The 122,892-nt window shown below is 40.8% G+C and overlaps 4 protein-coding genes across 4 annotated transcripts; 2 read left to right on the top strand and 2 right to left on the bottom strand.

Moving 5' to 3' along the window:
- Positions 1 to 3,245: 3,245 nt before the first annotated feature.
- Positions 3,246 to 33,896, bottom strand: TMEM39A (transmembrane protein 39A). Its single transcript, XM_082840602.1, has 9 exons — positions 33,653 to 33,896; positions 32,092 to 32,278; positions 23,415 to 23,637; positions 17,991 to 18,074; positions 15,826 to 15,980; positions 9,222 to 9,570; positions 8,258 to 8,445; positions 6,124 to 6,271; positions 3,246 to 3,582 (listed from the first exon to the last, which is right to left on the bottom strand). Exons 2-9 carry the CDS (start codon positions 32,202 to 32,204, stop codon positions 3,349 to 3,351), a joined length of 1,494 nt encoding a protein of 497 aa, XP_082696728.1. The 5' UTR covers positions 32,205 to 32,278; positions 33,653 to 33,896; the 3' UTR covers positions 3,246 to 3,348.
- A 1,749-nt stretch (positions 33,897 to 35,645) lies between these two features.
- On the top strand, positions 35,646 to 57,572 carry POGLUT1 (protein O-glucosyltransferase 1). Its single transcript, XM_082839771.1, has 11 exons — positions 35,646 to 35,772; positions 36,572 to 36,662; positions 37,783 to 37,926; positions 43,133 to 43,268; positions 45,495 to 45,616; positions 50,074 to 50,133; positions 51,567 to 51,666; positions 53,376 to 53,434; positions 54,492 to 54,659; positions 55,397 to 55,453; positions 55,897 to 57,572. Exons 1-11 carry the CDS (start codon positions 35,673 to 35,675, stop codon positions 56,051 to 56,053), a joined length of 1,194 nt encoding a protein of 397 aa, XP_082695897.1. The 5' UTR covers positions 35,646 to 35,672; the 3' UTR covers positions 56,054 to 57,572.
- A 4,410-nt stretch (positions 57,573 to 61,982) lies between these two features.
- TIMMDC1 (translocase of inner mitochondrial membrane domain containing 1) lies at positions 61,983 to 88,279 on the top strand. Its single transcript, XM_082840136.1, has 7 exons — positions 61,983 to 62,378; positions 64,788 to 64,953; positions 68,374 to 68,462; positions 68,896 to 68,963; positions 79,886 to 79,964; positions 83,182 to 83,292; positions 85,554 to 88,279. The coding sequence occupies exons 1-7, from the start codon at positions 62,185 to 62,187 to the stop codon at positions 85,702 to 85,704; spliced, it is 858 nt and encodes a 285-aa protein (XP_082696262.1). The 5' UTR covers positions 61,983 to 62,184; the 3' UTR covers positions 85,705 to 88,279.
- A 1,106-nt stretch (positions 88,280 to 89,385) lies between these two features.
- CD80 (CD80 molecule) lies at positions 89,386 to 111,807 on the bottom strand (the record flags this gene model as incomplete). Its single annotated transcript, XM_082839850.1, has 6 exons — positions 89,386 to 89,417; positions 91,242 to 91,356; positions 92,589 to 92,702; positions 97,219 to 97,500; positions 102,506 to 102,823; positions 111,711 to 111,807. The coding sequence occupies 5 exons, from the start codon at positions 111,805 to 111,807 to the stop codon at positions 91,280 to 91,282; spliced, it is 888 nt and encodes a 295-aa protein (XP_082695976.1). The 3' UTR covers positions 89,386 to 89,417; positions 91,242 to 91,279.
- Between the last annotated feature and the right edge of the window lie 11,085 nt (positions 111,808 to 122,892).

The following is a 122,892-nucleotide window of genomic DNA, read 5'->3' on the forward strand; positions in this document are numbered from 1 at the left end:
AGCTCCAGCAAAGTTGATCATTTTCCTGCATTAATTCTGTCTCTTGCATATACTTCCTTGACTGAGCACATTTGTGTTACAATTATTTACTTTTTTGCCTTCTAGTAAATGCACTCTGAACATGAGTATCTCTGGCACTCAGCAGTATCTAGCACATAGTAATTGCTCAGTAAATAGAAATGAGAGGGGTGGTGTGGAGGTAACTGATAGGGAGGGGAGGGAAAGCAGCTTAGGGAATAAAACATGGAATCAGAGTAAACAGGATATTGAGAAACGTTTCCATCATGCTAATAATGCCTGTGAACTACCCTCCTCTACTCTGACACATTTACTCACCTTAAGCCACCCAGACAACTGGTCAAGCAACTTCTTTCCTTTTCCAGTATCCCAAGTTCACCTAACTGATCTTTTGCTATACCATTTTTTCCACATACCATTTCCCAATATTTAACAATTACAAAAAAAAGGCCATTCTTTAATGGGCATGCATCTCCCCCTATCACTAAACAAAGATGGTGTCCTTTATATCACATGATCCCTAAGTAATAGGATACACAGGTAACTAGTAATTCTTCTCTCCCCCATCTGAATGTGGCATCTACAAATGTCAGCTAAAATGAGTAGAAGCATGATGAACTGAAGGGTTTTATCTCCCTGATGCTGTCATATCTGGAAGAAGGGGGGCATTTTGCAATTCCTTTAGTCAAAATTAATTTTTATTTATTATATTCACTCATTTGTTTGGCCAGGTTGGCATCTGGTCCTCCTGTGCTACTTCTTTAGAATATGGCCAAGACAGGTCAAACCAGAAGGTGGAATCATGTCAGCTTTCAAAACTAGTCTATTGGGCTTCCCTGGTGGCGCAGTGGTTGAGAGTCCGCCTGCTGATGCAGGGGACGCGGGTTCGTGCCCTGGTCCGGGAAGATCCCACATGCCGCGGAGCGGCTGGGCCTGTGAGCCATGGCCGCTGAGCCTGCGTGTAAAGACTAGTCTATTATTTCTAATAATAGACTAGTCTATTATTAGCCCAGTTATCTGGGCTACTTTTCAATGACAGAACCAATCTGGGGCCATCGTGATGAGACATCTTTATGCCCAGGCCACCCATTTTGCTCTTAGCTGTCAAGTAATCTCACCAAAATATTAGTCAAAAGAAGCATATCTTCAAGACCCTAAGGAAAGAATATTGAGATGGCAGCTTTCCCACCTTCCCCCACTCAAGAACCACCATATTTAGGCTGAACCACTTTACAAAAACAACCAACACACTGGTTATCTTGTTATTTTTCCAATGTACCAAAATTATTCCCACCTGAGGGCACTCACTTTGCTTTTACTGTAACATGGAATTCTCCTCAGTCTTGCTTCATCTGATCTTTGCTCAGAAATCAACTCCTCGAAGATGCCTTCTATGGACTTCCCTGGTGGCACAGTGGTTAAGAATCCGCCTGCCAATGCAGGGAATACGGGTTCGAGCCCTGGTCCAGGAAGATCCCACATGCCGTGGAGCAATTAAGCCCATGCACCACACTGCTGAGCCTGCGCTCTAGAGCCCGCGAGCCACAACTACTGAAGCCCGCATGCCTAGAGCCCGTGCTCCGCAACAAGAGAAGCCACTGCAATGAGAAGCCCGCGCACCGCAGCGAAGAGTAGCCCCCACTCGCCGCAACTAGAGAAAACCCAGGCGCAGCAACGAAGACCCAGCGCAGCCAAAAATAAATAAATAAATAAATTTATTTAAAAAAAAAAAAAGATGCCTTCTAGCAATGCCATTCCTAGCACTTTCTATTTCCTTGATCAGTTTTTAATTTTTGCTTTACCACACCTATTGCTACTACCAGGAGACATTAAATTATATGTTTGTTTACAGCATATTTTGCACCCCCCCGCCCCCCACATGGTAAACTCTTGAGGTAGGGCCTTTGCTTTTCTCACTCACTGCTATATCCCCAGTGCATAAAATAGTGCCTGGTGGCCAACACGTATTTGTTGAATGACTGAATACACTCATATTGACTGCCAAATTATGTAAATTTAAAAAAAAAAGTGTATCCATCAAAATATTTAAGGAAACAATGGTCACACATAGTAGTCACCTTGGGTAGCTGTACACACACCTACTCCTCACAATGCTGCCTTTGCTGAAAACCTGTTGGGAACTCTTCTGCAAGGACGGTTTTCAGAGCCAGTTTATGAATTATGTGATTTTTTTTTTTTTTTTACTTCATAAGCCATATTGTGTTTCAGTGTAAAAAAGCCAAAGTGAGCATAGAAAACACATGAGAATATATTTCAGGCTCTCAAGACAAGGCCTCAGAAATTCAGATGACTAGTGACATCAACTGACTAAGTATATCACCTCTCAAGAAAATGGACTGAAAGGGGTTAATGCTCACAGACATAAAGGTTCTGGAGTATGAAATTCAAAACACACACAGATCAAACTACCTGAGGACAAAAAAGTAAATTCTCATATTTCACTTCTGCTGGTAACTCTCAACATGCCTCTGTAGCAGAGTTGCTGCTAGACTGCATCCACTCCTCCAGTAACTTGGTGTCTTCAACCTGCCCAGACCCCAGCCCAGGGGATATGTGCTCATCTTCTCCCACTGATCTAGTCACACACCAGCTCCTTCATAAGTTTGGGCACTCTATTCTGTCCTAAAAAGTATTCTTTCAAAACAGCTAACAATAAAAGGAAAATCTTTACAAGCAAAAGAAGTGAAAGAACAGGGAAAATGAGAACAATATCCTGTTTCAGGGTAAGAGCTTACACAAAAGTATATTTAAATGTCATACGGCAGATAGAACGCTGAGTTCCTACCTTAGAAATGCTTCCTCCCAGTAGGCAGCAAAGAGAACCCCACCAGGACGAAAACCCACTTTTGCCCCATGCATTCCAATACTATCTGCCAATCAGAAAAAAAAGACAATGAGTGCTGTCAGGCAACTCCACTGATCTCTCTCTTTCTGTAGCAATAAGGCCAGCTAAGGACTAAAGATAATGAGAAAGACTAGAAGGAAAGTAGACACACAAAAGGTACTGTGTCAAGTGATACATGAGATGTGTTCATAAGTGAATAAGTTATTCCAGAGCCATACAAACAAATCAATCTCTTTACTGGGGAGGCACACCTCTCCTCTGTATATTATTCAGATATACTAACACATGAAAGATCACATCATCTTGTTTATGGATACATTTAATGTCCCTTGCCCTCCCCACCTTTCAAAACATAATAGTATACAAAATATAAAATATCTTAAATATTTATAAAAATCGCAAGAAAAAAATAGAACGTATGAAAATATTTTTATCTGAGTTCTCCCTCACTGTTGAGAGGCAGCTTAGTTTGCCTTGAGTTCATAATTATTGAGTGGATAGGAGTATGCCCTGCCTAATACTATTCTGTCCCGGAGGAGCTTAAATAAAACATAGTAGTTGCAGAAGAGGATGAGAGCCATGGAAAGTGTATGGTTCCACTTCTCCGACCGCAGCAAGGAATAGAGCTGGTAGAAGACAACACTGCCCTCAATGAGGATAAGCAGATTTAACAGCCTTAATGGACGATGAAACAGGAACTGTAAGGAAGTTAAAAAGCAAAATGTTATTTCATAGAAAAGACTGCAGTTATTCTCACATTTTTCTTCTAAAATCATTTCATATTTACAGGCTCCTATGTGCACTAACAAGCAGATCTGCTTATTGAGTATCAATCAGGCTATTTCTTGCTATAGAGACCCAAACCCTTTCTTTTTTGCTCAAGTAATAATGAAATACATTTTATTTCAACACCCCGAGACATGAAAAGGGATTATATCCAAAAGAACTCTGCCTCAAAAATTTTTCCTAGATTTTATCTTAGGTATATATTTTATTTCAGATAACCAAAAGTATATTTATTTATCTAAGACAGGGGCTGGATAAAGGACCAAATGGGAAATATTTTAGACTCTCAAGTCAAGAGACAAAAACTGAGGATATTATATGTAGGTAACTCATAACCACTTAAAATGTAACCGCTTAAAAATACAAAAATCATTGTTAGTTTGTGGGCTGGTCTAAGACATAAACACCTACGCTAGACAAGTCTGCAGGGAGCAGTGGCAATATAAGTTGAAATATCAATAGAGTAATTTCTTAATTTTTTTCTTAAACTGTTACCCACCATGCTGTCTGTTTTATTTTGTTCAGTTTTTCTGGGTATTGATAAGTAGGGTGAACAAAGACAGAACAATGAGGAAGGAAGGAAAAATTAGTCAGAATTAGAGTTTGGCTAAAAACAGACCTGTTTTCATTCCCACCAAATTCTTCAGTCTAAGAGGCTAAATCCTGGTTGACTAATAAAAATGTATTATGAATAGGAAGATAGAGGTCAAAGAATGCAAACTGTGATAACGGTAGTATATCAGATCTAAAAGAATAATTTAGACCTCAGGACTCGAATCTGAGAATAAAACCAAATCATCATGACAGCTCTGAAAGGTAACTGGTTCTCAGGATCCTCCTGCGGGAGGAAGAACATGTTTAACCTGGGTTTTATTACATGATCTCCAGTAATATCATGTATAAAATTGGCTCAGAATTAACATTCTAAAAAAAATTAGGTAATTTCAGATTCTGTGGCAATTATAACAATTATAATTAAATGTGCAGGTAAGCTATAAACCGAATGAGTAAAAATGTGAGGACAGCCAGAGCTACTGGTAATAGGCACATTTTAAGTGAGTGTTCTTAAACAGTGTGCCTAAGAATCATTTCCAAATATGCAAATGCTGCAAATTCCTAGGATCCTTCAGAGATTCTGACTCTAAGTGACCCAACCACCACTTTGAGAAGCACTGATTTACTTTGGTCACGCAAAATCAGTAACAAGTTAATTTCCTTAATCTTTCTTCTATGGATTCCACCTGATTCTTCAGCTGTCCAACACTAGCAAGGAAAATACTTATATTTCAAGCAGAAAATTTTAATAAACTATCTGGTTACTGTAGGTTTCCAGGGGACTGCAAGAGCCAACAGATGTCCTTAATGGCCTGTGGAACTCAGCTGGCTGAATTAAATATTCTGTGTAGAAACCAAATGCTTATGTAGTTGTAACCTAAGTCCACTCCTCCATCTTAAGGCAATCCCACAGGAGTCTAGGAGATTATGGTATTTCCCTCATTCAAAGGCCTTTCACCTTGCCCCACCCTCCCCTACCATATTATTTATAAGCATCCTGCCCTGATGCAAGTTTCCAGTATTTAATTAAAAGGCCCTTAGTAGCAAACGCCCGCAGAACCAGGAAATCTAAGTACCCTCATAAGGAACTGGGAGGGATGGAGGGAGTGATGGGAGGGAGAAAGGGATTCAAGCATCTAAAAAATAAATAAAATCTCCAATTCTTTTTCAGAATATGGTCTCCATTCAAAGGCAATGCACTGCACTATGTACATTTTTACTAAAAACAGTTCCCTGCATGTACCTTCTTTTCCCCTCTCCCATCAATCAGCTGGCCTTTCTCTTATAAGTAAATACTTTTGCCTCCTAGAGCCAGAATTTCTGGAAAAGTGAAAAATCAAATAGAACATAACCCAAGGTGTAAATTCAAATGGAACAGAAGCTGGATTTAGTGGGTGTCTACTGCTTTTTCCTTTTAAACTTTTAAGCCTTTTTCCCTTTTAATCCAAGAGAAGGTAAAAGGCCACAGGTCATGGCATTTGCCTGAGTTTCAAAGGGGAAGTCAAAGTATTTTAAGGAGATGATACATATGACAAATACCAAAAAATAAAACCATCACATTATTACTATATTAAATATTGCTTAAGGATACACACTAAACCAAACTACTACAAATAAAAGTTGTAAGATGAAAAATGGAAGTCTTAAATAATTGTGTACTTGTTTCAAGTAATACCAGACTCAACAAATTCCAATGTAACTAGAGAAATCAGTCAAGCTATTAAAATTGAGAAATAGGTATTTTCACCTTCAATCTGCCTTTCAGAAGATATTTCCAAAGGACAGAGGCCATTATAGTAGTAAAATAATTACCCTGTCTTAATTTCCTAGTATGTGCTACACACTGTGCTAGATGCTTACACACAGAGTAACCTCCTAACACTTACTCCTAAGCTTATGTTTGAAAAGAAATAAGCTGTACTTGCATAAAAGCGGGCATGGGATACGTCTGAAGGCACTGCCACGTTGTAAGGCCCCATGGCTCTATATAAGCACCTGCTGTGTCGCACCAGCACCCCTTGAGGCCATATTGTATTTTCTGACCAACTAAGGGAGAAAGAAATGCAATGTTAGCCTATTGGCAATTACAGATAAGACAGTGTCTGGCAAGGCCAGCTATGCTTCTATGGAAAGGATTAAGTATTCAAGGCTTCATCTGCCTGAATTCTGAAAATACAGTAATTCCATGGTCAAACTGGAAGCAGTCAAAAAGGATTTATTATAACTTCATTGCTATATAGTAGAGAGAAACTGCAAAGTTAACTCAGTGTCAAAGGACTTAAGAGGCTTAGGAGAACAAGCAGAAATAAATGTGTAAGGAAGTCATCTATGAGCCAGAAAATCCAGTGTAAGCAGGTGGACTGTCACCTCAATCCCAAGTGAGCAGAGTCTATTGGTGGAAATGCTAGAGGGAACAAACAAGAAGAGAGAGTGGATGGTAGTAAGAGTAGTGGAGAAATTCACACATTATCAAACTAACATGACATTTACTACAGAATTACATCCCAAAAAGCTACAGAAAATCTATTCATTTATCACACACTTCAAATGCTTCATATATGTGAGAAGCTATACAGAAGAACACAGAGACACACAAGGTACCGACACACAGACTTTTCTTTTTACCACTTTCTTGGTTTTTTTTTATAGAGGTTTCTCTAGGAAAAAGAAGTTATGGAAGAAGCTTCATTCTTTCCAGCACCAACGTAATGGAGTTGGGGTGGGGATGGGGATCTTCAGGTTAAGCTTTTTAAAAAATCTAAGTTAATTCATCTCTTCCTGATTTTGGAAAGGTTAGTTTCCTAGGGTAAGAACTGGGACAGCATTTTAAATATGTTAAAGAAAAAAAAAATTCTAGCACCCTGAAGCTTTCCCAGTTCAGAAAATGTTCCGTCGGCCTTGCTCACACTTACCAGCATTAAAATGATGATACACCTCATGGCCATGTGCCATCAGGAGCCTGAAGATGTACAGTACTAGTACTGTGGATTGTATTTTCAATTTTTATTGAAATTTGTCCTTTGCCCACAGTCGGGTTTCTTTTCAGCCTGGCCCAATCTCTTTCAGTTCCTGGGCTTGAAGGCCTGTGCTAATCTGTATCAGACATCAAGGCAAATAATTGAAGGGAGCACTCTGAGGGGGAGGGGGAAGGGAATGTCACCTCAATCTGTCCCCCTTAATTAGGAAAGAATTTCTAGGTGATGAAATTTGTGAAATGTTCAAATTATAAAAGGAAGATGAAGATGGTCCAGGTCTGAGAGAGAGGCATGATGAAAGGCTCAGAAGCAAGTGAATAAAAGGGTTCTAAAGTCAGTCATTCTGGACCACAGGGATCATGCAGAGAAATGACTAACAGGGGGACACAATGAGAGGAATACTCAGAAAGAACTCACTTAGGGACAGTTTTCATTCAAATTTAGGAAAAGCAGGGCAACATTCATTAGTGAGTTTAGGAAGAAAAGAAAAACACAATTAAAGATGCAGGCTAAAACAACAACAACAAAACAAACAAAAAACCCAAAAAGCAAAAATAAATAAACAAATAAAATGCGGGCTAGGAAAATCACTAGTACAAATTTACATTTATTAGAAAGAAAAGATGAGAGAAGCAAATTCCAGCTGCCTAAGTATAAGACAATTATCTAGCAGCTATTCAGCTGTGGCAATGAAGATGAGAAGATGAATCTCACAGTCTTCTAAAGAAAATTAAAAATATGTCATGACTCTTTGAATTTGGGCAAAGGGTTAGGACTGAAAAGAAAACTCCAAGATTATAGCTTGGGAAATAAATTACACATTCTAGAGTGACTGGGTAGTTGAAAGGTAGGAGGCATTTAAGGAGGGACTGGGGATGGTGGTGGAAATGAGTTAATATCCCCTGCGTTCAGTTTAGAGGGATGATAAGCACCCACGTAGACAAAAACTAAAAATTAAGTGTTCAAAGCCAAGAACAAGAGTGACATACAAAGCAAATAAACATGATCAGCAGCATGTAAAAAGGTGTTAAATGGTTTTATCCTCTAACCTACTTACATGTGCTGTGGAGCATTGCTGTAGGACCCATGTTCAAGCTTCTGCCACTTGCCCAGGTGAGCAGCTGATTTATGTAGCAAATCACAGTATTTGGATGGCAGCAGTTGTGTGGTGAGCATGACAAAAGCATTGATCCACACCATAATGAGGTGCTCACATGACCAGCGCATGTCATAGTACTGGGTACTCTGGAAGAGATCAGAAGAGAGAGAAATGATCCACGTACTGGTGAGCAAGAAGGCAGGGACGGTGCGTGTACATACACCCTGCAGACAAATGCCACTCTGAGTCACCCATGCATTTGTTGTCCTCCTGTCTGTGCAGAAAGTTCAAGAGCAGAGTCCTCCAAAATCCTTCAACCTGACTTTCTGGCTGTATGAGTTAGGGTTGGGAGGGAGAGGCGATTATTCTTTTTAAGTGCTTCCTTTCTAGAAGTGAATGCTCTCTGTGAATGACCACTCCAGCTGTAGATATGCTTCTCAATGGGTGAAGGAAGGACACTGAAATGACCCAAAAGATTTTGGGCCCAAGTGACATCCAGACCATTTTTCTTTTCTACTAAAGTAAAGTTTAAAGGTTAGATTAAATTCAAGGAAACTCGTGATAACCATGATAAGATCAACCATGGTAGGCTGAATTTTACTGAAACCTCATTCCTCTTAAGCTACCACATACGGATTCTAAGTACAAGTTTATCCTCCCCAGAAACTGGGTGGAAAAAAAAAATCTTAAAAAAAAAGAAGAAAGAAAAGAAAAGAAAAAAAGAGGGGACCACCACGGGTGCATCACAGATATGGAAATATCTATCCACCAACCAGGTATTAGTGCACTCCAGATGCAGCCGAACTCCACCATCCAGGCTGCCAAAGGGGAGACAGAGAAAAGGGGGATTAAATAAGAAATACCCAGTTTATGTCATTCACACACAAATCCAGGAAGCACATAAAAGCAGGTAACCACTTACCTTCACAAAACACAGGGGGAGAAATGCAACATAGTAGGCACTGAAGAGAGAGTTGAAGAGAACTTCCTTGATTCTGTGGTTGAAATCTGCTTTCAGACATTCTACTTCATTGCGAATGAGGTCTGGAGACAGGGGGCAGCTGTGGCTGGGGATGGGTGTGGCATTATTAAACTGTTCTTTTAGAGACTCCAGCAGTAAGGAGAGGAAGTCTTTGGACTTGGCCAAGCCACCCACAGTCGAGGCACTCTCCTCTACCGCCTGGTGCTGAACCATGTAGTTATAGTCTGCAAGAAGAAGATGAGCTCTACTATCTTGGTGGAAACAGCAGAGAGGAACATAAACACCAAACCTGTAGATAAAAGGGAGTATGAAAATGAGACCACAGAAGCCACCTAAGATCAGATCATATAACTGTGTTAGTAAAATAGTCATGATTCATCAGAGTGAACGTAATATAATAGAGACTTTGCTGACAGTAAATTCATTATCTGGGAAGCTCTTTAATTTCTTCCCACAAAGGCAATATATATTCACTGTAGAATAGGAAACTACAAAAAAATCACAACAATAGAAACTACCCGGAAATAATCATTTTTATAATTTTTACAGTTGGGTGCACAGACTTTATACTTTTTCTTTTATATGTTTAGCCTCATACAGTATAAACTGTTTTGTATACTGCTGTTTTAACTTTGGGTGTGTGGTTATGTAGCATGTATATATTGAGCTTTTTCTTATGGCATTAAATATTTTTCAGCAACAATTCTAAAAGGTACTATAGTATTCTCATGTAGCTATACCATAACTTACCTATTTCTCTCTTGTTAGAACTCAGGCTGTTTCTTACTTTCCACTACTATAAATACCATTGGGATAAGTAACTTCCCACACAGATTTTTGTGTACACCTGGTATTTTTTGAATGGCTTGCCCTTCAAGTTTCCTCCTCTTAGTGAGGGGGCTCCCCTGCGTACTCCCCCACCATACTTCTACAGGCACTCCTAGTTCCTCTTGCCTGGTTATTTTTCTCCACTGATCTTACCACTCCATATATTTTACATGTTTTTTATTTTGGGTTTTTTCCCTTTGGTCTATCCTCCCCTCACTACAATGTAAGCTCCAAGAACCAGAGATTTTAGTCTGCTTATTAGTTCACTGCTATATCCTTGACGCTTAGAATAGTGGCTGAAACATACTAGGCACTAAATAAACACTTGATGGATTAATGAAAACAATTCTAAAAGTACAATAAATAAATTTTTACAAGAAAAATTACTTGGCTAAAGGACTGAAAATTTGTGAGACTTTTCATAACTTCTTATAGTTCCTCCAACTTTGGTTCCTTAAAAAAATTTTAAACACTTTCCCAAGTCCTCATTAAGTAACTTCCACATTGTAACATAGGTATGTATAGGTATGTATTATATTGGGTTGGCCAGAAAGTTCGTTCGCATTTTTCCGTGCCATCTTGCGAAAAACCAGAATGAACTTTTTGGTCAACCCAATAAATAAAATGATCATTTCACTGACATAAATTTAGATATTAAAAATAGCAAATAAAAAAAAATTTAGTTATAAATTTTATTTAAAAAAAATTAACAAACGTCACTTGTTCATAGTTCTCTATAGAGGGAGAAAGGATGAGCTTCTTGCTAAGTTAAGAAGATGGTTAGCAGCAGCTCTGGGATCCACTGTGAATGTGCCCTGGAGTAGTAGGATGGGAGGGGGTAAATGCAAAAGTATCATGCTAGGATCATAAGCTTGAAATGAGCTTGCCACTCTGTCAATTTCATGTGACCATGTCCAGGCTAGCCATGAGAGACTCATGGAGCAGAGCTTAGCTGTCCTAGTTGCCTAAACTGACAGCTGGTCAATCCCACATATGTGACTGAACCCAGCTAAGATCAGGAGAGTCTCCTGACTTCCAGCTGATCCCAACACATACACAGTAAATACATAGTGTGGTATGCTACCATGGCTCTGTGGATGTTCGTTACAGCACCATATGTCAATAGATAACTGATACAGGGTAACATCAAAGGCTTAGAGCATGGAGCGCTTTGTAAGGTAAAGAAAATGATTCATGAATTTTAAAAAGGGTTAGTAAATATTTAGACATAAAACTTGTTTAAATTACATGATTATTTCATTGTTTTATAGGGATGTGGAGAGCCTCCAAGAATAAACCTTATTTACATATCTAAAAAAATGAAAATGTTTGCTGGCCATTTGATGATGGTAATCCTCTTCAGTCTGGCCAAAATATTCCTCGATATACCCATAATAAGCCTTTCAAGTTAGATAGGGTTAAACTTCTAAATGATTCAACCAGCTATTGTTGATAAATAGAATAACTAAATCATTTGTTTCCAACTCAAACAGCTGAAATATTAATCTAGAAATACAGAAACAATTGATGTAAAATATACACCTTATAAGAAATCTGAATCATGAAAAATAATGTTTGTAAAAATTCACTCTGTATGAATTGAGTTGATGAGTGCCTTAAGTAATCGTTTAAGGAATTTAATTAGAACCTAACAGAGTACAACCAATAGAAAGACTCTTCCTGCCATCTTGGCCACACAATCTCTGAGTATGCCTTTATTTTATACTGTCACTACCCATATAAATTCATGCTTACACTGCAGCACCATAAACAGTATAGAGCAATGATTCTCAAACTTGAGCTAGCATCAGAATCATCTAGCAGCCTTGTTAAAAGACAAACTTTCTAGAGTTTCTGCTTCAGTTTGGGGTAGATTCTGAGAATTTCTATTTCTAACAAATTTCCAGGTGAGGGCCTCCCTGGTGGCGCAGTGGTTGAGAATCTGCCTGCCAATGCAGGGGACACGGGTTCGAGCCCTGGTCTGGGAAGATCCCACATGCCGCGGAGCAACTAAGCCCGTGCGCCACAGCTACTGAGCCTGCGCGACTGGAGCCTGTGCTCCGTAACAAGAGAAGGCCGTGACAGTGAGAGGCCCGCGCACCGCGATGAAGAGTGGCCCCCGCTCGCCACAACTAGAGAAAGCCCTCGCACAGAAACGAAGACCCAACACAGCCAAAAATAAATAAATAAATAAATTTATTAAAAAAAAAAAAAATTTCCAGGTGATGCTGATTCTGCTGTTCTGGGAACCACATTTTGAGAACTACTGAATTTAGAGTAATGGTTAAGACAAGGGCTCTGAATCAAAAAGACCTGAGTCTTTCTCATTAACTATCTAACCATGGGAAAATTTTTTAACCACTTAATCTGTCTTTACCTATGCCAAAGATTGCTAATTGTCTGCCAATAGCTACTGTTCTCCTGTTTCTTCCATAGCAACAGAATTTTTGTGTGTGTGTGAATAGCAGAAACATTTATTCCACCCAGCAAAGTCAAGAAAAGTGAAGTTCCAACACTACTCTTTTGTCTTCTCAGTTATAAATAAAAGAACAGGCATTTTATCAAAGACATACACCTGGCAAATGAACACAATTAAAATGTTCAACATTATGAATCATTAGGGAAATGCAATCAGACTATAGTGAGATACCTCTACACACTTTAAAACAGCCAATATTTTAACTACTGACCATACCAATCAAATACTGGTGAGGATTACAGGGGAACTGGAATGCTTCCATACTGTTGACAGGAATGCATAAGGGTACAGTTATTCATTTTAGAATATGAAACCATATATTCATACGAAGACTTTTATGCACATGTTCATAGTTAATCTGTGGTGGCCAAACTGGAAACAAACCACAAAAACCCTTCTGCTATTTTTCAGGAAGAAAATGAACTACTCATACCTGCAACTTAGATGATTCTCAAAATAATTATGCATCATGAAAGAAAAAGACAAATACAAAAGTAAACACTAAGATGCCACTGATATTAACAGTCTAGAAAACACTAATTGAGTGGGAAAAAAAGTAAATCAACTGTAGTTGCCTGGGAGTCCTGGGAGACATGTCAGAAGGTAGATATTGGTGTTGTATGTTTGTTATTATGATGATGGATCCGTGGCTTTACAAGTATTAAAACCTACCAAGTTGTACATTTTAGGTATGTTCATTTCAATGCATACCAACTATACAGCTCAATTAAGTTTTAATAGAAATTGGCTTCACATAAAAATCTGAATCTCCTTTTCAGTAGAACTCTGCCAACCACAGGTTAACTCCATCACCTCTCCTTGTACATGGGAGGGATTCTGTTGTAGTAGCAATGAAGACTGGTGAGCAATGAAAGGTGTTTCCACTTGAGTTATCCAGGAACTCTGCCTGGGTCCTAAAAATCACATGCCTGGACTACATGACTTCCACTCTCATGCAGCTCCAAAATCACTGGTGGTTCTCACAACTGTCCTCATCTCAGGGTAACCTCTGAACCCATCAAAAATTCTGACATCCAGGACTCAACATTAGTCCCACAGAGCCCTGCAGTCTACCCTGAGAGGCCTTGGACAACAATGCAAATTAGACCACAACTGGAGTGAACACTATTCTCTGCCATGATACTATCCCCACTGAGTATACAAAGTTTGCAACACTCACAAAACCTGTTCCTCTTCATCCGGACAGTTCAACATGGCTTTCAACATCAGTCCAACAGTGAACAAAAACCAAGATGAAAGCGGGCTTAAATAATAGTCTTTATTATGGCATAGAGCAGAGCAAACTGAGACAGATAGTTTCCAAAAAGGGTGAGAAAAAAAGGTGGAGAAAAAAAGATTTTTCTATCTGGAGATAGAAAAATCCATCCTGAGCATGACATGAGACAATGCCACCAAAGAAGGTGCAAACCTCTGTGAGCCACCAGCAGAACCCAGCCTTGATCTCCATGGTCAAAGGTGGTTAGGGCCTGTCTTAGCCAGTTGATGGAAGAGAAGGACAACACCTAAGTGCTCAGCCTATTAATGCTTCACTCCAGGGGATAGGAGAGCACAAAGGTCTACCTACCCTGACCACAGTGAGGTGACTAATGCCCAGCATGGGGATCATAGCAACAGAATTTTTAGTTGAGATACAGCTGCCCTGCTAAAGACTTAATTTTCCAGCCTCCCTTACAATCTATCACACTAGGCAGGGTGGAGCAAAAAGATAGCAGAAGCTTGAGTTCTGACACCATGGAGCTATCACAACTATCCGAGATAACTTAAATACACACTATACAGGAGAGAGGAATGAGCTTCTAACTTTTCAAAGCCACAAGCATTTTGGATCTGTTATAGCAGACTAAATATACTACTTCCTGGATCATTGTGATGATTTCATGAAGTGATGTTTATAAGCACCACCTAGCCCGACACTTAACACTTAATAAGAGCTTAATAAATGATAGCTATCTGTTAACATCTAACAAAGAAGGTTTTAGCCAAATGTAAACAAGTTAAAACTATGCAAAATAGTTTAATAAGCTAATATGTACAATAATATACCACTACACAACCAACAGAACGGCTAAAATTTTTAAAATGGAAAACATCAAATGCTGGCAAAAATGTGTAGCAACCAGACTCTTATAGAATTGCTGAAAGAATAAAATGGTATCACTTCTTTGGGAAAAAGTCTGGTAGATTCTTATAAGACTAAACATACTCCTACCTTGTGGCCTAGCAGTGCCACTCCTACATATTTCTCCCAAGAGAATGAAAAGGTATCTTTGCAAAAAAAGACTTGTATTAAGAATGTACATAACAGTTTCTTTTTAATAGTAGTCAAAAACTGGAAACAACCCAGGTGTCCAACAATAGGAGAATAAACAAACTGTGGTATATTCATACAATGAAATATTACTGATACATGCAATCACACAGACAAATCTCAAAAACAACATGCTGAGTCAAAGACAGCTTGAAAGTGTACATACTGTACAATTCCATTTATATGAAATTCTAGAATTGGCAAACTAAACTATGGTGGAAAAAAAAATCGAAACACTGTTGCGGGCTTCCCTGGTGGCGCAATGGTTGAGAGTCTGCCTGCCGATGCAGGGGATGCGGGTCCGTGCCCCGGTCCGGGAGGATCCCGCGTGCTGCGAAGCGGCTGGGCCCGTGAGCCATGGCCGCTGGGCCTGCGCGTCCGGAGCACAGGCTCCGCAACGGGAGAGGCCACAGCGGTGAGAGGCCCGTGTACCGCAAAAAAAACCAAAATAAAACAAAAAAAACACTGTTTTCTCTGGGAGACAGGGGGATTGGGTTTGACTGGAAAGGGACATGAAAGAACTTCTGGAGTAATGGTGATGTTCCATACTGGGATAAGGTTTTGAGTTACACAGATATATGCATTTATCAAAACTCAGCATATGTACACAAGATTTGTGAATTTTATTGTATATGAATTTTATTTGGTGGACAGAGCTAATGAAAATATTCTTCATTGGTAGGAGAGCCATACCTCTTGGGGATAATCTTAGTTTATGTCTGTTGTCCCAGCTGTATCCCAGTTTAGAAAATAAGTTATATGGTCACTCTAACCACTGATTTTTCCAATTTTCTGGACTCCTGCTTTATATTGAAGAATTTCATTTCCCTCCCTTTTATACTATCATTTGCATGACCCAAATAATTTCTTAAGACTTACTAATAAAATAGTAAAACTGGAGTACTCACGGGTAGCCAAGGAAAAGGAGATTGAGGACTGAATGGCTTCGGAAGAGATTGACCAGGGTCCAACAAAGTACCCATCCACACAAAGTAAGTAGCACCAAGCGAGCTGATATGAGAACCATGTAGTGAATCATTGATGCTGCACCTGCCTTAGTGGCCTGTAAGTTTGGAAGCACCAAAAAGAAAAGCTTATAAATGACTTTATTCAAAAGCAATGTGACTCAAGTAAGGACTTAGTAGATTTAGTGTGGGGGGAAAAAAAGAAAAAAAAGGAAGGAACGAAGAAGAAGAACTGCCCATCCCACCTTATCTTCCTCATTCTTGAAGATTTGATCTCTCCAGGGACAGTTAGCTGTTTCCTCCTTGAATTCCCATAGTCCCTCACAAAGACCTCCTTTAAGTTCTTATGATATTGTCTAATTTATTTACACTGGGGCTTCTCAAAGTATGTTCCATGAACCACACTCATCAGAATTACTGGGGCTGCTTACTGAACATGCAAATTCCTACTGACTTTCACCACCAGATATAGGGAACAAAAATCACAAGTCAAGGAACCTGTATTTTAACAAACCAACGAGTGATTTTTATATACATAAAGATAGTGAGCCACTAATTTATCTGACTCCAGACTAGACTGCCATGGCCTAAACAGCAGCAACAGTGTTTCTATTTTTCCTTGAATCCTCCCCCCAATCTGTTTGCTGAATTAATGTTTAATAAATTACTGAAACTTCAAAAAATAATCAGATCTTCTTCAACAAATCCCTATATAAATGTTTCTTTTTTGATTTTTGCAAATATGAAAATAATGCATGATCATTACTTCTAGTTCTTTACATCACAGCTGTTCAAATATTCTTCTTTAATCCCAGATCTTTAAAACTGATTAAATATAGTAAGAAAACATACTTGTCTAAACATGAAGCTCTGCAATGTCATTTTCTTTCAAACTGAACTAGGAAGGAATGAGTGAAATGCAGGGGAAAATGACAGATTCTTATAACCTCTAAAATAGCAGTGTCAGAACTCAGAAAAACAATTTTCTGGAGTCAACAGCACATGGGAAAGGAGAAGGAGTTTTTCAGGTCCCTCCTGTATATACATTTCTTAGTTCACCCAACATACTACATAGCATATATAATATATACACAATATATACTATTTGTGTAGTTACTTATAAATGCAAAGAAGCAGTTGAATTAATACTACGGCCTGGGCCTTAAACTGTAGAGTAGGCTCAAGCTGTTCTCAGCCCAGCAGGACAAAGAGTTGCATATCACTCCCCTGATACATACCTCATGCCAATGTACCTCATGTGCCAAAGTCAAGGGAAGGCATCTAAGCCACTGGAATTACTCCATTGCCTCCATTCTCAAATGTTTAGGATTAGTAATAAATTTAAGTTTAATATTTGTCTTTCTTGGTTGGGCAGCCTCATAAAGACATCATAAGGACCTCAAAAAGAGGTCTTATTTGTCTTGGTTGCCACTGTATCCCCAGGACCTTGTGTAGTATCTGTCACATATAGGTAGCACAAGAGCTTGGGGTTTGGAATAAGGCAAAAATGATGAATACATTCAAGCTCTGCTGCCCTGGTGACACTGGGATGAGTGTGACGAGGAAAAGAGTATGTTGCTATTGGAGAGTAAATAACAGGAGATCCTAACCTAGGGAGGGTCAAGATTAGTCCTATGCAAGTGTGGATGCTGTCATTTTAAAATTCTAAGTTTTAGTAAACTCAAACAAATGTCTCTTGCTAGCAACTCCACAAATGGTATATAAATAATTTCAAGTGAATATTACTTGAAACAATGTTTTAGATGCAACTCTTTATTTACATCTATACAACTCTTCTTAACAATAGTTACCTAAAATCCATCCTATTTTTACTGCAACTATCAAAATTAGAAAGATTGTACTGGAGAACGCAGAAGCTAGAACTAAGCTCCTATTGGGCAAATGAGATTTCTAACAGTTGAATTAGTATATCACACTTGAATTTTAAATATACTGTAAGAAAACCTTTTAAAAAGAACTAGCACAATTCATGTAAGAGTAAAGAAATTAATTTATAATTGCATTCAAATTATACTTGGACATTTCACATTTTCAACCTCTAACTAGCTCTAGCTACAAGTGATAGAATACAGTGAATGAGCTGTTACCTCTGAGATGAGGGCCCATACAAGCCTCCTCGCAAGCATCACTGTGATGAATGCTGCCAGGTGGTAATCAATGAGATGAAAATTCTATAAGAGAAACAAATAACTGTATCAGAAAGAAATATGTGTATCCAGTTGGAACTACTACATGAAAGAGGTTTGCCCCCTCAAAAGACTGTCCTATATCATCTTATACTTACAGACCACAGGAATTTGAGGGACCTTGAAGAGACTACCTACCTTCTACTTCTTTCATGACAAACTGCTTTAACTTTTCAAACACTATTTTAAACTATCTGGAATGTAACCTTCTCCTTTTTTGCAAGTTTACTGTATTAGAAGGAAAAGATTACAGTTGGGGTTAACAAGTGATAACCTGCAGAATTATGGCAAGAATAATTATCTAAAATGCCATATTTATAATGAGTGTCAAATTTAAATTCCCAGGCTTCAAGAGTTACTGTTGTTGGTCTCTCTTTATGAAAGCTTATATTAATCCAATTGGGCATCGACTAATCTAAACTCCCTACTCACTGATACATCAATACATTCAGTCTTTTCCCCTTAGCTTGATTTAAAAACATGTCTTATATTTGATCTCTTCTTCCTATAAAATGATAGCATTACCTAGATGCTGTGTATGGTTCCTTTTAGTTCTAAGTCTGTATATATAACTGTGATAATAAACAAAATGAAAAATCAATAGCAAAAAGAAAGTTGCAATGTATTTTCATTTTGATGGTCAGAAGGTCTGTAAGTTTCCACAGTCCTCCTTCAAGAGTTTCTCAACTTATTCAATAAATATGAACTAGACACCCACAGCGTGCCATGTAGTCTTCTAGATACTGAGGATATAATGCTGAAGAATGATAGACAAGATTCCTGCTCTCCTGGATCTTACTTTTTACTGCAATGTGAGAGAGAAAGGGGATGGCAGAGATTACTAGTTGTTTCTTCTGCCATCACAAAATTTAACTGGACACTGACTCCTAGCTGACTAAAGGTTCATTTCTCAGCCTCCCTTGCAATAACTACTTGCGGCTAAGGAACACGAGGGAAAGTCATGTGTGTGACTTCCAAGCCATGCCCTTAAAGGAAAGAGCTGTCTCTTTCTCCTTTCCTCCTTCCTGCCAGCTGCATGTGATGACGGGAGTTGGAGCCTTTGGACCATGGTGTCTGAAAGAAGCACATTGCGGGTGGCAGAGCAACAGATACAAAGAGTTGCCACACTGGCCTTATATCACCTACCTACTTTTTATACAATAGGGAAATAAACATCTGTTCTGTTTTAGACACCCTGTTACAGCAGTTAAACCCACATCTTTAATAATAAGTTGCTTAAGGGGGGAGGGCAATGACAATAAACAAACTAACAAGCAAAAGCATTTCAAATAGTTATGCTGCTGGTAAGAAATAAAACAATAATGACTGGGAAGGGAAGTGCAGAACCAATTTAAATTGGTGCTTAGGGAGGATATCTCTGAGAAAGTGGCACTTGGGCTGACAGCTGAATGACAAAAAAGCACAAGCCATGACAATATCTGGGGGCAGAGAGCTCCAGGCAGAGGAAAAAGTAATCACACAGGCTCTAAGGCAGGGAAACATATGCCTGGTATGTCTGAAAATCAGCAAGAAGGCTGGAATGAGGTAATGAGCAATAAAAGATTGAGTTTATATATTTTTTCCTATGGGGAAGTCATAAGAGTGTTTTAGGCAAAGGGTGCCATGATTCTGTTTGTATTTTAAAATTATCACGCTGATTGCTGTGTGGAAAATACACTGTATTGGGGAAAGATCAGTTAAGAAGCTATTGCTTTCAATTCAGATGAGAAAACATGATCGATTGAACAGGGTCAGTAGTGATGGAGTGGCCAGATTTGGGATACATTTTAAAGGTAAAGCAGTCAGATTATCAAAAGAGTGGCTTACCATTCCTCAGACCATTTCCTTTTCCCTGTCTCTCTTTAAGTGTTTGGATTCTAACAATTATTTATCCCCTCTTAGTTTTGAGACTCCTCCCTGCTCATCCTACTCCTTCAAAATAATGGAAGCAAATACATTACAGCCCCTAGCTAATGTCTGGGGGTCTTATGTATCACCAATCCATCTAAGACATTTTTTATATCGAAAAATTTAAATGCCTAACGTACCTCATTGTTAAGCAAATTTTGTTATATTCTAAATCATTGAAAACTAGTAATCTACTTACGATTAACTCTTTATAAAACAGAATATTTGATTAATCAAAGTGCTCCACTCCTGAATATTCTGAATAACTTACTACACCACTTTCAGCTTTTATGTTTCTTAGGGTTAAGACTCACTCAGCTAATTATGTGATAGCGAGAATGAAACTAACATATTCAGGTGCCCACATTTTCTTTTTGATAATTATTAAGATCTTGAAAATGAAAACCAAAAACCATATATATAAATCTGACAAATTTCTGAGTCAGGCATGCCTAAAGGAAGAAAACTTAGACAAACCACTAGTTAAGACATAAGTCCCTTGGCGACCATCCGAGTCAAGCTGCCACCTGCCAGCTTGAATACCTTCAGTGGTGGGAAGAAATTAGGTCTGTAGCAGTCCATTCATCTTTAACAGCTCACTGATGCAGGCCCTCAGATTCATAGGCTAAAATCTTATTTGCTATTCCACATATGTTACTCTTAGCTCCACAATTAAATTTTAAGCTTTGTGTGATCAAGGATTATGTGTGGCAGATAAGTTAGCCAGTCCACATGGTAACCTCCTTTAAGTGTGCCTTCTTCTACTGTAGAGACTGGAAAGCTAAAAACTACATTTCCGAACTTTCCTGTAACTAAAGTTACTAGATTTGATTTAATGTCTGCCAATCACATAAAGTGAGTAAAGTGGGGAGAGGGGCAGGGTAAAAGGCACCCATTTTTGGTGGTATGAGTCAGGCAAAGGAAGCATAATTCTGGAGTCAGCAGCCATAGCAGCACTGGCTCCCTCCATTTCAAGGCAACATTTATAAGGGACTTTCACAAGAACTCCTGTCAGAAATGGTTGACTGGGAAAAGAGCTCTTTGATTACCTTAAAATTCAGTAAGTGAGAAGTTTCCATGGGACATCAAAGTGAAAACAGTATAACAGAACTAACCAATGGTACTCATGGAGTAAACACAGAATAAATACAGGAAGCATAGCAGATAGGTCTGAATTTGAGTGTTCACTTTGTCACATGTGATTTTAAGCCAGTTTCATAACTTCTAGGTCTTATATTCCTCACTTATAAAATGGGAGTCTTAGAGTAGTACCTACCTGTTTTTAGAAAGCATAAATGAGATAATACTTGCAAATAACATAGTAAATATTTTAGCAAGTATTTGCCAATGTCATTGTTAAGATATTGAGGTATTTACTTATAAAACTATACAGCTGATGGCCATCATCAAAAAATCTAGAAACAATAAATGCTGGAGAGGGTGTGCAGAAAAGGGAACACTCTTGCACTGCTGGTGGGAATGTGAATTGCTACAGCCACTATGGAGAACAGTATGGAGGTTCCTCAAAAAACTACAAACAGAACTACCATATGACCCAGCAATCCCACTACTGGGCATATACCCTGAGAAAACCATAATTCAAAGAGTCATGTACCAAAATGTTCATTGCAGCTCTATTTACAATAGCCAGGAGATGGAAACAACCTAAATGTCCATCATCGGATGAATGGATAAAGAAGATGTGGCACATATATACAATGGAATATTACTCAGCCATAAAATGAAACGAAATTGCGTTATTTGTAGTGAGGTGGATGGACCCAGAGTCTGTCATACAGAGTGAAGTAGAGGTGGATGGACCCAGAGTCTGTCATACAGAGTGAAGTAAGTCAGGAAGAGAAGGACAAATACAGTATGCTAACACATACATATGGAATCAAAGGAAAAAAAATATGTCATGAAGAACCTAGGGGTAAGATAGGAATAAAGACACAGACCTACTAGAGAATGGACTTGAGGATATGGGGAGGGGGAAGGGTAAGCTGGGACAAAGTGAGAGAGTGGCATGGACATATATACACTACCAAGTGTAAAATAGATAGCTAGTGGGAAGCAGCCGCATAGCACAGGGAGATCAGCTCGGTGTTTTGTGACCACCCAGAGGGGTGGGATAGGGAGGGTGGGAGGGAGGGAGACGCAAGAGGGAAGAGATATGGGACCATATGTATATGTATAAAGGATTCACTTTGTTATAAAGCAGCAACTAACACACCACTGTAAAGCAATCATACTCCAATAAAGATGTAAAAAAAAAAAAACTATACAGCTGGAAGGAGCCTTAAAGATCATCTAATCCAACCTCACTTTACAATACCATGGCCAAAGAAGGATTTAAAATAAAAATGTTTATTCCCTTCTCATACTATCTTGAATATTTTGGTCCACATTTCCTTTCTATGTTCACCAGGCCAGGGAGGTTTTCTAATCATTTATAAGTATCAGACACATACAATCTACCCAGGACAATAATCTTCTTTCTCCTAGAGCATATCTCCACTATCCATCCAAATCTGCCATTGCTGCCCACTTACCTACTAGGTCACCTGACTATCCTGAACTGTTATTTTATATACCTATCTGCGGAGAACCCTCTGTGCATCAAGATTACCACAGCACACTAAATAACTGGAAAGAGTTATAACTGCTGATGTACTTCAGCAGAGATGGCTAGTTCTCATCTCATTTTATTTTGGTAACAGAACCCAATTTTACTCGGGGTAACAATGAACCCAGCTAAGGTACTATATTGTCCAACCTCCCTTACAGTTAGGAGTGGGTACTTGTGAAAGTGATGTGAGCCTGGCCTATAAGAAATTCTCCTTTATGCTTCCCTACGTTCTTTCCCCTTTCTGGAGAACAGGGACAGACCACAGCCACCTTGGAGGCCACATGCTAGAAGATGGCAGAGTGTCCATCGGCCTGGGTCCCCTGCCAATGGAAGTGTGCTACTCTTGCCAACCAGGACAACTGCCTCAGACTGTTACATGTTTGAGGCATTATACAATTTGCGGTTTATTTGTTACAGAAGCTATCACTATCCTCATATAGCCATCAAAAGGATAAAGTTCCTGGAACATAATCATACTTGCACCTTAAACTTTCAACAAATTTAACATGGTGTACAGAAAGCTAAATATTAAAACCCTTCTGTGATATGTTTATAATAAATTACTTAAATGTTTTCTGCATTTTCATTTATATTTTTACTACTTCTGGTTATGGACCAAAGCCAGATATTTAACAATCTTATGACATTATATTCTGAAGGTAATCTGTGCTTTAATATAAAAACATTTTATTCCAAGAAAAATTAAGAAAAATAATTTCTACACATAAGTTTTCCTACTAGTTTCTTGGCTAAGTACATGAAGAACTTAAAGGCCTGTTAAGACTTACCAATGAAGTACAAGAGGCAGGATGATTATAAGGATACCACCACACTGTTTTATAGATGTTGATGTACTGAATGAACAGAGCAACCAGCAAGTAGATGAAAAAGAGAAATTCAAAGAGCAGGCTCCCATCCACAGGCAAATCAGGAATTTGGCAATGACGAACAGGACCTGGGGTGATTAAGGCTGTGATAGGTGGGACCGGAAGGCCAATAGCACTACCATTCCTAAAAAGAGAAAATTATGGTTAATTCAAATGGTGACATCTTTCAGTGTCAAAGAGCACAAAGGGGTTCTGCTTCCTTCTTCACCTACACTTTAACTGTTGGCCTTCCTCAAGACTCTATTCTGGGACCTTTTGCTCATCTCTTTCCCCTCTGTACACTCTCTTTCCGTAATGTAATACATGGTCATGGCTTCCATTATCTCCTACATGCTGAAAACTAAAATTTCTCTCCAAAAAGCTCACCGCTGCATTTTAGATCCATGATATCAAGTTGTCTACTGGACATCTCTGTGGTTCTCCTCCTACAATCCTGACCCTAGTCCACGGCCCACCCAGTTAGCTGCCCAAATCAGAAACCTGGGAGTCATATTAGGAATTTTCTTCTCTAAATCATAGATACTCCACTTTATAAATCTTTTTCCAAACTGCACTCTCCTCTCTAAACCCACTGCCTAAGTTCAAGGAGTTACCATTTTTCACTTGAACTACTGAGGTAATCCCTCTAAATTCAACTCTACTTTGACCAAATCCTCCAACCTGCCTTCAAAGATCTTTCTAAAGTGAAACTGATAGTGGACTCTCTTGCCTAAAACTCTTTAGTGGCTCTCCACTAATAGCATAATGCAATGTCCAAAAATGTTTAGTCTGTCTTATGAGGCCCTCTGCTTAACAGACTACCCTCATCTCTTATCACTCCTCCACATGCACCCTATATACTACCCATGCTATTTGCTATCTGTGAATATACATGCTATTCCTTTGTATACACCATTCTTTTTACCAGCAATGCCCTCCACAATCACCTTCCTTAAAGTTTCACATACACATTTACAGACAAAATCCTTCAAGACTTTTAAAATGATCAAACATATTCTCTAAAAGCTTACTCTGACTCACTCAATCAAAACGGATTCATCTCTCCTCTGTGCCACCATTATACCTAAACTCTGCCTTTATTGCACTTTTCATACTGTTATACAGTTTTTTTCATTATACTGTTGTATAATTTTTTTGCATACATCTTTTTGTCTATCAGATCATAATCTTAAGGACAGAGACAGTACTTTTCCTAGTTCACTGCAAATACATACCTTTAGGTTGAGGAGACAGCAGACCAATACAGTCATTAAAAAGAGGGAGATCTCTTAAAACACAAATTAAAATGTAGAGATTTTAATCCCTATCTTCTTCTTGTTCTTTATTCTAAGTGCTTTTGTAAGTCACAAATAGGTGGGCTATCTAAAATGATAAGATGAGGGACTTCCCTGGTGGTCCAGTGGTAAAGACTCCACACTCCCAATGCAGGGGGCCCGGATTCAATACCTAGTCAGGGAACTAGAACCCACATGATGCACCTAAAAGATCCTGCATGCTGCAACTAAAGATCCCACACGCAGCAACTGTGTGCCACAACTAAGACCTGGAGCAGCCAAATAAATAAATAAATAAAATGATAAGATGAGGGTAAGGAATAAAATTTCCCATTGTTTATATGCCTGTGAATAGAGATCTAAGGGTCTACTATTGCTAATAGAACAAGGAAAAGAGGCTTGGTTTGGTTATTTCCAAAGAAGATTCTAGAGAAGGAACAATATTACTGTTACCATTCTACTCTAAAATTTTCAAATATAGAATTCTACCATTAGTATGTGACATTTACAGTACTTTAAGTGACTCATGGGAATATGAACTCTGCTCATTCTGAACAGTTAAGCATACCATGGCAGAGGGCTTCCCTGGTGGCACAGTGGTTGAGTCTGCCTGCCGATGCAGGGGACATGGGTTCGTGCCCCAGTCCGGGAAGATCCCACATGCCGCAGAGCTGCTGGGCCCGTGAGCCATGGCCGCTGAGCCTGCGCGTCCAGAGCCTGTGCTCTGCAACAGGAGAGGCCACAACAGTGAGAGGCCTGCGTACCGCAAAAAAAAAAAAAAAAAAAAAAAAAGAATACCATGGCAGAAACTCAGAAGAACTAGAAGGGAAGAACAGGGATGGGGGGAGAGTCAGAAAAAATTATAAAAATTTCTTCCCCTCATTCTCAGGAATACACTCCAATAGAACAAGCTTACCAAGGAGTAGGTTGTGATCTACCAGTAGGTCTCAAAACCTTACTTGTTCAATCATAAACCAATCATTAATACACCACTATCCTCTGATCTGTTCTGGGAGAAGGGCCGCAGCACTGCACAACTCCAGGAGGTATTTTTCACACAGAATACAACATGAAAGGTGCCCTCTGGAGTTGTTCAAGTTGGTGAACTTGGAGAGAATTAATGCCAGCAGCCATTCTATTCCCTCACTCCATTTAATCATAAAATATGGAAACAAAAAATTCTGATGAGGAGCCTCTACTCTAGGATAAACTAAACATTCTCTAGAGCAAATAAAATTTCTTATTCCTCTTCAGTCAGAAGTACATGCTAAAATATCTGTTATGATTTAAAGGTTTTTATAGAATTTTCCTAAGTAAAGCAGACTAATTCTGCTGTTAACAAAGTTAATAACACTCTGGGCTTCAAGAAAAATATTAAAAACAAAATACGAAAGATCTATATTCGTGGAACTACCATATGATCCAGCAATCCCACTCCTGGGCATATATCCAGAGAAAACCATAATCCAAAAGGATACCTGCATCCCAATGTTCACTGCAGCACTGTTTACAATAGCCAAGACATGGAAGCAACCTAAACGTCCATTGACAGATGAATGGATAGAAAAGATGTGGTACATATATACAATGAATATTACTCAGCCATAAAAAGAATGAAATAATGCCATTTGCAGCAGCGTGGATGGACCTAGAGATTGTCATACTAAGTGAAGTAAGTCAGACTCAGAAAGACAAATATCATATGATATTGCTTATATGTGGAATCTAAAAAAAGGTACAAATGAACTTATTTACAAAACAGAAATAGAGTCACAAATGTAGAAAACAAACTTATGGTTACCAGGGGAAAGGAGGTGGAGGGATAAATTGGGATCGGGATTGACATATACACATCACTATATATAAAACAGATAACTAATAAGGACCTACTGTACAACACAGGGAACTCTACTCAGTACTCTATAATGACCTATATGGGAAAAGAGTGGATATATGTGTATGTATAACTGACTCACTTTGCTGTGCAGCAGAAACTAATACAACATTGTAAATCAACTGTCCTCCAATAAAAATTTAAAAAAAAAAAAAAAAAGGATGCCCTCAATCCTCCTCCCCCATACTTGGAAAAGCGCTGCTCTTCTGTACGCCCATTAAATTCTGTGCCTAGTTCCCTTCTCACACTTATCATTCATACAGTATTGAAATATTCTCTCCCCTGGTAGACAGTAAACCACGTGTAATCAGAAATCAAGATGTTAGGGAACTACTGACCAAAACAACTCACCTTGGCCAGACACAATAACTGCTTGCATGAGTTATCTCGTAACAGGAGATCCCAATAAGGAACATGGTGCTGCTGCTGAAAACTAACTGGGAGAATTTGGGAGGGGCCAAAAAGAGGGAGGAGATGCCAGCCCATAATATGTCCTGCCAACCTCCCAGAAACCCTCATGCTAGAATCCATCTTGGCTGAGAGATACATGCGTCACCAGGAAGTACCGAGTCAGACCAAATATGGCACAAGCAAGATGACTGGCCAGAGACAACCCAGAAAGCTAACCCCATTACCATAAAACCTGAGACTGCGAGCCAAGTAGCAGAGCAGTTTTCCTGGGTTCCCTTACCCTGCTGCTCTCTGTCCGGGTGCCCCTTCCAAATAAAGTCTTTTGCTTTGTCAGTTAAAAAAAAAAATCTGTTATTTGTGATAGCCTATACAGCCTTAGCTATTATACTTCAAGCCAAAAGACAAAGAGACAAATATCAAATATAGTGATCCAGAGAATCAGTTGGAAAGAGGAAAGTAATTCTATATGTTAAAAGTTTGAGAGGAGATATGATCAAAGATCTTATAACCAAAAAAAAAAAAGAGCTAAAATAAATAGACTTGGTCAGTACATCTCAGAAAATTAATTACAGAGGTATCATTTAAGAAAAATTAAAAGTATTGTTCCTAGGGCTTCCCTGGTGGAGCAGTGGTTAAGAATCCGCTTGCCAATGCAGGAGACATGGGTTCGATCCCTGGGCCAGGAAGATCCCACATGCCGCGGAGCAACTAAGCCCGTGTGCCACAACTACTGAGTCTGTGCTCTAGAGCCTGCAAGCCACAACTACTGAGCCTACGTGCCACAACTACTGAAGTCCATGCACCTAGAGCCCATGCTCCACAACAAGAGAAGCCACTGCGATGAGAAGCCTGCGCACCGCAACGAAGAGTAGTCCCTATTCGCCGCAACTAGAGAAAGCCCGCATGCAGCAACAAAGACCCAACACAAACAAAAATAAAATAAAATTTTAAAAAAATGTATTGTTCCTCTGAAAGAATATAAAACAGATTCAAGAAGAGCAAAGTGACACAAATGTTTGAGATACAATGTGGGAGAGTTCCAGTCCCAGATATCCCACTAACCAGTTGTGGTTTTTGAGAAAGTAACTTTATATCCCTGAGCCTCAGTTTCTTCATCTATAATACAAGGGTTGGAAAAGATTCTCTTCAAAGAACTCTTCTCAATGCTATCACTGAATATTCTCTTTCAAACTGTGTTGCAGGTCCCCAAGACCATGCCTAAGCCTAATTCACTAGGAGGACTCACAGGACTGCGCATATAGTCATGTTCATGGCTTCGATGTATAACAGCAAAAGAATACAAATCAAAACTAGCAGATAGGGGCTTCCCTGGTGGCACAGTGGTTGAGAGTCTGCCTGCCGATTTAGAGGACACGGGTTCGTGCCCCGGTCCAGGAAGATCCCACATGCCGCGAAGTGGCTAGGCCCGTGAGCCATGGCCGCTGAGCCTGCGCTTCCGGAGCCTGTGCTCTGCAACGGGAGAGGCCATAACCGTGAGAGGCCCGCGTACCGCAAAAAAAAAAAAACCAAAAAACTAGCAGATGGAAAAGGTACCAGGCAAAGTCCAGAGGAAACCAGGTGCAGACTTCCAAGAGTCCCTTCTCAGTGGAGTCATATAGGATGCACTTAACTCCTTCAGCAACTAGTTATGACAACATGTGTGAAGTGCTGTCTACCAGGGAGCTTCATTAGAGACTGAGCAGGCAAGGTTTTTTACTGGAGACTAGCCACGTAAATACTCTTTACCTAGCACTACCAAAATTCCAGACTCCCAAAAGGAAAGCAGATGATCAGCATAACAATCCTTAGAAAGGACTGCATAGGAGGCTGGCATCTGGGAACCTGACTGGTAAACAGTCCCCTCCACTGATACAAAAGCTTCCCTAAATAATAAGAGTGGCTCACTGTGCCTAAACTATTTGTGCAAACAATATGAATTATGGTGAACCCTGCTTTGTCCTTGTATGCAGGAAAGAGTTAACATAGCAGACCTAAGACTGGCTTTTACAGAGCTAGCAAGCAGCACATTTTAGGTAAGCAAACGGATAAAGCAAGAAAAATTTAAAGGAATAAAAAAGAACTAAAAGGGATAGAGAAAGCAGTGATCATTCGGACATGCTCAGGTGGTATTATTAACTAAGCATACAAGAACAAAACAAAGAAAAAAATCACTCTTAGTCCTTCTCAAATAAGATTCTCCCTCAACTAAGAACTCTCTAAAAACTCAGCAGTTCACAGTATATCCTCCTTCTTTAGATGGCAATCATCTAAGCACATAGTCCCAAGAACAAATCCCTGCTCCCCACAGGTAGAAAGCAGGACAGGATGGATTTCAATTCTGATTGTGTCACCAAACTACCTCTTTGACATTCTCAAGTTTATCTTCAAACAGGTCACAAACACCTAACAAACAGGGGCAAATGCTCTCTTCTTCTGCTGATTTCTGTCTTGCAGAATCAAGTATAACATCCAAAATTACATCACACTTAAGCAATTGTTTATTTATCTCTTCAATACTCTACAGACACTCCAGAAATGACTTCTCCGCATCTGGACATTGTCTTTCTTTATACACATCCTTCCTAAAATCATATTCTAGGCTATCTAACACTGGTTTTATCCACACTTTTTATACCCTTTCCCCAGGTCTTGTAAAACAACCTGTTCTAGGCTGCTTCTTTCCCATCAAGAAACAAATATAGGACTGTCTGTCTTCTTCCAAAATAACCCCTATAGGTAAAAATGTCACAAAATAATCCCTCATAATAGCTTTAGTGACTTTTCAAAACATGGGCAACTATTATTTTTCACTTTATTCTAATCTGTTGAAAAATAAGTCCTTCTCCCCACCAACACCATTAATTGCTAAAGAAATATATGTTAAGGGAGGAAAGTTGATGGAGAATGGTAGATCAAGGCAACCATAACTAGAACCTGGAAAGCCAGGATAGAAGAGATACAAGGAAGACAGATCACATGCTCAGAGCTAAACTCATTTAAGAGCAGAGGTATTTTCTAAATGTTCTTAGTTCTTCCCAGTATTCTATCTGCAGACTTAAGTACATGCAGAACCATCTGAGAATGTGGTTTTCAGCTCTTTTTAAATAGCAGAACAGTTCATATTCCCTCCCCCAAAAGATATTTTACATGGTATCCTAATATTTAAAATACACAGGAGAAAAAGTTAGTCTCATTAAGAGAGGACTGGGAAACCTAAAGCCTAGACTACTAGGCCTGAATGACTTTTTCTCCCTTCTTTGTGCTCCTACAGCAGCCCAAAACACTGAGGAGGGTTTCCATGGGACGGTATGAGAATCTAATCTAATCTAAGAATCTAGGGAAATCCTCAAAGTCAAAGTAAATGAACAAAGAACTACTGGAGGGCTTCCCTGGTGGCGCAGTGGTTGAGAGTCCGCCTGCTGATGCAGGGGACACGGGTTCGTGCCCCGGTCCGGGAGGATCCCACATGCCGCGGGGCAGCTGGGCCCATAAGCCATGGCTGCTGGGCCTGCGCTTCCGGAGCCTGTGCTCCGCAACGGGAGAGGCCACAGCAGTGAGAGGCCCGCGTACTGCCAAAAACAAAAGAACTACTGGAGTTAATACAGAGGCAGAGTTAGAATACTGTAGCTAGCTAGAATCTTAGCTAGGCACAGCTATGATTTTCTACTGCAATTTGAAAGTACTGAATCACTAAACTGATGGTCAGTATATATTAGTAAAATTAAAGCATGAACTTCAAATAGGAAACATCCTTCATCTCAGTATCTATGTTGGATAGTACCTTTCCTCAAGAGCTTTTTCACATAGTCTCATTTTTTCATTTTTCTTTATTTAAAAAAATAAAACAACACATGCTATTTGTAGAAATTTTGGAAAATTCAGAGTAAAGTTTTTAAAAGTTACTGCAATTTACTACTTCATTTATTTCCAAGCAGAAAGTATTTATTTATGAAGCAGAAAGTATTACCATTTTTAAAATGAGGAAATCCAAAGAACAGGAGAGTAAAAATATACTCTAGGATAAATTATAAGTACTCTGTATACATATGTAAATATAAAATTTGGATTGAAAATTAGTATAATGAGAATCAGCCTGGAAAGTCCCTTCAAACTGGAATTTCAGGGAGAGCCCCACTGAAATGACAAGACCAGAAATGATTCTGAAGACAGAGTAGAGCTTGGGGTGGAAGGTCAGAAAGAAAGAAGGGCAGGCCAGAAAGAGAAAGTGCACAAATAACATCAGGAGGGCCTGAAAAGACAAGAGTAGTACTGACTGCTAGCTGTGAAAGTTAGAATCCAGGCCAGAGAAAACTCTATTCAGGGAGGAAGCAGGAAAAAAAAAGAATTATCTTGACCAAACAATCCAGTAAAACCCATCTCTTTCTACTGCTACATGATTGAACCTCCTGATGAAATGAGTTATCCTGGATAATTTTAGAAATAATTCATTCTAACTTTTGAAAATTAGGAATAGAGATAAATTTCCATTAAGAAAATCAAATTCTTTATTCTCGTACAACATGACACAAATCTTAAGATGTTTAGGCTACAGCTGATAGTTTATTCATTTCATTCTGAACAAAATAATTTTTAAGACCCTTGACAGAATATGACAATTTTAGAATCACATGTTAACTGTCTATTTTAATTTGCCCTCCCCAAAAAAGAATGCTAGTAAGTAGTTAAACCATCATATTCATCTTGAACTGTAATTTATTTCTCTCTTCTTTTAATAGCTGAAAAAAAAGGTGATGACTAGAATTTGGATTATCAGCCATAAGTATGAATCAGCCTGTTTTCACTTTGTGGGCATCACAACTTTCTATCTCCAAAGTATTCTGAAATACTTCGTTTTCAATCTTTAGGGTCAGGATTTCTACTTCAGTGTCAGAAAACAATCTTGATAAACAAATATCTGAATAGTCTGTATTAGTCTTCTGTATTAGCCTTACTGATCATAGGATATTACAAATTACGCAAAGTCTTATTTCTTCTTTACCTGTTTCTCAGGCCTGTTCCATTGCCACAGCCCCCACCAACCAAAGTCTGCAAAGAAGGTAAAGCTGAACGGCTTAGCTGCTGCCGACTAGGGCCCCTCCTTCCACCGGGCATGTCCAGGAACCAGTCTGCTTCCAGTGCCACCTGTAGCTGCAACCCAGGTTAACGGTTGTCAGCCTATTTCAACACTGAACAAAAAGAGACATTTAAATATCAGTTTACTATTTTTAAAGTAGGCAGTGTAACAAAACAACCAGAAAAACTGAGTGAGCAGACCTTGTAAAACCAGATTGTCAAACAAATGCTCCCAATGTCTATTACCTAGTTTATTCTAATGAAAGGACTACTCAGTCTCCAATGGGTCAGAAGCCTAAGTTCTAATCTAGGCTCTGTTTGAAAGATATTACAATCAGGTAGAAATTTACAAGAAACATTGAATATATACATTTCCAGTTCAAAAGTAGTATTTCACAGGGGCTTCCCTGGTGGCGCAGTGGTTGAGAGTCTGCCTGCCGATGCAGGGGACGCGGGTTCGTGCCCCGGTCCGGGAAGATCCCACATGCCGTGGAGCGGCTGGGCCCGTGAGCCATGGCCGCTGAGCCTGCGCGTCCAGAGCCTGTGCTCCGCAACGAGAGAGGCCACGGCAGTGAGAGGCCCGCGTACCGCTAAAAAAAAAGAGTAGTATTTCACAATAAGCCACTTGAAATGCAGAAGAATCAGCACTGTCCAAAATGTTAGGTTTTGTTATCAAGGGAATCTAGATTCTGAGATCAATTCTTATTATGACTTCCTAATATCTGACTTCTTATTATCTGACTTGGAAGCATTTAACCTCTGAGTTTGTTTCCTCGTCAGAAAAAAAAGCGTTCCTTGTCCTACAGAGGTGGTTGTCAGGACTGACAAAGATGCGTGAAAGTACATCAGAAGGTCTTTTAACGCTTTAAAAGTAAAACTGTTCAAGTGGTATTCCACATGTTAGAGTGAAAATACTGGAAAGAGCTCAAGTGGATGACTACTCCAGAAAAACTGATGTAAAATCATTTAGAAATTACTGGAACTGCAGGATTAAAAGACAAGTAATACAAAAAGACCATCACTGAAAAGAAACTGTTTTTATCAATCTATGGCAAAATCACGGCTCCGCCAATATGGATACCAAAAATCTGTTTCCTAAACAATACAACTTAAAAACTGAAGAACGACACCGTGGAAAAACCCTGGTTTTCAAAACGTTACAGCAGATATCCTCTGTTCCCTATTCCTAACAGCTTTCGGCTGCAGATTAACAAACGCCAGGTGAGACAAAGCATTCAAACCGTTGAATGTAGAGGCAGCTGGTCCTTGCTCAATTAACCAGCAAAGGGAAAGAAAAGTGTGGAGCAAAAAAATTGGGACGGAAGAGGACGAGAGGATGGGGTGGGGAAAGGTGGGCGGCGAGAGGACCACAAACTTCAATAGACTGGCCCCTAAGAGGGGATGACAAAGCGGCCCCCGCCGCGCAACCTGGAGGGCCGAAGCAGGCCAGGGACAATCGGAGAGCGCGGCAGCTCGGTAATACTCACGCATGGAGGAGGCCAGGCCAGTGGGGAAGGATCCCTGGGAGGAGGCGGCTTTACAGGCTGGACCCCAGGCAAGAGAACTCCCTGCCCAGGTTGAGGCGCTACAAACCAGTTGCTTGCCCGCGGGCCGTCCCCTCCCGGAGAGTCGAGAAAAAGTGTCCAGGCTTCGCGCTGCCAGACCCAGACACCGAGTCAGTGCCAGAGTCAGAGCCAGAGCTAAAGCTAGAGGCAGAGCCCGACCCCGTCAGCACTCATCCTCAGCCTCCATTACCACGGAGCTGAGCAGACGTGGCAGCGCACAGTGGTGACGTCAGCTCCGCGACGGCCTACCGCCCCAGCCGCGAACAGGCCCCGGAACTACACGAGAGCCAGGGAGCGAGCACCGCACCCCGTCTTCCGTGCACCTGCGCAGTGGAACTCGCCTTCTCCGCTGGTGTCGCGGTCCCGCCTTCCCCGCTAGTACTAACCAACGTATTTCCTCCCAAGCTCCAACGACGTGCGGACAACCACGTTAGGGCTTATTCCTGTTATCTCATGGACTCCAAGTAACAACCGTGTTCAAGTTATCAACCCCCTTTTTACAGATGGGGGAGGTTGGGAGACATCACTTGAGCTCAAGTCACTGCTAGGTAAAGGAGATCGAGCCGCGAAGTCGTGCTTCAGCAACAAATCTTGCGCTTATTTTATGTTAAGAAAAGGACTAGGTAGATGGTGGAGTTACAAAAGTGAATATCCCAAAGAGCTCACAGTGTAGTAGAAGAAACAAGTCACCAGGAAAACACAGTAATTACAATTTATTACAATAAATATAACATTAAAAGTATGCCCAAGGGGACTTCCCTGGTGGCACAGTGGTTAAAGAATCCACCTGCCAATGCACGAGACAAGGGTTCGATCCCTGGTCCGGGAAGATCCCACAGGCCATGGAGCAACTAAGCCTGTGTGCCACAGCTACAGAGCCCGTGTGCCACAACTAATGAAGTCTGTGCACCTAGAGCCCATGCTCCGCAACAAGAGAAGCCACCCCAATGAGAAGCCTGCACACCCCAAGAAGAGTAGCCCCAGCTCGTGGCAACTAGAGGAAATCTGCGTGCAGCAACGAAGACGCAACACAGCCAAAAATAAATAAATAAATTTATTAAAAAAAAAAAAAAGTATGCCCAAAGTCCAGAGACAGCATGCAAGACACGGTACTAAGCTCTGTGGGTTGTGGTGTCAATCCCAAGAAAATCTTCACAGAGAGCTTGGGGTTTAAAGACAAGACTGCAAGAACGAATAAGCCATTTCATTTACACTTTCCTTTATATAACATATATAGCTGTATACCTATACTGAACAGCAAAATGTTGACCACTGTTTTTTTCCCTGAGTCACCCCAACTGTTATAAACTGCTATTACAAAGAGATGTGTGCTATATACTATTTGCAACCCTTTGGGGTCTAACAGTACTGTACACATTCAGGTGCTCAACAAATCTATGCTATTTAGTAAGAAGCAGTTCGAGGTTGTGAAAGAACTACTAGCCTAGGTTGTGCCGGTAACTGTGAATCTGTGGGCGAAAAACATATCCTCTCTGGCCTTCAGTTTTCTGGCTGCAGAGAATAAGATGTTTTCAAGATGTTATAGGAATGTAAGAGACAAATATTACACATATTTTTCCCTGGGGGTGCCATTTATTCATTCTCTCCTGGGATCCGATTTCACCTGAGAGCGCGCGCGAGACAGAGGGAGAGAGCTATATATGTGGATATGTGGATAGCTCGGCTCTAAACAAACGAGCAGGTCAGCTACAGCCAGCCCGCACCGCACTGCGGTTAGCTGCGCGGTGGGTGTCCAGCTTCCCCGCGCCGCCTTCCCAGGGACACTTTGCGGCTGGCCGGGCTCGGGACCAGGATCCGGAGGCAGAGCTGAGTGCAGCAGTCTCACGGCGGGGCGGCCCTCCGCCCACGTGGTGCGGCTCCACGGCCATCTTTGTGCGGGGCTGCGCTTCCGCCCGCTCGCGCTGCAGCCTGGACCCGGCAAATGGGAGGGCTGGCGATGGAGCGGTGGGTGCGCTCCCAGCTTCGGTTGTGGCTGCTGTTGCTACTCCTGCCCCCGGTGCCGGGCTGCCAGAAGGAGTCAGGTGGGCTCCGGACAGGGCCGAGCCCACCGCTGGGGCTCGGAGTCTGGCCCGGTCCCGAGGCGCTCTCCCGCGCCCCTCGCTCCCCGTTGCGGCCGGCGCCACGCTCGTGCTGTGGCCGCTGCGGGGCAGAGCTGGGCAGGGGGCACGGGGGCACCTCGGAGCGGAGAGTGCGTTTAGGTGTCTGGTAGTGCTTCTCCTGCCCAGGACCCTGGAGAGTAACCCATCCTCCGGAACTGAGTGATAGAAGGGAGGGGAGGGCCATGCCCCTGTTTACCCACAGCGGGTATGGCCCACGCTCGGCTACCCCGCACCTCCCTAACACACTGGGGGATAATTCGTGTGTGTGTGTGTGTGTGTGTGTGTGTGTGTGTGTGTGTGTGTGTGTGTGTGTGTGTGTGTGTGTGTGTGTGTGTGTAGTGTTCTTAGTCCATTGCCAGAAGAGATGAAGGGAAGGTTAATAATGCCTGGGGCTTTTAATCGATCCTCTTTGTGGAGCTCAGTTTGATTAGTAAAAGTTGAGAATCCGTGTCACCAGTTTATCCGTAACCTTCTGAGTGTCAGGCGTTAAGCGTGGAATTTTTCCCATTTCTTGGATACCTGGCAGCCCGAGTAAAGGGGCAGACTTGACCTGAGTGCAGGAGAACTGTAGAATGAATCCTTCCTGGAGGTTCATTTCCACCAGTGGGATGAGAAGAGGGTGTCTAAAAGTTTTGACCTTCTGTTGGTTCTGCCTGCTTGCTGCTAGTCAATAAGAGTGCTCAGGAGTATTTTGTTAACTTTGTTACTTCACTTTTTGAAGGTTCAAAATGGAAAGTATTTATTGACCAAATTAACAGGGCTTTGGAGATTTATGAACCATGTTCAAGTCAAAACTGCAGCTGCTACCATGGGTGAGTTCTTTTCTTTGACGTGTCTTTAAGAATTTAGATCTTGTCAGGAGGAAATTCCCTAAAATCCCCAAGAGACCTTGGTTGCAGTGGTCAGAGAGCCAAGCATGTTTTGAGAGCAGACAGGGTCCTTGCGGTGGTTTTCTTATATTTCTGCGGGATAAAAATACCCTGGGAGAGGAGAGGCCCAGGTGCCTGTTAACTCCTTGTGGGAATTAGTACATGTACTTGTCTGCTTTCTCCCTTGGACTGAAAGCTTCTTGAGGTCAAGACCTATGTCTTATATTCACTGTCATATTCCTGGTGCTGGCTCTCAGTAAGTACTCAATAAATACTGTTGAAGGAATGAACATATATTTAAATGAATCGAATCATAAGTTTCTTGTTGGTTATCTTTAATGTATGCAAATTAGGGCTGGAGTGTGTTATGGTAGAAAGATTACTTTGAAATCAGCCTTGGGTTCTAGTCCCAGATCCAAGTCCCAGATCCGAGACACTTCACTTCTCTAGATTTCAGATTCCTCATCAGCTAAATAACAGGGTCCTTTAACTCCTCATTATGTTATTCTGTGATTCCTCAAAAAATTCACGTGATGTGTGTGATACTTACTGAAAACTTGCTATGTACTGAACTTTAAAAGGGATTCAAAATAGTGTAATTTCTGGTTACTCCTGTCAGTCATACATACTGCTAGAGCATGCAGGGTGGTAGGGACCAAACAGACTAGAACATGGGACTCAAACAGTGTCAGGCTGTAAGGCATAAACCATACCTTCTGTGAGATTCAAAGAAGGGGAGGTCAGTGGGACTGCAGTGACTGGGAGGACGTGGGTGTGGCATGAGCAGTGAAGGAGGAATATGCATCAGGCCAAGGAGGGGCAATCCAGATGGAGGGAGGTAGAAGAGATATTGACTTGCTTTTTCTTTTTTGTGGTTTTGTTGTTGTTGATATTTTAGATCGCCTAAGGTGCTTCCAGGAAAGAGGTTGCTCATTCCTGCCCTCTATTCTTTCCCATAGCTTACATGTTCTCTAATACTAAGCCTAGACCCACAGATAGGAAGTAGGTGGAATGGTATTATTCTCTTGGCCTGCCTTCCTTGATGATTCCCATTCTTTCCCAGTGTCATAGAAGAGGATCTGACCCCTTTCCAAGGAGGTATCTCCAGGAAGATGATGGCGGAGGTAGTGAGACGGAAGCTAGGGACCCACTATCAGATCATTAAGAACAGATTATACCGAGAAAATGACTGCATGTTCCCCTCAAGGTAAGAGCTATGAGGTACATATATATCTTCTGATCTTATTGCATAAGGGCTTACTTGATACTACTCTTATAGAGAGTCCAATGAAAGGGACTTACAGGTAAACCCTTCCTCACATTTCAGAAGGACTACAAAATAGTGACAAACTCTTCTGCTTGCCTGGGAATTTTTCTTGCCAACCTCTCTTCTCCTATGTCCTATATCAAAGCCTGTCTCCTCTCTCTTTGTAAGGCTGAGGCACATCACTGATTGTACTGGCTGTGACTCTGCCCTTTCTCCTTCCCCAGATATAGTAGCTGCAGGACACAGGCTGATGAGACCTAGCATGAGTGAGCTGGGCTGAAGGAGGAGGAGAAGCGTTGACTGACTGTCAGGGGCCAACTACTATTCTAGATACCAAGTATTCAAAGGAAGGTGGTGGAAAAGCAAGAGAAATAACTGGTGCTGCAGATTACGCAGGCTCCACTGGCCAGGACTTCAGGTGTGAGAGCTGAAGTTACATATCAGTGGGCTGAGAGCTGGCGGGGAGCAGGGAGGGTCACAGACTAAGCCTGGAAGTTGGCCTTAGGCAGCATTATATACACAAGTGATAAACCTTCCTCTTAGGAGTCTTTTTTTTTTTTTCCGGCCCTGCCACTCGGCTGACCAGGGATCAAACCCGGGGCCTCCGCAGTGAGAGCACAGAGTCCTAACCACTGGACCACCAGGGAATTCCCAGGAGTCTTTTTAAAAAAACAAAACAAAACCTCTACTCTTTATAAAATTACGAAGTACAAAACCCAGAAGGCAGGATATTCCCTTACTAAGATCTTTTTTCTAAATGATGTTATGTCATTACAAGTAAAATAAATAAGCAGTATTGTAAAAAACATGCATCCATTTGGTCATAAGGATTTATATTATTTGTTCGTAATAACAACTTTATTATGAATTAGTATACTTTCACTGTAATGTAAAATATGTAAAAACAAGGACAATAACAACAAAATAAAGATCATTTAATATCCCACACTCTGAGGTAATCATAATTTTGGTTATCAAGTGTCAGGGGCAAATAAGGTGGTAGTGGGGAAAATCACTGAGGTATTTTAAATAGACATTTGTTTCATTACTTGGAACAATAATAGAGACTTTAACTACAAATTATGAGCATAGAGGAATTTGTAATTTCTACAAATGAGAAAAAGAAATGAATGTAGACATTGTTGGACTTTGAAAGTCCATTGTTGGACTTTAATAGTTAGCTGAACAGTCTCCAGATCAAATTAAGTAGCGCTCTCAAAGTTTCTGAAAGGCACATGGCTCTTATTCCAGACCCCAGAGCTTTTTGGTCAGAATCATGAGCTCTTAGAAATATTAAGAGAGCACAGGACCTTTTACTGACAATGAAAGGTCCTAATGTGTTGAAAGTTCCCTATTCCAACGATTAATACATATACAACTAAGGAAAATAGAGTTAAACAAAAGAGAAATAAAACGAAATATTCAGAACCAGTGTCCTTAATGAAATGGACACAGTTGTGTAATATCTCAGACTCTCATCTGGCCAAAAGAAGTATCTTTCTAGGTCTAGATACTTTTACTTCACCCAGTTTGAGAAATATCTATGACATTTAAAGTATTCAGTTCTGAACAAAAGAAAATGTAAACTCAGCCTTTCAAGGATGAACTGAAAGATTTTGCTGAGGAACTGGAGCACCATCTAATTAACACCAGAGGGAGTTCCCTGGTGGCCTAGTGGTTAGGATTCTGGGCTTTCACTGCCAGGGCCTGGGTTCACTTCCTGGTCGGGGAACTGAGATCCCGCCAGCCATGTGGCGTGGCAAAAAAAACCCCAAAAAAACAGAAATAAAAAAAAATACGGGAGTCACATCATTTCAAAGGTAGAGAATAATAGTATTATTTAAATAATAGCTTTAGTGAAGTATGGTTGACATAAACTGCACATATTTAAAGTGTGCAATTTGATAAGTATATATATAACCAAAATAACGTATCTGTCACTACCAAAAGTTGCCTTGTGCCTCTTTGCAGTCCCTCTCTCCCCCTTTCCCCGCCATGCCTTCCTTCCACCCCCCGTCCTCAAGCATCCACTGATCTGCTTTCTCTCATTATAGCTTATATCCTAGAGTTTTATATAAATAGAATTGTACCGTATGTGAGAGATTGCTATTTTAAAAGCTGAATGGGAAAGAAAATAAATGTTTCAGCTGTTACATGTAAATGTACTGCAGTAATACATTTTTTAAAAAACTTTTTAACGAGTAATTTTTTTCAGTATCAAAGGAGTGTTACATGGATAAACAGCAAGGTCCTACTGTATAGCACAGGGAACTATATTCAATATCCTGTGATGAACCATAATGGAAATGAATATAAAAGAAGAGTTTATATATGTGTGTAACTGAGTCACTTTGCTGCTGCACAGTAGAGATTGGCACAGCATTGTAAATCAACTATACTTCAGTAAAAAAATTAATATTGGGTCTTTGGATATATGAATAGGGTGTATTTTTCCATTTACTTACATCTTTAATTACTCTCTCCATTGTTTCATAGATTTTAGTATGTAGGTCTTGAATGTCTCTTGTCAAAATAATCACAGGGTATTACATATTTTTGATGTTATTGTAAATAGTACTTTATTAATTTCATTTTCTATGTGGCCATTGTTAGTATATAAAATATGCTACATTTCTAAATTCATTTACTAGCTGTAATAGATTTTGGCTAGATTGCTTAAAATTTTCTACATAGATGATCATGGATCTACAAATAAAGTCAGTTTAAAATTTTCTCTTCCTATTATATATCTTTAATATTCTTCTTGCTTTATTGCATCTGCTCGTATTTCCAGTAAAGTGTTCAAAAGAAAAGGAAAAAAAGGAGTGTTACATGCACATGGTAAAATATTTGGATAACTCAAAAGTATGTACAATGAAAAGGAAGTTTCTCTACCACCGTACACCCCCCCTCCACCAGACCACTAGTCCGTGAGTCCTTCTCTCAAGAGACAACTACAATTACCAGTTTCTTTTACAGCCTGCCAGAAATAATCTCTGCATATACAATTATCTAGATTCATCAACAAACTAGAACATGCTATATCTTCTGTTCTGCAACTTACTTTTCCTTTCCTTGTAACAGTAGATTTTGAAATTTTTCCATAGGAGTACATGGAGAACTCTTTCATAGCTGCATAAAAACCCATTGTATGGATTTCTTTATTGAGTCCTCTATCAATTTTTCCCCACCACTTAAATTTTTCCCCCCCACTCCCCTTTAATTTTTTTTTTGTTTTTCTTTTGGCTGTGTTGGGTCTTTATTGCTGTGCATGGGCTTCCTCTAGTTGGAGTGAGCGGGGGCTACTTTTCTTTGCGGTGCATGGGCTTCTCACTGCGGTGGCTTCTCTTGTTGCGGAACACAGGCTCTAGGTGCGCAGGCTTCAGTAGTTGCAGCACACAGGCTCAGTGAGCTTCAGTAGTTGTGGTGCTTGGGCTCGGTAGTTGAGGTGCGCAGGCTCAGTAGTTGTGGCTCATGGGCTCTAGAGCGCAGGCTCAGTAGTCATGGTGCATGGGCTTAGTTACTCCACGGGCATGTGGAATCTTCCCGGACCAGGGCTTGAACCGGTGTCCCCTGATTGGCAGGTGGATTCTTAACTGCTGCACCACCAGGGAGGTCCTCCCCTTTCATTTTTGACTAATGTAAACAATGATGCAGTAAACATCCTTGAAATTAGACCTTTGAACACTCATGTGAATACATCTGCAGGCTAAACTCCTAAAAGTAAAATTAATTGGCCAATTAATGTGTTTTTAAAATCTTGATAAATAGAACCAAATATCCTCCAAAGAGGTTGTGCCTGTTTACACTTTCACCAGCCTTGTATCATGTGCGCAGAATAGACCTCACACTCTCACTATGTATTATCATACTCTGATCTTTGACAATCTGATTGATGAAAACTGGCATCTAGCTTCACTAGATTTTTTCTTTTGTCATGGTGATACTTAATTTTTTTATTGAAATATACTTGACATATAACATTGTGTAAATTTAAGATGTACAACATGTTAATCTGATACATTTATTTTCATATGATTGCTATTGTAGTGATAATTAGCACCTCTGTCACGTTACATAATTATTCTCTTTTATAGTAGTGGGAATGATTAAGTTCTAGTCTCTTAGCAAGTTTGGTAATTATAATACTATTTTGTCGTCTATCCTCAGTACACTGTGTATTAGATCTCTAGGGCTTATTTACTGCTTATTGTAAGTTTGTACCCTTAAACAACATCTGTCCTTTCTCCCTATTCCCCAGCCTCTGTTAAGCACTTTCTCTGTTTTTATAAGTTTGGCTTCGGGGGCATTTCCTTATAGTAGTACAGTTGACCATCTTTTCTTATGTTTATGAACTATTGATATTTTTTGTAGTTAATCACCCTGTGTATAAATCAATATTTTAAATCAGTCATTTTCATGCTGCCAGAAAATTTTGGTTAGGCCTTGGAATGTTGCCCCCCAGTATAGTGCTGGTCAGGACCTCAAAGGATGGGGAAGAAAAGTTAGCTGTCAGTATACTCACTTTTTTTCCAGAAATCCTCTGAGAATTCCCAGGAAGTCTATTCTGAAACGATATTACAGTCTTTGTGATTATATACATGGCACTCTTTCTGGCTTGCAAAACTGATTTTAATAGTGTTCTGTATTCAGGTTGAAGGTAATGAAAGGTTTCCTATCCTTCCTCATAAACTATGAGACTTAGTTATGGTGGAAATAAAAATAATGTCTTTGTGAGATGCAAAGCCCAAGGGACACAGTTAGAAAATCAGCTTTTCCAGTTCCTTTCAAAATTTGTATCTTGCTTACTAATTAAACTATTCCGTGTAGGAGAAATAAAGAAATGCTGGGAATGAAAAGAGGAGAGGAAATGGTGGGAGTAGCAATAACACTCCCTTCAAACTTAGGATGATCTAGTCGGAAAATTTTATTAAGTATTGTAAGCTGGAGCAGCTTAGCCAGAAAAGGTAACTGGCACCATATGGAAGAGTGGAGTAGTCCTTTCAGGAGCATTGCTCTCAGGACACTTTGCAGGAGGCTGATTATCTGAACACTGGCTTGTCTTACTTTGAAAGTGTAAGCGGGACCCTGCCTTGCCCGAGAGCAGGCACTGCTCTGGTGAAGTTGTGGTATTTCTGGTTGACAGGTGTAGTGGTGTTGAACACTTTATTTTGGAAGTTATTGGGCGCCTCCCTGACATGGAGATGGTGATCAATGTACGAGATTATCCTCAGGTTCCTAAATGGATGGAGCCTGCCATTCCAGTCTTCTCCTTCAGTAAGGTAAGTATAGGAAGAGCCATATGAGGGGATGGAGGGTGGTCCTCTAGCATATAAGCAGGAGATGACTGTGGCAGAGTCTGATGGGTGATGGTGAGGATGAGGCCTGAGGTCCAAAAGTGGGTCTGTGTCCCTGTTAGCTTCACAGTCATTGAACGATAAGACTGAGCAGATGGGGTTGAGGACCCATAAGTGATGTGAGTAAGGTTGCTTGTGTCTATAGGGCTAGGGATGGAGGGTAGGGAATGAGAGAGGCCTGAGGAACCTCTAGGACATTGGAGGTGGGATTCAGAGATCCTACAGAGCATGGGAGAGAGTGGCCCAAGAAAACTCATGGGCTTGAAGTTAGGGAAAGCCTGCATTCAAAGAAAAGATTTGCTGAGCTTCTACATTGTATATATCAACCATAGTATTAGGTATCGTCTGTCCGGCCACTGTATCCCACGGTCCCAGCCTGGCTAACAGTGAGACTGAAGGTGCTAGATAACTTCACACAGTTTGCACCCAGCAATGCAGTGAGGGGATATGCCGGCAATACCCGAGAGGGATATGTGAGGGGGTGATCTTTGGATCTAATTATGGAGAGATAGGAGTACTAGGACACACTTGTGGGCTTGGGGAACTTGGGACAGTGAATATCTTAGTGCTCAGGTTCTTGTAAATGGTGTATTAGCAGGAATGGGCCTTCATTCCCTAGAGACTAAATATGAAAGCATTTGGGGGCAGGGATGGGGGGAGGCTAGAAGAGAGTGGATGGGAGATTCTATAGGAGAAGAGTGGGTTTAAGAAAACCCTCTGAACTTTGAGAAAATAACTCCATTTCTGATTTGCTGTCTCCAAAGCAGAGGAACTTTTTATCCCCACTTTTTCTTTATCACAGTTTACTTTCTCTCTAGACTTGTTTATTTCCTGTGTTGCAAGTGGGCTGAGGCCACATTTGTGTTGCATTTCCCATGGTTTAGCCTCATTTCTCAAAAGTGCTTGGTCCCGTTATTTCTCATGAAGCCCTCTCAGAAGAACAGATAGAGGCTCCCATGTAAGTCAGTAAGGACTTTGTGTTTATTACTTATCTGTTTTTTCTGTGGATAATAAGTATGACCATCAGTATACTAACTTTCCTTTCATCTTTAATCCCCTCCCTTTTTTTTCTGAACCAGTGACTCTTAGTTTGCGAGGGAGGGATTTTAGTCTGTCAGCTTTATGATAAAGGTGCAGTTTCTTTTGAGCAGCTGTTATGCCTGAGGTGCTTGATAAATCACGTACCATTTTTTAAATATTTGAAAGAAGACAAACAGCATATTGCATATGTAATTCCAATGGAAGAAACAGTAGAATTAGAGGCTTATCAGTGACCAGAATTTTAAGAGAAGTTACCATGTAAAGGGAACAAATGGCTTCAAACTTTTTTCAAAAGATGTGGGATAACACCCCTCCCCCCGCATTCTGCCCATCACTACTTTTGACCCTGATCAAAAAAGAAAAATAACCAAAAAATAACTCACAATTTATCGACCAACCAATGGGAGCTCAGCAGTGCCACAGTAATAGGTAATACTAACACTTACTGAGTGTTTACTTTGTGTCAGACACTGTTCTAAGTTTTTTACATGTACTAACTCATTTAATATTCAAAACAAGACTATTAGATAGATAATATTATTGATATTATTATTTATCCAGTTATAAACGTAAGGAGACTGAAGCATAGAAAGATTAAGTAACTTGCCTAGAGTTGGAAAGAGGTGGAGTCAGATGATCTTTCTCAAGAGCCCACACTCTCAACTATTGCACTATGTTTCCTAATTCTTGCTCCGAAAAGACCTATCTAGGAAATAACTAAGAACTGGTAAGATAGTATACACTCCAAGTGTAATATCAGTTAAAAGATTAGACAGCTATGTGATCATTCAGAATTGGGTATATTATTTCCCTAAACTAAAAACTCCAACAGTGTATGTCCTCTAGAAAAACAGCACTTTGGGGAACTGGAAAAGTTGACCTTTAGTGTGATTTCGTATTCTGGGGTTCAGTCAGCCCACGAATTTTAACCCACGGTCATTTTTGCCTTTTAGCATCTAGAGTCTAGACTTTGAAGACTAGGGAAAATATATCCTTGACAGTATAACACTGGGGCAAGGCCTTTTCCAGATCCCGTGACATGAATGCAGTTTGCTGCTTCTTCTTCTGCTCTGAGACTGACTTAGAATAACCTTTCTGTTTCTGTTGAAGACATCAGAGTACCATGATATCATGTATCCTGCTTGGACATTTTGGGAAGGAGGACCCGCTGTTTGGCCAATATATCCTACCGGTCTTGGACGGTGGGACCTCTTCAGAGAAGACCTGGTAAGGTAGGTCCTTTAGAGAGCTTTTATTTATCCCTCTTTGTGGGTCGTCTTGAAGTAAACAGTAAAGTATAAACAATTAATTTTGTTTAAAAGGACTAACTTTTTTTTTAAGGACTAACTTTTAAGCTAAAAATGAAAGACAAAAAACTATAGCATAAGCAATTTTGTATGTGTATAAAAATATTTACATATCCATAGAAAAAGAGCAAAAGAACCTACCCTAAAGTGTCAGCAATGCTTCTGTGGGAGGGATTCTAGAAGCCTCTTCTTCTTGAAAGTTTTCTGTACTGTTAAGTTTCTCTAAATAAGAGTGAGTTACTTTCATAAGTAGGAAAAAATGAATGACCATACTGTGGGGAAGGATAGAAAATTACTTGGAAGCACATAAATGTACTTTGTAATTAAGAGCTAAGTCCTTCAGGCAGGGATGGTGTGGGTATAAATGTCCCATAGATATCTCAAGTACAAGCCAAATACTCTCTAATTCACGATTGAAACCTGCCTTGGCCTGTTGACTGTACCCCGCCATTATTTCAGAATTTAGATTGTCCAGGTCATCAAGCTGTAGGTACTTCTTACCTAGCTACATTTTACATGAATCATTCCAACAACATTGGTACCTAATGAGCAAACTTCTAAAAACACACCTTTCTAGGTATTCTAGGGATGTAGGGAAAGCAGTAGTTTAATTCAACTTCATTTCCACAGATATCTATCACCTGTACTAAGTGTGGCTGGAGATTTAAATGAGATGAAGAGAAAGTCCCTTCTCTGGAGAAGCATATAAGGCCGCAGTCCTCGGTGGCAGCTAGAGCCACTGGGTAAAGAAACAAGTTTATTATTCAGTAGGTATAATTAGGAAGTTATTTTTTAAGATAACTTGGTCTCATACTTCATAGAACTGGACCTGGAAATTGTTCTTGTCCAACTGTTTATTTCAGGGATGAGGGAATTCAGGCTCAGAGAGGTTAAGTGACTTGGTCAAGGAACCAATTTAGGCCTGAAGTCTAGGTTTCCAAGTGCATTATTCTCTCCACTTGACTACTTAATATTTCCTATGTTCTCCAGACATTGAGACCATCATTTCTTACTTAGCATTTCATTTTGAACATAATTTTGAGAGAGGGAAAAATAAAAATGTCTTAAACCTTTTTTTCTCCAAGTTATTCCTGACTTTAGTTTTCTAATCCTTTTTTTATTTTTTCAGGTTCTTGCAAATACCCTTTTCACACTCTTCTTTTTGTAGCTCTTTTCCCACCTGCTGTACATCTATTTTGTTTTTAAAATCATTTTAAAAACAATTTTTTTCTGAATATGAAACCTTTACATGCTCATAAAAATTTATAAATGTATCCAACTTAGGCAACTTTTTCCCTGCTTATTGGTGTCTTAGAAATCTTTCCATGTCAGTACATATGAAATGACCTCATTATTTTAAACAGTTGCATGGTATTCCATCGGATAATAATTTAATTTATTGTGTCCTTTGATGGACATGTAGGCTGCATGTGTAATATATGCATAATTTCTTGTTTTCTGGACTATTTGAGAATATGTTGCATACCTTATGACCCTGTACCCCTTAATACTTTCGTGCATATTTCCTAAGAGCAAGAGTGTTCTCTTTTATAACCACATTGCAATTGTCAATTAGAGGAAACAATATTAATTTAATACTTAGTTGTCCCAATAATGTCCCATAAGGCACATTCCCCCTCCAGTACAGGAGCCAATCCAGCATCATGTGTTGTATTTAGTCCTCATGTCTCTTTAATCTTTAATCTGCAGTAGCTCTTCAGTTGTCTTTCTCTTTCCTGACTCTGACATTTTGAAGAATACAGGCCACTGAACATTTTTGATACAATGACACTGAACATTTTTAATAGAATGCTCTTCAGGTTGGTTTTGTCTATTTCCTCATGATTAGATTCAGTTTATGCACTGCTGGCTCAGATACTTACATAAATGATTTTGTGTGTATCCACCTCTCTTTAGAGATGTTAATTTTGATCACCTGGTCAAGGTGTTATATCAGGTTCCTCTACTGTGTAGTTACCACCCTTGTAAACTAATAAGCAATTTTTAGGGAGATAGCATATGTTTTAAAATCTAATCTTAAGTGAATTTGTTTTTCTTTTGATACCTTCCCCTTTTATTCTTCAGTTGAATCTATTCATGATTATAGAATTGCAATTTTATTTTTCAGAGCCCTCCGTTCAGAATCTCTAGCCCCATGATTTCATTTCTCACCTTTAAACTTTAGTAATCTACTTGCTTATCTACACTGATGTCTGCTTGGCATTTTCCTATTTTTATAAACTTTTGGGAGTTTGTCCCCATTGACTTCCTTTTCACTCTGTGGAAGAATTCAGTGTCCCTGTGCATTTAAAGAATTCACTCTATGGTCAGCGGAGGGGTGGGGTTATAAAAAAGGGCTGGGGCAGCACCAAGCTGTGGTGGCCGCTGTTAGTGCTTGCCGGGAGACATGGGTCATTTGAGGGGTGGGTAGGTGGGTAGGAAGAATGAGGGAGAGAGAAAACAGAGATGATACTTGGTTCAAGTCTGTGTCTGCAGCTTTCCCCAGGGACCAAGGAAGTTTATGCTCAAAATTTCAGTATAAATTGATGCATTTTTTGCTGGGTAGTTTGGCAGTATATATGAAAATGTAAAATGTTTATATCCTTTGACCCAGCAATTTTACTTCAAGAATTTATCCTAAGAAGATAATTAGACAAGCATGCAAAGATGTGTGTACAAGGATATTCACTTCAGTGTTGTTTCTTAAAGAAAAAAGTTTAAAACTACCTGAAAGCCCACCAGTAAGGAATTAAGTGAATTACGACATGGTTATAAAATGGAATACTGTGCATGAATGGCAAGTAAAGGTAGCATAGGACTTAAAAACAGGGACTCTGGGTTCAAACCCTGGCTCTTATTAGCTGTGTGACTAGACAAATTGCTTAACCTCTCAAGGGCCTCAACTATAAAGTAGGGTTAATGAAACCTAGCTTGTAAGGTCATGAGAATGAGTTTATATTTATATAGCACTTAGAACACTGCCTGGAACATGGTAAGTGCTATATAGGTGTTGGCTCTTATTATTATCTATAATATGTCCTAATAAGAATGTTAGCTAGCAACATGCATGGTATGATCTCTGTTATATAGAGCAAGGTTTTTCAATCTTGGTACTCTTGATGTTTGGGGCTAGATCGTTCTTTGTTGTAGGGGGCTGTTCTATGCGTTGTAGGTTGTTTAGCAGTATCCCTGGCCTTTGCTCACTAATGCCAGTAGCAATCCCCTAGTAGTGACAATCAAAAAATATCTTTATATACGGCCAAATATCCCCTTGGGTAGAGGGGCAAAATCACCCCCAACTGAGAACCACTGATGTGGAGAGACGATTGGAAGGAAATTCTTCACTGAAATGTTAAATTGTTAAAAGTAGTTATCTGTAGGTGGGGAGATTCCAGATGAATTTTTTTTACTATTAGAATTTTATATAATGAGTATATACTATTTTTTCATTAAAAATAAAAAACAAAAAAAACCCATTGCTATAGTGTTTATATTTTGGTGGGAGGGAATATGAGACGGAGAAATAATTGGACTGGAGAATCGGGTAAAGATGATCCAGCAAGAAAGGACTAGAAGATAAGCCAGGAAAATAGGAGCAGTGGTCTCACCTGAGAGAAAATGGGACACTATCTGAATCTGAAAAGTATCTCTACCTGAAAAGTTTATGTTCTAAATCTCTCCATTACAGCAAGTAGCTCACAAATCCCTCATTAACTCCAGTTCAGTCCAACCCCCTCCTTTTTCAGAGGAAGACTCTACACAAACTTCTGTGAAGGGTTCCTACAAAGTAAGTTAAGAATGATGCATCTGTGGACTAGCAGTTTCAGCAAGGAAGGCTGGCTGTGGTAATGGGTACTGAGACCTGAGTTTCAGGGACTTCGTCTTTATGGAGCACTAAGTACAGTTCTGGGGATACCAGGTGCTTTGGAAAATCAGACTAAATCTGATGATAACTCCTATGCATCTAAAACATGAAGTCAGGAAGTGATTTGTTTCCTTGCCCTTAATTCAGTTTCTGATATTTTCTGCAGTTGTCTTTGCCTGTTAATTTTATCAATAGACTCTAATAAAAGTGGGGAAGAAATCCTCATTGTACTGAATTAAATAGCCCTAAACATGTCACTTAGTTTTGGAAAGTTTTCTTTCAATGTTGTTAACTTATTTACCTAACTGTAGATTTGCAAATATTGCTTGCCAGCATCTCCATAGGAATGAAGTAATAACAGAAGGGAACATAATGTTATTTAGAGCTTTTTCTTTGGAGTAGCCTGGATCAGACTGATTTCAAAATGTGAAGATCTCAACTAATCTTCAGAAATGGTTCAAAGGCATCCTTATATAGTTAAGGAAGAAACATAGAAACTAATGAAATCTATTTTTAGGTCAGCAGCACAGTGGCCATGGAAAAAGAAAAATTCCACAGCATATTTCCGAGGATCAAGGTGATTATACTTTCTGACATTTTACAAAAGTATTTTTCCAGTTAATGTGCAAAATATAAGTAATTTTGAGGGTGTGAGGAACCCTAGTTTAAAGAGAAAGCTAAGATAACTAAGAAATAAACATAGAATCACAGAATTTTAGACTAGAGAAGAACTCAAATTATTTGCCCAAATCACTCTAAGTTGAACTGAAATTCCAAGAAGTAAAGTTCATCTGTCCAGTCATTCAGCAGATATTTACAAAGTGCCATGAGTGTGATGGGCTTTGACTATATATAATGCTGAACAGAACAATGAGTTGTCCTCTTGCCTGAGAGATTACAGTTTCCTAGGAGTAGCTAATGATCGTGCCCACAGTCCCTCTGCCACTTAATGGCAGAGTGGGAACCATCACCAGCTCTTCTGACTGCCTTTTTCATCAGACCGTGTGGCTGCCAAATAGTGGTGGAAGCACAGACTGAGACTGGTGAAAATGGACAGGGAAGCAGGGAAGGAAGGGAGGAAGAGGGAAAGAGAAAAGGTTGGGGAAGGACCCTGTCCATGTTGTTCAGCTCCATATCCCTGGTGCTAAGAACAGTACCCACCACATAGATGCAGAATGAGTACCTGTCAGACAGATGAATACAAAAGAGAATGTTTAGGGAGAGAGTTTTGCAGTTTTCTCAGAGCATCCTTGTCCGAGGTCACAGCCTCTCTTCACTCGCAGTGGACTTCAGCCCAACAGCAACTGCTTACGCTTCCTTATCAACCTCTCTGGTTCTCAGATCTTCAGATCAGATTCTTAACTTGGGATCCATGTGTGGACTTCAGGAGTTTTAGGGATTCCTTGAAATTATATGGGGATATGTGCATTTTTCTAGAGAGGGGGGTCCACAGTTCTCATCAGATTCTCAGGGGGTCCATGACCCCTCACATGTCAAGACCATCTGCTACTAGGACCATAACTAGGACTTTTTCTACATGCAGTTTTCAGGTGTTTGAGCCTTTCAGTTTTCTTTTTAATTTAAATATTATACTGGATTTTACAAAGCACACCCCACAAAGGTCACGTAGCTGTTTTGGTGAGTGGTGATTACCTAGTCATACAGCTATGAGTACCAGTGATTAGAGGTTACATGAATCTTCTAAAAGGGAAATAATTCCCTGGGATATGGCTATAGTGCCCAGAACAACATAATCCTAAAGACTAGAATGCAAGCAAAGAAGGGCCAAATACTCCCCTTCCCTGAAGGGTAAAGTGGAGAACAGCCCAGGACCTCCTAGTTGCTGTAGGATCTAGTATTCCCCCTCCTCTTCTATTAAAGTAACCAATGAATTGTCCATCAGTGTGTACAGTCTTTTTCATTAGGTCCGATTACTGCTTCCCTTTCAGAGATTGAGAACAGTATTATGGTGTAGGACACATAGTTTTATGTCATGTGTTTCTTTTATAGGACAAGTCCAGAACGAGATCCTCTCATTCTTCTATCTCGGAAAAGTCCAAAACTTGTTGATGCAGAATACACCAAAAACCAGGCCTGGAAATCTATGAAAGTAATCACCAATCATCTGACTAGAACTACAGCAGTGAACATTCTCACTCAAAGAACGTTGCCACCTGGGTAGAATTTGAGATTAGGTTTCCTCTCAGTGTTGGGATGAATATAGAGAAAGTTCCATGGACTAAAATTAGCATATATGTAAATTATTCTTTTTCAAACTCACATTGCTTTTCTGGCCCATATTATGACTTATATTTTATACAATTTTGAAGGTTTAAACAGAGGTCACAAACTTTTTATGTAAAGGACCAGATGGTAAATGTTTTAGGCTTTGCAGATTCTAGAGTCTGGGTTGTAGTTACTCAGCTCTGCCATTGCAGTGTGAAATCAGCCGTAGACAATATGTAAACGAATGAGCATGGCTGTGTTCCAATGAAACTTTATTTATGGCACTGAAATTTGAATTTCATGTAATTTTCCTGTGTCATCAAATATTCTCTTTTGGATTTTTTTCCAGCCATTTGCAAGGTAAAAATAATCTTAGTTTATGTGTTGTGTACAAAAATAAGCAGTGGGCTGGATCTGGCCTGTGGTCTGTATGTTTGCCAACCCCTGGTTTAAACCAGTGGTTCTCAACCCTGACTATACAATCCAACTAGAGAACTTAAAAATGAATAGAATGAATCAGAATCTTTGGAAATGACATATAAACATCTTCATTTGTTTAAAACTCCCTTTCACCTTTCATTCTAAGGTGAAAGCAATGACTGGCTTCTTTGGTTTGAAGTCCATCTCTATCCTCTTAACTCTTTCTTGCCTTATTCAAAGAACCTTAAGCCCTAAATGTCCTCATCTGAAATTTCCATATACCATATGAGGATGATATGAAAAAAATGTTTAAACTTCTTGTCATAAAAACTAAGTAAAAACTAAGAAATACTAAGTAAAGCTGCATGTATTTATTATGTGACTGCTTAATTCAAACAGGAGCAAATGCAGTATAAGAAACTTCGTTAAAAAATAAAAATATGAAAAATGTATCCATTCAGCCCAGCATCTACTATGGGAGGCTGCAAAAGCAAACAAGACTTGTTTCCCTCATCGAGTTTACCCTCTGCTAATGTGGCTGGAATACAGATGGGGGTCTCAAACTCCGATACCCCCAGGGGCTGCACTAGTGAGCAGAAGAGAGTGCTGAAGGTCCGGTCATTGCTGCCCAGGGGAATAGGAGCTCTCTTTGCCAAAATCTTCCTTTTTTTTCCCCAAGAAAAGTTGGAAATCTGGGTTTTTGTAAGAAACACCCTACCACCTATAAATGTTGGCAGTGGTTAGAATATTTATTTTTAAATACTTTGTGAGCTCAACAAAATTTGTGTGTGGGCTACACCTCTAAGCCCACCAGCCACCATTTGTAACCTCCTGTGCAGTATGATTTACACAGAGTGAAATGTGCTGCAGGCCATGACCTCTGAGTTCAGGGGATTCACATGGTTCCAAGGGAACTTAAACTCTAAAATCAGACAGAACCAGGTTGAAACCCAACCTCTTCAACTTAGGGCCGTGCGACCCTGAGCAAGTCTCCCAACTTCTCAAAGCCTTGGCTGCTTCATCTATAAAGTGGAATAATCATGCCTCCTGGGTCTGTTTATTATAAGACTTAAATGAGGTCATGTTGATGAAATGTTTAGCAATGCTTACTGCACAGTGGTCTTCAATAAATGCTCCTACTCCTAGTATTAATAACTTCCTTTTCACTGAAAGGATACCTTGGGAAAGCCAGCTGCTAAGGATGTCCATCTTGTGGATCACTGCAAATACAAGTAAGACTTCCAGAACTCCTGACTCTCCTAGTTTTCCTATTGCTTTTGGAATAGCTTCACTTTGGGTGAGAGTTTTAATACTAGGGTCTAGCCGGGGTTTGTGAAAGTCACATTAATTCACTTAGCTGTTATTTTCTCGGAGTCTGCTGTGCACAAGGCTCTGAACTAGGTTCTGTGGGAACTGTGGAGACATGAAATGTGGTCCCTGCTTCCAAAGAGCTTGTGTGCTTGTAATCAAAGGGATGGGATTCCTTCTCTCCACACCCCGCCCAGCCAAGAGCTGAAGTTAGATCAAGTATTTATTAGGTAATTAAAAACAATTTACGGTCCAACCTGAATAAAGCATATGTAACTATTATATTTAAATGCCAGGACTAAGGATTATATGCACATGTAAAACCAGGTCAGGAGGAGGGCAGTGGGGGGTTTCAGAGAGATGAATGCTGATTATACTGCACAGTGGGAACTATAGGGTAGAAGCAACTCTGGTTGGAGACAGGGGTACATGCATGGGAAATGCTGAAAAGAAAATGTTCTTTTCTAAGTTAGCTTTTTTCCAGGGGGCATTTCTTTGAAGATTGATTAGGTATGCCTGGTTGTCTTCTCCAGATTTCATAAGAGGGAATAGGGAACAGGGCATGCCTTTGACCAGGTAGGGTACCCTATGGGAAAACCAAGGCTTTGGGAGGCCATGATGAGTTCAAGACTTTAGGCCTAGAAAAACTTGTAGCAAAGGGTGAGGTGTTGCTTCCATCTGAGCCTTGTATCCGCTGTACCCAGCACCCAGCTGCTGGCCCTATCAGTCTCTCCCTGGAGAAAGTATCCCTTTTATCCCCTCACCCTGATATTCCCAGGAACAACCTCTAACTCCTGGAACAACAAGGAGTTTATAGAAACTTCACAGGGACATGCTGATGTGTCCTTGAAGACTGAAAATGGAAAAAGAAAGGAGAGGGGGTAATAAAAGGAAAGAAGGGTAAGAGGGAGTAAGAAAAAAAGGTCATATTTGTGGAAGTAGGCATATAGTTTCAAGTATATTTTGCTCTTTCTTTTCCAGGTATCTGTTTAATTTTCGGGGTGTAGCTGCAAGTTTCCGGTTAAAACACCTCTTTCTGTGTGGTTCACTTGTTTTCCATGTCGGTGACGAGTGGCTGGAATTCTTCTATCCACAGCTGAAGCCATGGGTTCACTATATCCCAGTCAAAACAGATCTCTCCAATGTTCAGTAAGCAGCTCTCCACCAAGCAGAGTTTCCGATGACTCCCGCAATCTGCCTCTAAGTCCCCAGCCATTTAAGACATTTACTCCTGATGACTTTTTCCATTGAAAGCTTTTTATTTTTCATATTTGGTTCTCAAAGATAGTATTGTATTATTATCCAACTAGGCTGAGTGGGATTTAATTTTTAAAAGTTCTCTAATGCTGATTTAAAATGTAACATTCAGACAGTATGCAGTGAAAAAGCTCTAATCTCTCAAAGACTAGAGATATGGGTATTCAGTTGTGTTACATTGTCAAAAGGACTTTCAGATACAGCATGAAAATTGACCTCAGTGAAACAGAGGCAAGTTTCCTCTCATGGAGGGAGGGGCTAGGATGAGGAATGGAGAAGGGCCAGAAATGTAAGCTCAGCGCCCTCTTCTGGGGGCCAGAGCAAGAAACAGGAGGGAAATTTTTTTCTTTACTATTGATTTTTGATGTGTATCATTGAACATTTCTCTATTTTTCCAAATATGTTCCGGAACTACAACATTGTCTTCTGCCTGTGTGTGAGATATTTGTTGCTGCTGTTGTTGTTATTATTTTGTTCCTGTGAGGGCCTGTTATCTTTGCTTTAAAAAAGAAATAATTTGCCATCCACATATCTAGAGATTAACTATGGACCTCACTCTGTGATCTCTCTGCCTTAGTACTAATGAGCTTGGTCTGTATTTCAGAGCCTAATAATTCTTTCCATTTTAGGGAGCTGTTGCAGTTTGTAAAAGCAAATGATGATGTAGCTCAAGAAATTGCTGAAAGGTAAGTTCTGTTCATTTTTCTTTTTCCACTTTATCATCCCCATTTTGCCTGAGCTAATGTCATAAGAATGCTGTTACCATGGTGATACCTGAATTTCAGCCTCATTACCCAGAGATGATCAGAATCAAAGCTGTCTTGGGGGAAAACACACATTCACATATGTCCCAAGCCCATACTTTGTAGAGTTAGACTGAAATCTTTGAAGTCATTCAAGTACTGTTTCTGAGGATTGGCTGTTTACATATTTGTTTTTAAGAAAAAAAAAATCATGTCTATTTCCAAATGCATGTGTGTGGATATGATGGCTATAGAGTTGGTTCTGAAGATCAGAGTTAATTTATATAAAGTACTCTGAACAGTGCTTGGCACAGGTAAAAACGCTCAAGTGTAAGCTACTAGTATTATTCAATGGTGTGCTTTATTCTTGTTAATCTTGTCTCTAGGGGAAGCCAGTTTATTCTGAACCACTTGCAGATGGATGACATCACCTGTTACTGGGAGAACCTGTTGACTGAATACTCTAAATTCCTGTCCTATAATGTAACAAGAAGGAAAGGCTATGATCAGATTATTCCCAAAATTTTGAAAACTGAACTCTAGTAGTCATCATTGAGCCATAGTCCTCTCTATGGCAGCAGATCTCAGACATCCTGTGGTGAGAAGCTCACTGTGAGTGTGACACCTATACCTTGGATACTGTTACCAAGCCAAATATCTGGTTTTCCTTATCATGCTGCACCAAGAGCAACTTTTGAGAAAGATCCAAAATATGTTTAATATAGATATGAAGCAGCTCAACACTTTGGCTGAATAAGGACCAGAAATCATGAGATGTGGGTTTTGAACCCAATTCTGCCTTTCATTTTCTTAGGACCAATCACAGCTTGTGCCTCAGATCATCCACATGTGTATGTCCCTCACTTTGGAACTGACTGTGCCCATGGGATGATGCCCTTTGTTTCACTGTTTGGAGTAGAAAGTCAATCCTTTGGAACTAGGACAACTCATCACCACAGTTCTGCAGTTATTCTACACTTGATTTCTGTCGCTATATTTTAATGTAGAAAGCCCTTTAGGGTTTGTGAAAAATACTTGGGGATTATTTCCTAAAAGGTCTAAGGAAGCAGTAGTGTGCCATGCCATGATGTAGGAGATCTCTTTTGTCAAAGCCTAAACTCTTTGGTACTCAGGAGATTTCTATAAAGCCACGTAGAAGGGGGCCAATTGCATGAGCAATTTTTGCAATTGGATTTCAAGTTCCCTTTTTGTACCTTCACACCCTTCTTTATGTTCTCTTTCAAAAAGAAGAGATAAAAACCTCTTAATAAATTTAGGAGATGGTCCTTACTTTTTAAAGGAACTGTGCATAAAACAGCATCTCTTCCTCATTCTTCACACGCCCTTACTATTTTTCCTCCTTGAGTTGGCGGTAGTCCATGCTTGCAGGGATCTCAAGGAGTCTTCATGTGTGAAATGGTGTTAAGTTGGGAGTTTAGAACATTCAACTTTAGCACTTACTTATATAGGAGATGTTTGTTTTAGCGCACATCCATGTTGGAGTGCTTCCTTTTCCCTTTTGAAAAAGACATTTGGATAGTAGTTTAATCTCAGGCTGTTCTCCCTAACATAGTTGAAAATGAAGAAAAAATTTTAGATTAAAACCCATATAGTCTGTCCCTGGTGGCACAGTGGTTAAGAATCTGCCTGCCAATGCAGGGGACACGAGTTCAAGCCCTGGTCCAGGAAGATCCCACATGCTGCGGAGTAACTAAGCCCGTGTGCCACAACTGCTGAGCCCGTGCTCTAGGGCCTGTGAGCCACAACTACTGAGCCTGTGTGCCACAGCTACTGAAGCCCACACACCTAGAGCCTGTGCTCCGCAACAAGAGAAGCCACCACAATGAGAAGCCCACGCACCACAACGAAGAGTAGCCTCCACTCGCCACAATAGAGGAAGCCTGTGCGCAGCAATGAAGACCCAGTGCAACCAAAAATAAATCAATAAAATAAATTTATAAAACAAAAACAAACAAAAAAAACCCATATAGTCTCATGACACAGAACCAGCCTTGTCCCTTAGGCCCAAACTTTCCACAGAGAAATCAACTGTTTGCCTTTGCCTTTTTTTTTCTTTTTTTTGCGGTATGCGGGCCTCTCACTGTTGTGGCCTCTCCCGTTGCAGAGTACAGGCTCTGGACGCGCAGGCTCAGCGGCCATGGCTCACAGGCCCAGCCGCTCCGCAGCATGTAGAATCTTCCCAGACCGGGGCACGAACCCGTGTCCCCTGCATCGGCAGGCGGATTCTCAACCACTGCGCCACCAGGGAAGCCCTGCCTTTGCCTTTTAAGAACTGTTTGGTATTAACTGGTTTCAAAATTAGTAAATGTGAGATTCAGTTATATAAAATCAGGGACTTTATTTCACTTGTGAAACATGTGTTGGGCCTTTTAAACTCCCTTTCACAAAATTGTAAGCCTACGGACCTTCTTAGAGGACCTGCTGGTAAGATCATTGCATAGAATAAGGCAGGTGCTTAAAATTGGATTTTTTTGAGTATTAAAAACTCATGGGAGGGGCTTCCCTGGTGGCGCAGTGGTTGGGAGTGCGCCTGCCGATGCAGGGAACGTGGGTTCGTGCCCCGGTCCAGGAAAATCCCAAGTGCCGCGGAGCGGCTGGGCCCGTGAGCCACGGCCAATGAGCCTGCGCGTCTGGAGCCTGTGCTCCGCAATGGGAGAGGCCACAGCAGTGAGAGGCCCGCGTACCGCAAAAAAAGAAACTCATGGGGACTGTGTTTTTAGGTGCTATAAGTCTGGCGTTAAGCAGTCCAGATTTCTGAGTTGTACTGTGGTTTTGCCTAATCAATAGGAGGCCCTGGTAGATATTATCATTCCATTTTAATTTTCTTCTCACTAAACTAGGAGCAAAATTTTCTGTCCTTTGGATTAGGAGCTGAAGGTTCATTTCCCTGGGAGTGTTTCCTACTTTGCTTCAAGATCCAGCTCAAGCATCATCTTTCAGAATCCTTGTTTTCATTCCTCTAGGCAGTTAGAGGCTATCATAATACTTTGCTCATGCCTGTATTATATGATATCACATTGCACTGTAGTTATTTGACTGTTTCTTCCACTGTTCTGTGAGCTTCTTCATGGGTGGGAATCATGTTTTACTTACCCTGATTTCTCCATTATCCAGCACAATGCCTCACACAGAAGGATGCACAGAAGAATGTTGGAAGGATGGATGGATGGATGGATGGATGGATGGATGGATGGGGACAGCAGGCTTAACTAAATCCTATTTACAGACTGCCCAGACGTTGACTTCAAGGGGGACTGGACAAGACTGTAAGAATTGGATCAATGCCAATTCTCACCTGCCTTTTGAAGAGTTAAGAACATCTTTGTATTTAAGTACAGCAAATGTTATTCAGATTTTACAGTTATTTGTTTACCTCTGCGTAGATGGTATGAGGATGGTGTGTAATGACATGTAAAATGTATGGTTTTGAAAATAATTTTTATCTCCATAACTTTTGAAGTTGTTGTTGTTGTTTGTTGTTAATACTATCTGGGTCTCAAACCTACCATTTCTTCCTCAGAGAGCTAGAAGCCACACTTTTCTTCAAGGAAAGAAAATAATTCAATTTATTTGAGTGAAGTGGGATACTTGGATAACACAAGTAATGATTTTCCTTTATTTGGGGAGTATCATCTGTGTGATGTTGTCAATGTGCCACCTTATTCTGCTGTTACATCAGGTTTTCCTAACGGAAAAGAAAAGAAACCACCTCTAGCTGGTTTAAGCAAAAGAACTTTTTAGAAGGATATGAGGGCATCTCTGAGTAGTTGGAAGGGTAGAAAGCAGAGCAGTTTCAGGAATATCAACAAGGGTTTGGATAGTTTCTGGAGTGCTGCTGTGTGCAGTTCCAGAGACAGCCAGGCTCTGTCTCTCAGCCCAAAATTCCCAAGAGAAAAACATTTAATGGGCTCCTTTGGGTCAGTTCTGAAGAGGATAGTTCCCTACCCTTTACCGCTGCACTGACTATGAACAAGAGCAACACAGATACATTAAAAAACCATCTTCTCATGCATCTAAAGATGCCTTCACTTAACGTAATCCTGCTGCATCTCGAGGTAAGATGTTGTGGGTGAAGCAAAGGGGTACAATTATAAATCACTCATTTAATATTTATCAGATACTTCTTGAGCATTTACTGTGCACAGCAGTGGGAGATAAGAAAATGTTTACAACAGGCTCCCTAGCATGAAGGAGCTCTCTAGGTGAGATGATAAAGTAAAAATAATATGAGAGGCTTCATAGGCAGAAGGTAATTAAGGTGATATGAGGCCTTAATCGTAAGGCCAATTATTCATAAAGACAATGTGGATCTGAAGTTTAGAGGGAGAAGAAATTTCTGGTGCAGATGGAAACTTCCTGGAGGTAAAAACTGAGTTACACTTTGAGGGATGGTTAAATGAAGTGGTCCTTGGAGTTCTCAGAATTCATTCTCTTTACCTGTGGTAACAGTTTATGTCATATATAATATAATAAAATGTAATATATGTAGCAAGGGCAGTACCTGGTGAACCTAGCAGGGAAAGGGAACCTTCTGCCGCCTGGGAGAAAATTCATGATGGGGGGAGAAGCTACTGGGTTCTATGAGCAGAAATCAGCAAAAGGTCTAAGGGTAGAATAGTGGTGGTTCCAGGCACACTGTGCTGACCACACTGAAATTTTCCCTTGATGCCTCTACTGTGGTGGCAAATGCACATCCTGGGGAGGAGTCAGCTAAATGTGCAAGAGTGGTCTGAGTGAGCCACGTGACACCTTTTGGCTTAGTGTTGCTCTGAGACCCTTCAAAAAGGCAGACCACAGAGCAGGGAGAGTACTTTCATAGTGGTAGAGGAAGGTAAGCCCCAGGGGCTTGGAGCAGCGGGAGAGTGGGAGGGTGACAGAGTAGTTGTCTGAGGAGCTGAGATGGAATAGCAGCAAAAGTGTGAGTGGGGCCTAGGGTCCGTGGACTTCTTGAGCAACCAGATGGCAAAGGGAACCTTACAAATGAAGCTTAGTTACCCAAATGAGAAACCAGCTATGGAGTTAGCAAAATTTGCCTGTTTACATAACCTCATCTGTATCTGTAAGGTAGTGGGGGGACATCTGAGTTGTATATAAATGATTTCAGTAATAACTGCCCAACACTCCCACCCTCCAATTCAAAGTTCTCCTCATCGCAGAATGATTCTGGGGTCATCTTAAGCATTTAGATTTTCCACGTGTACACTAGACAGACTGGACAGCCATTTTCTTGGGCTTTCAGGCCTTGGGACTTTATCCCGGTGCCCACCTCCACCTGTATGGGATAGGCAGCAACCTGCGGCCAGAACCAAGAGTCAGAGGATCTGAATTCTTTACTGGACAACCTATGTGCCAGCCATGATAGGTACTGGGGATAGAGAGATGAATATAAACAGTCTCTGACCTCAAAGTTAGTCTACTGAGACACATAGCAAATAGGAAATCGTGATGCAACGTAGTAAACGTTATGTTGGGAACTGAATCTAATCCTGGCTCCCAGACACCAGAGATCTTCGTGGCGCCATGACTGACTCAGCTAGCCACTCTTATCAGTTAACTTCCTGGGCCTTATCTATAGAATTCCAGCTATCAAATTCCTGAACTCTATTTACTGTATCCTACTGAAGAGTGTAACGATTTGTAATTACACCTAGAAAGGAATCAAGGATGGGTAGGGATTGGCAAAGAGAACATGTGACTGTATTTGGTTGCTAGCAAAGATTAAGTGAAATTACACAAACCAGTTTGAGAGTATTTTAAATGCATGCATTTTAATAAAAACTATACTTTGAAGCACATGTTAGTGGAGACTGTAGTGACGGGAAATTATTGCTGGACTATCAAGCAAACGCCTGGTAGAAATTCCAGAAATTGTCCTGCCTTTCGAGAAACAGTAGGCATACGAACTAAGGGGAGTAAAACCCATCTTGTGAAGCCCAGGGCCGATTTCTTTAAAGAGTGTTCTGGAAATCTCGGGGTAACTGGCACCAAGACCCCTCTTCAACGCCTCGGTCCTTTCCGAAAACAAGAATAGACCCCACCCAACCCGGTAGTCCGTGACAGGGTAAGTTGGGCTTGTATTTGCGCAAATTGCCTTCCCCTTTCCGTACTCCACTTGTAGTGAACACTGCACTTTCTTCACCTACATGGGGTTTCTGCCGTTTTAAATACGCTAACCTACTTTAGCTTACGAACACGTCTCGCCGCCTGCAAACTGTCCAACTCTCCCGTTTTCCGGGCGCAGGAAGACCAAGCACATAACGCCAGAGGCGGGGCCAGAGAGCGTTGAGCGTGTCTACTCTCCGCCACCTCACTTCCGGCGGGGCGACGCCGCACCGCAGCGGTCCTTCCCGCCTCCAACCGGAAGTGTGGTCGGATCCGGCTCCGCCTTTGCTCTTCTTTTGGCCTTTGCCCTCGTTGGGGCGGGACTTCCTGTCTCGTGTGTCCAAGGGCCTCCAAAGTGAGGCCTGGCGCTGAGGGCAAGTCTGTCAGGCGGTGTGGCAGCGGGTACGGCCGCGAATTAGCTCGGGCGTAGTGTACGGGTACTCGTCCACTCCTTCTTGCAGTTATCCTCGCTCTTCTCCCACGGCGCCTCCGGGAGGCCTTGGCGCCCTGAGCGCCCAAGCGAGTGTCTGTTGGCAGGTTCGTAGAGGGCCATGGAGGTGCCGCCGCCGGCGCCACGGAGCTTCCTCTGCAGGGCGCTGAGTCCTTTCCCTCGGGTCTTTGCTGCCGAAGCTGTGGCCGCCGATCCCAAGGCTCTTGTGAAAGACCAGAAGCTGCCTTCCTACGTCCCAGAACCCCAAAACCCGGAATCCGGATGGGACCGCCTCCGAGAGCTGTTTGTCAAAGAGTAAAAGTACCTACTGTCTGTGGGGAGGGGTTCGAAGGAGGTGACCTGCTGCCTGGGTCATCTAGGGCGAAGGACCTCAGAGTGGTGGGATTTACCTTTGTGGGATTTGGGGTTTTAATATTTGTATTCCAAGTTTGTATCCTACCATTGCCGTTTGGTAGTTCTATTGGTTGACAGGCCGGTTTTCAGATGGTAAGGGTGAGACTAACTGAAAGTCAGAGCTTTTAGGGGTTTTAGGGACTGTAGTCTTAGTGTAATCCCCCGATTTTACAGATGAGAAGAATTGAACCAAGCTACTTAGTGATCCTAGAACCAACATCTGCAGGACTCCACTCCAGTATTCTTTTTCACGTTTCACTTGATCCCAAATTTTCATGAACAGCAGCCCTCCTCGCCATGAAAGTGGAGGTTGGAGAAATAACAGAGTTGTAAAGTTTTTATTCTGCCAAATAAGGAATATATAAAAAAATAGTAGCAACTGTTGTCTCATCAGTTTATAAAAGAAAAGATATTAGCTGGATTCACAAATAAGGATGTTTCACAATAAAGAATAAAATAAGCCTTTAAACTAACTTTAATGGAAACCTCAGGATAATTAATTTCATCATGTTTTAAAATACATCACTTACTGGTGAAAAGTTAGCCTTCTTATGAAGTACTTTACCATATACTACACTGTGTTATCAAGTGGATAAATTAACATTTAAGTTTTAGTATGTTGCTGAGGTAGGGCAGGGGAGCTGGTGGAATTGTATTTAATTACTTTATTTAGTTTCATCATCTCATTTTAAAGATACCGAGGCTGCCCTTCTCATTGGTCGTTCCAAAATTTGAGATATCTGTGAATGATCCTGTGTAGTACACAACAGAAAAGTGTTATTTTGATCAGCTTTATAAACAACAGAATGATGAGCTGAAAGAAATTTGGAAGATAATTTAGTGTGACTTTCATTCTTCCTACCATGTCATGGGTGAGGAAACCTAGGTTCAGAGCGATTGTGTTCTGGCTGCAGGTCATTTAGCAGTGGATGACAGAACCAGAACCACAACCCCATTGCTGTTACTTATAGTCTAGGTCCTTTCCACCACTATGCCTTGTTTGTTCACCGTTCATTAGCTCTTAGGGCCAATCATGTAACTTCTTAGAGCCTCTGTCTATAAAATGAAGAAAAATGTCACCTATGTCATGGAATTTTTCAGAGGATGAGAAAGAGGAAAGCATATTGCATTTCCTGGCTTGTTAACTCTTAAGCTCTTTTACATTTATTCTTTTCTGAATTCTGCCAGTTTTTATGTAGATGTTGTTTTTGGTCCTTATTCATTATAAAAGATAAAATATAAAGTTCAGCTTATAGCAGTTTTTCCTCTTGATATAGGAATTAGTTTCCTAAGAGATTTTATTTAGGTTTCTCTCTTGTATATGCAGGAACTATGAAAACTTACTGATTCTGATTTCAGAAATGTAGTGGTTGTTATTGGCAATTAGAATTAAACACTTGTACAGCCTCTGAAGAAAGCAAGTTAGTAATGTAAAAAATTAACATTTAGTAGTTTACTTATGTAGGAGGGCCATTATTTATAGTAACTGAACACTTACAAACTTAGCTATTTCTTAGAGCAATTTCCAGAGGACATCTTGGAAGCTCCAGTACGGGTTCTGGTTTCTTATGCTTTTGAGAGTAATAGATTGGATTAAATGGTAGTTTTTCCCTGTTATTTTAGGTTTGTCTGTGTTGCCCACTGCATGGTGAGCTTTATTATTCAATGGTCTTTAATAGTACAGGCCCATGTGAGCATGACATAAAAATTAAATATTCAGAAAGATAAAGTTTTGATTTTTTTTTTACATCTAGGAATTCATTCTGGCATATGTTGTCCTAAAATCTCATAAGCTCGTGTAATTTCCAAAAGTTATCTAAAAATTCAGAAAGGGAAATATTGATCTGTACATCCATTTCACAAATTCTTTCTGTTTACAGGGATATGGTAGAGCTGTAATAGTCATCAAATAAAATAACCTTAAAAAACAACCTTTTTATTGGAGTATAGTATGCACCTAGAAAAATGTACAAAAGTATACCACTCAGTGACTTTTCAGAAAGCAAACATAGCTGTGTATGCAGCCCCAAGACTGTTAACAGCATCCCAGAATCTTCCCCTGGTGCCCCTTCCTTGTCACTGCCTTCCCAAGAATAACCACTAGCTTAATTTCTGAAAGCATAGATTAGTTTTGGCTGAGATTTGAGCTATTTGTAATATAATCATTTAATTCATCAGAAGATTTAACTGGTTCTGCCCATCATGAAAAGTGTAGCCCTTTTAGCATTTGAGATAATTCTGATCATACTGTCTTTTGGAGAGCAGTATGCATAAACTAATCCCAAACAACACTGTCTTTTTGATGTTTAGTGAACAGCAGAGAACGTCAAAAGAACTTCAGGATATTTACAAGGCGGCAATTTCAGCAGGCGTCATTGGCTGGGCATATGGGGGGATACCAGCTTTTATTCATGCTAAACAGCACTATATTGAGCAGAGCCAAGCAGAAATTTACCACAACCAGCTTGATGCAGTGGTATGTACTGGTGTTCTAATAGTATTTGGGGGCATGCCAATTTAGCTGTTCCTTTTACACTTAGTCATCTAGTTAGGTGGTAGGGTTGGGAAGGTTTAGGAAACAAACTCTGTACTTGACAACAATGCAAGTACTAATGCTAAAGTGCATACACGAGCCTCGTCAGACCACTTTTCTTATCTTCAGAATTGATCACCACTTATGGCTCTACTTTCTGAAATATATTTCTACACCCGTGCTAAATCGTCATGGCTCAGCTGTAGCATATTTATCCTATTCAAAATGCCTCCTGCAGTACACTAGCTCACACTAAAACAATAATTAACACTTAGAGCTTTATAGCTTGTAGAGTGCTAACTCATTTGTTATATCTTAGCTCTGTACATCAATTCTACTGTATTAGTGAGAAAGTTACAGCTCAGAAATTTTAGTTTTTTGAAGCTTTTTTTTGAAATTGTGTCAGACTTAAAAGTTGCAAAAGTAGTACCAGTGTCCCACAGTATCCAAGGGGGATTGGGATCCAAGGACTCCTGCGGATACCAAAACCCGAAAATGCTCAAGTCTTTTGTATAAAAAGGCACAGTACCATAGACCCCCCATATCCATGATTCCACATCCTCAGGTTCCAAATCTGAGGATACAGAGGGCTGACTATACAAAGAATTCCTGTATACCTTTCAGTCAGATTCTCCAAATGTTAAAATTTTACGACATTTGCTTTCTTATTCTCTCTCTGTATAAGGCGTACTATTATTTTTTTGTGAACTGCTTGGGAGTAAGTTATAGACACATGAGTGCTTCAGCATGCATTTCCTAAAAACAAAGACATTTTCTTACATAACCACAATATTATTATGCAGAGCAAGACATTAACACTTACAGAGTACTGTTATCTTACCTATGGACTTCATGTAAATTTTGCTAGTTGACCCACTAATATAATTTATTTTAAAAGTAAACAATTCAGGGGCTTCCCTGGTGGCGCAGTGGTTGAGAGTCCACCTGCCGATGCAGGGGACACGGGTTCATGCCCCGGTCCGGGAGGATCCCACATGCTGCGGAGCGGATGGGCCCTTGAGCCATGGCCGCTGAGCCTGCGTGTCTGGAGCCTGTGCTCCTCAACGGGAGAGGCCACAACAGTGAGAGGCCCGCGTACCGCAAAAAAAAAAAAAAAAAAGTAAACAATTCATTAAAAAAAATTTTTTCTGGTCCGGGATCTAATACTGGATCAGGTGTTGCATTTGCCTGTCATGCCTCTCTAGTCAGTCTCCTTTAATCTGGAACAATTTTTCTGTTGTTCTTTGACTTTCATGACTTTGATATTTTTTAAGACTATGGTCCATTTATTTTATAGAATGTCCCTCAACTTGGATGTTTGATGTTTTCTTGTGATTAGATTTCACTTATGTGTTTTCACAGGAATACCCTAGAACTGATGTTGTATTCCTCAGTAGGTAAGGATAAGGAGCACAAGATATCTATTTGTCCCTCAACTGGTGATGCTTAACTTTAGTCACTTAGTTAAGATGGTCCCTGCCAGGTTTATTCACTGTAAAATTACTATTTTTTTCTCTTTGTAATTAATAAGTGTCTTATGAATACTTTTTAGCTACTTGAGACTATGCCAATATCCTATTTTTCATCAAATTTCTACCCTCTAGTTTTAGTATTCAATGCTAATTCTTGCCTAAAGCAGTTATTACTGTGGTGGTTGCCAAATGGCCATTTTCTAATTCCATCATTCCATTTATATTTATTGGTTAGTATTCTACTGTAAGGAAGAGCTTTCACTTTCCCTCTATTTATTTATTTGTCCATTTATCTATTTATAATTTATTTATTCAATGTGGATTCATGGATTCTTATTTTATTCTATAGTTTTATAATCCATTATTATCATCATTTATTTTGATACTCAAATTGGCCTGGATTTGGACAATTGGAGCCCCTTAAAGCTAGCTCCTGTGTCCTTTTGATATGTCCCGTTACTCTTTTTTTTTTTTTTTTTTTTTTTTTGGCTGCGTTGGGTCTTCGTTGCTGCATGGGGGCTTTCTCTAGTTGCGGTGAGCAGAGCCTACTCTTCATTGCGGTGCGCAGGCTTCTCATTGCAGTGGCTCTCTTGTTGCAGAGCATGGGCTCTAGGGCACGCAGGCTTCAGTAGTTGTGTTACACAGGCTCAGTTGTTGTGGCTTGCAGGCTCTAGAGCACAGGCTCAGTAGTACTGGCACACGGGCTTAGTCGCTCCGCAGCATGTGAGATCTTTGTGGACCAGGGCTCGAACCTGTGTCTCTCCTGCATTGGCAGGCAGATTCTTAACCACTGCGCCACAAGGGAAGACCCCCATTACTCCTTGAGCACGCCTTTACTTTCTAAAAGGCACAGCAAGGTGTTTCTGGTCCATCTTTTACTTTTTAAGCACCAGCCCTGGCATGAGCCCATTTCACCAAAGACCTATAGTTTCTTTTAAAATGATATTTAAAAGCCAAGTTCTAGTGCTAGGTATGCTCACTGCTACTGAGGTATCATGGCTTCTAGGCTCTAGGCAGATAGAGTTAGGAAATGTGTATGTGTATGTGTGTGTGTGTATGACTTATGTACACATTCGTGCACATTTCTATATCTGTTTCTATATTTATCTACCCATTTATTAAAAGCCATGAGTTCGCACTGATACCTTTCAGAGAGGTTTTGACTTGCCCAATATCATATAGTAGTTAAGACTACACTTAGGGTTTCTGTCACATTCTTTAAAAATCTTGGCTTTACCCTCACAGTATTATGCCAGACTTGCTTCATTGTGGTCTAGTGAAAATGAGTTGTGGAAACAGACAACCTAACTTCCAGTTCTGACTTTATTCCTTATTGGCTGAGAAAAACTTCCTCTCTATGTTTTAGTTAAAACTAAAACACCTGCTTGAAGAAAATGTTGTAAAGATTAAGTGAGGTAATATGTTAACAATGTTTACACAGAAGGTGGTCAGTAAAGATTGTCTTTTTTTCTTCCTTTCCTGCACATCTGTATAACTTTAATCCTTACCCTTTACAGTATACTCTGTGCTTCTTCTTTATTTTGTGTTTTTCTTTTCCCCACAATTTCTTGAAAGAAAGTATGTCTAATACTGATTTTATGTCTGTCATAGTGTTTGTCATATAGATTCTTAGTTGCTACTTAATTGATGGATTACTTGTGTGACACTTCATCTCTTAGTTCCTTTTACACCTCCTGATAGAATACGATGCACATGGCATTTTCACTTAAGTTTCAGTAGTTAAAGAATGGTATTTCTAGACATTTTCCTATTGTTTCTATGTGTTCAGGTGTCCCTACTTAATGCCTAGCTGACATTCCTCCACCACATTTTTAAAATAGGGAAAGTGTCAGGGTGTCTCAGAACCTCACTGCCTTTTTATTAACTTTAGCAATCTGCACATCGTGCTGCCACACGAGGCTTCATCCGGTATGGCTGGCGCTGGAGTTGGAGAACGGCCATGTTTGTGACTATATTCAAGTAAGTTCTCTGAATTGTGATGAACGGTCTTGGGTATTCTTTTAGGAGCACATTTTTTGAGCAGTGGAATTATAAAGTTTGAACGCCCATATAAAAGTGATTCATGATACCTTTTTCTTAAGAACTTTTATCTATTTGCCTAAAAGATTGGTTCAGTTGTACTTTTGTATGCATGGATGAATGTCTGCCAACTAATATCAAAATAGATAGAGGTTTGCTAAGTCAGAGGAACTCTGCAGAACTCTTCTTTACATTCTGTTGCTTATTGGCATATTAGCAATCTGAAACACACTGAAGGAGCCTAGACTAGCACCAGAGATTGACATAGTAGGCTCTTCTAAACTAATACGTATCACTTTAGTGAAAGTTACAGTCAAGAAGGTAAATGAGATATGCTTTAAATGATGTTTTCCTCCTCCTCCCTTCTTCTCAGTACAGTGAACACTGGTCTAAATGTGTACCGAAATAAAAATGCCCTAAGCCATTTTGTCATTGCAGGAGGTAAGACATTTTTGTTTTGTTTATATTTTTCAATCTCAAATATGGTTTAGGAAATATGTAAGGACTTACAAGTCATGGCTACTGAATTCTTTGGTTGGCTTCTCATCACACCTCATTCAACATTCATGCAAAATGTATGGAAAAAGTTGTGCTTGGTCCTTGGTGTACTTGTTGAACAAAACAGATAAGGTCTTTGCCTTCACTGAGTTTTATCATCTAATGTGGATGGGAAAAAAACACGTTGCTATGATAGAAAGTAACAAATAGGTGGGGCAGTGGGATCTAATGTGGACAGGGTGATCGAGAAGACCTTTCTTCTTTTTTTTTTTAAAACATCTTTATTGGAGTATAATTGCTTTACAATGGTGTGTTAGTTTCTGCTGTATAACAAAGTAAATCAGCTATACATATACGTACATCCCCATATCTCCTCCCTCTTGCCTCTCCCTCCCACCCTCCCTATCCCATCCCTCCAGGTGGACGCTAAGTACCGAGCTGATCTCCCTGTGCTATGCGGCTGCTTCCCACTAGCTATCTATTTTACATTTGGTAGTGTATATATGTCCATGCCACTCTCTCACTTCGTCCCAGCTTACCCTTCCCCCTCCCCGTGTCCTCAAGTCCATTTTCTATGTCTGTGTCTTTATTCCTGTCCTGCCCCTAGGTTCTTCAGAACCTTTTTTTTTTTTTTAGATTCCATATATATGTGTTAGCATATGGTATTTGTTTTTCTCTTTCTGACTTACTTCACTCTGTATGACAGTTTCTAGGTCCATCCACCTCACAAAAAATAACTCAATTTCGTTTCTTTTTATGGCTGAGTAATATATATTTGCCACATCTTCTTTATCCATTCATCTGTTGATGGACACTTAGGTTGCTTCCATGTCCTGGCTATTGTAAATAGAGCTGCAGCAAACATTGTGGTACATGACTCTTTTTGAATTATGGTTTTCTCAGGGTATATGCCCAGTAGTGGGATTGCTGGGTCGTATGGTAGTTCTATTTTTAGTTTTTGAAGGAACCTCCATACTGTTCTCCATAGTGGCTGTATCAATTTACATTCCCACCAGCAGTGCAAGAGGGTTCCCTTTTCTCCACACCCTCTCCAGCGTTTATTGTTTGTAGATTTTTTGATGATGGCCATTCTGACCGGTGTGAGGTGATACCTCATTATAGTTTTGATTTGCATTTCTCTAATGATTAGTGATGTTGAGCATTCTTTCACGTGTTTGTTGGCAGTCTGTATATCTTCTTTGGAGAGATGTCTATTTAGGTCTCTGCCCATTTTTGGATTGGGTTGTTTGTTTTTTTCATATTGAGCTGCATGAGCTGTTTATATATTTTGGAGATTAATCCTTAGTCCGTTGATTCATTTGCAAATATTTTCTCCCATTCTGAGGGTTGTCTTTTCGTCTTGTTTTTGGTTTCCTTTGCTGTGCAAAAACTTTTAAGTTTCATTAGGTCCTATTTGTTTATTTTTGTTTTTATTTCCATTTCTCTAGGAGGTGGGTCAAAAAGGATCTTGCTGTGATTTATGTCATGGAGTGTTCTGCCTATGTTTTCCCCAAAGAATTTTATAGTGTCTGGCCTTACATGTAGGTCTTTAACCCATTTTGAGTTTATTTTTGTGTATGGTATTAGGGAGGTTCTAATTTCATTCTTTTACATGTAGGTGTCCAGTTTTCCCAGCACCGCTTATTGAAGAGGCTGTCTTTTCTCCATTGTATATTCTTACCTCCTTTATCAAAGATAAGGTGACCATATGTGTGTGAGTTTATCTCTGGGCTTTCTGTCCTGTTCCATTGATCTATATTTCTGTTTTTGTGCCAGTACCATACTGGAGAAGACCTTTCTAAGGAGGTGACATTTAAGCTGATACCTGAAGAATGGAAAGGAGCAAGGCTTGCAACGAAGTAGCCTAGGCAGGGAGAACGTCAAGGGTGAGGGCTCTAAGGTTTCTCAAATGCAGGATAATATGACTGGAACATAGTGAATAAGGGAAAGAATGGCTTGAGATTAGATTGGTAAGGTGAAGTAGAAAGGAGCCAGATTTTTCATGGTAAGAGATTGGATTTTATTTTAAAGCTCTCTGCCTCTGGTAGATAATGCCCTCTTTAAAATGAATGTTTAAAAAGAAAAAAAAAGTATTGAACATTTTCATTACATTTCCAGTACAAATCCAGTACATTTCCAGAAATGTAAATGAAGTTAACTGCGTATACATGCAAATACTCACTAATTCATGTACATTCTCTCACATACAAAAACATACACATACTGCACATAACAGCTTTTTACTTTTTATTTGGAAATAACTTCAAGCTTATGGAAAGTTGCAAAAATAAAATACAAGGAACACCATGAGCAATACCCTTTAGTACTGATATTTGTTATTGTTAACATTTTTTTTTTTACTCCACCCCCACCCAGCTGCACAGCTTGCAGGATCTTAGTTCCCCGATCAGGGAATGAACCTGGACCCTCGGTAGTGAAAGCACAGAGTCCTAACCACTGGACCGCCAGGGAATTCCCAGTTATTATTAACATTTTAGCCCATTTGCTTTATCACTTATGCTTTCTTTTATTTTGGGTGCACTCTGTTTTTCTCTGTGTATACACACACAGGCAAACGCACATATACGTAATTTGAGCTTAATGTTTTAATGAAAACATTTAAAAATATAAAAGTAGAAATAGACATTAATAGCATTGTAGCAGCTAGAACTTGCCTGGTTTTAACTTGTGAACATTTTTACATGGATATTCTGTAGGCTCAAGTGCCTGTATCCGAACCAAACTCTTGTCTTTCTGCCCCTACTTGCAGATTTACTCCTGTTATATGTTCTCTGTCATCTGTTAAATTCCAAAATTGGAAATCAGTTAATGATGTGGTTCTGCCCTTTATTTCCCCTTTCCAGACTTCTAGTTCTGTCAATCTTTTTTTTATAAAAAATTTATTTATTTAATTTTGGCTGCGTTGGGTCTTCGTTGCTGTGCGCGGGCTTTCTCTAGTTGCAGTGAGCGGGCTTCATTGCGGTGGCTTCTCTTGTTGAGGAGCATGGGTTCTAGGTGTGTGGGCGTCAGTAGTTGTGGCACGCGGGTTCAGTAGTTGTGGCTCGCGGGCTCTAGAGCACAGGCTCAGTAGTTGTGGCACACGGGCTTAGTTGCTCCGTGGCATGTGAGATCTTCCCGGACCAGGGATTGAACCTGTGTCCCCTGCATTGGCAGGCTGATTCTTAACCACTGTGCCACCAGGGAAGCCCTAGTTCCATCAGTCTTATTCCTTAAATATATATGGACTCTCTCACCTCCTCTTTGTTCCCACTGCTACTACAGGTCTTCCCTGTTTCTAATCTTGGTTTGCTTCACCTCTACTGTTAACTGACTTTTTTGAAATATGAATAAGATTTTAATACTTCTCTGCTTCAGATTCTTCCATAGTTTCCCATCACTCTAATGTCGATTCTTGACCTGACCTCCATGCACCACTCTTGCCCAAAACTTATAATCTACTTGGATTTCTCAAACCCAGCATATTCTTGCTTTACAAGAATGCTTGCTTGAATCCACCTTCCAACTCCCACAACTAATTTCATTCAGCTCTATACTTAACCTGTCTTTCAAGTTTCACTTCATCTGTCAGCTTCAGCTTCCCTAGAGGGTTCTCCTAGCTCACATTTTCCTATCCTTAGGTACCTTTCCCCTGTGTTCTCATAGTTCACTGTAAACAGTTTTATCAAAGCATTTATAACACTGTGTTGTAGCTGTTTACTTGTTTTGCTTCCCTACTAGGCGACTTACTTGAATTCAGAGAAAGTGTTAGCCTTTTATTTCACAATTGTTTAACATATAGCAGGGTAGAATAAAGGTTTCTTGATTGAATGTAAATATTAGTAAAATAAAAATAGAAAAATATATCTGATACAATATATATTTTTATCTCAAACCAGCAACCAACATTAAAATTAATGGTATAACACTAATTTATCCTGAAGTCAGACTCAGGTAAGGATGTCTTCCCTCACCACTATTATTTGGCATTGGTCTGGGCATTCATAAAAGTATATTCAGCATCTAGAATGCCTTAGTAAGGAGCTTGGCAAATCCTCTCCCTCAAAAGTAATAATAAAGCTGGACAAAATTATCAAAAGCAACCATTTAAAGATTCTGAGAGTTGACCAGAGGCACACAACAAATTGAGAAGCATTTATTCAAGAATTTCTACTGAATCTCAGTGAGAACAGTGGGAGTAGTCTGTAGTGTTTCAGCTTGGGGCTTCTTCCACCTCCTAACACCCAGCTGCATGGTGTTGAAGTTCCACAAGGGCAGGGCAGGCTGGGAGGAACAATACTTCTGCTGTTTGAGGTGACTGACTTGATATGGAGCAGAGCACAGCAAATTCCATGCCTAAGGGTGTTGCTGAAAACAATAGCAAACAGTTAGGGAAGGACAGTATCACACAGCTAACCTGAGGCTTTGATGTTGTTTGGGGCAAGCAGTAGACTGGCAGATGAGGCAGAATCTTACCAGGGATGTCCAGGGAACAAGAAAGCCAAAACGGACTTCAGTAAGATCTTACTAATCCCCAGAACTCCAGAAAGTTACCTGTATGTGTAAGCACACTCAGGAGAGACTGGTAAGGGCCCTAGCAAGCTACTTATCTTTGGTTAATTGTGAGGCCTCATGAACACAGAAAGTAAAAGCCAGAAAGGATTTATAAACTGCCTAAACCTTGAGTGCATTCTTCAAGCCACAGACAGATCCACTGACAAAAGGTAGCAGCCAGGCTTCCCTGGTGGCGCAGTGGTTGAGAGTCCGCCTGCTGATGCAGGGGACACGGGTTTGTGCCCCGGTCTGGGAAGATCCCACATGCTGCGGAGCGGCTGGGCCCATGAGCCATGGCCGCTGAGCCTGTGCGTCCGGAGCCTGTGCTCCGCAACAGGAGAGGCCACAGCAGTGAGAGGCCCGAGTACTGCAAAAAAAAAAAAAAAAAAAAGGTAGCAGCCTTACTGGCTTATGATGTGTAATCACAACCTCTGACAAATCATTGACTGACTACCAAGCTGGTATGATTCTTAGGAAGCCAGGCATAAAAATAAAAACTGAGCAGAGACTTCTGTGGCTGCACTCTACAAAAACAACAACAGCAAAAAACAAAGACTCCATAGAATTGGTACAGGCAAATCACTACATAAGCAAAGAACCACAGCCATGCCCCTGGTAGGGAGATGTTCCAACTCCAGTGTTGCTATAATTTATTACCTAAAATGCCTGATTTTCAAAAACAGCAAAAATGTCACACGATATACAAAAACAGGAGACTTAAAAAAAAGCAGTCACTGGGTATGTCTCTGACAGAGGCCATCTATTGGACATAGCAAACAAAAGACTTCAAGCCATTTTAAAAGAAATAAAAGTGTGATGACATTTACTCACCATATAGAAAATATCAATAAAGATAGAAATTATTCAAAAAAGAATCAAACGAATATTCTAGAGTTGATAAATACAATAATGGAAATTAAAAATTCACTGGAGAGGAGGCGCTCAACAGCCGATTTGAGAGAGCATAAGAGAATCAGTGATCTTGAAGATAGATCAATATAGATTATCTTTTAGCAAGGACAGAATTTTTAAAAATGAAGACAAATGAACAGAGCCTCAGAGATCTAGGGGACACAATCAAGAATACTAACACATGGATAATGGAGAGGAAAGAAAGAAAAGGGAAGAAAAAGTATTTTAGGAAATTATGGCCACAGACTTCCCAAATTTGATGAAAAACATTAATCTGTACATCCAAGAATCTCAACAAACTCCAAGAAGAATAAACATGAACAGATTCACACTTAGACACGTAATAGTTACACTGTTGAAAGAGAAAAATCATGAAAGCAACAAGATAAAAACAACTCATACTGGAATACCCAATAAAATTAACAGCTGACTTCTCATCAGAACAGTGGAAGCCAGAAGGCAGTAGAATTACTAAGTGCTGAAAGGAATAAACTGTCAATTAGTAATTCTATATCTAGCAAACCATCCTACAAAATTGAAGGCAAAAGATGTTGGCAGATGAACAAAGAGAGAATTCATTGCTAGCAGACCCACCTTACAAAAACATTAAAGGAAGTTCTTCAGGCTTAAAGGAAGTGATATCAGATGGTAACTTGATTCTACATGAAGAGCATTGATAAAGATAATTATATAAGTAATTCTTGAAGGCAGTATAAATATTTTCTTAACTGATCTAAAAAAGTTACATAATAATAAAATTGAAGTGTTGGGCATACAACATTTAAAGCTATGTATTATAGCACAAAAGAGGGGGAAGGAATGGACTTATTTTGGAGCAATGAAATGACACCAGATAGTTACTTGGCTCCACAGGAAGAAATGAAAATTACTAGACATGGTAAATACATAGGTTAATATGAAAGAGTTTGTGAATCTATTGTTTCCACTTTCTTTTCTTAACTGTTTCTACCCTTAACGTCATTAAAATACATATGGTTGTGTAAAATAATAATAATAACATTGTATTGTTGTTTTTAAACATATATGCGTAACGTAAATGACAATAATAGCACAAAGAAGGGAGAGGAGTGGAGCTGTATTAGAACAATGTTTCTACATTTTACTGGAATTAGTACTGATCTGAAGTAGACTGTGATAAGATGCATAGTATAATCCCTAAAGCAAATAATAACATAGTAACTTTAACAAAGCGTAACAAGGTCAAAAAGGAATTAGATAATATAGAAAACAAATAGCAAAATGGCAGATCTAAATCTAACCATATCAATAAAAACATTAAAACATGAATGGATTAAACATTCCAATCAGTAGGGATTGTCCAACTGTATTTTAAAAAGGATCCAACTATATGCTGTCTGCAAGAGACATATTTTAGGTTTAAAGGAACAAATTAGTTGAACATAAAAAGATAGACAAAGATATACTGTGCAAACAGTAAAAAAAGAGCTTGAGTGACTATACTAGTATCAGGCAAAATAGACTTTAAGAGAAAAGTCCTAAAAGACAAAGAAGGACATTTTATAATGTTAAAAGGGACAATCCACCGAGAAGATACAACATTTAGAAACATACGCATCTAACAACAGAGCTCCAAAATACATGAAGCAAACACTCTGAATTGAGAGGAGAAATAGACAACTCAATCAGTTGCTGGAGACTTTTACAGTAGCTGGAGACTTTAATACTCCACTTTTAATAATGGATAGAACAACTAGAGGGAAAATCAACAAGGATATAGAAGACGTGAACACTTATCTATCTACATGACACAGTAACATCTCTAGAACACTCCACCCAGCAATAGCAGAATTTTCATTCTTTTCAAGTGCACAGGGACATTCTCTAAGCTAGACCATATGCAAGGCTATAAAACAAGTCTCAGTAAATTTAAAAGGATTGAAATCTCACAAAGTATGTTCTCTGTCCTCAGTGGAATTAAACTAAAAAGAAATTGGGGGAAAATCACAAATATTTGGAAATTAAGTAACACATTCATAAGTAAACCATAAACCAAAGAGTAATCAGAAGGTAAATTTAAAATATTTTGAGCTGAATGAAAATTAAAGCACATTATATTAAAATTTATGAGGTGCAGGGACTTCCTTGGTGGTCCAGTGGTTAAGACTCCACACATCCAGTGCAGGGGGTGCAGGTTCGATCCCTGGTCAGGGAACTAAGATCTCGCATTCCACAGTGTGGGAAAAAAAAAAAAAAAAAATTAAATGAGGTGTAGTCGAATTAAAATAAGAAAGATCTCATATGAATAAGCTTCCACCTTTAAAAACTAGAAAATGAAGAGCAAAATAAACCTAAAGTAAGCAGGCAGAAGGAAATAATAGAATTAGAATGACACTCAATGAAATCAAGAGAAAAATCAATGAAACCAGAAGTTGGTTCTTTGAAAAGAGCAACAAAATAGACAATCCTTTAGCAAGACTGACCACAGGGGTGGGGGGTGGGGGTGATACAAATTACCAAAATTTGCTCAAGAAGAAATAGAAAATCCCTATAGCCCTATAACAAATTGATAAACTAAATATTTAATTAAAATCTTTTCACAACGAAAAGTCCAGGACCAGATGGCTTCCCTGGCTATTAATATTATCCTAATACCAAAGCCAGATGAAGTAGACAACTAAACTACAGATCACTATCCCTCAAGAGTATATACACAATTTTATCCTTAACAAAATATTAGTAACCAAATCCAGCAACGAATAAAGATTACACACCATGACCAAGTGGAACTTATTTAAGGAATTCAAGGTTAGTTTGAAAACGCATTTGACAAAAGTCCATTCATGATAAAAACTCAAACTAGGATTAAAAGGGACTTTCTTTAACTTGATAAAGATTATCTATGAACAACAGCTAACATATTTAATGGTGAAAGACTGAATGATTTCCTTAAGATTGAGAACAAGACAAGTAGATGAATACACTTGTATTTAGCATTATACTGGAGACTTTAGCCAGTGCATTCAGGCAAGAAAAAGAAATAAAAAACATCCAGATTGAAAAAGACTGTTCACAGAAATATGGTCCTGTGTAACAAAGAGTGTGCCTCCATTTTTTATGTTTGGCTTTTAGCAGCTTCTAAACCCCACCACTCGTCCTCCACCACCTCCCTTTTTTAATAAATTTATTTATTTATTTATTTTTGTCTGCGTTGAGTCTTCGTTGCTGCACGCAGGCTTTCTCTGGTTGTGGCAAGCAGGGGCTACTCTCATTGCAGTGCGTGGGCTTCTCATTGTGGCTTCTCTTTTGCGGAGCATGGGCTCTTGGTGTCTGGGGTCAGTAGTTGTGGCTCACGGGCTCTAGAACGCAGGCTCGGTAGTTGTGGTGCACAGGCTTAGTTGCTCCGAGGCATGTAGGATCTTCTCAGACCAGAGCTCGAACCTGTGTCCCCTGCATTGGCAGGCAGATTCTCAACCACTGCGCCACAACGGAAGCCCCTGACCTCCTTTCTAATAAACAGTTTTTCAGAGCAGTTTAGGTTCACAGCAAAATTGGGCAGAAGATAAAAGATTTGCCATATACTTCCTCCCTGCTGCATACACATAGTCTCTCTGGCTATTAACATCCCACACCAGAGTGGTACATTTGCTACAATTGAAGAACCTAAATTGATACATCATCACCCAAAGTCCTGTTTACCTTAGGGTTCACACTTGGTGTTTTACATTCTGTGGGTTTGGGGAAATGTATAATGACATATGTCCACCATTATGGTATCATAAAAAGTATTTTCCCCTCTAAAAGTCCGTGCTCTGCCTATTGATCCCCATGCTCCACCCTCAACCCCTGGCAACCATTGATCTTTTTAACTATCTCCATAGTTTTGCCTTTTCCAAAATGTTGTATAGTTGGAATCATACAATATGTAGCTTTTTCGGATTGACTTCTTTTATTTAATAATATACATTTAAGATTCCTCCATGTCTTTTCATGAGTTGATAGCTCATTTCTATTTAGCGGTTGATAGCTCATTTCTATTTAGCGCTGAATAATGTTCTATTGTCTGGATGTATGACAGTTTATTTTTCCATCACCTGTTGAGGACATCTTGGTTGCTTCCATGTTTTGATGATTATGAACACAGTTGCTATAAACACCTGTGTGCAGGTATTTGTAGACAAAAGTTTTCAACTCTTGTGTCATTGCTGGATGGTATAGTAAGAGTATGTTAGTTTTATAAGAAACTACCAGTCTTACAAAGTAACATTACCATTTTGCATTCCCACCAGGAATGAATGCAAGTTTCTATTGCTTCATATCCTCACCAGCATTTGATGTTGTCAGTGTTCCAGAGTTTGGCTATTCTAATAGGTTTTTTAAAAATATTTTGTTTGGAAAAGAAGCCTAGAAAAAAAGACCAAATTTTTAGCTGTCTCTGGATAATGGAATTAAAGGTGATTTTTGTTCTTGTTAATTTAAAAATTTAGAAAAGACGGGGACTTCCCTGGCGGTCCAGTAGTTAAGACTCCGCACTTCCAATGTAGGGAGCGTGGGTTTTGATCCCTAGTCGGGGAACTATGATCCCACATGCTGCGCAGCACAGCTAAAATATTAAAAAAAAAAAAAAGTTAAAGAATTGGATAACTGGGTATGCTGGATGCTCTAAATGCATAGTCTATAAAATAATAATAATAGGATATTACAAACAACTTCATATCATCACTTGAAAAATTTTTTAAATTTAGAAAAGTTAAAACAATGAATATTTAAATTAAATAAGTACTTAAATAAGAACTATAAACATCAAATGTTAATTTTAAAATTGTTACCACCTGAAGTGTCACTCGTTGTGTTGTACGTAGTGAAAGAGGAAAATGAATGGACATCTTGGGTGTACAGTCTTAGTGGGAAAGAAAGAGGACCTATGCCCCGGCCACCAGGTGGCGTTGTAGGCCAACTGCCCACTTGCAGGCCTGCTTGAGAGGTGTAGCGTAGCAGTACAGAAAGGTGAGGCTGGGGGAGGACATGAACTGCAGGCTCTAGTGAAGGTTTTGTTAATTATTTGGGGAAAACTTTCCTTAAAGAAGGAACAAATGAAAGAGGTGGAAGTGAAGAAATAACAGATTTTTAAGGCGAGGTTGGCAAAAATGAAGCATAATGAGAAGAGGCTGGGTCCATAGAACCGACTGAGCAATTCTGTTTGTAAAAGGAACGTTTCTTCATTTGAACCTGCAGAGTGGATGAGAAGCTGGCTGTATTGGCATTTTAGATTCAGGAAATCTAGGTTGTGGTGGTATATTAATGTTGGGTTCAAAAAGCTTATTTGGAGATTTATGTCCTTCTTATGGAGGAACATTTTTAAATGGAACTCTGGTGTTTAAAGATGATTTAATATTGCCCTTTGTTTGTTTCTTTTAAAATAGCTATCACTGGAAGTCTTTTTAGGATAAACTTAGGCCTGCATGGCTTGGTAGCTGGTGGCATAATTGGAGCCTTGCTGGGGTAAGTGTTAACATGGTTTGATTCTAAATTAATATAATTTAATGCCTTCTCTGTTAAAAATTGCAATCATTTCTAAAGAACAAATTTAATACTTAGAGCCTATAAAAGGTCTCTAGTCTCGTATTAGCAGTAGCTTTGTCCAATTCTGATTGTACCCCAGTTGTTGATTTTACTTCTAGTTTTCACGGGATAAAAACTGTTAAATATCTCTAACACCTGAAACTATTTGAGGTTTGAGCAAAGGTACTTATAAGTAGCAGGAAAAAGGAATAAGAAACAGTTAACAAGCACATTCTATAAAAAATTTGGGGTTAGATTTTGTTTGTATAGTTTAATAAACGTTAAGAATTTTCTTCTCCAACTTTTTACTTTGAAACATTTCAAACCTGTAGAAAACATGAGTGAATTGAACATTGAACACCCATATAACCCTTTACTCAGATTCACCAGTTGTTAACATTTTTCCATATTTGTTTTCTACCTCTCTGTTTATGTGTGGGACATGTGTATATTTCCTTTTCTATTTTTTTCTTTTGGTTAAACCATTTAAAGTATTTTAGACCTCATAATTCTTCAGCCCTAAATACATCAGCATGTATTTCCCAGGATGAAGAACATTCTCCAATGATATCACAGTACAGTTACCACAATAAATAATTTAGCATTGATAGACTGAATAGTATTTAAGATAGGGTCCATATTCAAAATTCCTCAGTTATTACAATAATGCCATATATATATAATTTTTTAAAATCCAGGATCTAATTGTTGCATTTCGTTGTTATGTCTCTTTAGATTCCTTTAAGCTAAAACAGTTCCACTGCCTTTTTTTGCCCAGAATATTTCTCAATTTTGTTTGATTATCCCCTCATGATTAGATTTAGGTTTAATGTTTTCACCTAGAATACAACATAGGTGAGGTTGTGTCCTTCTCAGTGTATCACATCAAGAGACATATTATGTCACCCTTTGTAAGTGATGTTAACTTGGTGCATTAGTTTTCTGTTGCTGTGTAACAAATCACTACAAACTCAGAAGCTTTAAACACCACACATTTATTATATGGGGTTGGTCAAAAAGTTTGTTCAGGTTTTTCCATAACATCTTACAGAAAAATGCAAACGAACTTTTTGGCCAACCCAGTATCACTTTTCTGTAGGTCAGAAGTCTGGGTAGGCTCAGATGGGTTCTCTGCTTAGTATTTCAGAAGGCCAAAATCAAAGTGTTGTCCAGGCAGGTTCTTACCTGGAGGCTCTGTGGGAAGAATGTGTTTCTATAAAATTCAGGTTGTTGACAGAACCCTGTGGCTGTAGGCCTGAAGTCCCCGTTTCCTGGCTGGCTGGCTGTCAGGCACCACCTTGTTCCTAGAGACATCCACATTCCTTCTAACGTGCCCCCTCCATGTTCAAACCAGCAACCAGCATGTTGAATCCTTCTCAGACTTTTAATCTCTCTGACTTCCATTCTGCCACCAACTGGAAAAAACTCTCTCCTTGCAGAGGGTTCACCCAGATAATCTCTTTTTTGATTAACTCAAATTCAACTGATCAGTAACCTTAATTACATCTGTAAAATCCATTTTGCCATGTAACAATTTAATCATGGGCATAATATTTCATCATTTACTCATAGTTGAGAAATTAGGGCAGGAAATTTTGGGGGGCTATTTTAGACTTCTGCCTGCCACATTTGGTATCTACTAAATTTCTCCACTGCAAGGGTATCTTTTTGCCATTGTGCTTAATAAGGAATCTGTGGGGTGAGACTGTGTAAATAGCCCGTTCTCCAGATGTCTTTCTTCTAGTGGTTTCAATGATCCATTGATGATCCCTAATGTAATCAGTTATTGTAAAAGTTGCAAAATGTTGATTTGCTAGTTCTGTCATTTCTTCTGTTTTTATTAGTTGGCATTTATCTGAATAGAAGAGTTATTTCTCCCTTACCCTCCATTTTTCTACCCCACTTTGGGGAGGAAACACTGTAACTTTATGGATTCTTTTTTTTTTTAATTAAAAAACTGTTTTAAAATTCAACATATTATAATCTATTGCTGATGTTTTTGTTGTATTGTTAATATACCAGCTTTGTTTGAAGGGGAAAATTGCTGAAATTAGCCGCAAAAATATTTTTTTGTTGAGGTAAAAAAAACACATAACATAAAAATTACCATCTTAACCACTTTAAAGTGTACAGTTCAGTAGTGTTACCTGTATTCACATTGTTGTACAACAGATCTCTAGAACTTTTTCATCTTGCAAAACTGAAACTCTGTACCCATTAAACACTAATTCTCCCTTCTCCCACCCCACAGCCTCTGGCAACCACCTTTCTACTTTCTGTTTCTGTGATTTTGACTACTCTAGGTGCTTCTTATTAGTGGAATCATACAATATTTTTCCTTTTGTAACTGGCCTGTTTCGCTTAGCATAATGTCCTGAAGGTTTATTCGTGTTGCAGCATGTGACAGGATCTTCCTTTTTGGACTGCATAATATTCCATTGTATATACAGTACCACATTTTCTTTATCCATTCATCATCAATGAACATTTCCACCTAGCAAAAATAATTTTTAAAATGTGGTTACAACTTAAGTTGTAACCAGAAGGAATTTAAGTTGTGTCAGAGTCAAAAACTCCTTCTCTTTGAAAACATGAACCAAACCCTCTTCATTACTGTAATAATTATTATCTAAATCAGTTTCTCAATGGGTAACTGTTGGCATTCTGGTGAGACAGTTGTGCCAGACTCTTGAATTTTAGGATGTTTTGGCAGCTTCAGCCCCAAAAGCCAGTAGCATCCTTCCCTCAATACCCTTCACATTTCTTGTCCCTTAAGGGGCTCTGGCACCATTCCTGGTATTAATTTCATTTCTGAGAAACCTTCAGTATAAAGCTATTTACTAGAACTTGTCATAAATGTATTTTTCCCGGTTTATTTATCATTCATGATAAAAATCAGAGCCAATTTATAGACCTGTTGTTTTTATACCAGTTAAATTTAGGAAGTTGCAATGATTGTTTTTCCTATTGTTCAGACCAGGAAGGAAATTATCTTAATATTTTTTTATTTGACAAGGACACTTTAATTATCAAATGTTCCTGTACCTGTCAGTGAGCAAGTGGCTCGTTTGGTGCTGCTCGCGCCTTAGCAGAGACACTCATGTTTCGCGTGGTTAACAGCTCTTTCTCCTAAGCATTCCCTCTGCCTCCCCCTCAGCACTCCTATAGGAAGCCTGTTGATGGCACTTCAGAAGTACTGTGGTGAGACAGTTCAGGAGAGAAAACAGAAGGATCGAAAAGCACTCCAGGAGCTGAAACTGGAAGAGCGGTAAGGAGCATGTTAAGACCAGGGGGGTGTCTGGCTTTCCTATCCGTGGACAGTGGTGCCCTCTGAAATAAGTACTCTAAATTGCTGCTCAATTCAAAGAGTTTCTGTTTACTGAGTCCTTCACCTGGCACCTTACCTGGTCTTTTAATGTTTTTAATTAAGGAGAATGGAAAACTGAAAGACACTAATTGAGAATCTTTCCTTAGATACATTTTTTTTTTAAGTTAAAATGTTGTAAATCTCATTTGGTTGCATATTTTTTCTTTTCCTATGTTTTTGACTGCATAGGAAATTATCTAAAGGAAGTAAACAGCAATGAGTTAGCTTTATTTAAAAGATGATATCCTTGTTTACACGTACATCTATGAACAATACAGAGCATGTTAGGCCTCCACATTCAAAGATTTTACTTCTTGCTGTGGACGCAATAGGCATTAGGTAGATATAGTGGCTGTTCATGGACTAGATGCCACTGAGAAGGATACAGACTGTCACCTGTTTATCTAGTCACTCCCTGGGGTCCAGCAATAGCAGACTTCATGCTAATTCTTTTTAAGATCATCATAATAGGCTGCCATCTAGCACTTTGGTACAAATGATTCTCATGGTTCTGCTTCCTGGCCACTAAGATGACATCTGCTGCTGCTACTTTGGTGGTTTGGTAGATAAGCAGTCTTCTTTTTCCCATGTTTTTGTTTGAAACTTCCATTTGTGCCACACACACACACACACACACACACACACACTCACACACGGAAATTCTTAATATCTGTAGATCTGTTTTCCAAGAACAGGTGCTATAGGAGAAAAAGCATTGATTTTAGAGCCAATGAAACCTTGAAAACAAACCTTAAATCCCAGCTAGACTATTAATTAATTCTGTGACCGTAGATGTTTTCCTTAACTTCAAGCCCTCAGTTTTCTCAGCTGTTCTAAGGGAAGAATCACACCACAGTGTTCAACATATGTTTGTTTTGTTCTGTCTTCTTTCCATAGTAAGAAGGTGAGTGAGATATGCTGCTCTCTAGGTTCTAGGATAAAGTACTTAAAATTCTGAAATGCCATCATATAATTTGATATTATGGAGAGCTAAAAGCATGAAAGCATTAGCTTATTTCTAGCCCTTTAGGTGTCCTGAGAGACTTCTTTTTAAAAAAGGAATCTTTGAGAAAGAAGTTGGAAAAGTAAGGAAAATATCTGGTTATTTGAATCTGATATAGGAAGTTATAGAAGAATTAACATTTGGAAAAATATGAACAAATAATAATTGTATTCCAATCAGAAAAAAAGGAAACCAGAAAAAAAAAACTAGAGAAGTTGGTCAGTTATTTAGAGATGGAAAACCTCAAGAATGGGTAAAAACAACAACTGGAATTATAGAAATGAAAGAATATTTTGGCAGAAGGAAATAGTGTCAGAAGTGTATAGGTTATTTATATATTTATATATATATACATATGTAATATATATGTGGTATTTCTGAGGACAGTTAATAAATAGTTAAGAACCTTTTATATGTCTGCTTCTTTGCTTGAAAATAACTACAGTATAGAGAAATCAACAAAGTGAGAATCTAGAAAATTGACATAGTGAGCAGAAAATACAGAACATTGGCTGTATTTTCCATAGAGCTATGAAAGAAGATATGGTCAAATCTGGTTATGAAGAGTTGAGAAGAAAGTCATAGGTGACCCTGATAATCACTTAAAGACAGGAAGACACTAATACTTGACTTGGAGAAAGAACTGATCTGTTATTTGGAAATTCGATTTTTTAACTCCTAGTAAATACACGTATGTAGTATTGCCCTATGTGACTTTTCCGTACTGAGATTACCAATGTTATAACCTTTGTGCATGTCCCACAAGGTCTGTCAACAGAGTTTAACAGAGTGGCAGGGTGTTTCACATCCCCTCTGGGCCCTGAGGGCAAGAGGACAGATTGGTTTGAGGCTCACACCTTAGCTCAGGGTGCTTCATTCAGCAACAGCATGCCACCCCTTCGAGAACTCTGGAATATCTTAAGGATCAGAGCTACTGCTGGCAATGTCCACGATGGTAATGTGAGACTCCTAGCTGGCTTGTAAGTGGAACAGGTTAGGAGAGAGAAGAAAGTCATTGTATTTGAAGTGCAAGGAGCAATGTTTGCTCACAAGTTGTAAGGGAGTATAAGACAAACACTATCTTTCTAAAAAAAATTCTCTCTAAAAACCAAAGAAATAGAGCAGTACTTGATATATCCTTCTTGTTCTTTGATTACAGGAAAGCCAGACTACACTTTACTGAGCTCCTCCCTGAAGAAATTGAAAGTAATTTACAGAAAAATCGATCCAAGGCCGATGCTAAGAAGATTGAAGCACTGCTAAATCTTCCTAGAAACCCTTCGTCAGCAGATAAACAAGACAAAGACTGAACATGCTCTGGACTTAAAACTCATTGGAGAGTTGAAAGCTGTGTTGCTATGTCCATTGAATGCCAGTTAGTTGGGCTGCTGACAGATGTAAGTATGGGCATCTGTAGTGGCAGTGACTTGCTCTTACTTTTTTTTTTAACCAAGAATTGGGCTACTGTACTCTTACTTTACTCATCCTTAAATTTAAGTACGTACTTTTATCTACATTGATTGATCTATATATTTGACATTATATCTATATTGATTGATCAATATAGATTTCTTTTCCCTGGATTATACAATAGTAAATTAAGATTTCCCAAAAGATTAAAGTTGAATTGTACAGGTTGTAAATTTATTCTTGTAGCCCTTTAAAAGAGTACTGTAGGGATCACTAGGAAGGAGAGGAAGGAACCAGGTAAGGCAAATGGTCTGTGAAACCCTTGCACCCTTGAGTCCTAGAAACAGTAAGGACCTAAATGTGTAGTCGTGTTTGGTTCTGTCTTAATAAAAATCAAAGATGGTTCCTGTGCCATTTGAAATAATATAAAACTTAACAAAAAGGACAAGTAGATAAGCATTATTAAAGAAACAACCGACCTTGTTTCCTATCTCAGTAATGCTGACAAGTATCTCTGCTATAGTATACAAGAGTTACTCAGAATAGATACACTGTCTCTACACTCCAGGAGCTTGCTGCCTGAGAAGGAGGCTGCCCTGCAGATTATAACTTTTACTCAGTGAGAGGTGAGAATGACTGAATTGAGTGTACTGAGAGGAAAAAACTGCTAGTACTTTGTTTTGGGGTTAGACCTCTTGGTTCCTACTCTGAAAATACTGTTGTTCACGTGAGCAGGGTTTGTGAAGCAGCCTAGAGTAGGGGCTAAAGCCGTGGGCTCTGGAGGCAGAACAACTGGCTTGGAATCTCAGCCCTGGAGCTTTGCAGCCATGTGACCTGCAGCCAAGCCATTTTACTTTAAGTCTCAAGTTTTCTCATCTGTCAAATGAAACAGTATCTACCTCAGAATGAGTATTAAATGAAACGATGTGTGTAAAACATAGCACAATGCAGTGGCACACAGGACATTATCTAACAACAGGTATTAGCAGTTAAAAGGATACGCACCAGCACATTTTCACCATGATTTACATATTATTGCCACACTCCCAAAAGCATGTTTTTCTTAATTATCCCATTCATAAATTGCTGACAAATTGGTACTTAGTCAATCTGTTTATTGTTCTATTCACAACCACATTGAGATTAAATCCTTCAACTTATAAAATTAGATGGTTGGTTTTAAAATAATTTTATTCATATCACAAAAATATCAGAATAATAAAAGTAAAAAATACTACTTGAAAAAATAGTAGTAACACATTTATTAAATGTAATAAGCAATAATTTACTATAATTTATTTAAAGTACAAGTAAGCTGTCTCTTAGGTTTGTACTGTTTTGTGGTTACTTCTAGAGGTCTCCTTTTGATCATGTCCAAGGATTATGAATCTTAACTAAATGTGGCAATTCCTGGTGTGTTTTTTTTTTTTTGGTAGCTGTTTGTTTGTTTAAATTCTTGTAATTTTGTTCTGTGAGCAACCATTTAAAAGTGTACCTCTGTTCCATAGACTATATAGAGTAATCTAGCCCCTTTACAGCTACCAAAATTAAACGTTTTAAATCCAGCCCCGTTTGAGAAACTTGGTCAACTTGCTGTGCAACTCCAGATTTTCAAATGAGAATGTCTGATTGCCCCAGGTTAAATCACATCCACTCCTGGTCCAATTGAGCATGGAAGGCAATTTCAGAGAAAGAGGAGTCATGAGTTAAGTGATGTAGGAACAGCAGTTGGCCACTTCTTTCTTTTCAATTCTCTGCTGATGTCAGAGGGATCCAGAAATACCATGGAGGAAAAGCCACTTTAGGAATGTAAGGAAGCCCTATGGAATGCTATTTTCATTACTTCAATCAATTTCTGCTAAAGACAGCTTACTCTTTTGTACATACATAAAACCTATCTCATTTTAAATGAGAACCTTCTCATAAAGATTTTACAAAGGAGATTAAACTAGCATAAAGCCATTTAAGGAGAGTATCAGTCCAATGTGAACTAAACAAATTATCACTCTCCAACCTTACTATTGCTTTGAGTTGTAAGTCCCCTACATACCAACATTCAAGTTGTGAACTGTTTTTTTTTTAAATTTAACTAAAAATAAATTTTAATTCCTTTATATGTCTTTGAAGTAACAAAATAGATATGCCAATTTTTATTACAAAAATGAACTTATGAAGCTGTTTTCATTTGCAGTTACTTTCTAGAACAAGTTATTGATTAGTTCATAAATTTTAAATAGAAAAAAAAGTTTGTGTGTGGTTTGTACACATGCACAACTTTTGCTAAATCTTTTCTTAGAGACGTTTGCATTTTCCTCCTTAACAGTTTATTGGTTGTGTCAGTCTTAACCACAGAGGTTAGCAGTGTATATTAAGTATTTTGCTATGCCCTTGTTCTCTAATACAGTATTTACTTTGGCTTACCAACTTTTTTCCAAGGAATTATCAAGAAGCATTCATCTGGGCTTTTCATAGTATTGATTTATTTTTTAGTTGCTCCTTTTAAAAGAAAAAAAAACAGTTCAACAAAATCTATTCTTGTTTGACCTATGATCTGGTAAGTTTGATTTACTTTACAAAACAAAAAATAAAGTCATTCTGTTTGCATTTACTAACAAGTTGCAAACTTTTGAAGATGCGAACATGTGTTCGCACGTCCAGTCACGTAAGTTAGTTCAAGTGTCTGGCATACGTTGTCACGTGCATGCACCATTATGCTTTTGTGTACTTTACAGTACTGTATAGAGTACAGTAGTAACACTATATTTACTTCAAGCCCAGCATGTCCAGAAGCAAGCGTAAAATCAGCGGTATATAGCCGCTGTGTTAGTCGGGTACCTAGGCTAACTTTGTTGGACGTACAAACAAATTGGACTTACGAACACGCTCTCAGAATGGAACTCATTCATATGTAGGGGACTTACTGTATAAGTCATTCATTCTACCTGTCAGAGGAAATTAGTTTTAGATGGGTCTACTTCCTCCTGAACCTAGTAGGGAAGTAGGAGAACAACAAAGGAGAACACAATGAAAATGTGCTGGCTAAACACCAGTAATATTTCCATTAACCTCATCTAGGTGTACATACACCCTACTTCCCACACATTAACATTAGATTGCTTTTAACAACATAACATCCTTCTCCATTCCTTCATCAGATCAAGTCTCTGAAATTGACCTAATTGATACTGGATAAAGAAGCACTTTGACTGATGTGTGTGTGTGTGTGTGTGTGTGTGTGTGTGTGTGTGTGTACACACATACCAGTTAATAGCACAAAGCTGGATTGATGAAGGAAAAGAGCACCAGTGCCAGGAAATCTGGGTTCTGGCCCTGGCCTTTACAATTCAAGTCACCTTCCAGGACTTCAATGTCCTTGTCATTAGGAAGAGTATTCACTAATGTCTCTTCCAGGCCTAAAGAATTCTGTGTTTCCAAATCGTTGGTCAGGGTCACCATAACTACTTCTGTCCCCATCATACTCCTCTAGTCACTTTCAGCAAAGCCACTGGACTGAAGAGGCTCCTAGAGAACAGATACATGAAGGTCGAGGTGGGATAATCCTGGCCATTTGAGGAAGCTCCAAGAAGAGGTCGATCTCAGATGGATGTGGGACCTGAAGAAAACATTAAAAATGTTTATATTTTTTATCACAAGGGTATTCCCAGTTTGAGGTAACATTGTAGATATTAATCTTGATGGCTAAAGAACATAAAGGCAAGTCTAAATTATGAGAGAACTTAGGACAAGTCTGACAATTTTTACTACATGAAATTTCAGGCAAATATTAAGCATCAGCTATCACGAACCAACCAAACATTATAGATCAAGGCACTCACTCACGTATGTGTGGGGCAAACAAAGGTGTACCAGGCATGCTTGCTCTTCTCAGTAAGCCTACAATTTGGTAAAGGATATGAGACACAGCACATGAAAATAAACCCAGGGTGCAGAGTGACGTGCTAGAGAGAGCACTGCTCTAGTGGCCGGGCAGAACTGCTTGAACTGGGCAAGATGGCCACAGAATACTTGTGAAGGAGACTGGGTTCCTGGCTTCATTATGAAGGATCAGCTGACTGAGAAGAAAACTTTTAAGATGGAAGGAGAGTCAGGGAAATGCTAGGTAACTGCAGAACTGAGGGGAACATCCTGGGAAGGGCATCTTGGAGAATGAGCAAGAAGTTGAAATGAAAAGAAAGCAGGATAGGAAGCTGAGAGACTGCTGTGCGGAAAGTATGCATAGGCTGCTATGCTGCTGTGAAAGGAACCTGAGCTTGATGTCGAGTTTGGGTCCTGGTTTTCCTCCTTATTTGTCTGACTTCAGGCAGATCACTTTACCTCTGGCAGCCTTGGGTTTCTCTCCCATAAAACGGAGATAGAAAGATCGTGCTCATAGAGATTTTTATACGGCGAAATGAAATAATGCGTTTGTAAAACATAACCTGTTATGTAAGTCTCAGGTATTATAGTTCACTTACTTTCTTTTTAAAGGTAACTCTGCAGAATCTCATTTTTTAATACCGCTGTTACCCTAACCTTCACAAGTCAAAACTAAACTGTTTATGGAGACTGATTTATAGTGGTTTACCCTGGTCCCGATGTCAGTGTTTTGGATCCTAATGTCTCAATGTTTCTCTTACCTGAAAAGACCTGGGGATTTTAGGATAGCACAAAATTGATATAAACTAATAGTGTGATTCACAAAAGCTGATGCTGTGTTTAGGCTTCCTTAACATCCTTGGATGAATAGTAACTACCCCATCATATGTAGAATCAGATCAAATCTAAAGTTTCGGACACCATTTATTGACATTTAGTGTGTTCACATGGAGCTTTTGGAAACTGCCGTGTGAAGAACAACAGAAACAACTGAAGATGTTTAGACCGAAGAGATCAGCTGGAATGTGGAAAATAAAAAGTTCTGAAACTTTTCCTGTAGACCCTGGGGTCTCTTCTGAGTTTTTAAGTGAGAAAATGACACGGAGAGGTAATTCTTTATGAAATTCGGCTCCGTAATTGGGTCAGTGGGAGATGACTCTGTTAGTAAGAGGCAGACAGATCAATGAGATGTTACTGAATTAGTACAGAGTGACCCCAGTCTGTGTCCAACAGTACTGAGGGATACAGGGAAAAAGGAGTGATCAGAATAAGGAGATAGCCCAGGAATAGTACACGTGTTTGACAGATACTGAAAGACACTGAGTTGACTGACAAGAGGGGAACATTTCAAGATGGCAGAATGGCACGGCAAAGGAAGAGGTTACAAGAAGCAAATTTTATGTGGGGAGAAAGGAGAGAGGTGCCAACCATCTGTTTCGAGTACACTGAATGTGGATTTTGAAAAGGTGGTGGTAGTAGTAAAAGATCTTAACTTTGGGACCGAGAGGAAGAAAACTCTGTGTTCGAGATCTCACATATCCCACACTGGCAGAGAAGATACCTCGAGGTGTTCCGGTCAGCCCAGTCCTTCCACAGATCCTATGTAGATGGGGAAATCCTTTCCATTTCCATGCTCTCCTGATTCCTCCTCCTCTCTCTCCATCTTGCAGCATATCCTTGAAGACAAAGCACAAGCAATAAAAATCTAGGTACGTAAGTTTCCCTTAAATCACGCCCATGTATTTCAGCAAAACTTCAACTGGCTTAGAACTAGAGGAGTGGTTCTCAACCAGGGGTGATTTCCACAGCCACCACCACCATCACCCCCCAGGGACCTGTGCAATGTCTAGAGACATCTTTGGCTGTCACAACAGGGGCAAGAGGTGCTATCGGCATATAGTGAGTGGGGGCTAGGGATGCTGCTAAACATCCTACAATGCACAGATCAGCCCCCTAAAACAAAGAATTCTACAGCTCCCAAAGTCAATCGTACTAAGGATGAAAAACTCTGAACTAGAGAGGTTCACAGTCTGTATTAGAAACATCCTTGAGCCCACCAGACCTCTTTATCCTACCCATGGGGTAGGATGTTCATAGGAAAGAGTCTCTAGTCACTTCCTCGAGCCTTGACATTTTTTTCTGCTGAAAGTTGGGGAAATCAGCAGATGTTGGTCTTCCAATTTTCTTTGCTCAGTGTACAAGATTTCTACTCCAAGAAAGGTTGGTGTTCCTTCATGGTGACTATAGCCTTAGCACTGGCCTAGCAGTTCCTCTTCATTTAATTACAGATTGAGGGTAGCATATGTGTAAAGCCAAAAATTTAGATTCATAGGGAAAAAAATCCTAGATATTTCTTCTTTCCTCACTCCTGATCTTTCATCCAAAAATAAATTCTGAAGAATTGAGAATTGGTAAAATCACCTGTGGCCATACAGTTGCTCAACGGCATCTCATTAGTGCATCTTACCCTCCTCTAAGAAAATGATTCCTACCCTTAAACCTTGTCATTCTGCCTTTCCTCCAATTCCAAATCAAAGATTAGACTATCACTTTGTATCAGATATGTTTTCAATTTAGTTAGCAAGCCTCAGTGTCTCCAAGAAAATATTATACATTTGGGGGAAAAATAAAAGGACTAAACTAGAATGTGTCTTGAGGGCAATGATCTCTCATCTTTGTAACTCCAGTGCCTAGTAGAGTGCCAGGCACATAGCAGGTGTCCAAGAAATATCTGTCCAGTGAATGAACAGAATTTGCTGAGACAAGTAAAGGAGACACTAAAGTTTCCATAGATTTGGTCCAAAAGTGAGAGTAAAATAGGCTAAAACCTCGGAGAGGTGCTGACCCATACTGGTAGAGTTTGGGTGTCCAGGAATTGAGATCGTTGTGATAGTACAATATTACTTACTGCAGGACAGCCATGTTAGTGTTACTGCAATGATCACAGAAATCCCACATGCTGAGACTGGGATAATAATGGCCCAGAGCAGGAGCTGATTAGCAGAAGGGGCTGGTTTGGCTGCTGAAGGAAAAGAATAGTGTCAGCTCTAATGTGTTTCCAACTGCCTGATACCCATTCTGTGCCCCTTATATTGACACAACTGTAAAGCATTTTTCACTTTTTTGCCTGGTCAGCTCTCCAAAATGCAGCTTCCAGCATTTTTCTTGCATAACTCTTTCATCAGACATGTACTTGTGGGCAACTAATACCAGATGTCAGATATTAAATGTGAAAAAGAAAATTTGAACTTTTGCATTTACTGAGTTAAGTTGGCATAAAAAAAGATTCTCAGGAAAGCCTTTAAAAGCTATCTTGTCGGGCTTCCCTGGTGGCGCAGTGGTTGAGGGTCTGCCTGCCGATGCAGGGGACACGGGTTCGTGCCCCGGTCTGGGAGGATCCCACGTGCCGCGGAGCTGCTGGGCCCGTGAGCCATGGCCGCTGGCCTGCGCGTCCAGAGCCTGTGCTCCGCAGCGGGAGAGGCCACAACAGTGAGAGGCCCGCGTACCGCAAAAAAAAAAAAAAAAAAAAAAGCTATCTTCCTATCTCATTTCTATAGCTGATATTACTATGTATTGCTACTACTAATTGATATTGTGTTCTAGAGATACCTTATTTTTCCTTCTCCAGCTCTGTCATGCCTTCTCCCTTTCAGGGTGTCCTCTTTAACACACACACACACAAACACACCCCTTACAGTAGCTGCCTAAAGCTACAGAAGCCACTTTGCATTCCTTATCAGATACACATTTTTCATCATACAGCCTAGAGCTTCTGGAAGAATAGAAGAGACCCAGCAAAGAACCAAGCATGGATATGGCTTGGTAGTAGGTAGGATCATCCTGAAGGAGAGCTCTACAAACTGGCTATCAGTAGAACACAGGGAACAGAGAAAAGACAGGGCACACGAGGAAGGATGCGGGTGGGAGTAGAAAGGTGTATGCGGTACTGCTGTCAGTCCCTCCCGCTCAGGAGCAGCAGCTACACCATTTATTTTCAACCCCTTTGAGGAATAGTTAGCAACATCTGGAGAAGGGCAGGGACGCAAAAGGAATATTAGCAGCTCATCCCCTTCTGATTTCTCCGGAATGGCTTACAAATAAATATTGAGCATTTACTAAAGTACCATTTCTCATATTTCTGATTACAAGTCTTGGGGATAAATTTCGGTCTTTAGCTTATTGGACTTCTCATCAGCATTCGGCCCAGTTGACACTTTTCCTCCTGGGACGTCTATGACACCACATTCTTCAGTTTCTGTTTGTTGTGACTCAGTTTTCTTTGTAGGCTCTTCTTCCTCTTCTTGTCCTTTAACTACCGTTGTTCCCCATGGCTCCATCTGTGGTCCCATTCTCCTCTCACTGGCCCCGGTAATCATGGGGTGATCTCATCCACACCCAAGTTTGGAAACACCAGCTGATTTCTAAATCCGTATACCATATTTCTGATCTCATTTCTGAGCCCCAAATTTGTATTTCCAGCCGTTGACTAATGGTTGGATGCCAGCATCTCCACCTGACTAAAATTGAATTCAGTATCCATGTATTCTTTCCAAAGCATATCTACCACCCGCATTCTCCCATTTCAGTGAATGGCAGCACCATCAGTGACCCAAATAAAAGGGGAGGCTTGCCTTTGTGCTCACTGCCCAGTAGCTCCCACTGACTTTCTATGCTGTATTGAGAAAATCCCTGCAACTGATTCCTTTTCTCCAAATCTCCTGCAGCAACCGCCTTCGTTCAGGTTTTTCTGATCTCCAACTTAGTCGCCTTTATATTGGTCTCTTTGCCTCTGGTTTTCTAGGCTTTAATAATTCCTACACATTCTGCCACAGTGATCATTATAAAATGCACATTTGACCATAGAGAACCTACTACTTAGAGACTAGGGAAAGTCGTTTTTTTATTATTCTCTAAAACACCAGATTGGGTGGAGACATTGAGTGATTAGCAGGGTTGGCCTCTGCAGACCAGAATGACACCCCAAATAACAAAGAAGCTCTTGCTATTATCCTGGGAGTCTAGATGTTTCACAAATTCCAACTCACTCCTGGCTTCCTCTCAGAGGTCACTCCTCATCCATCCTCAAGCCTCACTCAGCCTGGAAAGAAGGTATGTGTTTAAAGAGAAAGGGGAACCAGTAGCAGCAAATGTGCTCTGTCGTGATACCTATTAGGAACCTGGTAAGGCACCCCAGGGCAGACCCAGAATCGCAAGTGCATAGTTGTGTGACGACATCTGCACATATAGCCCATTAGACAGCCTGAGTGGGACTCTGATTGACCCCTTCCACACACACACATATATCTTCCAGTACATCAAGGGTTAACAAATTGGGCTGGCCCAGGCTAAAAGAGCCATAGACCCAATCTGTTTAATTAATAAATTTGGGGTAAAGAGTGGGTATTTAAATAGTAAAGCTTTATTCACATTGACATAACTATTCCTATCAACTATACACCTAATTTACGTTTGTTTATGCAGTCACCCGTTGACCTCCCCCACAAATGCATTATTTGCTTTTGACTCTAAATGATACTTGCCATCCAGTTCATGAGATCTGAAGTATTTAAAGCTCTCTGACCACAAAGACAACACTGGTGCCTAGCAAGATGCTTGGTATGTGATAACTACTTAATAAAAACTGAATGAAAGAAAGAATGATTAAACACATACTGTTAATCATCTCTCCATTAGTCATTGTGAATGTGGACCAAATAGGACAAAGAACTAGTGTTTTCAATTATCGTGAAAAGGGATACTGCTCATCCTTAGCATGAAGGAAGAATTGAGAGAAGGCAGACTAGGGAAAAGATGGTAAAGCTGGGCAGTCTAAATCATCTTTAAATAATAGCTCCATCCTTTTATATAAAGGGCTACATTTTATTTCCTATAAGTTAACAAACTACCATGCACAGGCCAAACCTGGCTTACCACCTATTTATTTATTTATTTATTTAATTTTTTTTTTTTTTTTTAATCTTTGCGGTACGCGGGCCTCTCACTGTTGTGGCCTCTCCCGTTGCGGAGCACAGGCTCCGGACGCGCAGGCTCAGCGGCCATGGCTCACGGGCCTAGCCGCTCTGCGGCATGTGGGATCCTCCCAGACCAGGGCACGAACCCGTGTCCCCTGCATCGGCAGGCGGACTCTCAACCACTGCGCCACCAGGGAAGCCCGCCACCTATTTTTTAAAATAAAATTTTGTTAAAACACAGCTATGTCATTCATTTGTCTTTTCTATGGCTGCTTTCATGCTATAACAGCAGAACTGAGTTGTTGCCAGAGACCCTATGACCTGTAAAGAATAAATATTTACTATCTGGCCCTTTTCTGAAAATTTTTGTCAACCCTTGCCCTAGAATATCATATGTACTCATATTCCAAATATAAATGATGTCCAAAATAAAATATAATTGAAGCTGCTGTTACTAATTTGTGTAATACTGTCTACCTTAGTCATGATAATCTAAAAGTGGTTAAATAATTATATATCAGTAAAGTGACAAGAATGCTGAATTAATAAACTTTTTACTATAGGATTCAAAATTCATTTTTATGAATTCTTTAGAATACATAAAAGATGATAGAGATGAGTTTGTACTATTAATAAAATCATGTCAAAATTTTATCTCATTACCTATTGAGGAAAATAAAGAATCCACTCAAGATAGAAAGATCTAGAGTAAATCATTCACTAAGATGAACTACTAGACCGTCTAAAATATCTCCCCTACTACAAGCAAAAATAAGAGGAAGATGTAAGACATACTACACATAATAAATTATACTCGATGTATAATTTTTTACTATGCAGCCACAAAACATACTGTTATAAGTGGGGCTAGGGGTGAGAGAGGCCTGGTGGTGCTCCTTATAATCAGCCAAACAAGTTAGAAATGTACTTCAAGTATTTGAGTTCTTCTGTAATAACCCATTATGGGTTTAATATGCCTAAATTTATAAAAGCCCAACTTTTTCCATTTTATATTTTCAGATGATTTCACCTCTTGGGGAAAGCAACTTCTATAAGTTTACTACGTGTAGGGTAAACTATTTGGTCATGGTTTTGGTTAAAAATGACCGACTTGGTTCTAAATGAACCAGTAGTTCTTAAAAGGTACATTCACCCTCAAAAGACAATGATTTGACATCATGGGACCATGGGGAGGGGGCCCCCAAAATGAAAGTGCCAAAGCCCAGAGAGCAAATCCAAAGAAGGACAATTCTTAGTGCTTTCAATCACAACAGTATTGTTATAATAACTTCCCAATATGTTGACTTGATGGATAGAACTTACTTGGATGTCTAAATTTTAGAATGTTTATTAAAGAAAATAAGTCTAGTGACATTATAGTCAAACCTTGTACAGTGACCTTAATAAGTCGTAGTAATACTGTCATTATCATTTTATTTGCATGTCTAAAAATACTGCAAAAAAATACTATCAGAGTCAATATACATAATTCTGCGATGCATCTGGCTGAGTTATTTTCTTTTTAGACTCTACACAGCAGAAACTTCCCAGAACAATATCACTTACATTTTTGCCAGTTGAAGGTCTGTGACACTGTTAAGCCTCCATACTTGACAAGACACACGAAGCTGTGGTTGCTTGTCATATTGAAATCCAGTTCGCTGCTAATCGTGTAGAGCTCAGTTTCAGGATCCTGGGAAAGTGTTGTATTGGTAGAATTTAATTCTTCTCCATTTTCCAACCAGGAAAGGTGAGGCTTTGGAAAACCTCCAGAGGTTGAGCAAATTATCCTTCTGTTGTTAGGAGATGGATTTCCAAGATCAGTTATACTAGGGACAGGGAAGTCAGCTGAAGAAAGAACAAGGCTGTAAGTACATATCATTACATATTTGTGTGTGTGTTTATATTTTTAATAAATACCTATCTTTAATCAGAATAATAAAATATAATTTGCAACTTCCCATAAGTCATTAATATTTATGTATAATCCAAAGACTAATTTTGGTTTGAATTGGTTATATCAATTCTTCATAAGGAGGTAGGAGGGCAATTATTAAAGAAAGAAGTAGATTCATGTGAATAAATACTGACATAGTATCAATACTTGCATTTGCAAGAGGTGAAGAAAAAAATAATAGACAACATGTTAATGTTTCTTAGGTCTGGACATTATCTCATTTCATCTTTACAACAACCCTAGGAGGTAGGTCGTAGAGCAAAAAAGGTCAAATATCAGTAATTTCATATGATTTAACCTAATACAATGTTTCACTTTATAAATAATCAAATTGAGGTCTAGAGAAATGACAACCAGTAAGTAGCAGAACTGGGATTTGAATTCAAGTTTTTCTGATACCAGACCTTTCCCTTCCCCTGACTTCTTTTCTTTTCTTTCCTTTTTTTTTTAGATCTTCAAACATTGCTGTTTTATTAAAACATTAAAAATAAGATTATATTGAAAAACATATTCTCAGAAAAATACTAATGCCATGGTATTAGAGATGTAAACAAGCAGATTAAAATATGTCTGCCTTCTTTTCTTTTCCTTTCCTTTCCTTCCTTTCTTTTACTTCTTTTTCTCCTCTTTCTTCCTAATTTTTTTTTTTTTTTTTTTTTTTTTTTTTTTGCGGTCCGCGGGCCTCTCACTGTTGTGGCCTCCCCTGTTGCGGAGCACAGGCTCCAGACGCGCAGGCTCAGCGGCCATGGCTCACAGGCCCAGCCGCTCCGCGGCATGTGGGATCTTCCCAGACCGGGGCACGAACCTGTGTCCCCTGCATCGGCAGGCGGACTCTCAACCACTGCGCCACCAGGGAAGCCCTCTTCCTAATTTTTGAGGTATACAAAGTAGCTCTCTTTTATGTATCTATTTATTAATTCATACTATACTAAACACCTGAGAACCCACCATCCAAACTGAGAACCAGAATATTGACAGTAACTTGTGTAAATCTACTTGTATGGTCTTAACTTTGCTGTCTCCCTACTTCCCACACTACTGAGGTGGGAAGTAGGTAACACTACTCTAAAGTTTGTTTAGCATTACCTTACTTTTTCAAAAGTAGTCTTTAATCAGATAAACCTCTGTCCAAATTTTACACTATTGAGCCTGTAATCTCAACCACTGTACTTTACTGATTCCCTTACTGTTCTGACGTGCCTTATGAGGACAGAGAGACCTTCCTAATATTCCTCCAAGATACTTGAGGCACTCTTTCATTTGTGTATTTGCCCCTTAATAAGATAGTAAAATAAAGCAAAGCATAGTGAAATGACTGCAGAGAACACAGGAAAAAACTCCCCTCACCTCTTCCTCACTTATTGTTAGGCTTAAAGAATTTATACTTCTTACCATAATGTGGGGGACCAATCCCCCCATACTTCATCTTATATATTAGTTTTTTTTCAGAATTCAGAGTCTCACAGAGAGATGTAGTATAGCACAGTGGTCATCAAGACCAGGTTTTTTGTTTTGTTTTGTTTTTATTTGTTTATTTTTGGCTGCATTGGGTCTTCGTTGCTGCGCGTGGGCTTTCTCTAGTTGCGGTAAGCAGGGGCTACTCTTCGTTGCCGGGCACAGGCTTCTCATTGTGGTGGTTTCTCTTGTTGCAGAGCGTGGGCCCTAGGCACGCAGGCTTCAGTAGCTGTGGCATGCAGGCTCCAGAACGCAGGCTCAGTAGTTGTGGTGCGCGGGCTTAGTTGCTCCACAGCATGTGGGATCTTCCCGGACCAGGGCTCGAACCCGTGTCCCCTACATTGGCAGGCAGATTCTTAACCACTGCACCACCAGGGAAGTCCCAAGACCAGGTTTTATAACCAGTTTTGCCTTTTAACACTGGGCCAATTACTTAACCACTTTTAGTCTTAGTTTGCTCATCTGTAATATGGGGATAATAATACCTGCCTCCCAGCGTTGTAAGAATTAAATGACATCGTTAATATAAATCACATAGAACAGAGCCTGACACACAGGAAGTTAGTTAATAGACTAATGTGAGTCTTAAATTTGTCCTCTTTTTTTTTTTTGTTTTTTGCGGTACGCGGGCCTCTCACTGTTGTGGTCTCTCCCATTGCGGAGCACAGGCTCCGGACGCGCAGGCTCAGCGGCCATGGCTCACAGGCCCAGCTGCTCTGCGGCATGTGGATCTTCCTGGACCGGGGCGCGAACCCGCGTGCCCTGCATCTGCAGGCAGACTCTCAACCACTGCGCCACCAGGGAAGCCCTTAAATTTGTCCTCTTTTAAATGAGTTCCCTCATTTAAATCAAGTTGCCAGGTGAAAGCTTCCAGGACTGCCTGGTGGCACAAAGTTATGACAAGTGACTATAAATGCCAAGAAAAAGAAAAACTTGGATTTGGTTAGGGATAGAGTCACCTTTCTTTTTTGAATTAATCCTGTTCCTAAATTAAGTTTGACATTTTCTCGAGCCATTTTTGGTTGACATTATTATTTTTTACTCCTTTAATTTTTCCTATAAGATCAAATAATTACAGTGGTAGCTAACAACAAGAATATTCTGTTTCTTTCTCATAACATCAGTATGTCATGTTATAACTTGGAATAACAAATCCAAGTAACTCATATCCTAATTATGATTCATGTTCATTTCTGCACTTTGCTTTTCTAAGAAACATTTAGCCGCAAGAATGCCACTAATACCAAGGATCATATTAAAAACCATCTTTTCAAGGTCTGGCTGGGCTTAGAACAGCCTAAGCTCTGTCTCCTATCCCTTCTATAAGGTGATCTGTTTAGAGTAACAGCTCCTAAGGCTTTGCAAGACTGTGAACCATCAAAGAATTACTCTTGTGTCTCTCATTTTAATCAATTAACCCAAATTGGTAGGGTAAGAATATCTTATTAGGAAAGGAAAAGGTGCATATGCTTTAGAAAGGTAAAAATCCATTAACCTAGTTAATATGTTAACTAGTATAGCGAGCTCCTCAAATGTGCTGCTTAATGAAGGCTTTCATCCATTGATATTATGCTGCTATTATATCATTTAGCAAATATAGAGAAAGCAACTTGTCCCAGTTAGCCTTTCTCAGTATTAGCACTGAAAATCTCATGTCCAAGGAAACCCCTCAGTCCTGGGCAGAATGGGACAGTTGGTCACCTTGGCCTTGCTTCTCAAACTGCAATCCTCAGCAGCAGCACAGGCCTCACCAGGGAGCTTGTTAGAAGTGCCAGACCTGCTGCCTTTGAATCTGCATTTTAACAACATCCCCAGGTCATAAGCACCTTATCATTTGGGAAGCACTGTTCTAACTGACTCAATTGGAAATACCAGAATTGGTTCTGTGTCTAATTAAGCAAGTAGACTTTCCATTTTCGTCTTCCCTTACCTGATTTTGGTGCCCCACTCTCCTTTTTGAGGCCCTCAGCGCTCCCATGCTACCTCTTTAGCTGTCCTTGGTCTCCTACGATAACCTGCTGCTAGGGCCTGCCCTCCCTGAAACTCTGCCTCTTCTCCTTGGATTTTCTTCTTTATCTTTCTATCAAAATGTACATGTTCTAGGGGCTTCCCTGGTGGCGCAGTGGTTGAGAGTCCGCCTGCCGATGCAGGGGACACGGGTTCGTGCCCCGGTCCGGGAGGGTCCCACATGCCGCGGAGCGGCTGGGCCGGTGAGCCATGGCTGCTGAGCCTGCGCGTCTGGAGCCTGTGCTCCGCAACGGGAGAGGCCACAACAGTGAGAGGCCCGCGTACCGCAAAAAAAAAAAAAAAAAAAATGTACATGTTCTAAGTCTACTTCTGTCTGGATATTCTGTTAGAGAACTAACTATGTATCTAATGTAATTAACTAACACAGGCTAATATGTCTGTGGTGCCATCTCCCCCAGGGAACACATTTTTACCTTTAACAGGGATCTTGTGGGGAAAAAAAGCTGAAATTAGCAGGAGAGGCTATAATGGTGGGAATTCCAGGAATCGACGCAGGTCTGAATTTTGGAGGAGGTGGGCTTCTCAGAACCCCTCATATCTCACCACCATATGATCATTCGCTCTCTCCATGGTTAGGGAATACACAGAGTGAAGTTCAAGATAATCCCATGTGAATTTGGCTTACCTCCTAAGCTTTAGGTATGATCTGGATGTTACAGCTAAAGATTCAATATAACTGAAGACCAAAAGCAGGGAAGAACAGTGAAGACTTCACTAAGGATCCACTTAAGTTAACTGATATCAAGGTTAATTATTATCTTTTATTAAAAGGTTTGAGCCTTTCCACTAAAGCCTCAAGTGCCCAGGAAGAAAAAGAAATGTGTTTGAATTTCAAGTATGAGGGAATGGCCCAGGGCTGCCACTTCTCAATGAGGGCTCAGAATATATTAGTATCCTCTAGCAGTATCACCTGTGGTTAAGTCACGGCTTCTTCCTACCCTGCCCTTCACAGTTCTCTAACATCTAATTTTGTAGGAATGACCGTTAGAGGAGAGCTTCAAATATACAATAAATATAATAGAACAATAGCCATAGTATTTATGCCTGCATTGCTCTTATACCTTTCAACATACTTTACAAGAATATATTACTGGATCACATCCAGTTAATAGTATAGCTACATCAAATCAAATGTGTCCCTTTATGATTCAGAAGATACTTCAGGTCATTATAGTGCTCCAGGGTGATTGTCATGAACTTAGATTGTCAAAGTGCAAGAAATGCAACTAATAGATATTTCCAGGACATCCTGAGAAAACCGTTAGGGTTCACTGTAAAACTAGAGACTCAACCCTAAGAAATGAAGTGAGATACACCCCTCTTTGGTAAAATTTCCACTTAAATCAATAGGAGTATGTCTTTAAGGGCATCAAGAGTCTGCCGGCTTACTGAAAATCAGAAAGTTCCACTGACCTCTGACCATTAACTTCACCGAAGTCCGGTGTTTCAGTTTGTAAGACCCTTTCTCAGGCTTCTGAATAACACAGGTGTAGGTGCCATTGTCTGACAGGCGCAGAGCCAGGATCACAATGCAGAGGTTACTGGTGACGTCAGTGATGGTGCGGTTCTCGTACCTGGGCCACACCGTTACTTTTCCAGACATGACAGCCAGCACCATTTCATTATCCTTTTGCCAGTAGATGCGAACTCTCTTCAGTTCTTCAGTGGATATGTTGTAATCACAGGATAGCATTGCTGCTTCTTTCACTGTTTTGGTCACCTGGATAATGCCTGTGGAGAGACAAACAGAACAAGATCATATACCTATTAAATATAGATGCCTGCACAAGCAAGAATTTGGAGTTGACGGTAACAGAATTGAGTGTTGTATCCAGTACCAAGCAGGATTGGAGTGTTCAGTTTGATTTTGGTTTCTTTGGTCCCCAGTGCTTTTTTTCTCCATTTAAAAAATAGTGATTAAAAAATAACATAGGGCTTCCCTGGTGGTGCAGTGGTTGAGAGTCCGCCTGCCGATGCAGGGGACGCGGGTTCGTGCCCCGGTCCTGGAAGATCCCACATGCCGCGGAGCAGCTGGGCCCGTGAGCCATGGCCGCTGAGCCTGCGCATCTGGAGCCCGTGCTCCGCAACGGGAGAGGCCACAACAGTGAGAGGCCCGCGTACCGCAAAAATAAATAAATAAATAAATAAATAAAATAACATAAATTTTACCATCTTAACCATTTTTAAATGTGCAGCTCAGTAGCATCAAGTGTATTCACATTGTTGTGAAACAGAACTTTTCCATCTTGCAAATCTGGAACTCTGTATGCGTTAAACCACTCCGCTTTCTCCCTCCCGCCAGTCCCTGGTAACCACCACTCAACTTTATGTTTCTATGAATTTTACTACTTTAGATATCTAAGTGGAATCATACAGTATTTGTCTTTTTGTGACTGATTTATTCCACTCAGCATAATGCCCTCAAGGTTCCTCCATGTTTTACATGTGTCAGAATTCCCTTCCTTTTTAAGGATATAATGATAATGACTAATATTCCGTTGTATGTATATATCACATTTTCTTTATCCATTTGTCTGTCCATGGACAATGAGAGAGAAGGCACACTAGTCCCAAAAGAAGAAGGACTTTAGGAGACCTAGCATGTGAGTGGCAACTACCAGTTAGACAATGTTATTCCCACAGGGATCGGGAAGTCATAGTTAAGGAATGTGAGATTTTGGAGGAATTTCCCTGATCATTTTGCTGGTCTTATTTTACAGATGAGGAAACTAAGCCCAGGAAAGGAAACTGCCCCAGTTTTGCAGAGAACTTTTTGGGCCCCTCTCCTTGTTTACTGGTTTCCCCATTTGAGGCCCAGTTCTAGGATAAGTAAGCCAGCACTGCCCGCTCCCAGCTGGGCTCCATCACTGGGCTCTTTTGCTTTGAGAAACAGTCCTTTTCCTTCCAGGCCCGGCTTGACCCCATGACCTCATTCTGAAATGACTCTCCTCATCCCCACCTGACAAGGCCTCCATTACTCCTCTGGACAGTTTCTGCCCTCTCCAGCTACCCTAAACAGATGGATATCTTGTCTTTATCTCCCTTGGCTATCTGCAATCCACACAACAGGTGCCCTACAACCTAGTTTTGCTAGAGGGTCCCCATTTAAAACATTTCCCATCAGCATATCACAGAAATATCAATATTTCAGCATCCAAACTCCATCTTTTTGTTATTTCCTAAGCACTCATCAGTAGCACCAAAATCCCTGTCAGACTATATTTCCTGGTTTTTTGGTTTAGAAGGCATACTAACTTTTCCTATGCTGTGCTTGACCTAAAAGCAGAGTTCCTCTAAAGCCCTGGTGCTTTCACAACTGATCACCCCCCCAAACCCCCCAGTGCTACCATGTTGCATCTTCCCTCCGGTATCCTCCAGAGCCACACAGAACCCCTGGGCAGGCCCATGTCTCACTAGGATAGGGATCTCATTTCCAGGCCCACTCTCCTTGGGCAGTAGGATCATGGGACACTAGCACCTCTCCATCTCACCAGCTATTCTACCTGCCTCCATCAGACTGGATGTGGCCCTACCGCAGCATTTAGGAAGAGAGTATTGTGATGGTAGATATTTTCACAGCAGTATGAAGTACCTCAGAATGATCGAAGGCCCTTCTTCCGACAATCGTGCTGAACATTGCCAGCCCTAGATTTAGGGAATATAACTGAAAAGGGGGAAATAAATGAAAAGGTCTACTTGAGGGGAGCAAAGAATAGCTAAATAACCCAAACTCTCTTTAAAAAGAGATACAATAAAAGCAAAATGATATGTAGAAGGTGCATGGACTATGGATTCCTGTTGATTTGGGGTCTAGTCTCAGCTCAGCCATTTTCTGATTAACCTGTTTCCTCATCTGTAAAAATGTTATGATGCCTACCTCTCAGGATCATTGTAAACTTAAATTCAAATAAAATGATATAAATGGAAAAGTCCCTAGTACATAGCAGGTCTTCCGTAAGAGTTTCCTTTCCTCTCTCTCCCTCCTCTCACCCACAACTTTTACCTTTTGGTCTCTTTCATCTCACTCAGGGGTTATGTCAGACGCATGGAACCCTGGTCTTGCTGTGGGCCAGAAAGACCCCATGATAGAAAGCAGCTCACTCCTCCGGGGTCCTAAATAACTGTGTCTTTCCTGTGCCCTGTTTATTCCCACCCAAAAAGAATCCAGGATTTCTAACTCATTTTGACATGTGGTGACATTAGCAAAAATAAATCTTAACTGAAAGTGAGCTAACTTCAATCATAGTTCTTAAGGAGTTTTTGTCCAGCCATCTGAGGAGAAGTGTGGGTGTTTGTCTAAAGGTCAACAGCAAACCATCAATGGGCTCTTCGATGTTCCTATGTGAGATCCCCTCACCAGACGCTGATGCTGAGGAAGAACCAGACTGAAAAGAGGAACCAAAAATCTTCTGGGCAATTCCCACCAGGACCTCGCTTCCATACTCAGGGACTGCTACATGCGTTTACAAGAAGACAGTTGAAAGATTTCTGAAGGGTTTTGTCCGCTTCAGTGGTTCTAGAGGGGAAAGTCAGGTCTCAGCATTACTGCCTAAATAGTTGGATTTTGAGCTTGCTTTGCCATTTTACAAACTGGCCTAGCAACACCTACCTAATAACATGAGTTGAGGTTTCTGTGAGGGAATGCAAGTAAAACCTTACATGGTGCCAGGCACACGACCCGGACCATTGTCTTCTCCAGACATCCACACAGCCCCGTCCCTTGCTTCCTTCAGGGAAGGTGTCCCCTTGTGGTGAGGGGGACCCTCACCTAACCCCTGACCCCACCCTTCCTGCCACTTGTTAGCCCCTTGCCCTCATTTATTTCTCTTTGAGCTTGTCTCCAGCTGCTATATATCAGCTGGAGTTACTTTGGGGGCCATGAGAGCACGGGCTCTATCTGTTTTGCTTGTTGCCATATCTGCAGAACCTAGAACGGGGCCTGGCCCATAGTAGGTGCTCCATAAATATTTGCTAAATGCCTGGCTAGGCATTAGGAGATGAAATCTGGTTCCACCGCTGTGCGTTAGAATCATAACCTGTAACAAGTTGATTAAACTCCTTGGGCCAAGGTATAATTTCTGCAAAATGGGCATAATACTATCTCCCTGACTTACTTCACATAATTACCATGGGGGGGTCATATGACACCCAGAGGTAAAGTGTTTTATTAACTGTGAAAGCTATACAGGGCTTCCCTGGTGGCGCAGTGGTTGAGAGTCCGCCTGCCGATGCAGGGAGCACGGGTTTGTGCCCCGGTCCGGGAAGATCCCACGTGCCGCGGGGCGGCTGGGCCCGTGAGCCGTGGCCGCTGGGCCTGCGCGTCCGGAGCCTGTGCTCCGCAACGGGGGAGGCCGCAGCGGTGAGAGGCCCACGTACCGCAAAAAAAAAAAAAAAAGAAGAAAAAAAAAAAAAAAGCTATACGGATTTTTTTCATGGGGCTATTTCTCTCAGACACAGCACCTCATGTGTTGAATCACACCCAGGATGTGGCCAGAATCACTGTGGTAACCGGCTGACACTTGCACTGAGTCAAGTCCCCAACCCCTGCCCTTCCTGACCACTTCAACTCTCCACCGATAAACCCCCAAGAGAGGGAACTTTTTTCCAACAAGCATAGAGGTCACTAGTTTTAGACAAATAATGTACCTCTCAAAACTCAATCTACAGTGGAATATTATTCAAACAAAAAAGGCATGAAGTACTGATACTTACTACAACATAGATGAACCTTGAAAACATTATGCTCAGTGAAAGAAACCATACACAAAGGCCACATATAATATAACTCCATTTAGAAGAAATGTCCAGAATAGGCAAATTCGTGGAGACAGAAATTAGATTAGTGGCTACCAGGAGACAGGGCAGAGGGAATGGAGAGGGACAGCTAATGGGTATGGAGTTTCTTTTTAGAGTGATAGAAATGTTCTAAAATTAGGTAATGGTGATGGTTTCACAACATTGTGATTATACTAAAAACCACGGAATCGTACACTTTAAAACAGTGAACTTTATGTCACTGCAGGGGGAAGAAAACCATACAGGACAATTGGGAGATAACAATAATAAAATTTAATGTATAGCTTTAAAAAAATAAGAACCCAATCTAGGAAGCCATGAGTATCCCCTAGTCCCTCCAAACTAGAGCAAGGCAGTGTGGACACTGGGCTGGCCACAATGCCCCTTCCTCGGAGGTGAACCCCAGCAATGGTCAGCAGGCCTGCACCACCGCTTCTCCTAAAGGAGAAAGAATCAGGTGCGCACAGCAGCTTATATCACCGTGTACCGTAACGTATCTCACTGAGGACCTTCGTGTGCTTTTTAAATGAAGGTTTTCCCTGACTCTAGAAGAAGCACACATTAAATTTGCAAAGAATGAAAAATACAGAAACGCATAAAAGTCACCTGTAATCCCACCACCTGGAGATTTACTGTTAATGGTCTGTGTGACCTTTAACACAAAGGAAGTGACCTTTTTGGGCCCTTCTAAGTGCTTTTGATTAAGTGAACCAGCATCCACGGGGCTTGTGCGGGCCCCAGGCTGGGTGCTGGGCACACAAGGAGGCTAAGAGGTATCTGCTCTCCAGCAGCTGACAGATTTAGACTTGTCACCTGATTTTTACATTGCTGCCAACTTTCTCTCCTCTATAGGCCCAGCCTACATACTCGTTATAAATCTGATCCTTACTTTTGTGTGTCTCCCTAAACAGTATATGTCTAAAATGCTCGGGGACTTCAACAGCTGATATCACAGTAGTCATAGCAAGAAGCGTGGCTTTCAGGATGCCTTGGCCAGCAGCATGCAGACAGAACATGGTGGGAGGGAAGAAAGAGGCTTTGTTCACAGTGGCACTCTGAGGGCACTCTTTTCCTCTAGCTCAGTGTTTCTCATGCCACAGAATTCCAGGCCAACACCTATCCTGCATCCCTGGCGACTCCTACCCAAGGCCTCTCCCCTCCCCTGAGAGCTGTGTCTCCCTGAGAGGACCCCAGCTCTGAGGAAAAGCTGCCCATGTTAGACAACCACCAGTCTCTGGAGCACATGAGTCCAGTGTTTCTGCCTCCACAGACCAAACTAGAAGTGGAGAGGAGCCCTGCTGGTCCCACCCTGTGCAGGAAAGAGAGGTCCCCTGTCCTGGGCAGCAATGGATGGGGTGTCAGGGGGAAGTGCAGCTCTCCTACACAGGAGAGGAAAGGAGGGGCTAGTGTGCAAATCCCCTGCCCTGAACAAAGTCCTCCGTGATTGTACTCCACTCTCTTTGTCCAGTCTTGTCTCCCACAGGCCATGCCCAATCCACACCTGCGCTTCAGTCTGGCAAATCCTCACCAGTTCTACACCATACACATTCTCCAATCCCTCCATCTCCCTCCAATCCCATTCTTTTCATCGAAGCTATCATCAAGTACTATAAGCTACTAAATGGTTTTGGCAGTCCCTATGGCTGCCCTACAAGCCATTCTTTATGCTTCAGCAACACCATTTAAAAATATATATATATATCATTTAGAGCTTTACTACTAAAGCTAAAGGTCTGTGGACCAGCGGTATCAACATCACCTGGCTGCTTGTTAGAAATACAGAAATGCAGGCCCGTCCCCAGGCCCACCTAAGCAGAAACTACATTTAAAAAAATATATACAGACTTTACCTTTTAGAACAGTTTTAGGTTCGCAGCAAAATAAACGTAAAGTACAGAGAGTACCCGTATACCGCCGCCCCTGCATGGGCACAGCCTCCCCACCACCGATATCCCGCGCCAGAGTGGTACGTTTGTGACAGTCGATGAAGCTACACTGACACATCACTATCACCCAAAGTCCAGTTTACACCAGAGGTCAGTCTTGGCGCTGTACATCTTATGGGTTTTGACAAATGTGTAACGACATGTATCTACCATTACAGTATCATACTGAGTATTTTCGCTGCTCTAAAAATCCCCTGTGCTACATGGAACTCTGCTCAACATTCTGTAATAACCTAAATGGGAAAAGAACTTGAAAAAGAGTGGATATATATATAACTGAATCATTTTGATGTACATCTGAAACTAACACAACGTTGTTAAGCAACTATACTCCAATTAAAAAAAAAAATCCCCTGTGCTAGAAACTGCTTTTTAACAAGACCCGCAGGTGATTGGCATGTATAATTAAAGTGTCAGCAGCACTGATATAGACCGTGTCACTCCCCTGCTTCAAATCCTTCTATGGCTTCCCAGTGCCTCCAAATAACATTCAGATCCCTGGCCTTCAAGCCCTATGGAGCCTGGTCCCTGTCTCCCTGCTGCCCCAACACTGCCCACCTACACTTCCTTGCTCCTGTGTGTCCCTCACATGCTGCTCCTTCCACCTTCACCCAGATCACTCTCACCACTGTCCCCTCTGGCAGAGAAACAGAGTTTCTCGGTCATACATTCATTTGAATGATTGATTAATCTTCATCTTCTTCCTAATGACTGTAAATTCCATGAAGGCAAAAGCCAAGTCAATTTTGCTCACAACTTGTCCCCAGGACCAAGAAAAGTGTCGTGTACATAAGAGATGCTCGGTGTTTGTTGAATTCATAAATGATTAAACAAAAGAATAAACCTGACTCATCCTTACTCACCCCTGACTCATCCTTACCTTCGGCGTCCTTCACCTTAAAGCCTGCCCCGCTGCCGCAGCCCACCCTGGTCCCAACTTTCCCAGGTATGGGGCGCTTACAGTTGGGGCCAGTCACTTCACTGCTCTTCACTTGCTTGTGGGTTTGTTTTGCCTTCTCCAACTAACATACATCTCTTTGAGGGCAGGAATCCCAGGCTCAGTTTTTAAGGCCCACCTGATACACAGTAGGTGTTCAGACAAAAGAAACTCATGGATTCCTTTGTTGACTCAGTATAGCAACAATAAAATCTGAATGTAGCTGTAGAACAAGGTACTTTCCTAAATATCTTTCTTTAGCTCAAAGTTTATTTCCTTCCATTTGCCCCTAATTTTTCTGGTATAATTGTTATAGCCTTGGTTTTAATTTTCTTTTTATACTTTCTCTCTTTTTTATTGTTTCTTTCTCATCCCCCTTTCATCTCTCTCTCTCTCTCTCTCTCTCTCTCTCTCTCTCTCTCTCACACACACACACACACACAGACACAGACACAGACACGCTTGCACGCATGCATGCACACATACCACATTTCTAGGAAGCCTGTAAATTTCCTTCTACATCTTTTAAAACTCATTAAGATTCCCCAGAAGACTCTAGATTGGGAGTGCTGCCCCCGACTACCCAGAAGAAAATTGTAACTGTTGGAAATAATACTGTCCGTAAGATATAAAAAATCTGATGTGAAACTTGACTCATGGTTCTCTTGGTTCAGCAGCAGTGTAAAATAGCAAGTTTTACAGCTCAGGACAGACAATGTACAAATACCAGAGTCACAGTAATCCCTTCCCTCCAGTGCCCTCCCTCACACCTTAGTCATTCTGGGTGATGGCTGCAGTTTAAAGTAACCAACGCTTACCAACGCAACCAAGACAAGGCCCTTTGATGTTCGGCTCTTTGCAGATTAGGAAATGCTGCAGGAGGCAAAGGCTCCTCTTTGTTTTGATGAAACTAGGTAGTACGCTGCTCAGCACAAAGCAGATCTTTTTTTTTTTTTTTTTTTTTTTGTGGTACTCAGGCCTCTCACTGTTGTGGCCTCTCCCGTTGCGGAGCACAGGCTCTGGACGCACAGGCTCAGTGGCCATGGCTCACGGGCCCAGCCGCTCCACGGCATGTGGGATCTTCCCGGACCGGGGCATGAACCCATGTCCCCTGCATCGGCAGGCGGACTCTCAACCACTGTGCCACTAGGGAAGCCCCCAAAGCAGATCTTTTATTTGTTCTGACTTTAAAAAAAAAAGTCAGAGCCACCCTGTCAGCAGGACCAGCACCACCCTTCCCAGCAGCCCCCCACCTTGTCCAGCACCTGAGATGGAACAAAAGCCTCCAGAAGTCAAAATATTCTTTGTAGGACACACCTGAAATACCTATATAGTAAGTTAAAAACAACTCAAAATATGATTTGTGCTAAATCTGATACTACTTAATGTCAGATGCCTGTGTTGACAAAGGGCATCAGCACCTAAAGCATAAAAATAAATATTGAGAAAATTTTAAGATTAAGGAGATTGTATGTTACAACTATCAATACTTTCTTTTCCCCCTTCAACTTGGAAAGAAGATCATCACTGTTTAGTTTTAGAAGCAGAAGACTTTAGCTGTGTTGTCTCATAGAAATGTAGTTTGGGAACCAGAGCCCAAGGCCAGTGCCTTAGCGTTTCACAAAATGTAAACAAACACCTAGTGGAAGAGATCACAACTCGAAGCTGTCCTTCTGAATCGGCTTTTGGCTTTGTTAAAATAACACCGCCCCACCTTTCCTTTAAGGTCTGTGTTCTTGAGCTAACTTGGCCACTGGCTTGCTGTGTGATCAAGGGCAGGTCCTTTAACCTCTCTGGACCTGTTTTCTCAGCCCTAAAATGAACTGAAATACCCTGAAGGTCCCTTCGGTCTCACAGAAGGAGGCAGCACAGAGAACACCATTTCCTCTCTCTAAACCCTGAAGCAGTGGACTCAGTCAAGTTCCTGGAGGTTGCTTACCTGAACAGAAGTAAAAAAGACCAGCCAGCACCAGGAGCTGAAAGAGCTTGAGGTATGGGCGCTTGGATGGGATTCCCCACTTCAGCGTGTGATCCATGGCTTCTGCTGATGAGGATGGAAGACAAAAGCAAACAATTTCAAGCCAGATGAGACTTGGGCACCTCACAGCTTACACCAGGCAAGGCAGAAGACAATTCAATTGCCCCACACAGAGGGTTCTCTCGCAGTGTTTGCAAAACACACTGAGGAGAGGCTGGATGCTGTACCTGGGTGTCCAAACTCCTAAATATAAAATATTATGGATTTATTTCCACAACCTGAAAAGGAAAAAAATAAAAGTCACCCAGGAAGGAAGACTGGCCCACCATGGGTTGTAAAACCTGTTAGTTGGCCACCTGAAATGAGTCAGGGATCGTCATCTGAGCAACCTCTAAGTCACGGCACAATCTCTAGGGAAAAGCAAAAATTGGCGGACCTCTGCGGAAGTGACCCTGCCTGTGCATGCATGTTCCAAGGACCAACCACCGCTCTCCCAATGCCAGAAGGGATGATGAAGACTGCTAGAAACACAGAGAACTAACTATAAGGGCCCTGGATATCAGCAAGCCCAGCCATGAAAGCTTGGACTCTCTTCAGAACATACCGAGAACACAGAGCACCAGGAAGGGCGTATTTTGTCCAAGGCAGTACTTAAGTCACGAAACTACTTCTTTCTTAATATATTAACAAAAAAAAAAAGTGTTTCCATTTTTGAATACTTCTACACAAAGAATATGTCTTAAAGGGGTAGAGGATCTCAATCAACGGAAAAGTGTCAGTAAAAAAGGAAGAGAAAAGACATGCTGAAAACATTACTTATTTATATTATGTACTATAATGTGAGGAAGCGGATTTGGTTTTTTTTAGTAAATATATTAAACTTTAGGAATAAAAATGAAAGCTGTGCTCCTATGTGATCCTCTCAGATTGCCACCAGAGACAGTTTAGTGCTACCAGGGAAATGTTTGGGACCCCTCGTTGAGCCGGTTTTTCAGCCAAACTGGATTGTTTTATCAGCCACACTCCATTTTTAGTCAGGATTAGCTTGGATTCACTTATTCATCAGAATTTTGCTGGTTGTGGAAAACTCAAATTCAGCGTACAAAATTAATATTTTCTACCACCTAGGAAACTTAAAATAATGGGCCATAACTCCGATGATGATTCTCCAAGTATGTTGGAATAAGAGACCCCCTGAAGGCCCTTTGGGGGGAAAGTATGCATCTTGGAGGTAAGAGTGACGGTATGTTTGTTTAAAAAGCAGTCAGGTTGTTGGTCACTAGGTCTACCAAGCTATCCCATATTAAGTTAATAGTAAATGTACTTACTTGCTGAAGAACAATTCCTCTTTTTCTCTTGTGTTGAAAATCGAAGGATGAGGCCCCACTTCTGTTCCTTTCTTGCTGTCTCCAAAATACTGGCAAGTCACTCAGTTGTCTTTGAGTGATATTTTACAGAGGTGGCATTTCCCCTCCCAACTTCCTTTTACTTGGTAGAGAACTCTGATGTTCAGAAACACTTAAGTCAAAAAAAAAAAAAAAAAGAAACACAAGTCAAATCAGGGGATGAGCAGAGTGTTATTTATGTGCAATTTGAGGAAGCTCCCTCTGCTGTCCTACTGTTCCCTCCAGATGGTGTCACAAACCACACAGCAGCCCTCCCTCACCTAGTGCCAGCACTGCCTCAGTGTCAAGGAGAAAGGAAACTGCACTGGGTAGCCTGGGGGAGAGGGTAGAAAGGTACCCCACAGTGGGAGGGGCTGACTCATCGACGCTGGTGGTAGATCGTCTACGAACCTCATGGGCTGGCTGTGTCTGTGCTGGTCTCAAGTTTTGTTTTAGCACCCAGAAGTACCCCTCCCTAGTCACAGTCATGCCACTGCAGCAGTGGACCACCCATCTCATGTGTAGTGGACACTTTGGGAGAGTGCTTAGCTTACAAGGCCACCCTTACCTACACTCCCACCCCTCTACCCCCACCATCTTCACAGAGTGGGTGCCTGCTAGCCAAGTTGGACATTGTATCCCAGTCACCCCAGCCCTGGTAGAGTAACCCTCAGGTGAACACAGTGACAGAAACAAAGGGTCGGGTGAGGAAGCTTTTAGTCCTCCCCTGACAATTTCCAACCAGCCTGCTACCTCTGTGTAGAATTCTGGAGCATTCCATGGGTGAGCAGCCAACCCATGTTGGTCCAGTGGATCTCTTTTGCACCCGTGGAACCTGAGCGCACCTTGTCTGAGCCTGCACCTTTCTCAGTCTGCTTCTGGCACTGGGGCTTCTCTGTTGCCTTGGCATGGGATCCCCTCGGAAATTCTGTACTAAGGCATGTGCAACTTGCAAATAGGAGGCACTTAAAATCCATGGAGCTACTCTTGACCAAAAGGGGCTGGAAGATGATGGATGACTACTTACCACTTTTGTCACCCGGATGGAGAGTTGAGAGACACATTTCATGAGGCTTTCCAGAAGGTCCCAGTGGGACAGAGTACCAGTTGCCTGCAGCAGAGGCCAACGTGGTAAGGCACAATTGTATTGGCTTTTCTTCCTTCCCTGTTTCAATTCCCCTGTCCTGCACCACTGGACTTACATTCCCAATAATCTAGGGCTTTGTAACTAACTTTGCTTTCTGGAGAATCTAAGCTAAGGCAGGAGGGATACTTATGTGGTAGAGATACAATGGTTTCCCATCTAAAATAAATGTGTAGAAGTAAAAAGGTGAGTCAATTTAGAGGAAAAAAAGAAAACGACAGGAGACATGATATATGAATATGGTAAATACAATACACTTGGTTTTGCCCCTGAACAGGGTGATCTTTGTAAAATGGTGATTCAATCTTTCCTCTCTCAACCTTAGAGCTGTTTCACTCTCCTCAAGCTGATAAAAGCCAGGCTGAGCTAAAACTGTACCACAGGGCAGGGTCGGGCTGGACCCCAGGGCTACTGCAAAGTTTTTGCATGTTGAGTACTCAGGGTCCAAGGTGCTAGGACAGCTTAGGTGCTGAGAAAACCCCTTTCCCACAGTGGACTCTCTGTTGCCAAAGAAACAAACCCATTTTTTGCGTTAACAAAACTTTTCAGGAAGTCATGTTTTTGGTTTTTCTAACAAGACTGGCTGCAACCCCAGCAGTGAAGAGTCACAAGAAGCTTTCTGACCTCTGTTTCAGGTCAGTTCCCCAGGGCACCCACCTGGCAACAAGCACCCTGATTTCTGCTACGGAGTGTTGTTGCAGTGACTTTCAGCCTGACAGTGGAGCCCCTGTGGCTCCTTTCCCAGCTTCATTCAAACCCATCTATATAGCCTGCACCCAGAATGGGGTGGCCAGACCTTGGCTTTAAGACCACGGTGCTCCCGAGTGGTGCCGCAGTCTGCTAAAGCCGTGGGAAAAGCCACCAGTGTGAGAGCGGTCACCTCTTCTTTGTACGCTCTCACATTCTTTTTGGTTCTCTGAGATGGAAATCACCAGAATTCTTAAAACGAAAAGAGAAGTGGACATTCAGAGCTAACCCTGGTCTAAACAGAGGGCTTTTTCCCTATTGCCCACTGCCTCTCTCCCTCCTGCATTTGTCACTCTACTCTGTGCCTGAAAACCTTGACTCTACCATAATTCCTACACCGCCTTTCCCCATCCTCTCTGCCCATCCAAACATCTTCCTTCCATAGAGGAGCATTCCAAATGTCACTTCCTCAATAAGCTCTCTTTGACTCTTCTAATCCCCATCTGTTCTTCCCCTTCTCTGAGCTCCTAAAGTCTGTACCACTCCTTTGTCACATCTAGCCAATTCCCCCCAATTTACTGAGTGCCTACTGTGTGCCTAGAACTGTGTCAAGCACTGTGGATGCAAAGGTGAACAGAATGGGAGAGAGATAAGAGCAAGATGGACAGACCCTAAGAAAAAGAAACAAGCAATGGCAGGAAAAGACCAAGGCAACCAGCCAGATCTGAGGCTGCAGGGTGGTGAAAATGGCAACAAAATATTGGGAGGTATGAGTGGAAATAAGACATACCATGGCCAGGAATTATCTTTGTTATCTTTCAACATGAGCCCAGATCCTGATTGAAATATAACATTCAGTTTCAAACTAAATGTAGAAATGGATCCAGAAAAAAGTAACAAGCAATAATAAAACAGATGTTAAACTGGGTAATTCAGAGAAAAGAGCAATCAAAGGAGAGCTGAGATATTTTTAAGACTGGCCAAGGGGTTTTGAGGTTCTTGATAAGGATCTTTCACTGCGTTGAGGTGTTCCTGGTTATTTGCCTTGAGCTTTTAATGGATGTAAATGCCCTTCACTTCTGTGGATAACCAAACTAGAGAAAATAATCTTAAATTAAAGCCGGTGATATTTTGGTTGTGTTTAAGGAAGTTTTATTTGCTTTTGTTTTTTTGTGATGAAACTGGAAAGTGCAAATTTCAGAGGAAGTTGCAGTGTTTTATTACTTGATCCTTTAAGAGAAGAGACAAACCCTGTATCCATCAGCGTTTGGGCTTCTCTGCCTGAGGGTAGGGGCCTGCCCTGGAATCCTGGCAGTTTGTGATTCTAGGATTCTGAGAATTGAGTTACCACAGACATTGGCTGCTATCCCCCTACCCACACTGACCATTAGGGCTGCTGGCAAAGTTACAAAAGTCATACTTTTTTCAGTTTGTATTTCATTTTCCTTGTTCCTCAAGAAACAGTAAGGAGCCAACCATCTGGCAGTAGAAGGATACAGAGATGATTTTGGTGCTTTCATAATGGGACAGTGTAGCTGTCATGAAATCAAACCTGAATAAATGAAAGCTGAAGAGACAAGTGAACAGCCCATTAAAGATTGAACAGTAGGGTATTGACTGCTTAAACACACTAAACTATTTAACCACCCCTTAGACAAAGTAACCACCTTCCTTTACTCTCCTCCTTCTTTCTTCTTCCCCTTCCTCCTCCCCTTCTCCTCCCTCTCCTTCTCTTTCTTCTTTCTTGCATATTTTCCTGAAAAGTGAAATAGATAGCTGCCCTTTGTTTCTTAGTGACAAAGTAATCTAGGGGAAAAACAATCTTTAACAAAAGGTTATGGTCTCCATATTTCAAAAAAAGGGGGGTAGGGGACTAGTCTAATTCCATGCATAAAATTAAAGAGAATTTGCATGGCTTTAGTGGAAAGGGGGAATTTATCTCTCATCAACTCTTCCCAGAAAGGGCAACATTTAAAGTATACCTTACACAGACACATTTAGCTGCTATTTGAATACGAGAAGAAATCTGGCCATTTGCAGCCCAATTTATACAAGGACTGTCCCATGAAGAGCAGAATTTGATGGAGTGAAGGGCCTTAACAGCACCCTCACACTGACTCCCTCCCGATCCTGGATCTGATTTTGCTGGTGTCCACAGGGGGAGGTTGAGGGACTCTCCAGTGGCTGTCACTACTAGGAAACCTGCCTAAACCGCCTTCCTCTGTGAAGTCTTGGTTTCACTCTCACTCTTTTTAGTTTCCCCACCCCAAACTTCAGTTCTCTCCAAAGAGCAGTTTTAGGAATGAACGACAGAGACCAAGGATGAGGGAACTGACACCTCATCAGAGGGAGGAGGAGAGGGCTAAAATCTGAGAGCACCTAAATGTCCCCTGACTAGGTTTTTCTTTACCCATAGTCCCAAGGATTCTTCTAGAAACAAAAATGAGAGTGGATTCAGGTAGGTTAGCCTAGGCTGACCCTGATGGAGGGGTTGTGGAGCAGAGGCTGGGGGTGGGGGGAGGGGTGGGGAGGGGTGAAGTGGGGGAGGGGTGGGGAGGGTGGGGGAGGGTGGGGAGGGAGGGAGGTGGGGAGGGAGGGAGGTGGGGAGGGAGGGGTAGGGGGTAGGGGGTAGGGGGTAGGGGGCGGGTGGGCACAGGCAGGGAACTTTAGCAAGGCTCCCAAGATTTCTAGTTTATGGAGTAGTTCCTTTCCGGTTCCTGGAAGCCGTATTTTCACCCACCGAGAGCCAGTCTTGTGGGCAGTGAAGTTCCTTTACGATGAGCCTGTGGCCAGGAGCACCAAAGGTCCATTGCAAAGCGGGGAAGGGGAGTGCTGACCAGCTGAGCTTCCCTCCCTGTGGGAAATCCCAGCAGGACTGGGAGAAGCAGAGCAGTGGAGGCCATCTGGTAGAAAATGTACCAAAGAAGGTTTTAAAATCTACCTGGGTCTCCAGATCAAAGGCTGGGAAAAAACAATTTACAGAAGCAAGCTAGAGCACTCGGGGACACGGGGGAAGAGGGGCAGGCAGGAACATGGACTTCCCCCAGTTCTCTTTCTGTTCTGCTTAGGATAGAAGCCACTGCCAGCTTTTAAAACACCGATTTGTATCCACTTATCTCTCCACTCAGTGTTCCCATCCCCACCCTCTGCCATATTTGATTACTGCCTGTTTATTAGAATTACAGCACATATCTTAGACCTTTCTTTAAATGCTGCTTTTACACTGTCATAAAGCAGAGGCCTCTTTTGGAAGGAGCATGAAATATTTTAAAAATCAGATTCAGGAGGTTCAGAGCGTTAATGAACTCAGGGTTTAGTCTATCGTATCATTTCACAGCTTGTGTAAATGGCAGTACAGAGAATGGAAGAAGTCCTGGACTGAGAGTTCAGAGACAGTGGACTCCAGGCCTACTTCCCTCTGCTTGTGTGACCCTAAGGAACTCTCTTCACTTCATTGGGGCTCAGTTTCCTCACTATATAGTAACAGGTTGTGCAAATATCCCTTCTGACGCTAACATGTTGTGATTTAAACTTTGCTCTTATGTACATATGGATTCTATTTTTGAAAAGTACTTTGGGACTAGTGGCCAGAGAGCCTGCTGATAAGCTGATCTTCAAGTTCTTTCCTAGCCTTCTTTAAAATCCTTCAAGCGGATACCTGATTTCCATCGTGCAAAGCTGGTGCTCAATCTTACGGAAGATGTGTTTGGAAATGATTCAGTAAGACGGAAAGGAGAAAGCTTAAGACCGTGACCGCTCTCATAACCCGGTGACAGGCCCGCCTGGAAAATAACTCACGCCTCAGGACTGAGGTGGCACGGAGCAACCGTGCATCACTGGGGAGGAAACGTCAACCTAAACTTGAGTCTTTGCTTTTACTTTTACTATTTTTTAAAAATCTTTGCTTCGCTTGTGCACTAGCTGCTCCGGTTATTTCTGGGCTTCTGGAAATTTTAGTTTGTCTTTTAATTGTTCTTTAAAAATTAGCCCAGACCTAATTTTCTCTAGATGCCTCTGTGAACGCTGTAAGCTGATAATGTCTCTCTCATATTTGCCCTCCTTGCACCTTGCACATTCTCCTTTGTCACAGTGCTCGTGGCCTAATGTCATTACACCCTATGAAGTCTCCCCTATTTGTGTGATTCTTGCCCTACCTCAGTAGCTGCATGGAGTGCCTAGCAAAGTGTCTAGCACATTTTATATGCCGTATTAGTCAGGGTTCTCCGGAGAAACAGGACCAATACATATATGGAAAGAGGGAAAGATTGATTTTAAAGAATTAGCTCATGAGATTGTGGAGGTTGGCAAGTCCAAAATCTGCAGGCTAGGCCAGCAGGCTGCAGACGCAGGTTAAGGGTTGAAGTAGCAGCTCCATCTGAAGACAGTCTGCTGGTAGAATTTCTTCTTCCTTGGGTGAGAGCCGTCTCTTTTCTATTAAGGCCTTCAACTGAATAGGTTAAGTGCCACTTACATGGCAGATAATCAGCTGGCTCCACGTCTACTGATTTTAATGTTAATCTCAGCTTTAAAATATCTTCACAGAAACATCTAGAAAATGTCTGACCAAATATCTGGGTACTATTTCCTAGCCAAGTTGATACATAAAGTTAACCACCACAGATGCTCACTAAGTCTTCTGAAGTGAGTTCATGATACAGCATATGTATGTGAACAGCCGCTTTGGGCTTCCTATTTCTCCTGGACTAGCTTTCTTCTAAAAAGCCTCTACTTCATTTTTTACCCACTTTAAATCATTTTAACAGGTGTGTATTGTGGTCCTATTCTGTGGTCTGTTTTTCCTTTGAAACGTTTTGTTATTTTGTGTTTGCTGCAGAGTTCAAGGGGCCCTGTCTATTAACCATTTCCTGTTAGCTCTTTTTTTTTTTTTAATTTTAGCTCTCATGACTTAATGAGGCATGGTGGCATGGTATTTACACATTCAGGCCCACGAAGTGGCAAAGATTTGTTTAATCTCCTGTTTTTCAGTTATCTATGCTTCTGTTTTCCTTCTGTTGAACTAGCCTTGGCCATGGTATGGGTTGGAGAGGAACTGAACATCAGAGCCTCATATTTCTTGGTATCAACGTGAAAGGGAGTTTACCCTAGAGGCATTACCTTATCTGAACATTTGGATTCAATTATAGTAATGATACTATCACAAATGACACAGAGAAATGCTTACAATGTGAAGCTCAGTGGTTAAAAAAAAAGGATATAAAATTGTATATACAAAATGATCCAATTTTTTTTAATGTGCATAAAGTATTGTAAGTATTTAAAATCTGAGTGGTGGAATGTGGTTTTTTTCCTGTGCTTTCTAAAATTTCTTTCTACATGTAAAAGAAAAATTCTTAATGTGAAAAATTTCCCCTTTTCTCTCTCCCTACTCCCAGCAAACCCTCCCATTAGCCTCCTGAGAGGTAATTATAATCATTACTAACAATGTGACATGTATTCTTTCAGTCATTTTACACACACACACACACACACACACACACAGAGCTCTTTTTTCTTCCATAAATAGACCATGTATATTACTCACTCGAAAACTTGACTTTTTTACTTAACAAAATGTCTCCAAGCTCTTTCCTTGTGAGCCTGATTATTTACCCAAAGTCTACTGATTTAAATGTCTACCTTTTTGACAATGTCTACCTTTTTGGAAAGGTAATTAAAATAATTCATAATTATGAATAATTTATTCATAATTATGCCCTAATTTAGGAGAAGGAAACTCATTCTCCACTCTAAACAGAGATTGAGGTTATTTCCAATTTTCTGCTATGAGAAACAATTCTGCAAAGAAATCCAGAAACATTTATCTTTGTGAACACATGAGAGTTTTTATCTATTTATTTAGTTAGTTAGTTTTGGCTGCGTTGGGTCTTTGTTGCTGCACGTGGGCTTTTCTCTAGTTGCGGCGAGCAGGGGCTACTCTTTGTTGTGGTGCGCGGGCTTCTCACTGTGGTGGCTTCTCTTGTGAAGCACGGGCTCTAGGCGCATAGGCTTCAGTAGTTGCAGCACGCGGGCTCAGTAGTTGTGGCTCACGGGTGTAGTTGCTCCCTGGCGTGTGGGATCTTCCCAGACCAGGGCTCCAAGCCGTGTCCCCTGCATCGGCAGGTGGATTCTTAAGCACTGCACCACCAGGGAAGTCCCTGAGAGATGTGTTTTTTAAAGAGAGATTTCTAAAAGTTTTCTCAACTTTTCTACTGGAAGTATGCATTATTTTTTTATCATAAAAAAGGAACATTTTATTAAAAAACAAACAAATCGACAGGCTAAGATGAGATCACTCAGCTGGGTGCAGTCCATGAGAGCAGGTCTGTGCCAGGACCTAGCATCCACCTGGTACACAGTAGGTGTTTAATGCCTGTAGCGAGAAAGATAAGCACAGCAAATCAAAATTCTTGAGAAGTATATAGAATACTTGCATATGGTGATTCTAGTATTTTTCAGATGATATTTATTCAGACAAAAATACTCTTAGTTTTTCTTTGCTTTTCTTTGCTATCAGGATGAAAAAATTCTATTCTGCAACCAAACAAATGACAAGAGTTAAAATTAAATTCTAACAACGAACCTAAGACGTAGGTACTATTATTGTCCCATTTTATGCGTGAGGGGCCCAGACCGTGACAAAGGCCGCGCACACACTAAACACCCTTTTCCGAGTCAGGGGCCACACGCTGTTCACTGCCCAGAGGAGCTGGACTGGGGGAAAGGCCGAGGCGTCAACCGGGGGTCACACGTGAGTCTCCAACAGTCTCTCAAAAGCGTGGCGGGGGGTGGGGCAGCGGAGCAGCGCCAATTCGCGGCGCCGGGTGCTCCCCGGCGCCCTCCGGAGCTGAGGGCGCCGGTGACGCGGGTCCCGCCACCCGGCTCGGGCGCAGAAGGCTCCGCGCCTCGCCCGAGCCGAAAGCTGCGCTCGGCACTCGTCCAGCTACGTTGAACCTGGGCGTGGTCCGCGGGCCCCGCGGCAGGGTCCGCCCTGGGCCTTCTCGCACCCAGACTTCCCCGCGCCCGGCCCCGCCCTGAGCCCGCGCGCTGTGCCCGCCTCGCGGCCACCAGGTACTCCTCCCCGCTGTCGGCTCCCACACCCGCGCTCCTATCCTGCCGGCGACCAGTGCCGCCCGTCCCTCCTCCCCACCCTCCTCGCCCGCGTCCCCCGCGCGCTCCTCCCTCGCGGTGCCCCGGGGGCCACCCCCCACCCCTTGTCGGGCCTGGACCTGTTCCCCACTCGCCTGCTCCCCACCGCCCCTCCACCCCCAAAAATAGCAGAGGACTGCCGGGAAGCAGCTGCCCAGATCTCAGTTGTGAATTTATAGTTCGGGGATGAGCCTATAAACTGGAAAAGTTAGAGGAGTTTAGAGAATATCAGCGTTCTGAGAGCGGGAGGCCAGAGCAGTACGGTGTCAAAGCTAAAGGAAACTTCCCCACAGAACGAGGTGGTCATCGCCCCTAGCCTCACTCAAAACTCATAAAAACACATTCGGGTGGAGCCAGAGGAATTACAGAAAAGAAGCTGAGGACTTTGGAAGAGGGCATAGAGGGTTAAAGATTGATCTTCAGAAGCCAACTAAGCTTGGACTCTGAAGCACTCAGCGCAGAGACAGGAGCCCAGGCTGCCTCGCTAGCTCCCCTCCTGCCCCGCAATCCAATTTACCATGGGAAGGTTGAGATCCAGGATGGGTGGCTTGTCCACAATCACACAGCTGATTCTGGGCAGAGCCAGGACTATCAGCCCAGGACGCCAGTTCCTAAGCATCATTTATAAACAATAAAATATGTAAGTAGGGCTTCCCTGGGGGCGCAGTGGTTGAGAGTCCGCCTGCCGATGCAGGGGACACGGCTCGTGCCCCGGTCCGGGAAGATCCCACATGCCGCGGAGCGGCTGGGCCCGTGAGCCATGGCCGCTGAGCCTGCGCGT

The sequence above is a fragment of the Leucopleurus acutus genome, assembly GCF_964270905.1.
Source record: "Leucopleurus acutus genome assembly, chromosome: 5".
Classification (NCBI taxonomy): Eukaryota; Metazoa; Chordata; class Mammalia; order Artiodactyla; family Delphinidae; genus Leucopleurus; species Leucopleurus acutus.

Excerpts from the sequence above, each read along its gene's own strand:
- TMEM39A (XM_082840602.1), bottom strand. The coding sequence starts at position 32,204 with ATGCCCGGTGGAAGGAGGGGCCCTAGTCGGCAGCAGCTAAGCCGTTCA. Across the intron at positions 18,075-23,414 it reads CTGCCTCTTGTACTTCATTG|AATTTTCATCTCATTGATTA; the intron begins GTAAGTCTTAAC and ends TTTCTCTTATAG. Across the intron at positions 8,446-9,221 it reads TCCCCCTGTGTTTTGTGAAG|AGTACCCAGTACTATGACAT; the intron begins GTAAGTGGTTAC and ends GATCTCTTCCAG.
- POGLUT1 (XM_082839771.1), top strand. The coding sequence starts at position 35,673 with ATGGGAGGGCTGGCGATGGAGCGGTGGGTGCGCTCCCAGCTTCGGTTG. Across the intron at positions 43,269-45,494 it reads CAGTCTTCTCCTTCAGTAAG|ACATCAGAGTACCATGATAT; the intron begins GTAAGTATAGGA and ends TTTCTGTTGAAG. Across the intron at positions 55,454-55,896 it reads GCTCAAGAAATTGCTGAAAG|GGGAAGCCAGTTTATTCTGA; the intron begins GTAAGTTCTGTT and ends TCTTGTCTCTAG.
- TIMMDC1 (XM_082840136.1), top strand. The coding sequence starts at position 62,185 with ATGGAGGTGCCGCCGCCGGCGCCACGGAGCTTCCTCTGCAGGGCGCTG. Across the intron at positions 64,954-68,373 it reads ACAACCAGCTTGATGCAGTG|CAATCTGCACATCGTGCTGC; the intron begins GTATGTACTGGT and ends TATTAACTTTAG. Across the intron at positions 83,293-85,553 it reads GAGCTGAAACTGGAAGAGCG|GAAAGCCAGACTACACTTTA; the intron begins GTAAGGAGCATG and ends CTTTGATTACAG.